This window comes from Elgaria multicarinata, chromosome 6, assembly GCF_023053635.1.
Source record: "Elgaria multicarinata webbii isolate HBS135686 ecotype San Diego chromosome 6, rElgMul1.1.pri, whole genome shotgun sequence".
NCBI classification, from domain to species: domain Eukaryota; kingdom Metazoa; phylum Chordata; class Lepidosauria; order Squamata; family Anguidae; genus Elgaria; species Elgaria multicarinata.
In genome coordinates, this window is record NC_086176.1 from 92,564,476 (window position 1) to 92,666,940 (window position 102,465).

The 102,465-nt window shown below is 41.3% G+C and overlaps 2 protein-coding genes across 2 annotated transcripts; one reads left to right on the forward strand and one right to left on the reverse strand.

The window, feature by feature from the left end:
* Positions 1–21,423: 21,423 nt before the first annotated feature.
* IL6ST (interleukin 6 cytokine family signal transducer) lies at positions 21,424–59,089 on the forward strand. Its single transcript, XM_063128063.1, has 16 exons — positions 21,424–21,572; positions 34,428–34,509; positions 35,524–35,835; positions 37,991–38,123; positions 39,160–39,320; positions 41,382–41,533; positions 42,004–42,163; positions 46,671–46,753; positions 47,250–47,466; positions 49,278–49,454; positions 51,087–51,188; positions 51,366–51,512; positions 52,528–52,668; positions 53,514–53,610; positions 55,516–55,597; positions 57,087–59,089. Exons 2-16 carry the CDS (start codon positions 34,443–34,445, stop codon positions 57,792–57,794), a joined length of 2,739 nt encoding a protein of 912 aa, XP_062984133.1. The 5' UTR covers positions 21,424–21,572; positions 34,428–34,442; the 3' UTR covers positions 57,795–59,089.
* A 6,537-nt stretch (positions 59,090–65,626) lies between these two features.
* IL31RA (interleukin 31 receptor A) lies at positions 65,627–101,394 on the reverse strand. Its single transcript, XM_063128780.1, has 16 exons — positions 101,077–101,394; positions 97,858–97,946; positions 96,968–97,088; positions 94,586–94,621; positions 92,582–92,721; positions 89,479–89,630; positions 86,380–86,545; positions 82,532–82,611; positions 80,251–80,470; positions 79,478–79,660; positions 77,234–77,335; positions 74,524–74,667; positions 72,141–72,281; positions 70,483–70,576; positions 68,954–69,020; positions 65,627–67,101 (listed from the first exon to the last, which is right to left on the reverse strand). Exons 2-16 carry the CDS (start codon positions 97,910–97,912, stop codon positions 66,727–66,729), a joined length of 2,076 nt encoding a protein of 691 aa, XP_062984850.1. The 5' UTR covers positions 97,913–97,946; positions 101,077–101,394; the 3' UTR covers positions 65,627–66,726.
* Between the last annotated feature and the right edge of the window lie 1,071 nt (positions 101,395–102,465).

The following is a 102,465-nucleotide window of genomic DNA, read 5'->3' on the forward strand; positions in this document are numbered from 1 at the left end:
TTTCAACATGATGTCCCCATATAGATTACCTGCCCAGCATTATCCATGCAACAACTACCATGTTTAAATCCACTCTTAAGTTCCCCGTTAAGGTGCTATTGACATCGGTAGGAGTTAAGCACCCTTAATTTTTTCTAGATTGCATCCTTAATGGTGGCAAGGATTTTCTGTGTCTCACAGCAACAAATAAAGCAAAGATGTAACATGCTGGAAATGAATGTAACCATTTTCTCAATGCTAAGTAAACACCCGTTGTAAAATTTCTTTGATACAGATTGTTAAGAGGTATGCATTTCCCTGTGTTGAGAATATCTCCAAGTGCTGGAAATGGTATAGATAAGAGCAGCCCAAAGAACAATATTAGTTTGTTTTTGGTTTGACTACAAACCAAAGCATATTTAACTGCAAAGAAAAATGTAAAATGTATACATTTGCAAATATGTTACCAGCATCCTGCAAACTTGTTTAGGGATTTTCCACACAATCCATTTAGAGGGTCCTTATGGTACTTTTTTCATCTACTGTAGCCGTGTTGCTATTAGGCCTGTGTCAAGAATAAGGTATGATTGGGCACCTGCAAAGGGCCCACAGCCTAGGAATATAGGAAGTTGCCTTATACTGAGAGCATTTCTATATGAGCAATTTATTGCAGGCACGTAATTGGCCGCTCACAGAAGTTTGTGGGTCCTTTACATGATGTTGTTAACCTCCAAGACGTCTCCTTGCTTTTCCCTGTTAATCCTAATTTGAAAAAGTTTGGAGATAAACTGGAATAAACCTTAATGGCACAAAATTGGCACTATGTAAAGCCGACATTGCACTATAATTTTGCCACTTTATTTATTTATTTATTACATTTTTATGCCTCCCAATAGCCGAAGCTCTCTGGGCGGTTCACAAAAATTAAAACCATAATAAAACAACCAACAGGTTAAAAACAGAAATACAAAATACAGTATACAAAGCACAACCAGGATAAAACCACGCAGCAAAATTGATGCAAGATTAAAATACAGAGTTAGAACAGTAAAATTTAAATTTAAGTTAAAATTATGTGTTAAAATACTGAGAGAATAAAAAAGTCTTCAGCTGGCGATGAAAAGAGTACAGTGTAGGCGCCAGACGGACCTCTCTGGGGAGCTCATTCCACAGCCGGGGTGCCACAGCAGAAATGGCGCTCTTTCATTGGACTTAATAGAGCATTGCTGAGAGGGGAAGTTTTCAATTCCTAATCAAGTGTTCATGGTTTAAGGAGCCTGCCATAAACGTGGAAAGACTCTGGAAGAAGACAGTCCAGTAAGGGTGTGGGGTTTTATTTTAATGTACAGACACCCTGAGTCAGACCTCTGGTCTATCTAGCCCAGTATTGTCAACTGACTGGCAGTGTTTCTCCAGGGGCAGAATTGTTTCCTAGCCCTAGGATGGCAGAGATTGAACACGGGACCTTCTGGATGTGCTCCTCTTACCATTGCAACGTGGCTATTCACCAGCCTCTTGCTCTGGCCCAGAAAACAGTGGTGGGTGAAAGAGGAGCAGTAGACACCACTGCCTACCTGGGCAGGATCTACACTATTCATTACACCGTTGTTTAAGTGCATTGTTGCGTCCTCCCTTGCTACGTTACAAAATGCAACTTGAGCCCAGTCAGTCGAAATACCTTTTCTTCTATCGTTTTACCCCGGCAAACTCTTCTTTAGAACGTTCTTCATTATGCTCATACCGGCTCTGAAGTAAACCTCCTTCTTCCGGTGACTCTGAGCTAGACCTGCCGGGATAAGCCGGCAGGGAGGCGGGGCAACGCGTAGGGACAAGGGAAGCCCTGCAGCGTCTTAAAGGGGCCACGTGCGCCCCGAAAGATAAGCAGTTTTTTAAAAAAATTAAGCCTCTGTCCCCTCTTTCACCGCCCTCCCTCCCCTTCCCCCTCCCCCTCATCGCGTTGTGCCAGCTCTCCCTCCCCTCGTCTAGAAAAGCCCTCACTTGTCCTAATCAGGAAGCAAAGACCATGGTCACGAGACATGACTTTGAAAGACGGCATTGAAAACAACGAAAGGTTGGGGCACATTGTTAGTTTTAAAACGATTTTAACAGAAAGTGGAACGGTTTTAAAAGTCAGAAGAAACGTAACAACAACAGCATCACGTGACTGCTGACGTCATCTCTGCCAACTTGTTACGTTTCATCTAGACAAGTGTAGACGGGCCCTTGGTCACTGGCTCTCTGCCTGTCAAGCAAGCAAGTGGCAGCAATGATGAGAAAAAAGAGGAGGAGCAATAACAGCTGGTGACAATGCTGTTAGGAGGTCAACTCATTGAGGGAGCGGGCCCATTGAGGGGGTTGAGCAGGGGGTTGGACCCGATGGCCTTGTAGGCCCCTTCCAACTCTACTATTCTATGATTCTATGAAAGCTGGGACCAGCTCTGCAAGGTGTTGGTGCTGTTCAATAAAATTCCTCTCCAGGCAAAGAGAGATTAGCAAAGTATACAACGGAATCAGGTAGATTTCAGAGAAACGAGGTACAGCCAGGAACACAAACGACAGGAACAAGTATTTCTTCAGCAACAGTTTACTGAGGCATAGATTTATAGATCTTATTTACAGTTATATACAAACATACTCACAGAACGTCACTTCATCACACAGGAGAGAGCAGATATGCTCACATAGGAGACATTTATACACAGCACTATCTGCCTCTTTCAATTTACAACATGATTGACTATCAATCATTCTTGACAGGTCGTTAACCAATTAACCAATTATCACTTTGACCTTTTAGAGCAACTGATGCAACATCAGGCAATCCTTGCTTCAAGCTGGGCTAAACAGAAAAATACGGATATTTAAAAATAAATACCCGGACACCCTGCACCCTGGATCCCTTGCAATGTCTCAGAAGATATGGAAGCACAACACATGGGTCATGCACATCCACTGGATGTGGTTATTGGTGAATATGGTTCTGCTTAGTGCCTAATTCCATATTACTTGCCTATAAAGAGAATCCTGGTGGCCATTTTTTGAAAAAAGGAAAACCAACTTTGGGAGAGGATGATTTGAAATGATTGCTCACTGTGTGAACAGAATGCTGGACTAGATGGACCTTTGGTCTGATCCAGCAGGGCTCGTCTTATGTTGTTATGCTTAAATCTTTCCCGAGTAGCTGCTATTTTGTTCAGTTTGTTCCAAATAATTCTCCCTCTCAAAACTGCTCTTCCCCCATTGGGATTCCAGGAGCATAGTTGGGCCCTTGGTATCTTCATATTCTTTCTCTTTCTCTTTCTCTTTGTTAAGCAGCATACTAGTAAAATAGACAACCCTTTTCCAGCTTGATCCTTTTAATTTTTTAAACATGTCTCTGTTTCAGTTTATTGTACACAATGCATAACCGATCCTGTTCTTAAGCCATCCTTACTTCTTGATCAGGTTTTTTTTTCCTGAAAGGAAGCAAACCAGATGTTTCTTAATAACACCATTGCTTATTAGTTGGCATGAAATTCATTCCTTATAAGCCGTTGGAATGCATTTCCTTTGCAATTCTTACTACTGTGAAGTGTTTCCCAGAACATACCCCAAACAAGGCCCAAGTGTCAGTTATCCCTAAACCAGCACCCTTTGGATGAGTTGGTCTACTGGCCATGCTGGCTGGGGTTGATGGGAGTTGTAGTCCAACACATCTTGGAGGTGCCATGTTGGGGAAGACTGCTATAAAGGGAGTCTGCAATAACTACATTATTTCCTTCAGTGGGGGACAAACGTACAACCCTCAAACACATCAACAGGGGCCAGAAGGTGGCCAGAAAAGCACCAACCAAACCTGAAACAATGGATGGAATTACACATTCTGTTTCTGCTGCATGTCTTCAGAGTCTGACTTCTTCACTTTTATAAGGAGGAAAGGGAGGTTTCCTAACTTTTCTTTTCCTCATTGATTGGCTTTTCCAGCTCCAACCTTCAGCAGCTTTTCTCCTAGTCCTGTTTCAGATCTGTGGCCATGATGGAAAAGGGGACAAAAGATGTCATGGATTTGCATTAAAAGTGCAAGTGCTAATTTATATGTATAAAGATGCAAATTTAGTGGGGAAGGGGTTCAAACAACACAATAATCCACTCTCAGAGGCTGCGTATGGGTTGAGTGTGTGTTGTCATTGAAACATGAGTTGTTGTTGAAACATGGGTTATCGTGTTGTCTGAACCAAGCCATGATAACAAACCATGGCTTGTTGACCACAAATAACCCGCAGCAAGACCCAACAGCAAAACATGGGTTCTCTTCATGAGTTGTTCATGGTTAATAAACCATTGTTAGTTAGCATGGCTGGGTTCAGACAATACGATAACCCAAGCTTCTACAACATCCAATGGTTCTTCAACAACACTTACTCAACCCATACTTAACCCTTGAGTGTGGGTTATTATGTTGTCTGAACCCAGTTACAGTGTGTGACCTGTGTGCCTGCTCAGTCTGCTATCCAGGGGCTAATATAACACAAATGATGGCATATTTTAGCTGAAAGCTTTTACTGCTAGTATCTAAGCCTTAGGAGAAGAATTTCCATCTTTTAAATTGGGGGGGGGGCACAAAAGCCAGGAAACCACCAAATAATCAGTGGTTGGGAGAAAGGGGTGGGGCCAGGAGGGGAACATGGCCATTTGGGAAACCCCAGAAAGTTGGACTGGGACCACTAGAGGGCCTGAGGTTCTGCACCCCTTGGTTATACTGTCAAACTAGGGTTGGGAAGACCCAGGTTCTTGAAGTTCATTGGGTAATGAGCCCATTCATTAACTCTCAGGTTAACTTACCTAACAGATTGTTGTGAGGAGAAAGAGAAAGAGAACTATGTATACTGCCTTGAGCAATCTGGAAGAAAGGTTGGTTATACATGTAATTAATAACACTTGCATACTGTGTGTGCAGCATTTTCAAGGGGCTGCCCTGGAAAAGGGGAGGACAGAGAAGTCCATGTCTCCCCACACCAATAATCCAACTTAAATCTGGATCCAACTCCCTGAATTGAGCTAATCTTGATTTCAGTTATACATCCTTGCGTTTGTGTGCACATTCAGGAACAAAGTGTTGTACAGAGGTTAGAAGTTGCCAGTAAAAGAAAGGCATCTGGGGGGCGGGGTGGGGGTGTTTGGTTTGGTTTCGACTGTAATCTGACCTGACCTGCAGTCAACATCTTCAGTGCCAGGTAGGACAACAACATGTGAATGATGCAGCTGTGCCACTGGAGTGTTTTCCATTGGTTTGAGCAACAGTAGTGAAGGGAACTTTATGTGTCTCCCGAAAGTTGTGTAACATTTATACAGGGACATTCCCCTTTGTTTGTCTTTTCTTTATCCTCTGAGCCTGTTCCCAATCTTTGCTGGCATATTTTCAAATGTACTGTTTGTGTGATATACCCACAAAGCCACACAGCAGGAATAAGGTTCTCCTGGCTGAACTTTGATTTGCAACTCATAAAAGGAGCCCCTCATTCAGGCTGCAAAATCACCAGATCACAACATGTCAAAGATGTCCAGCTTTGCAAAACCTCAAACACAACTTCATTTAAAGCTCTTTATTTCCCTTTTTCTGCTAATTTTTAACTAAATTCACTGGCTTTAAAAAAAAAAAGGGAAAGGAAGGGCTATCCCCCCCCCAGATCAAAATTAGTTGCCTTCACCTGGCTTAGTTACTCTCTAAGAGATTTAGAGAAGAATCCTGTGATCCCTAGACAGCATCTGGGGTGGGGGGGGCATAGCATAGTTCAGATTCCTGGATCCAAGGTTGGAGTCAGCACTCCAAACTCAGACCCAAAAATCCAAGCATCCTGCCCACTTCTCTTTGCAGCGAAGAGAATCACATTGGCTGCCACTCCTAGAAAGCAAAAGCAACCTCAGAGAGAAGGTAAAGGGGACTGGGAAAGCTGGTTCATGAGGAAATTCTCCAGCCTCCTGATCTCCCCTCCTGGACACCTCAGCTAGATGGCCAAAAAGCCCATCTAGCTGAAATGCAGAGCGAGAGAAGCACAGCAGTGAAGATTGCCTCCTGCTCTGTATTGGATGAGTTCAAAGGCTTACAATACAGCCATCCCAGTGGGATTGCACCCTTAAGCTAAAATATGGTGACATTTTTGACCCTGCCCCTTTTTGCTTCAGGCCCAACCACCGCTGGAATGAGACCCCCCAAAAGCTTCTCCAAAATGGAATTCTGCCCTCGGGCTGAAAGAAATGTTGCATCCCTGTCCTAGGGGCAGGCTGGGAATTCTAGGCATCCCTGGCTGGGGCAGGCTGGGAGTTCTAGGCCTTTTTTCTGACTAACGTGCATAGGATTGCACCCACACTGTATTAAGTTCCATAGGTTTTGCATCTGCATGCATGTCTCCAGCCTAATTCTGTAGCAATGATACATGCCATTTGATTTTGTATTGGGACAAAATCTTGCTGCAGATACAACTTGCCTTCACAAAAGTAGGGTGACCAACTGTCAGGATTTCCTCAGATTTGTCCTGGCTTTTGTTCTATCCTGCGTGTTGGGGTTTTCTGTAATTTTCTATAATGTCCTGGGAAGACACGTTTTCCCCTTTAAGGCTTTCATTAGCATGGCATGACATGCTTTCTGAAGGCACATCATTACCATCACCCTACTGTTCCAATTGGGGCCTTAAAGGGGAAAGCGTGCCATTCCTAGACATTATAGAAAAGGCCCCAATTGGGGCAGGGGCGGGACTGACATGACCAGCTCCACAGCCAAAAAGTCAGGGTAAATGTCTGACTTGTTTTAAGTGGAGTTTCTGGGGTTTGCCCCAGATGGCTTTGTAATGGCAGCTGGGTCATGTAGACGACCTGCCACCACTCCGAATCTACCCCGGGGCAAAGCCTCTGTCAATATAAGCCCCTAGAATGGCTTCTAAGTTCTCAGAAAGAGGTCTTTTAAAGCCCTCCTTGTTCCGTTAACTGCAGATGCTAGGGAATAATGAACCTGGAACCTTCTGCATGCAATTCTGCCCCAGAATTGTGTTTTTGTTTTTTTTAATGGATACTGTTGTTTTTATACTTTTGTTTTTAAGTTTTTGATGGTTTTTAAATCTTGTATACTTTTTAACGTTTACAATTTTTAACTGTTGTAAACCGCCCAGAGAGCTTTGGCTGTGGGGCGGTATATAAATGTAATAAATAAATAAAATAATAAATAAAGCTAGTGCTCTACTAATGAGCTATGTCCTCCTCCCTTTCCTTCTTAGAACAGGCTAAGAGACATCTTTATTACATGACAGTCTCCAGGGCAGAACCCTGGCCTTGAAAACATGATTGGGATATGTTACTTAAGGAGCAGCTGCCAAGCCCACAAGCTCTGGAATCCAGCAGTAGACTGGCATTTTAATACTTTGCCCAAAGTACCAAAATAAGATATTTAAGACCAGACTTGGTGTTCTGCAGTAAACTAACAAAGCAGAGACTCCTGTGTGGTTTTGGTTTTGGTTTGGTTTTTCCCCTTCGTCGATCATGTTCCTTGGTTCCAGCAGAGATTAATTTCCCTGGAAATGTAATGTCTTTGTTGCCAAGAATCCCTAGCTTTATAATTGGCTCTGCTGAGAAGTGGTGGTATAAATATAGCTCAGTTTGGCTGGTGAACCGAAATGGCATATGGAAGGACAGATGTAAAGGTCCTTTTTTGTGAACGTATGCCCTCTTCTCTCGGTCGTGGGAAATGAAGAAAGGATTTCTTTGAAACCACTGTTATTTCCCGAAATGTTCCTTTCCCTGAAAGAGCACCACACTTTTCAGATTCATTTAATGAATTTGACATTGATAAACAAACAATATAGGGAAGTCCAGAATTAAACATCAACCCCATGTTTTCTCCATAACATTGATGGGGTGTTGTTTGCAGCATTAAACTACCAAACCAAGACCAGGCATTCATAAAGAACTATAACACTTCAAAGTACAGGTTATTATTATTAATATTTATATAGCATCATCAATTTTCATGGTGCCGTACAGAACAAAATAGAACAAAATACGAAACACCCTGTCATATGGCTTACATTCTAAAATGCATGAAACAGGAGACCATTACACTAATAATATGAATATAAACTGTGCAACTAGATAACTGAATGAGCTAAACATTCAATTCTTTATTGTCACAATATATGCATGACCATAAAATGTTATGAAATTTTTTATATATGAAAAATCAAAGCTACTTTTTTGCTGTAAATATAATGCACAGGTGATATATAATTATAAAGCAGTATGTTTGCTGTGACACTGCACAAAGTGAAACATATTCTTATAAAGCACATATTTGCTATAAAAACACTATACAGAGTGAAACGACTACTCTAGATTGTATTCACGCTTCATTACTTCATCAGTCACTCTGTACCAGAAAACTTTAGTTCATGTATGGTGCTTTATATCTTACACGCTTTCCTCTCCCAGAGCGTTGTAGATAAAGCTACCAGCACAAAGGTGATAATTAATAAACAACTACTCTTTCCTGCAAAACTTACTGAAAGGTTGCTTAACTCTTTTAATAAGGTATTCTGAAACATGGTACCTTCCTACATTAGGACTTTTAAATTTCTTAGAGCCAAACTTCAGTAACGTTCTGCAGGATCTCACCTACAGGCAAAATTAAAAGGTGAGACAATTATAAATTTAACCATTCTTTTTAATGCATTATATATCAAATAACTTGCCTGTAAATGTGCTGAGCTAATCTTGATCAACGTACAGGAGGAATTAACTTACTGATAGGAAGAGGCACCATAATATATAGTGTGATTTATTGCAAACAGCTGCGTTAATGAGACCATTTGGTCAGAATAAAATTATTTAAATTTAATTGCGGTCATGGTGGGGGCTTTTTCTCAAAATTGGCTAACAATCAGACCACAAAATATGTGTACGTATCCAACAATTAAACAAAGTGAATATGTTTAATTACTTATATACTTTTGATAATTGATTAAAATTTATAATACATTCAAAAGGTATCAATTTTACCATAAATGTAGCCAACTATAACCTCAAATACAGTACATGCACAACAGAGAGGAGCCCACACAGTTAACAAGCACGAAACAGGAGACCATTACACTAATAATATGAATATAAACTGTGAAGCTAGATAACTGAATTAGCTAAACAGGTTCAATCCCCAGGTTCAATCCCTGGCTTCTTCAGGTAGAGCAAGGAAAGAATCATACACCAAACCCTGCAGATTTGCTGCCAGTCAGTGTTGACAATACTGGGCAAAACGTTCCAATGGCAGCTTCCAATGTTTCTAAATTAATGTAAGGACTTGGTTTGGGCTATTAACCTCATAACCAGTGATATTGAAGAAACCTACACATATGTGTGGCCTCGTGTGCTCACTCATGTCCATCATGCCTTCGTCATTCTTCTGCCTCACTCATTCACATATACGCATGCACACTACTCCAACAATGCTCCTAGTCACATTACTTGTGCATGCATTGCCTTCCCACACTATTCCCATATACATGCAAAATAATCACACTCACCATTGAACAACACTGCCAAAGAGGCACCTACTCAGACACACCCCTTCCCACTAGCAGGACACCGTTTCCTCTGTCCCTATGCCAGGCTTCCCCAACCTGGAGCCCTCCAGATGTGTTGGACAGCAACTCTTATAATGAACTCCCAATAGCCATGCTGGCTGGGAATGATAGGAAATTCAGTCCAATATATCTGAAGAGGGAATATATCTGAAGATATATTCAACATATCTGAAGAGAGCCTTGTGTGGTGCCTGTTTATTTCACAGCAGTTTGAACATCTCACTACACCTCACCAACTGGAATGAATGACCATGGAAATCTCATTTCAATATCTACAATCCAATTCCTTATAGCGAAGAGCTATAGATGTTTCAAACTTGCCATTTCTGGGGTTGTTTTGTTTTCCTTTCCTACAACAGCTGGAGTTGTTTAGCTTCGGGGGAAAGGCGGGGAAAAGGAGGGTAAGAGGAGAACTGATAGAAATTTCCAAAATGCATGGTGTTGAGAATGTGAATAGGTAGACATTTTTCTCCCTCTCCCATAATACTAGAACCCGGGTCATCCCATGAAGCTGATTGGTGGGAGATTCAGGACAGATAAAAGGAAGTACTCCTTCACATAGCTCATTGTTAAACTATGGAATTCATTGCCACAAGATGTGGTGACAGCCACCAATTAGGATAGCTTTAAAAGGGGGTTGGATAAATTCCAGGAGATGGCAGCTAGCAAAGGCTACTAGTTCTGATGGCTATATGCTACCACCAGTATCAGAGGCAGTAAGCCTATATACACCAGTTGCTGAGGAACATGGGTGGAAGGGTGCTATTGCACCTTGTCCTGCTTGTGAACAGAGTGCTGGACTACCCTGTGCCTGTTTGGTGCATTCTCTTCCCCTCCTTATTGTTTTATTATGATTTTATTAGAATGTAAGCCTATGCGGCAGGGTCTTGCTATTTACTGTTTTACTCTGTACAGCACCATGTACATTGATGGTGCTATATAAAATAATAATAATAATAATAATAATAATAATAATAATAATAATAATAATAATAATAATAATAATAGATGGACCCTTGGAATGATCCAGCATGGCTCTTATGTTCTTATGATCTTTATGGAGCAAATTAGCTGTGCTTTAATATGAACCTTCATTCATTTTTCTATGATCACAGTCAGTGCCCTAACAGATTACACATATTGTGAGGGCTGTGGACAGCAACAATGACACTACTGCCTTCCAAATCCAAATCAGAAAATCGTGAATTTCTGGAGTTCAGAGAGTAATACGGATCTTCTTAGATATGGGCAGAAGTGGGAGGAGAACTTTTAATCATCCTACCTTCTGGTCCGCAATGGATGGACCAGCCCTTCCCAAACTTGGGTCCTTGGATGTTGTTGGTCTACAACTTCCATCATCCCTGACCATTGGAAATGCTGGCTGGGGATGATGAGAACTGGAGTCATGCAACATCTGTGGAACCAAACTTGGGAAAGGTTGAGCTAGAAAAAGCATGAGGTATAGTTCCTACAACCTGGTGGCCCCCTTCTCACCAACCAAGCTGATCCTGAGAAGGTGGGGGATCGATGACATTGATTATGGGAAATCTACGCTTCTAGGATGAAGATTAAGTTTTCAGTTCCTGACAGAGAATGAGATATAGTAGGGGATGACATTGTTTTGTGCAACAGGTCGTTCTTCTATAAGACTTTACCTCTGTTGAGTCACTCTTGGCCACAATCAAACCCCAGATTGTTTATTTCCTAAACAACTGGTGAACTACTGAGTCACCAACATATGGGGAACCTCAAATAAAACTGCTACAAACCACAGTCACCAAAAAAGGACATTGGCCTGCACGTAAAAGAACTTGTGCTGAATCATGAGACAAAGGAACTCCCCACACCCGGCTGTCAGATCTATTCCAATTTATGATGTTAAATATTGGGCAAAAGCACAAAAATATCTTTTCCCCACCCGCCACCCTGTGCCTGCAGTTTTAAACAGCAAAATAGGAGACACCTGTGGAATAGCATCTCTAGCTATGATTATGTTTGGCAGTGTAACAAAATTAAAAGGGAACAAAACAGCAACTATGGAAGTGCCAAGTTGCTCGGCGGAAGAGAAAGAAACTGCCTATGCAGTGGTTGCTGTAGAGCAGCTGTGACTCGCTCCAGTTGTGGAAGGAGGGTTTGTTGAGCTTGTGCCTTCCTGAGATACTTTAGAGCAGCCTTCCCTCCAGATTTTTTTTTTGGGGGGGATACAACACATACGGAGACCATTGCATTGGGGAAGGCTGCTTTCAAGCAGACTTCCCCCAATCTGGATCCCCTCCAGATGTTTTGGGTGACAACCCCCATAATTCCTGACTATTGGAATGCTGGTTGAGGCTGATGGGAATTGAAGTTCCAACATCTGGATGGCACTGGGTGTGTCTTGTAGGTGTGATCCTGCTCTTCACTCCTCATGCATGGGAGACCAAGGGAAGAACCAGTTTCTGGTTACTTGAAGAGGAAGATCCATCCCCTCCTCTAGGTGTTCCAGGCTCTACAACACTTCCCTTTTCTTTACAGCCAGGATCAGCCCTGATGCTGAAATAGAGAATGGGTCCAGCACAATGTAGGAACATATGGAACTGCATAACACCAGGTAAGACAGTTTATCCATCTAACTCAGTGTTGTCTACACAAACTGGCAGCAACTCTCTAGGAGTTTAGGCAGGAACCTTTCCCAGCATGTGCTCTACAGTCCTTCCTCAAAAAGCACTGAACAAAGGGGACATGGGACATTGGAGGACAATCTTAACTGGTTAGCTTGCAGTTGCAAGAAGGATGCTCAAGGGAAATGTGTTAGCCATTTTAATCCAAAAAAACAACTCTACCCCAGGTATGAAAGGTTTGCAAAGCATTGCTTTATCCATATAGTAGGACTGTGAATTCCAAGCTGGAGCAAAGATGCTACAACATGGTCCTCTTCCCAGGTTGTTTCTCTTCTACCCTACAGCCCCCTGTAATATCTGCCTGCAGTGTGTGTGTGTGTGTGTGTGTGTGTGTGTGCGCGCGCGCGCGCAATATTGGTGCAATGGATATGAAGGTGTCATTCAATGTATGAGCTTCCCCAGTTGTGCCAGTTTTGCCCAGTCAGTTCTGAAAACTGGTTGGTATGATAAGTCTGTGATTTTCAAACCATTTTCCTGTAATACTCCCACCAACCACAGCAGACTATCAGTAAAATGCTATTTCTTTTTAACAAAGAAGATGCAACAGAACAAGCCAAAGTTGGCTTCACCCCAACCCTTCTGGTTTTTGAACAAAACTGGGCCCTTCACAGGAAGCCATTTTGGGATGTGGGCATGATTTATCTTTAGCACAATACTTCACACTGAAATAGGAAGAGGGCCTGATGCACACTTCCTTCCTATGTTACAGCAAAGGCTGCATTCAGGATTGCTGGAGCAACTTGCCATCACTCAGTTTCATCTGTTTTAGCTTAGGACTCAGGCGTCACTGGTGGTGTAGTGGTAATTTCTGAAGTCCAGTTACTCATCTCCGTGACCACAACCCCAAGGAGAGTCCAAAATTGCAGGCAGGTGTGTAGATCCATAATAAACAAACCAGGTCTAGCAGTTTTCATCTCTACAAGGAGAGGTCTTTTGTGAAGCTAATATAGAATTGTTATTATATAAAGGGTTAAAATAGCATGGTGGTTAATTGTTGTTCTTAATTGTGGTTGGAGGGTGGACACCCTAGCTTTATAATTAGTATATCTAACCATTGCCTCCAATTATCTTGAATGTGGATAGGGAGACATTTTTCTCCCTCTCTCAAAATACTAGAACCCAGGGTCATCCCATGAAGCTGATTGGTGGGAGATCCAGGACAAACAAAAGGAAGTAGTTCTTCACACAGCGCATAGTTAAATTATGGAAGTTACTACCACAGGATGTAGTGATGGCCACCAATTTGGATGGCTTTAAAAGGAGGTTGGATAAATTCCTGGAGGCGAAGGCTATCAATGGCTACTAGCCCGGATAGTTGTGTGCTATCTCCAGTATTTGAGGCAGTAAGCCTGTGTGCACCAGTTGCTGAGGAACATGGGCAGGAGGGTGCTGTTGCACCATGTCCTGCTTGTTCATCCCTGGCCGATGGCTGGTTGGCCACTATGTGAACAGAGTGCTGGACTAGAAGGACCCTTGGTCTGATCCAGCATGACACTTCTTTTGTTCTTAACTGCATACATTTGTTTATTTGTTACATTTATATTCTGGGAGTTGTAGAGCTGTTTTCTGTCTAAATGTGCATAGGATTGCACCCTTAATGAGTTAGGTATGTGCTTTGATTTGTAGAACAGCAAACAATTACTAAGTGGTCCACTAATTTCCCCAGCAATTTTCAAATGGGGTGCAAAAATAAAAATAAAATTGAAAACTGTTGATAGGATTGTACACTTAAAGAGTTTTTGAAGATGGTATTTCTCTTGCAGTTGTTTTTCCTCTCTATATAGGAGCCCCCAACACTCCCATGGCCACTTTTGTGCCCCAATTGCAGCAAAAAAGTGCCCATTCTCCTTTGAAACCATGTGTGTGAGGAACATGCACCTTGCTAGAAAGCAGAATTGTTCTCCCAGAAGCCTTGTTTTAAAGGAAAATCTTCACTGCAGTTGAATTTTGCCAGAAGTTGCTCACCTCTGCTACAGAGGAAAGGAGTCAGTCAGGATACATATGACCATACCCATGTGTAATCTGTTTTTAGAGTGTTTTATAGTATTTTATTGTCTGTTTCATTTCCTATTTGTATACTTTTGTAAGTTTTTTTAAAAATCTTCTATGCCACCTTGAGAGGGTTCTACATTAAAGGCAGCCTAAAAATAATATTGAATTCATAAATAAATGTTTGGACCAATGTTTGGACTATCTTCATAGTTCTAGATGTTTTCAAGCCAATGCATGTTCATTCAGAAGTACTGGTTTCCATACAGCTTACGTCCAGCTGATATCTATGTACTTGCTTCCCATTAAGGACTGCATTCCCCAAAGGAATAATGCTGATAAAGGGAAAATGATTGGGAATAACAGATGCCAGATAACAGCTCTTTAGACAGGAGTAAATTACTGGATGCTGGTGAGCAGAAAAGAAACTAGGAAGTCAAACCAAGAAGAGCAAAGGTGAAGAGGTGAAAGGGGGCAAGGTATTGCTGTGAAGTGGAAAGACAATGTAGCAACAAGCAGGGAACCAAGCTAGCAAAGACAGGGCAGAAAGCCAGCCAATTTAATTCCGGAGTACCGGAGCCAGGAAGATGCTACATCACTCAAAGACCACTAGGCTGTCTCTCGAGTTCAATGAAAGTGTATGTCTGATATAGTGGAAAGGTGAACAAGGCTTACAGTGCAGAAAACAAAACCAATGAAAACATGAAGCCAGTGGGATCAAGACTTCTCTGTTACAGGTAAACTCGTTGGAAGTGGAGGAATCATTTCAATTTGCATTTTAATGCAAACTTAATTTCACAGTTCCAAACCAATTCACAAACCAAAACACAGATATCTTTTGTAATGGTTATTCCTCCAAATGCTGCCATAGAGTTCTCCAGTCAAAACACATGAGCAAAAAATGTATATATAAGGGGAAAGTGCCCACAACAATGCACATATCAGTGAAAAGCACGTTCAAAATGCATTCTATTAGGAAAATTGCTTGCAAAGAATGTATATATTAGGCAGAATTATGTACAGAATACATATATTAGAAAGAAGAAATGTTCACAAAAATATGGGAGAATTTCATGCAAACTTAAAAATAAAAATGGTTGAAGTTTGGGCAAACAGAAGTCAAGATCAGGGGAAATGAGAAATTGAAATTTACGGTTTTATCCATTTCTAGTTGAAGTGATTTGCAGGACAAGTTACACCTGCTGAAATTCCCTCTCCTGCATAAATACAAAAGGTTCAGAAGCCCTGTCCTCTTTGGCAACTGACCACCTCAGCAGTATCTCTAGATCAGACATCTCCAACCTGTTTGGTTCATTGGCACATTTAGAATTTTGAGAGTTTTGTGGGCATTCTCACAAAATAGCAGGCATGGGAGCTTCCCCATTTATAAAATGGCTACCACTGAGGCCGGTCACTAAATACTCATTTCCCAGAAGGCAAACTGGTGAGACTAAAAGAAAAGTAACTGGTACAAGAACCTAAGTAAAAGGCAGAGATGGAGGATGAGCTCCAACACCCAAAACCATTCTAGTGAACCCATATAATGATGGTGCTGATGGACAGCATTTCACTTTGCAGCATGCCAACCTCCCCATTACCTTTTTTTAATTAAAAAAAATCTTAAGAAATAAAAATCAGGAAGTACAGGCACCAAGAGAGGTGTCCATGAGCACCACGTTGGAGACCTCAGGGCTAGGGTGTTTTTTTCCAGACTCCTGGTGAACTGTGAAACTGTTAAAAATACAGGGAAGTTATGAAGACATTTCAAATGGCTGATGTCAGCAATGAGTTGATCCTCGGTTCTTAATCCTTAGTTCTTAATTAGTTCTTGGTAGCTATGCGGCTGAGCTACCTGACCCAGAAACCTAAGTTCAGAAACCTCCACCTTGCCAATCAATGCCTTGCTTAAAGCACAGCAGATGACTTTTCGCTGTCCTAAAGAAGTACAGCCTCCTGATTAAGATGCTATCTGCAATTGGCAAGTTTTGTCCCCAGTTAGGAAGACTCGGGTTTAGAGGGGAGGAAAAGCATTCTCCTTTTCCCAGCATGACCCAGCCTGTCTCTTAGCAGTTGGCTGGCCTCCAGAGAGACACAGAGAAAGACAGAAACCAGACTATACCTGAGGCACCCTCATTTCTGCAGCAAGTTGGCCTCTCCCTATTCAACTGCCAAGCATGTAAATCAGGGGTGATGGTAGTTACCCAGAACTCGAGTGATTTCCCAAATGCTGATTATATTAAATATACAGAAATGTACACTCATTGTGACGGGAAAAGACCCGTAACTGGAACCAAGGGAGAACTTTTAAGCCTTTACAGGAAAAAAATCTAAAAGGAAATTGTTTTGATTTGCATCTTTTTAGCTAAAACATAATCGCCCCAAATCTTGGCAACAAATAAAATGTGAATAGATAATCTAAGATGACGTCTTTTTAGAGAAGCAAAAGTCTGTTTAACCTTATGATGGCACCAAATTTTTTAAAAATCCATGTGATATTATTCATCTGCTTCTCTTTCTTCTCCAGTGCCTTTTTTATTGTTCTTATTCCTCTCCAATATTTATTTATCATGTTTATATGACCCCCAACGAAGCAGATACAATATTAAAAATGCAATGTACAATAATTAAAACAGAAAACAATAAACATGCAGCCTAAAACGTTTTCTTCTAGCTGTGTCAGAATAAAACATTTAGCACCTCAGATTAAAAGACCACACTAAGAAAGAAATCCTATGGCCCCTAGACAGTGTCTGAGAGGTCACAGGATATTTGTGGGTTCCTGGTTAACAGCTGTTTGGCCACTGTGTGAACAGAGTGCTGGACTAGATGGGCCCTTGGTCTGATCCAGCAGGGCTCGTCTTATGTTCCTACCTCGTACCCAGGAGTCTAAGCTCCCCATTACCACCAGTGGCCTCTTTGAGGTTGCAAAAGCAACCTTGGAGAGGTGAAAAGCGGGGCATTTCTGTGAGCAAGGAGGGAAGGGGACTGAGGAGGCTGATAGACATCCTAAGAGTACAATCTTATACATATATACCCCAAATGAAGTGTAAGTAGGTATAAGATTGCAGCCTAAAATAGTCAGAGACCAAGGTTTTATTAAAGCCCATGTTTGTTTAAAGGGCTTGGATGAATAAGGCAGAAAAGGTCCTGGGAGTTGTAGGGCTTTTTTTTTTTTTTTTTTGTCTAAACATGCATAGAATTGTGCCCTAAATTGTTTTCATGTGATAGTGAAAAGGAAGCATCAGCCAAGCCTCTCTGAGGAGGCTATTCCATAGCTAGGATGCCACCACTGGGAAGGCCCTCCCCTTTGTAGCCACCCACCTCAGTTCACTTGGTAGGGACAATTGGAACAGAGCCTTTGAAGAGGAGCTTACTGTTCAGGTAGGCATATATGGGGGTTTCATCTTTCAGGTAACCTGGTCCCAAGCAATTAACAGTTATATAAGTTAAAACCATTGGACCCAGAAATAGACAGAGAGCCAGTGAAATCAGGTGGTTGAGAGCTGATAGGACTGGGTCACTGAGAAACAAGTTGAAAGTATCAGCATTTTCAGGTGAACCCTGAGGTATGCAGACATACTAAACATAAAAAAGGAGGTGAAAAATCTTTCAAAACAGCCCAGTGAGGACTGAGCATGCTAAGTTGCCTCCAGGAGGCATGGAATGTTAAGAAAGGAAAACAGTAAGTGGGAAGCAAGGGGAGGTGGCAGAAGGTTGATCTCCAAATGTTTTGGAATTCATCTCCCAAAAGCCCCTGCCAACATGGTCAATTGTCAAGAATGCTGGGAGCTGATGTCCAAACTATCTGGAAATCTTCAATCTGCCCACCCCTAGGCTACAGTGACATTGAAGTCACCAGCCTCCACTGGCCTAGAATATATGGTTGCGAACCAGTTTGTGGTGGCAGCCCATCACAGTTCTTTTGGGGAGGGTTGAGTGGGGACCCTTAGTAAAATAAAACCTTTCTACAGTTCAGTAGGCAAAGGGTCTATAGGCAAAGTCATGCCTGCTCCCGGATCTGTAACAATTTGTCACAAGATGTGTTGTCTTGTTTGATTTATAATGACCTAAGTCTAGATATATGCAGAAGTAGGGAAGGATCATTGGTCAGTCTGACAAACATAGAGACTGTACAGAAAGTTATTTATTTTGCTTTCAAAGCAGCCAATTCAAAGCAAAAGTTTGAGAGAGAACATGTAATGGATTGATTTTTTATTATTATGTAACTGCTAAGATTTACTGAACTGTAGAAGGATTTTATTTCCATTGTTTTATATTCGTCATGACTTGGAAAATTAAAACTACTGACTGGCTGCTTTCTGGGTTGCATCATGGGAACATAAGAAGCTGCTTTATATTGAGTCAGAGCATTGGTCCATTTAGCCTAGTAGTGTTGACACTGACAGGCAGCAGCTCTGGAGGGTTTCTGGTACGGGTTTTCCCAGCCCTACCTGGAGATGCCAGGGATTGAATTTAGGCCCTTCTGCTTGTAAAACAGGTGCCCTACCATTGAGCTACAGCCCCTCAGCCTGCAAGTCTTCTATTAGCGATACTAATATTTGAAAGGCAGAGAAACCCCAACTGGAAGTTGACTAAGCTCTGGTAACCTCCAAGTTAGATTACTGCAAGGCATTCTATGTGGGGCTGCCATTGAAGCCAGTTCAGAAGCTGCAACTTGTGCAAAATGCGGCAGCCAGATTGATAACGGGAACAAGAAGTTCTGAAAATACAACACCGCTTCTGGCCTACTTGCACTGGTTGCCTATGAGCCCAATTCAAGGTGCTGGTTTTGACCTATAAAGTCTTACCCAGCTCAGGACCTCAATAGCTGCTGGCACCTCTCCCAGCATGAACTGACCCATACCCTACGTTCATCTAAGGCACTTCTCCAGGTGGTAGAGAGATATAATAAATGAAATCAATGACATGGAAATAGAACAAATCTGAAGATGGTAATCATTAAGAAGCCAGTATGAAGCAGCTTCTTATGTCCCTCTGTGTGAGACTTAAAGATTTTGTTGTTTATTCGTTCAGTCATTTCCGACTCTTTGTGACTTCATGGACCAGCCCACGCCAGAGCTTTCTGTCGGCTGTCACCACCCCCAGCTTCCCCAAGGTCAAGTCTGTCACCTCCAGAATATCATCCATCCATCTTGCCCTTGGTCGGCCCCTCTTCCTTTTGCCTTCCACTTTCCCTAGCATCAGCCTCTTCTCCAGGGTATCCTGTCTTCTCATTATGTGGCCAAAGTACTTCAGTTTTGCCTTTAATACCATTCCCTCAAGTGAGCAGTCTGGCTTTATTTCCTGGAGTATGGACTGGTTTGATCTTCTTGCAGTCCAAGGCACTCTCAGGATTTTCCTCCAACACCCCAGTTCAAAAGCATCTATCTTCCTTCGCTCAGCTTTCCTTATGGTCCAGCTCTCGCAGCCATAGGTTACTACGGGGAATACCACTGCTTTAACTATGCGGACCTTTGTTGTCAGTGTGGTGTCTCTGCTCTTAACTATTTTACCAAGATTGGTCATTGCTCTCCTCCCAAGAAGTAAACGTCTTCTGATTTCCTGGCTGCAGTCAGCGTCTGCAGTAATCTTTGCGCCCAGAAATACAAAGTCTGTCACTGCCTCCACGTTTTCTCCCTCTATTTGCCAGTTATCAATCAAGCTAGTTGCCATAATCTTGGTTTTTTTGAGGTTTAACTGCAACCCGGCTTTTGCACTTTCTTCTTTCACCTTTGTCATAAGGCTCCTCAGCTCCTCCTCGCTTTCAGCCATCAGAGTGGTGTCATCTGCATATCTGAGATTGTTAATGTTTCTTCCTGCAATTTTAAGGATAGGATCAGGTATATCATTACCATATATTCTAACAGTTTTCTAGAGTATGGATTCTTTTGTAGTGAAAATATCACCATCCACACACAAGAAGGATGTGTCAGCAGGCTTGGGGGAACCCCAAGGTTTACAAAAGTACCACAAACAAAAAAAAGTTAGAAAAAAAATCCCAATGGGTGGGGAGGGAAACCCAAAACAGCTCAGAACCTCCTACACAGCAACAGCCTTAATGTCCAGGCCACTTTGCACACTTACCTCTTGCTTTTCCTGCCTTTCTGCACCTCCACCGTACTTTACAAATGTTTCTGCAAAGTTCTGTTCTTTATTATTTCTAGAAGAGTAGCTGTATTAGTCAGTTGCAGCAAAACCAAGAAAGAGTACTGCAGCAATTTAAAGACTCACATTTATTACCGTATGGTGTAATAAGCTTTTGTGTGCTACAGTATACAATTCCTTGTGATGAAATGGACTCTAGTCCACAAAAATGTTCCGACATAAATAACTGGGGGGTTAAACGAGGTGCCACAAGTCTGTGTTTTGCTTTAAAAATTACACATTTTTGCATATTATTATTATTATTATTATTATTATTATTATTATTATTATATATCATTCCCTTTCAGTCTTCCTTTGCCCCGTTATCTCTTGCGTCTCATCTTTCTAGAGAGCGAAGTACTTTCTGACCATTTATTTTAAGCCCGATGTAAAATATTAACGAATCAAATCCGACCTCCGGTCCATGCTGTTCATCTTGGAAGTAAACAACCCAGTTGCACGCAGGGCTTTCTTTTCAAGTCAGCGTGCATCAGCTCGGAGGCTCATACCTGCATATGCAAAGGGACCCTTCAGCCTTGCAGCGCAGCGCACGCCTCGGGAACGTGGAATTTGGCTTGCAGGTTTATACGCTGCGGTGGCGGCGGGAGAGAGATACTGTCTGACACTCTGGGCTTCAGCCAGAACTCGGGAAGAGTTATCCAAGGTTCCGCACTTTGGATATCTCCCGTTGAGTGCTGACTGGAACCAAGAGCGGAGTCACAGCCCCACTGGCCTCAGAGCCACCAGCCTCCACTGCTGTCTGTGGTCTCACCTCCCTCCTCCGCCTCCTCCAGGGTGCACGTTCGGTCTCCTGCGCGCAGGCGCCGTGGCCGCAATGCGGGGCGTTCGATCGCAGCCTCCCCCTCATCCCGACCCCCCTTTCCCCTGCCTCCCTCCCTCGCGCCGCTGCCCTGCTGGGACCCAGCGCCCGGAATCCAGGCAGCGAGAGGCCGGTTACGGGAAGCGCCTCCTCTCGCGCCTGCCACGCCCCCCCGCCATGACGTCACCGCCATGCCTACCAATTGCTACCCGAGTGAAGCGCTCGAGCTGGCCGTCCGTCAGACGCGAGTCTCTCGGAATAGTAGTTCTGCCAGAGGCTGTGAGGGGCGGACATCGCTGCGGGACTGGCCGGAGGGCGATGGGTCGAGGCCTGCGGGCGTTGTGGAAGTAGGGAGTGGACGCGGTAGCGGGCGAGGAGGTGAGGGACCGTTCCACGTCGTCAGCTTCCCTCCTCCCTCCCTCCACCCACCCATCACCACCACCCCCTCCTCCTCCTCCTCTTCTTCTTCCCGACCGCGTTTACCCTTTTCGGGAAAGGGAGCGAAGGGACGACGCCTGCGGCACTGCTGGGCCAGGCGGAAGGGAGAATTTGGCAGCTGCTGCCCTCGAGCAGAAAAGAAAGCCCATCCCTTTCCCCTCAGGCGGGCCTGGTCTTTCGTCGCCTGCGCGGCATGAGACCTAGTCTCGGGGCGCCCTTTCCAAGACTTTGCCGGACGTCAGAACTTAATCAATATAAGTCCTACTTAGAGTAGACCCATTTTTAAAAATGGATTTAAGTTAGTCGTGACTTACGTAATTCCCATTCACTTGAATGAGTCTATTCTAAGTAGGACTTATGTCCCACCGTACTTAGAGTAAAAACATTTTACCCAATGTTTTTAAAGAGAGTGTGTGTGTGTGTGTGTGTGTGTGTGTGTGTGTGTGTGTTAGTTACACGCGCTCCCCTATCTCGGCCCTCACCGACGGGTCACGCCTGCCCTGGTGCTGTCCTTTCTAATCGTCTTTTAAAAACCATTTTCATCTTGTTGCAGTCATGGTGGCAATGGGGTGGGATTTCCCCGCCCTCTTTACTTGCTGCTCTTGTGTATGTGCGAAACGTGAAGGGGTGGAGGTCGTCTAATTTACACTCTAATGGAATTCCGAAACAGGTTGGGGAGTGGTCGTTCATCTGTGAGTAATAATATAAGATATGAAGGCCGCGGGGTGAAGGTATGGAAGGGAATAATCTGTTGCTCGATATGAAGAAGACTGAGGACATGAGCTAATTTAACTCGTTCTTTTCCTGGCCTCCTTTCCACTGCTGTGTGAGCAAGATAAGCCACTGCTCACGGTCATGTCAGCGAAGGGCGTAGATTCATTCTTTCCTGGATATCCTCAGCCCTCTACCGCAGCTACTTAACTTGATTTCCCTGACTGCTTCTCTCTCCTACTAACCTGCTCTCAAATGCTGTTTAATCTACAATAATTGTGTGTTCTCTGGGCACCCTTACCGCATCACCAAATTGGTAAACCTGTGCTTGGGCTGTATCATTTCCAGCAGAATGGGAGTTCTCAGGATTGAATACATGTTCCTTTATACACCACCCACCAACCATCCATATTAGAAAGCTAGATGCCAGGGAGAAGGCTATGCTGCAATATTTCTCCCTCATAGCTAGATTTCTATGTAAAGGGAACATTTGTGGAGAGCATGAAGGAGCATCTGTTCAGTCATGCAGAACTTTTATCTGCTGTTGCAAGTGGTACAGCCCAGGTAATATTCACTATCTATGACACCTATACTCTAGTTTTGTACCATGTTTATGTCATCTATACCTATCACCAGTTGAAATGAAGCCTAGTATATACAACTGCACTTGCTCACAGCCATAACTTGTTTATCTTTGTTTCTCTCTTTGCTACCTTTCTGTTTTTTTAGACTATAAGAGCCTTAGATATTATGTTATGTTACTCTGTGAAGTACACATTTTAAATAATGTACATTGTTTAAAACACCATTGATATTGAATAATAGTTATACATGGGGCTGCTTTTGAAAACAGTTTGAAAACTTCAGCTAGTCCAAATGGGGACTGGCCAACGAGTCAACATTACGCCAGTCCTTTTCCAGTTGCAGTCCGTGTCTGGGCCTGATTCAAAGTGCTGATATTAGCATTCAAAGCCCTAAACTGCTTGGGGCCAGGTTATCTGAAGGATCGCCTCCTCCTATATGTAACTGCCCAGACCCTAAGATCATCTTCAGGGGTTCTTCTCCATGAGCCCCTGCCAAAGGAAGTGAGGCAAGTGCCTACCAGGAAGTCGGCCTTTTCTGCTGTGGCATCCTGGCTGTAGAATGAGCTCCCTAGAGAGGTTTGCCTGGCGTTGTATGCCTGTCAGCGCCAGGAGAAAGACCTTTTTATTTTCCCCATATTTTACCATCCTAGTCTTTTAGCTCTGCTGTTTTAAATCTGCATTTTAAATCACTATATTGCTGCTATGATTCTGGTTGTACTTTTATATTGCAGTTTTAAGATTCAATATTTCGTATTTTATGCTGTACCTTGTGGTTTTAATTTTTGTGAACCACCCAGAGAGCTTTGGCTATTGGGCAGTATAGAAATGAAATAAATAAATTTCCTCAATCCAGATCTCTTGGATCAAGCAACATGATTGGGCAGCGGGGGAAGGTTGACCTAAATTCATCATTCATTTTTCTATTGGAAAGCAGGTTGTGTTGCAGCTCAGTATTGCGTTTGCTATGTGTTTCTGGGCTTAGCATATTGTGCTTCCTCAAAGATGGTCATCAGTGTGACCAATAAGGGGATTTCCACTGTGTTAGATCAGTGCAGTGCTACTTATTTAGCTAGAATAATGTGTTCACTTAATTTCCTTTCATGTGCTGTTTTTGTTCCTCTGCCAAATGTGAGTATCTTGCTGAGAACTTTTTGTATCATAGAAGAGTGGTGTGTTTTTCTGGAATGAGGCCCCTTTAGCCACTTGAGTTGACCATTGATAATGTGTTGCATGAAGAATTGAAATGATATTTCAAAGCAGTATCAATGTTTAGGTGTTAACCCTGCACAGGATTTAATATTTGAACATCTCAGGTGCCAGCAGAAAATTAATAGGCGCCTGAAAGATTTGCTCATAGGTTATTTAATGCAAACCTACAGGATTCCCTTGAAAAACAGATACACCAGACTAAATTTTCCAGTTGAAAAACGGATGCAAATATTTTAAGTCCAAATTGTAACATAGGCCCTGTTGAGATGTAACTTGGGAAAGGGTGGTTAGGCTAACCACGGCACATGCTCCCGCCATATGACAATGGAGCCATGCTCCACAAAATGGTTACACTAATCTCTCCCTAACCACCTGCCACCCCGCAGAAGTCCGCAGTGCTCCGACTGGTACGTCACACATCCCAGTGGCCTCAGCAGTGCTGTAGCCAATGGCGGGCAGCCATTACAGGGCCCATTCTTTCATTTTTCCTTCATTCAAATATATGTGTGTGTTTGTGTGTGTGTGTGTGTATACACACACATCTCACACTATTGCCCCGCTCGTGCTCTCCGCTCCTCTGATGCCATGCTTCTCGCCTGCCCAAGGACCTCTACTTCCCTTACTCGGCTTCGTCCTTTTTTTTTCTGCTGCCCCTTACGCCTGGAACGCTCTTCCAGAACACTTGAGAACTACAAACTCAATCACAGCTTTTAAAACTCAGCTAAAAACTTTTCTGTTCCCTATAGCTTTTAAATATTGAGTTTGTTCTGACTCTATACTGTTTAGCTTCACCCTACCCAGTGCCTGTTTACACTTCCCTGCGCCTGTTTGCATTCTCTTTCCCTCCTTATTGTTTACTACAACTTTATTAGATTGTAAGCCTATGTGGCAGGGTCTTGCTATTTACTGTGTAATTTGTACAGCGCCATGTACATTGATGGTGCTATATAAATAAATAAATAATAATAATAACACAAACAGCCAACAATGCACATTCCCCCTCAGGCTAAAAAGTGAAAATGCACATGTGGGGGGAATTCACCCATTAGGAAACTTTTAAAAAACTGAAAAACTAAAAACTTGAAAGAAAAGCAGAGCGCAAGATGGAAATGGGTGAGTTTCCCATCCCTACGTTTTGGTGTTCTGTGGGGGAGAAACAGGTGCCACTTTTGGCCTCTCTTGCTGCCAAGCCACTAACCCTTGGTTAGCGAGGGTGGTTAAACCATGGTTATGTAGCCACCATGGTTAGGAAAAATGACCTACATGCTAGGCCATAGACATGACTTAGACTTAAACAGGAGTATGGCAAAACAGTTAGATTCTGTTCATGAAAGAAAACTTATCTACCTTATCTCCTAAAAGGGAAATTTTATTAGGCTGTAAAGTGTACCTCACCCAACTTATTGTTTTTAAGTGTGGCAGTCCAGATATAACAATAGGAGACAGGGAAAGCTAATAACTTAATTGAGGGCTAAAGGCAGTGATATGGGGCAAAAAACTTTCCACTTCTGTATTTTCCAATGGACAGTTTTCCATTTCTTATACAGTCATTATTTCATAAGAGGAAATAGTAGTGTGATGAATGGCTACAATACCTGTCAAATTGGGCAGTTCCAAAGATGTAATTAGATTTGTTAGGTCACTTTCCTTATAAAGTTTAGTTTTTAACTTGGTATAGTCCTTTAGTATAATCTTTATTCATTCTGTTATTAACTTATTGCAACTTGGCAGGTGGGATAGTACCCAGGGGGTGGGGGAGAACTAAGGTCCATAATTTTGATTGATACTCCCATCAAAGTAAACAAGGGACTGAATGGGAAGCCAACTACACATCCTGGCTTCAAATTGTGACTTTTATTTATTTCACTTATTTATTGCATTTATATCCTGCCTTTTTCCTCCAAGGAACCCAAGGCAGCGTACATAATCCTTCTCTTCTCCCCTGATTGGGTCATTGGTATCATTATGATGTTTTCTGCACAAATGATGTTGTGTAGCGCTATCAGAAACTGCCCAATGATTGCTTTTGGGAGCCAGTCAGTTGTGTAAAATCTGAGTGGAATGAAATTCTCGGTAAACCATAGGTTTCAGCCTCATTTCTAAACCACAATCCCACTGAAATGCTGCCTTGAGCATAATGCCTTACCTGCTATATCTACTTTCTAGCTAATGAAACATTAGGTTCTTTGGAAAGTACAGAAATATAACAATGTAGAATTCAATATTCTCTCTCTCAATTTCCTAGTGGGATTTATGAATGTGACATGATTACAATAAATTATGTTTTCATAGTTATTCAAAGCCATTTTTATCCTTTTGGCCTCTTATCATTGGTGACAGGGGGGATCTACACTACTGCTTTTAAGCACTTTATAACAGTTTTGACAACTGTTAGGGCCCAGGATACACTGCATCTACAGTTTTCAAAACATGTTCAAAGTGCTTTAAAGCGCTTTAAAAGCAGTAGTGTAGATCCCCCCCCACAGTCAAGGTTGAAACTGGTACAGAGAACATTTGATGTGTTTTTCAGGTGCTTCAATAAAAAGGTTTTATAGAAACGTCTGTAGTTCGCATTCACTTCATTGGATTTTGGAATCTGATCCTCTCCCTTCTCCCTGGCCAATCTTTCTCTGTTTTTGTTTTTACATCAACTAGAAAATGTTCCTCCTAATCTTCTCATCCTTTAATGTAGGGGGAGCGGGATCTTTTTCAGCCCTTGGCTAGATTCCATTTTGGAGAAGCCCTTAGGGTCCACATTCCAGTTGTGGGTGAGATCAAAAGCAAAAGTGAGTGGGGTTCATTCCCCCGCCAATTTTATTGCTGCCAATTTATAGTAGGAAGCAAGTCTACTCAGAGGTAAGCACGAGCAGCATGATTACTCACAAATAAGCAAGATTAGTCTCTACTTGACTATTCAGAAGTATGCAGGATTGAATTGCTCAGCAACTTCCTCCCTGGCTCCACCTGTCTGTCCCAAAGGGAAAAGCTCTTATCTCCAATCAGCAGCTGAGGAATTTGTGAAGCAGGATGGAGAAACTGTGCAGGCTCAATAAGACCCATGGGTTGGAGGTTCTCAATCACCAGTATGCAGAATTTGGGGCAGATTATTATTATTTTTAGTAATGAATAATCCTTTTATATCCTGCCATTATACCAGCTGGAAGCAGTTGGCCTGTTGTTTGAACTTTGAAGAAGATAAGCTTAGGGAAGGTGTTCTAAAATGATTGGTAGAGGAGCAGCCTTCTCAGACATTTTCCAGCTGAACTTACTTCTAAGGATTTCTGACTTAGATTCATCCCTCTGCTGTTTGTATCCTGGGTGTTGTTAGGTTCATGCATTCTAGTTAACAAAATGTTGCTATAAGGTGGGACAGGAAGGAGCATAAGGGTAAGCAAGTGGCTGCAGTCCTATTTCCTCCGGTCTTAGGTTGTTTAAATTTTGAAATCTGTGGTACCTTCAATCTTTCATGGCTGCTTCTTATTTCAAGAAGTAAATAAAATACTAGGCATCCATGATCTAATTCAGCATGAAGCTGCAGGCTTTATTTTTATCAGAGGCATGCAGTGCAATCCTATGCATATTTACTTTGATGTTACTTTAACGTAAGTTGTACTATGTTAACATAACTTAAGAGTGTAAGAAGAGCTGTACTGGATCAGACCAAGGTCCATCTAGTCCAGCATTTTGTTCACACAGTGGCCAAGCAGCTGCCCACAGGATACCTACAGACAGGACATGAGTGCAATGTTAACTGGGTTTAGTACTAGGTAACTAGTACCCCCCTCCTTATTGTTTTATAATGATTTTATTAGAATGTAAGCCTATGCGGCAGGGTCTTGCTATTTACTGTTTTACTCTGTACAGCACCATGTACATTGATGGTGCTATATAAATAAATAATAATAATAATAGTAAGTGCATAGGATTGCAACTTTAGTTATACAAAATGTTGAGGACAGTGTTTGTTTAGATGGGATAATTGTTTCTAGAACTAAGAAACAATATAATTGCAAGCGAGTGAAATATAAAACTACTCCAACTCCACAAGTGAAAACCAAGCTATGTAAACATATTGTTATGCTCCTGCACCCCAGTCCTGGGAGGGGCGGACTTGCAGGGGTTTCAGCATTTGCTCAGATTTCAGTTTCCGAGAAGGAGGGCACTGGAGACTTGTGGTGTTTCTTTTATGGAGGTTTATTTCCACTGTTCAGGCCTACAGCAACCCAACCCCCAAGCACACCCTGCTTCCTCTCAGCTACCCAGCAGATCTCTTCACAAGACAAAAGCCGCTCTCCTTTTGTGTCAGATTCAGCCTTTCCCCAGATTCATTTCTTCCTACCCCCTCAAGTCTTGTAGAACAAAAAGGTTACCCAATTAGGAATTACAGTGTGGTGAGAAGAGGGAGAATCTTTATCTCTTCTACTCAGAGACACTTGGGCCATGTCTACACCAGCCCTGTATCCCGGGATCGTCCTGGGATCTTTCCTGTTCATCCAAATGCCACACAGGGGATCCCGGGAGCAGGCAGAGATGATCCCTCTATTTTCCTGGGATAACCCTTAGGTGTAGAAAGGGCCTGAGTTATAATTGTTCCTGGAGGTAATTTGGACTGACCCCCAACATATAACAATATCTTAAATGCCTTCAGAAACTACAGAAAGTACTGACAGTTCTGGGTAAAAAGACAGTGCTGGGTAAAAAGACAGTGTTCTGATTCAAGGATCTTTCCATCTAAACTTGGACTGTGAGTGAGACCAAATGAGGAAAGATATCAGGAACAATGATGTGTTTACGGAGAGGATTTGTGTCTTGAGACAGTGTGTATGTTATGTTTTCCATACTACTACCTTTTAAGTAGTCTTGAATAGACATGTAAAATTTCTGGAAATTTTGAAACTGGGGAAAGTCTTTTTTCTGGGTGGAGGGTTGGAAATAAACAGAAATTTGGGGGGATATTGAAAAATAAGCAATACTTATGCTTTTTTAGCACTCTACAGATCTAATCACTTTTTTGCTTTATGAGAATATTCCCTTTGTATGGAAGCTTGGGGAAATTCCTCAACCTGTTCCTTTATGTGGAGTGGAGTTTAGAGAAATCTGATCTGAAGAAAAATCTATTGAGATTTTATTTAGCTTGGAAAGATTGAATTTAGGAAAGTTAAGTAACCATATTTAATTTAAGAACACTTAAGCAATCTCTGCCTTTTATTTGAAGAGTGACATTTTAATCACTTTTGTAAATAATTCTTATTAATAAACATCTTATTTTTTTGTTCATTTTGAAAGGTTTTCTCTAGTGGTATTGCCATTTCAATGCCTATGCCATAGGAACCAAGCTGCTGAGTTTCTTTTAGGTAGAGAGGGTTTATAGCTGAGGTAGCATTCTCTAATGATGAGATCTAATTGAGAACTTTACTAAAAACTGTGGCAGTGAATACTATAGGTCCAAGTTTCAAAGTTAATTTAAAAAAGGAAAGTAACATAGTATTATTTTATTTGTTTGTTTGTTTATTGAAACATTTGTATCGAGCCCTATTATCACTGGGATCTCAGGGTGGTGTACAGATAAAATCAGAACAATATAAACTTTGGGGAACTGAGCATAAATGTCTGTAAGTAAAAGATACATTAGATTAATAATTTTAATAAGGATTAGAAGGAATAACTATGCTGGAGAAATCACAGGGGCTTTCCCCCCATAGCTTCATTATTTCCAGATATTTTACATCTCTAACCTTTCTATAAAAGTGTTGTTATGACATAGTTTTTAGAAATCATTTTTGTATGAGTAAAGGGTGGGTAACAAGATATAAACACCTTGTCTTAAATTCTAGAATTCAATTTTTATAATCCAAGGTTGTTCAATATTTCCGTTTTTTCAGGGGGGGGGGAAATGGTCCCCAGAACCAGGTTTTTTAAATTGATTTTTTCCCCATGTTTTCCCTGGCCTTCACATCTCTACTATTGCATAAGAGTCTACCACTTAGTCACTGTCAAGCTGCCAAAAGGGATTAGAAGATAATTTAGAACCTGAGTCTAAAACTCAAATATGCTGAAGGGTCACACTCTTGGGCCATAGCTAGACCTAAGGTTTATCCCTGGATCGTCCAGGGGTCAAAACTGTTCATCTAGGTTGACACACAGGGGATCCAGTGCTCAGGCAGGGGCGAACCCTGGATGATCCCAGGATAAACCTTAGGTCTAGCTGTGGCCTCAGTCCAGCAGATGCTTAGGGATTGCACCTACAGTTCATTAAAAATTGCATGGTTTGTTGTTTTTCTGGGGGACAGTAACAGGCCTACTTCATAATTTCTAAAAGTACTATTTTAGTTTCTAAACGTTTTAGTTACTAAATGTTGCCATCCAATTCCAATGTGATACTTTTCCATATCTTGTCTGCTAAAATCTTCACTAGGACCACTGCTGCCTTCAGTTGTCAGTTTCCTCACCATCACCACAACCAGGGGGCTCAAACCTAATGCTTGCTCTTAAATCCTGTCGCTTACTGAAATGGTTGCCCTTTTCCGTTCTGCTCTCCTAAAATGTTATCTCATCCAAGTCTTGTTTTCCACTGCAAATGCAAGTCAGTTCTCACAGTGACGATTATTTCTCATCGTTGAACATATACATTTCAAAATGGCCCTCCAGACCTCTTGCAATTGCTCACCTGAATCCTAAAGACTGATTTTATAAGACCCCTGAGCAGTCTGTTAGCTATGCTAAAGGGCAGAGCTCAGGAAAACTGTTGAGCCTCAGAGCAAAGAAGATGTACAATCTGTCTGGCCAAGCTCAGAGAACTCAACAACCCAACTGAGCTTAGATTTTGGTGGATTTTTTAAATAGATACTTATGGTGATCATGATTTTAGCTTTTGTCATGGGGATAAAGGAAAAAGTAGTGAGAGCTTCGGCTATTGGGCAGTTTAAAAATGTAAGAAATAAAAAAAATCTTGAAAAAAATCCATTCTGTAATCCTATTAATTACCCTAGTTTTAAAATTGCTTAAATATGATAATATCTAAGATAATTACTGTTAAGCAATTTGGGGGGGGGGAGGAAATCTATAATTATTATTATTATTTATTTATATAGCACCATCAATGTACATGGTGCTGTACAGAGTAAAACAATAAATAACAAGACCCTGCCGCATAGGCTTACATTCTAATAAAATCATAATAAAACAATAAGGAGGGGAAGAGAATGCACCAAACAGGCAGTATAAAAGTCAGAACAAAATCAAGTTTTAAAAGCTTTAGGAAAAAGAAAAGTTTTTAGCTGAGCTTTAAAAGCTGCGATTGAACTTGTAGTTCTCAAATGTTCTGGAAGAGCGTTCCAGGCGTAGGGGGCAGCCGAAGAAAATGGATGAAGCCAAGCAAGGGAAGTAGAGACCCTTGGGCAGGTGAGAGACATGGCATTAGAGGAGCGAAGAGCACGAGCGGGGCAATAGTGTGAGATGAGAGAGGAAAGATAGGAAGGAGCTAGACAGTGAAAAGCTTTGTAGGTCAACAGGAGAAGTTTATATTGGATTCTGAAGTGAATTGGAAGCCAATGAAGAGATTTCAGAAGTGGAGTAACATGGTCAGAGCGGCGAGCCAAGAAGATGATCTTAGCAGCAGAGTGGTGAACAGAAACCAACGGACTGATATGAGAAGAAGGAAGGCCAGTGAGAAGAAGGTTGCAATAGTCCAACCGAGAAATAACCAATGCATGAACAAGAGTCTTGGCAGAAGAGACAGACAAAAATGATCGAATCCTGGCAATATTATACAGGAAAAAACGACAGGATTTAGCTACTGTCTCAATCTGAGGAATAAAGGAGAGCGAGGAATCAAATATAAAGCCAAGACTACGAGCTTTCTTGACTCGAGTAAGTGTAACATTATTGACAGTAAGAGAGAAAGAGAGATGAGGAGAAGGTTTAGGAGGAAAAACAAGCAATTCAGTCTTTGCCATATTAAGTTTCAAACGACGATGAAGCAACCAAGCTGAAATATCTGAAAGACATGCCGAGATACGATCGTGAACATCAGGAGAAAGATCCGGAGATGAAAGATATAATTGTGTATCATCGGCATACAGATGATATCGGAGGCCATGAGATTGAATAAGATTACCCAAGGGCAACATGTTTAAAGAAAACAACAACGGGCCAAGCACCGAGCCTTGCAGAACCCCTACTGAAAGGGGAAAAGATGAAGACGAGGTGCCATTAGCCAACACGCTGAAAGAGCGACCCGCTAGATAGGAGCTTGGTAGGACAAGATTAGTAGCATTTAGAACAGAGTTGGAGCTCTGAGCCTCTCTCTCCCTCTTTAGGGTCAGATGCTGCTACTGGAAATTCAAATTACACAGTTGAGGCAACCTCTGCATGTGTGTGCTGTATATATCTGGGCCTTGAATTGCATATTAAAGAGGGTAGCCTCAGTCTGTTAGAGAGAAACTACTTAGAAAGCTAATGTGTTAACCTTATGAAGGCACTGCTAATAAATACTGAAAGGGTTATTGGGCTACTCTTCAAAGAGTTGCCAGAAGGAAGTCTCCAATTTTGGATACTTCTGAGATTCTATGCCCTGTTGTCAGCAGGGTGGGAGAAGCGATAGAGGCAATTTCCCCTCTCAAACTGCCTTTTAAAATTTTTCCACTAGATGGGCCTCTGAGCCTGTCTAGCGAAGTTTCAGGGGCCGATCCAGGGCTGGAGAGGCCTCAGAATAAAGCTGTGCTGGCAACTCCTCCCTTCTCTCCCCTCCCCACCCACCAGCAAACCCCCTTTTCCTCTCCCCCTCATTGTATGAGGTAATGGCACTGACCTTGGAAGAGGACCCATCATGGATCTTTCTATGATAACTGGTAGCAGGTAAAGATCCAAACGGGGATTTTCACCTCCAAGGCCATAGCTCTGAGGTCAAAACACCAGGATCCTATGGCCCCTCAGACAATGTCTAGGATTGTGTCAAATTCTATTTATACAAATAATATGTGTGCACATAAGTGTAAGAGGACTGAAATGAGTTACAGAAAGGCCAAAGAGAAGGGGGTAACCAAAAGACAAATCAGAGTCTTAGTTTATGAAGATGGAGAGGAAAGGCGAATGTTTGTAGTCTTGGTCTGTCAGCACCATACGAAGCAAGAAAAGCAGAGTATACACTACCTAAAAACCTGCTTTCATTGGTCAAACAGCAGTTGAAGCTGCCATACTTCAGGGTTCAGTGAGGGGAGTCTGGCAAGTAGAACTGAACATCATCAATGGCGTAGGTGCTGCTTAGCAAACAAGAGAAGCTTGCTCCCCCGTTCAAGGAAGTTCCCTATTTCAAAAGCACAGATCTGCAAAGTGGTGAAAGGGTGAAATCGTGGTATTATTTATTTCTTTTTCTTTTCTTTTATTACATTTTGTACTGCCTAACAGCAGAGGCTCTCTGGGCACTACTTCAATATAGTGCAAAGTGAAAATAAAAAAAAGAAGTGTCCTATATCCAAAGTACAACACACTGAAGTGGTGAGAGAGAGAGAGTGAAACAGTGCTATTTCGCAGTAGCGCTAAACGGTGATACTGTGAGATTGCGCTACTGTGAAATAGGGCAAAGTAAGAACAAACAGTGGAGAAGGCAAGGGGGGGCGAAATACTATGAATTATTGCTAATTGGTGGGGGGGGAAGCCTAAGCCTGTGTCCAGAAAGTGCACTACTGCCAATGCCCAAAGAAAAGGAATGCAGGGGAAGGATGTCTTGACCTACGCATACCCAGTATGCAGGATTTAATTCGGGGGGTGGGGGTGGGACACACTGCACATGAAAAACGCAGGAGCTGCATTAAGGAAAAAAAGACTCAGTAAAATTACTTTCCAAAAATGCGCTGCTTTTCAGGGGAGAGTTGTGGGATTGCTGCAGAATAGTGACAATGTCATGTTTGGTTAACAACATCGATATGCTCTCATTCTGCACTAGTTTTTTTTTATGAGATGAATTCAGTATTTTGTTTATTCCATTTTGAAAAAAGAATTTTTATTCACTCTGGTGCTTTTTAGTAATCGTTACTGCTTCTGATGCATTTCTCATGCAAGTTTCACTGACGGTTTGTCTTCTCACTATAATGTGAGGTGTGATGACATTCATTTTCTCTCTCATATTTCTTTGCGTAATGTTTTTGTTTCCACAAAACCTTTTTGTTCATGCTTAATAAACTTTTCATAATGAAGGAAACCACAGAAACTGGGAGATGTCTTCATAAAAAGAAATTTGTGGCCTATTCAGCACAGTTAAAAAAAAACCTATATAAAATATTTGTTTTTACAGTGTCTTTGGTTCAAGATGTTTTCAAAATGGGATTGGTCAGTACAAGCTGTGGTAACACTCTTGAGCATTTACTCCTTTGGAGGTAAGTCTGTAGAAATAAGAAAGTTGTAATGAAATGTTATACAACTGAATTTGTTAGTTGAGTAAACATTACAGAAAATTATTACTTTTTATTTGAAAGTTCTTTAAAGTACAATAATACTTACAAATCCTGTTCTGCACAGGATTAGGCACATTAAAATTTATTGTCCTAGTTTGATACTATTGACTGGTTTATAGATTAGAAGGTTTTGAACAGATTCCAGTTTAATATTTTTGAGATAAATTCCAAATACAACATGTAGTGACATGAGCCAATCAAACATTAATTGGTTATTTCAAATGAAGGCCATTTCAGCCATATAGTTCTGTTTCAGGTTTTATATCTTGCTTTATTCATCTATTTTTTTGTAAAAAAAAACTGTACTTCAGAAAGATTAGATAACACAGATCAACCAGATTCCTACATGTAATATATCGGGCTGAGGGGAGAGATAGTTAAAACATAATTAATTGGATCTGTCCAAATGTATCTCATTTCTTTAATATTAGGAAAAGATCAATTTCCTTGGAATAATTTGAATATTATTTAAGGAATTGTTGCTACCTAATTGTTCATGAAGTAGACCAAAGTATCTGTATATCACTTTAAAATGCTTGCTATCCTCTTTCTTTGATTATACTGATCTTTTGCATCCCATCCTGTGCAAGGACTCTTCAACCTGCCAGTTAGGCTTTCATGGGAGCACAAGTGTTTGCACTAGGGAGGGGATGGGTGGGAAATCCTTCCATAAACGTTATGATTGCTCCTCTTAGGTCCGAGCCAATTTTTCACATATAGAATAAATTATTTTTCTAGCATGTTTTCTAGATAATTATCACTATATTGTAATTTGCTTATAGCAAGGGTAGGCAGCTCAGTGCCCTCCAGATGTTTCGGACTGTGTCTGATGTTCAAAATACCTGGAAGGCATCTGGTTGCCTTCCCTGAGTTATAGCATTAGTTGATATCTTGTCACTGTACAGGGGAAAAAACAAATCTAATGATCTTTCTCAGTTTCAGATGGTCTTGTGAATCTGTGTGGCTATATCATCCCAGAGTCTCCAGTCGTCCTTTCCATTGACTCCAATTTTACAGCATTCTGCGTTATCAGTAACTGTTCAATTTATGGTAACATTCACGCCAATCAGATTTTCTGGAAAACTAAAAATGTGGTTGTCCCAAAAGAGCAATACGGTGTAATAAATGAAACTGTTTCTAGTGTAACATTTAATGACACCTCTACTTTGGATACTCCTCTGACTTGCAACATCTTGGTAGCTGGAAACATTGTGCAGAACATCTATGGAATTCAAATTAAGTTGGGCTGTAAGTAGTTTTCTTTAAGTTCTTCCTTATGGGGACATTGAGAAATTTCTGTGTTAAAAATACAGTCTCTTCTAGGTAGTGATACCTTCCATTTCTTGTCTGCCATCTACATTGTCTGCCATCTTCCATTTCTTGTCTGCCACAACCTCTTAAGAGTATTACCTTTTATGCTTCAGCTAAAACACTTGCATGAAGTAAGAAAACTAAAACTTAGTATCACAGATAAATATTTTGGCAAATATATTGAAGACAACACAAGGGAGAAACACTAAACAGCATTTCACATGATTAAGAGGTACCAAGTAAAAAAGCAGAGATAAATTACATCTTGGGTTACAAAGATTAACTGTGTTTCATGAGAATAGGAATTTTGATTTTTTATAATTAAGGAAACATGGAACACTTAAGCTGCTCTAGATTTCTAGAGCACATTGAAACAGTGGAAAGGTACACATTTAGAGCCAAAGTTGCATTTAATTACATTATGGAGTTTTCTTGATGGTATTTCTAATGCCTTCTGCTTTAACAAGGAATTGGCAGTGGAGAGGGGGTTCCATTTACTGTTTCTTTGTCAACTGTTTATCCACTCAAAAACAACAAACTCCCCACACAGAGACACACATAATGCCTTGCTCAACTACTAGGAAAAGAGATGCAGCATTCCCATGAGTCTTAGTAATAATATGGGAATATCAATGAAGCAAATCAGTTATGTTGTAATTCAGTACAATTCCTTGCAAATTTGATCACTGTTAAACAGCAAAGCACCAGGTTAATACAAGGGGATATTCAGCTCTTGAAATGAATATACATCTATCCTACCTCCTGCATCCCCATTCACTTTCTGAAGTAAATGTAGTTTTCTTACCACTGAGTGAAGGCTTCCATGTTAGGAGCACATGTTCAGAATATATATATATATGCAAATATGTTATGTGTGTGTTGTAACCCAGTGACTAAGTCATGACTAAATCTAGATACATGGACCTATTTTTATTTATTCTTGATGACTTCAGTGGGACTCAGTATAATTCTAACAACCAAATTAGATGTGATTTGAAAAGTGATTTGGAGGAAGTGAGCACTGGCGTCATGCAGGTGTTCTGGGAGGCAGTTCCAAGCATATGAGTCAACAAGGGGGGAAAGGATGGAGTCTTTTGAGGGAGTAAGAGCCCTTCTGATGGCAGTAATAGAGCTGCAGGGGTGAAGATCATGGCTAAGGATGTACAGGATTAAAAGTCAATGTTTGGCGGCTGTCATCTTAAAACAGGCATGGGCAACTTGTGGCCTTCTAGTTGTTTGGGCCTATAATTCTCATGATCCCACACGATTGGCTATGCTAGCTAGGCCTAATGGAAATTGTAGGCCAAAAACCTGGAGGAAACAGCAAGAGAGAAACACACTTGTGTATCACAAAACAAAAGAGAACAGTTCTCAGGTGCCTGAAAAAAAATTATTCTGCCCAACGCATTTCTGAAAGGAATTTCCTACTTCAAGGACCATTTATTTATCTTCGGGTGTATCTAAAAGTATCTTTCAAATATTATTTCAATCTTGAAATGCTGTCATATGCAGTTTTAAATGATGAATCTTATTCAAATGTATGAACTGTAATTAATCTAATCTAGGGACAGCCCTGTGTTTTTAATGGCTTTATTCAATTTAACTGAGGTGTGCTTTGATATATTATGGGTTGGTTTCAAAGGTTGCATTAGTGTAAGGATTTTTCTGTCCCTTCCTCTCTCAGCACCTCTCTGGAGATCAGAGATCCCACCGCAACAGAATGAGTTGTGGTACAAAAGGCTTTAGTGAAAAGGGGTAAACATCGAACTGTCCCTTGCACCACAGTTCAGGAGTGCCCCCAAACCTCCAGAGTGACTTGGGGGAGGGTTACATGATGGAAGAGGGAATGGAAACTATCCTTGAATGAACTATCCTTGCATGAGTAGCTTTCCACTTGCACAAACTTTGAATCAAATGTTGGGTTTCGGAGAATGGACAGGCTGACAACGTAAAATGACGGAATATAAATCATTGTGGTTTACTAATCACTTGTATACAACAATTTTAAGTAATTAGTACCAGAATAGGTTAATGTTCTTTACTCAAGAGCAATTATGCTGCTGGATTAACTTCTGGTGTGTATTTAATGCAGTACCTCCAGAGAAGCCTAAGAACTTGAGTTGCATTGTGATTCAAACCGCAAAGAGAGTATACATTCGAAGATGTACCTGGGAACCTGGAAGAAATACGTTCCTGAGCACCAAATACTCTGTAAAATCACAGTGGTAAATATGTTTTATCATTTAAAGGCCTGAGACCAGTTTCTTAATTCTTTGTGGAATGTCCATGTAAAGCTTTCAAAGAATATTTGTTAAAAAAAATAGCAAACGTGAAACACTTCATACTTACTGTACTACTCAGCAATTATGGGGTCAGGGCCTGTGGTGATCCATGTCTTCCCCTCCTTGTTTCAGTTTTAAAATGAATGGCAAAGTGAAACTATGAAACACATTAGCTAATGTATCCATTCTAACCCCAGCAAATTCTCAAAAAAGGGTGGAGAAAATAACTTGGTATTTTGCCTGCATTTATTTATTTATTTAAACTACTTTTATGTCCGTTACTCCAAGCTATAAATATCTTTTTTCATTTAATTAAAAAATAAGTATTAAAGATGCAATCCTATTGTGATGACCGTAAGTCTCCAAACTTGGAGGCTGATGGTCATCCTATGCAAGGCAGGAGGAGCAGCAGAGGCGATCTTCACTTCCCCTTCCTCCCGTCCTGCATCATTGGAGGGGGTGGGAAGGAAGCAGGAGAGGCCTCAGGATCACTTGCATCCTGGCCTCTCCAATCCCCTCCCCTCTCTGCCTACTGAAACACTCCCTTTCCTCATCCTCTGAGGTCGCATTCCCAAGCTGGGAGAGTAGCTGGTACGTTTCTTTCCATGCTGATGGGGGGGGAGGAAGGGGTTGGAGTTCTAATTCCAAGCTCCACAGTCAGAGCACTGTCTCTGATCTCACATCTGGGATTACAAACTATCCTATGGTCCCTCAGTTGCTGTGTAGGGGCCATAGGCTCTTTTTCTCCATCACTTGTTTTCTTTTTAATTGCAATTAAAGTAATGACAGCATCATGCTATTGAACTAAAGCTACAATCCTAAATTCACTTACCTGAGAGTAATTCCCACCTAATCTTATGGAACTAATATCTGATTAAATATGTCTAGGATAACTATGCTCATGTACATTTCTGAAATCTTAGGATCAAGATACTGCATTTTTCCTGCACTAAATCCTACTTTCTCTCTTCAACTGTAGGCCAACTTATACATTTTCTGACTGTATACCCCAGATAACCAATAATTCCTGCAGCAGTTCTGATGTTACCTTTTATATTACCCTAGAAGTGTGGGTGGAAGCCAGCAATGAGCTTGCGGTAGTCGAATCTGACCACATTGAGTTTATTCCTGAAAACAATGGTAACTATGACATTTCAGTTGAGCAATGCTTGGAGAAGAATTAAATAGAGCTACTGCTGGGAATGGGAATTGAAATCTCCAAGCTTTGCTTTTTATTTTTGTCTAGATGTGGAAGAAGGAGCAGGTTGAACTCTGGAATTCCAGAGAAAATTAGCACTTTATCTCTATTCAGTATGAATAAAAACACTTCAGAGTATTTGTGAAAATGCCCACAAAGTCTTAGAAGTTTGTCACCAGTTCTTCATGTTAACTAGTGGTCTGGGCTGTAGAAAGATTTAAAAGTGGATCAGTAGGTTACAGTTGACCTGTTAGTTGATTAACATCGTCTAGGGCTCCATCACACCTACTTTTTTTCCCTGGTTTGCCTCCGAGATTTCTAGCTCCGTTTCATTAGCGTGTCAAGCTAATGGCCCCTTTCACGTGGGTTTGTGGTATCGCGCTATACCGGTGAAACCTCCCTTTCGCTTGGTGTGTAGTGATTTACCAATTTAATGTTTCATCAGCTGGGCTCCACTTCTACAGGCAATGAGAGTGGGGTTGCAGCAGTAAAAGTCCATTCAACCAACTCAGCATGAGTCCGTTGGTTCCACACAGTGCTGAAGGAGGAGAACCGCCCCGCCCTCCCCTTTCATCAGCAAGCTCTCCCTTCAAAGCACACACACACACCAAAGGAAATAGTGAGAGGACGGCACTACAAGGAGGCTCAAGGGCACTTTAATTCTGTTTGGGGAAAATAATCCAGACTTTCCCCACTCTAGGAAATCACAGAAAAGGGAGGGGAAGAGGCAAGGTGTCTGCAGGACAGGCACAATGTCATCTGAGTGCCTTGTTGCAAAAACGCAAACCAGGCATGTCGAGAGTGCGATAAATGCTGGTGTGATGGGGCCCCTAGAGACCAAAACCACCCTTGGATTGAAAGCCAGACTGGAGGGGTTTAGAAAATTTATGATATCCACATTTGCCTGTGTCTGGAAGACGAAAGTTCAGGCAGCAGAAATACCTTAAAATGGTTCTTTAGAGAGGGCAAAAGCTGGCAAAGAAAACTGTCCCAGAAGTGGGGGTTAAGCAGGAGCTGAACATCCAGCCCCTTGCTCCCTTTCCCCATGCAGCAAAAGCCTAGGTTATTGACTTGAATAGGCCATATGGAATATATCTTGCCAGGGTTGAAATAAGTCCAGTGTCTTCCTCTGTGTACCTTGGCTGGTTTTAATCTTCTAAAAACCCTGTAGGGTTTGGACCTGGGTGTCTAAAGGACCTCCTCCACTTCCTATGGAGGCCGTTCTTGAGGAGCCCATGCCTTCCATGTGACAGTGCTTTAGAGTGTGGCGATTGGGGCATAGTGCTTTTCTGAATGGCACCCTTTTGGTGGAATGTTCCTGAATCCCAGGTACATTCACCTAACACCAACCTTGCTGAGTTGAAGGCACTAGGAGAAGCATTTTCATTTCTTTGGGCTTACATTGATTGATTTGATTGTATTGCTGTTTCTGGGTGTTATCGAAGTCTTATTTTTGCTATGTCTTATATTGATTTTTAATTGAAAGATTCTTTGGGATTTTTTAAAAATCGAAGTTAGAATTAGAAATACCTTAACAAAGTTACTGTCTTTACAGGAGCATAAGAAGGGAGGGATAAAGATCAGTACGTGTTGTAGTTTGAAAATGGAGAAAGTTTCAGTTTTTCCTTTCTACATTTGCTCTCCATAGCTATTGTGTCCTTCAGGCAGCAACAAAAATAGAAATAGCTTTAGAATAATTTAATAGTATCTTTCTTAAACTGGAGAGAGATAAAATAATCCTGCAGGTGATATCTGGCTTGCCACAATTGTCCCTCCAGTTAGTATAATCCCATGCTCATTCGATGGTCTTTGTGTGCTGGGGGTGGGCAAACTCTTTTGGGACATTGTGCTTGTGGATTTTATGCTGACTATTCTTTTTCTAAAGGGGTGAACATATGTTATGTATACCTGAATTTATTAGAGTCCAAATTAATTTGAACCCACACTTTAAAACAATGAAACAGCCTGTGGTTGATTGAGTATTTTTTCCCCTTTTTTCCTAGTAAAACCTCTGCCTCCACACAATCTGTCTCTCAACTCAGGAGAATTTTCTGCCGTCCTGAAACTATCATGGCAAGACCAATTTAATGAAATTACAATGCAGCTGAAATATAAAATTTGGTACAAGGCCATGGACAGTGTAGACTGGAATGAGGTAACACTTCAACCATTATTTGTCGACGACTATTTATGACACTTGGATTTAAACCAATTATACCACTGCTACATATATCCTGATAGCTGGAACAGTTGCATCTTATTTACTCAAATAGTGCCAGTTTAAATAAGAGAAAAGTACATTTCAGAAAACCTTTTGGGGGAGAGATCCAGAAAATAAGAATTGCAGAATCATTGTAAGGAAATGTGATACATCACAGTGTTCACAAAAATTGAGGTCTTAAGTTTTTTTTTTTATCATATCCTAATGAAGTATTAGGAAAGTTATAGTTCCTACTGTGCTTGTAGCTAAAGTATGTAAAAATCAGAGATGCACTAGCAAAATTAATGCTCTACAGGGAGAAATTATAGTAGCAGGGTGATTTCAATTTTTAGATGTACCTGCCTGCCTCTGTGCCTTGTTCACTCACTAGTAGCACTTCTTGAAGTCCAATTTCATTTTCACAGGTTCCTTCTCAAGACACAGACTCACCAAGAACTTCCTTCGTTATCCAGGAACTTAGGCCAAATACTATATACGTGTTTAAGCTGCAGTGTAAACTTGCGAATTATCCAGGATATTGGAGTGACTGGAGTCAAGAAGTAGTTGGATTCACAGCTGAAGACAGTAAGTAATACTCAAAACTGTCCAATTTGCCCCAAGTTGTCAAAACATTAAGCAGGTATATTTCAACCTAAAAAAGATTTTGGCACAAGAACATAAGATAACTGGTGGATCAGATCAAATGCCTATGGGAAGTCTATACATAGGACATGAATGCAATAGCACCCTCCCTCTCATGTTCCCAGGGAACCAGTTTTAGGAGCCATACTGCCTCTGACACTGGAGGTAATATATAGCCATAATGACTAGTAGCCATTGATAGCCTTACTCTTTTTAAAGCAGTTGCAAGTTGGTGGCCATCACTACATCTTGTGGTAGTGAATTCCATAGCTTAGCTATGCACAGTGTGAAGAAGTAATCCTCTTTGTCCTGAATGTCCCACCTTTTAGCTTCATTGGATGACCCTGGATTCTAGTATTATGAGAGAAGGGGAGAAAATCTTTCCCTGCTTTTTTTTTTATTTACTTATTTCATATCCTGTCTTCTTGCCAAAAAATGGCACGCAAGGCAGCTAACAATAATATCCGAGTTAAAAACAAAAATCCTAACACAGAATAATATCTACTGAATAATTATTCCATTTTGAATACTTTTGGAATTTCTGTAGAGCATTGTCCAAGATAAGGACTGGTTTCAGATGACACAATAGTCAGCGGTTGCTTAAATAGTCTACAGTAGGCTAAATAGTCCACTGTTGACTATTGTGTTGTCTGTCAGGGGGAAACAGCGCCACGGTTGGTTATTTCCCCAAAATAACCAACGTTCAGAGTTGATTATCTGCACAACCGTTGATTATTGTGTCATGTGGCGGGCTCCATTGATTATTTCACCTGCCTACTGAGTCGCAAGGCAAGATCGGCAGAAATCCCTGTTGCTCTTGCCCAGCAGGTCTCTATATACAGGGGATATAATCCCATCCAGGAAGTGCTTGGGGAGCCACCGATTATGCGGTCCCTTGATGGGGCACCACACGCTTCCCAGGACAGGCACATGCCATCCCTGGGTGGGGTGTTGTAGTAAACTCACGCACACGATGGGTGATGATGGAATACCACGTTTATTAAGAATACATCCAGAGTTTATATACCAATCTTCGTGCTCCCTCATTTCCTCCCTCCTCCCTGGGTGAGTCAACGTCCATTGTCAGGTTCGAGGAGATTAGCTTTTCTCATTACTGGAGTTTGCAAACTAGTTCTCTCACCATGTTTGTTCCCTGGATTAAGGTGGAAGTCAAAGCATGACTCATTGCTCCCAGACAAATCAACAACAGGAAGATAAGGAGTTTGCCACCTCTGCCTTTTATCTCCCGACAGGCTGTTGCCAATCGCAGGCAAACCAGATCAAAAGGCTCTATAGGCGGGTTTGCATGTCACTCTAAGGCACCCTGCAAATGAGCCATGGTTGGTTGTTCGCTGAACAACCCATGGGCTGGGTTCACACAACATGCTTACCCACATTCAGTGATTTAGTGTGGGTTGTTGTTGAACTGTTGTCATGCTCTTCGGCTTTTATTCCACAATCCATGATCAGCTCGTCGGGGGGTGTTGTTAGTTTAATCGCTGTGTTGTTTAGCCCCTAAACAATTAAGTAGTGCAGGTTCTGATATTATGCTTTATAATCTACAAAGGAGCCTTGTGGGATAAAAGCAAAAATGATAGATGCACTCAGGCAGCACACTTGCTCTCTCCTACTCATTGCTGACAGACCATAATTTATTCCTACTTTGGCTCAGTCTTCTCCCAAAAGTGGGTCCTTGACCCCGCTGGAAAAAGTGAAGCACAAGTTGAGAGAGCAGGATTGCAGTTTGAGATTGATAAACAAATGGTCAAGGAACACCTAATTTCTTTGAAAGAGTTCAGATCTCCAGGGCCCGCTGAACTGCATCCTAGAGTAATGAAGGAGCTAGCAGAAGAACTCTCAGAACCTTTGTCTATTATTTTTGCAAAATCATGGAAGACGAGTGAGGTGTCGGATGACTGGAGGAGGGCTAATGTTGTCCCTATCTTTAAAAAGGGCAAAAAGGAGGAACCTGGGAACTACAGACCAGCCAGTCTGACATCCATCCCTGGGAAAATTTTGGAGCAGATTATAAAGAAGTCAATCTGAAAGCACCTTGAAAACAATGCCGTGATTACTAGAAGCCAACATGGATTTATATATATATTATATTTATTAAACTTATATACCGCTCCCATAGCCAGGGCTCTCTGGGCGGTTTACAGAAATTCTAAAATTGAGGTAAAAACAAGTGTACAAAATTTAAAACTCTAAAACACATAACATACACACATAAAGCATTAAAAACCAATTAAAAACTAAACATGTGGGTAATTAGGATGTGCCGCCATATGCCTGGGCAAAGAGGAAAGTCTTAACCTGGCGCCGGAAAGATAGCAGCGTTGGCGCCAGGCAAGCCTCGTCAGGGAGATTGTTCCACAGTCTGGGGGCCACCACCGAAAAGGCCCTATCCCTCGTTGCCACACTCCAAGCCTCTCTCGGAGTAGGCACCCGGAGGAGGACCTTAGATGTTGAACGTAGTGAATAGGTATATTCACGTCGGGAGAGGCGTTCCGTCAGGTATTGTGGTCCCAAGCCGTGTAAGGCTTTATAGGTCAAAACCGGCACCTTGAATTGGGCTCAGAAACATACAGGCAGCCAGTGCAAGCAGACCAGAGCAGGTGTTATATGGTCAAACCTTCTGGTTCCCAAAATCAATCTGGCCGCTGCATTTTGCACGAGCTGCAGCTTCCGAACCGTCTTCAAAGGCAGCCCTACGTAGAGCGCATTGCAGTAGTCTAACTTGGAGGTTACCAGAGCATGGACAACTGAAGCCAGGTTATCCCTGTCTAGATAGGGGCGTAGCTGGGCCACCAATCGGAGTTTGTAGAAGGCACTCCGTGCCACTGAGGTCACCTGAGCCTCAAGTGACAATAATGGGTCTAAAAGAACCCCCAAGCTACGAACCTTCTCCTTCAGGGTGAGTGCAATCCCATCCAGAACTGGTAGAACACCCTCCATCCTGTCAGCGGAATCACCTACTAACAGCATCTCAGTCTTCTGGATTGAGTCTCAGTTTATTAGCCCTCATCCAGTCCATTGTCGCAGCCAGGCACCGATTCAACACATCCACAGCCTCTCCTGCTGAAGATGAAAACTGCCAGACTAAAGTGATCTCATTTTTTGATTGGGTAACCTCCCTTGTGCACTGTGGGAATGCTGTGGACGTAATATATCTTGACTTCAGCAAAGCTTTTGACAAAGCGCCCCATGATATTCTGATTAACAAACTAACTAAAAGTGGGCTAGATGGAACAACTATTAGGTGAATTCACAGTTGGCTACAAAATCGGACTCAAAGAGTGCTTCTCAACAGTACCTTCTCAAACTGTGGGGAGGTAACGAGTGGGGTACCGCAGGGCTCAGTCCTGGGCCCAGCGCTTTTCAACATTTTTATTAATGATTTGGATGAGGAGGTGCAGGGAACGCTTATTGAATTTGCAGATGACACAAAATTGGGTGGGATAGCTAATACCCTGGAAGACACAAACAAACTTCAAAGTGATCTTGATAGGCTGGAGTGCTGGGTTGAAAACAACAGAATGAAATTTAATAGGGATAAATGCCAAGTTCTACATCTAGGAAATAGAAGCCCTATGAAGAGAGACTGAAATAATTGGGCATGTTTAGCCTGAAGAAGAGGAGTTTGAGGGGAGACATGATAGCACTCTTCAAATACTTGAAAGGTTGTCACACAGAGGAGGGTCAGGATCTCTTCTTGATCATCCCAGAGTGCAGGATACGGAATAATGGGCTCAAGTTAAAGGAAGCCAGATTCTGGCTGGACATCAGGAAAAACTTCCTGACTGTTAGAGCAGTTCAACAATGAAACCAGTTACCAAGGGAGGTTGTGGGCTCTCCCACACTAGAGGCCTTCAAGAGGCAGCTGGACAACCATCTGACAGGTATGCTTTAGGGTGGATTCCTGCACTGAGCAGAGGGTTGGACTCGATAGCCTTATAGGCCCCTTCCAACTCTACTATTCTATGATTCAATCAATGAGCTGTTGTTATGTGTGAACAGAGCCTCTGTGTATATTGTTTTCCATTGTCTTGGTCATTTCAATAGAGGTATAATTGTCCCAAAAATAAGTCTTCTTTTTTTTTTTACTAAAGATTTGATAAAGCATCACATATTATTAATTCATTGTAGGAGACTAACACAAGTTATCATTCCTCTCGCACCCCCCAGTGCTGTCAAAGTGTGTTGCCTTATCTGGCAATGGGGGATTAAAAAACACTCCAGCATAACTCTTCAATGAACTTTCCATCCAATAAGTAAATAAAAAACACAACATCTGGCTATAGATCTAAGGGATTACTGTAATAAAGCATGTGTGAATATAGAGGCTTGAGTCATTTGTTTTTAACAATACATATGCAATTAAGGAAACTGGAGAGTCAGCTACATGAAATGTCTAAATCTTAGAGAAATGTTTGTTTGTTTTCATCAGAACCTTCTAAAGGACCAGCTCTGTGGCGGAAGATTAGCACTTCTCACTCACCAGGAAACTGGAGTCTCGTACTGATATGGAAGGTTAGTGTCGAAAGATTATCAGACTAAATTTCTTCAGCACTCAGAAGTAATTACTAATCCATATAAACCCATCATAACATATAGCACTGCCACAGCAGTTGACATGTTCTATTATAAGTAAACATTACTTCTAGGGCAGCTTCATGCACAACAAATTGCACTTGGGATAGATCTAGGAGTTTTAAAATAGACATATTTAACATATGATGTAAAGAAATTGCATGTAGTTATTGCTACGATTCTTTAAAATGTGTGGTGCTTTCTGAGCCATTTCATCTGAATATTTTAATGATTCAACTTAATACGCAGTACATGCATGGACCCTTCACTGCAGGCACAACACACATATAAGTTATGCTAGGGTTACAGAGCTCTGTAAAACACTGCTTGAGAATTTTCCATAAAGCTTAGGTCATGAGATAAAGTAGTGAATTACAAGAGAAGCATCTTATTCTCCTGAGAAAAAACAATAACAATATATATGATTTTTGAACAGGAGTTGAAACCTTCCGAAGCCAATGGAATAATTTTGAAGTATGAAGTATCAGTAGCAGGAAGTCCACCGCTTTTTTTTCGAACTGAATACAGTGTGAATACCACCGAGCTGCCCCTAAATGTGCAAAATCGGTCTTATGAAGTGACGGTTACAGCATATAACAAAGTTGGTAAATCCCCTCCATCAGTTTTGCTTATCCCAGCAACTAATTCAAAAGGTATGTTTTTCCACATGATTTTATGTCTAGTGTATAGCCAGTTTTTATCAGAGGAAATAAATCTTGGCAACCTTTTGTTTCTCTTAAATTTCTATTTTCAAACTTTGCATTCAACCTCCTGTTTTCAATAAAATCTGAATTACTAATTGCACTACAGCTGTGTTTTGTGGATTATCCCACCTTTTACAAGATGTTTTTGCAATTGTTCGTTCTCTCAACAAACTGTCCTTTCCTTGTAATAGTTATACTGGCTACTTACAGTATTTAGTCTTGATATTACACTGCTAATCACATGATGCCATTAAAGCTGTTTTGTCCACTTTGTATTAGATTTTGTATAGTCAAGTACTTTGTTATATCAGCCTTATATTTAACAATTCACCTGATAGCCTAGCCATGGGAAACCAGGAATTCCATGTAGATGAATTAATGGTATACCACGAAGGTGAATTAGCACGACAATGAAGAAGGAATGGATCACTTGATTTCTGTGCTAGCTGCAGAGGAAGGGAAGTCTATTCCTCTATGAACTTCTCTACATGAGCGATTTATTGTCCGCTCATGATTGGCTACTCAGAAGTTTTCAGGCCCTTTACATGATGCTGTCAACCTCCAGGATATCTCCCACACTTTTCCCTGGTAATCTCGCTTTTTAAAAAGATGGAGATAATGCCATATTTAATGAGTGCAGGAATTCCTCAGTGTATAAAGTCTGTGTAGCGCTATAATTCCACCACTAGAAGGCAGTGTTTCATTTAACAGAATAGCATTGCCCAGAGGGGAAGTTTTCAGTTCAAAATCACGTGGTCACCACTTAAAGGAACCCATAGTAAATGTGGAAAGAGCCGAGAAAAAGAAAGCTTGGTAAAGGTGCGGATTTTTTCCTTAATGTAGAAATGCCCTATGACCACCATGGAAATACAGCAAGCTGGCTCTGTCCCTCCACATGTCCACTTGGAAAAAGGCAACTTTTTAAACTGTCCTGCATTTCCATGCTGTCTACAGAAGAGGAAGCGATCCCTTGTGATGTGTTCTTAGAAGATCTTGAGCTTGATAGTGGGAAGTGGATAAAAGAATTGCCTTTTTATTCTTTTTGCTTACAATTCAGCTGCTCTTCAGGCTAGCTTCAACTCTTGATTCCAGCTGGTATCTAAACATGTCTGACTTTTATTTAATAGGCATAAATAAATGGAAGCAACTGGGTGTGACTTGACATCTTCATTCTGATTTTTACTAATAGCACAACAAATATACAATACTCACTGGGTAATCTCAAGTCGACCACTTACAAGTCAGGAGGTGCATCCTCATGCTGCAAATATCAGTTGCAGGACTGAAAAAGAGGGAATGGCACATCTGGTTTCTGTAAAGCAGGCACGGACAATATATGGCTCTTGTATGACACATGATATTCTCACAATTTTTCATCAAATATTAATGGAAAAAGTTGCATCCTTAGCTAATATGGATCACAAAAAGGGTTTCATTTAACTTGGAAATAAATTAAATTTAACCTTTATAACACTGTAGCACTACAGAGCAGTTTTCCCATCCTTAAAAATATTTTTGGGGCACACCACAAGCTGCACATTGCCCTGCAGAGTGTAGCCTGTAAGGGAGATCGCGGGGGGAGGTCAAAAATACCCCCTGGACCTCTCGGAGTTGCAAATCCATGCTGTAAAGCTTCCTCTACCGTATGTGGCTTTTCAATTGAATTTTGTTGTTGAAATGAAGAAAGTTTTAGTATGTGGAAATCTTTGAATTACAACTCCTAATGAAATAAAGACGACTGATGGTTTTGGTCATTTCAGCTCCTGTGAAAAACGTTGGAGCATTTCCTAAAGACGGCAAGCTCTGGGTAAATTGGACAGCTCCCAAAGAATCAGTTGAAAAATATATAATTGAATCGTATGAACAGTGCGACAACACGACCTGCGCTACTGATTGGCAACAGGAACCTGGATCAAAACAGGGCGCCTTTTTAAAAGGTAATCCTAGGGAGTAAGCGGGTGCAGCACATTCATGAATATCGTCCACCTTTTATACCTTAATAAAGGACTTTTTAAAATATGTGATAGTTTTTTGATGCATTGGGAGTTTTTTAAAAAAGCTCCTATAACTGAGAATAGTAGTTATATATCTTAGTGCAAATATAAAAAGAAATGTAAATCTGCTTATAATAATTGTAATCTTAAATTGTTCTGTTCCCTTTTCCATGGGAAAAGGCACATAACATGTAGGGTTTTTTCTTTGGCAAATCTATTGATGTATGTGCTTTTCTTTACAGGGACCCGGTTTGTGCCTAAAGTGATACAGTGGGTTTTTAAAACCATGATTTGCTGGGCATAAGTGAGAGCGAACAACGACCCAGAGTTAATCTATGATTTGTTCTTGGGTTAACTTCTAAACAACCCAGAGTGTCCGGGTTTGGACATCATGCTCACAAGCTGCAATCATAGGTTGTTTACCAAAAGCAGAAGTTAAGAGTGCGCTGGAAGCAGCGTTGCTCACTCGTTTCCACTTGTGCCCAGCAAATTGTGGGTTAATTAATTAACCCATGATATTGCTTTACATGCAAATCAAGTCATTGTCTGAGCTATTGTGATACTGCAGAAGCCTGATGTTCTGTACTTCCAGAATTCTGGCTTTGGTGGATTTAAAGTCCTGCTGTATTAAGCCAAAATGTTGTGGCCTGCAAAGTGACATTAAAATGTGTAAATTCTAAGCACTTGAAGCAAACCTAAAAAGAGTCAAGGTGTGTGTGGAAGAGTTCTCACAGTTAACAAGCTCATTTGAGGAAGAGTATTATTTATTTATTCAATTTCTATATATATAGGAAATTGCCTATATATAGAATAACTTAGGCGGCACACAAAGTTAAAACAATTAAGATTAAAACAATCAATAAAATACCCTAGTTAGCATAAAAATATTAAAGACTATTTAAAAAGATAAAACAATAAAACCAAACAACATAAAAACAATAATTAGCAGTCATAGGATTCTAAAAAGGTACGTCTTTGTGCCTGCATAAAGATATTCAAGGAGGTCAGCAGGCGCATTTCAACTGGCAGGTCATTCCACAGCTAGTGCCTCTGGCATGTGGCTGCCAGTCTCGCATTAGGGGGTTGCAGCAGATGACCCTCAGAGGACCTTAAATGGCAGGCTGGAACATTATTGTACCTGCCCCATTGCAATGTCCCCAAGTGGTTGGAAGGAGCATGAAAGAGGGTCACGGGTAGAAGTCTGGTAAACATGCTAGAAGTGGCAGCAATGACTGCCTGATAGCTGGAAATACAGAGCAAGGGGCACCTGTTGCAAGTGTTGTATGTGAACGTATTTGGTCATCCCAACTGCAGAACTTCTCATTTAGGCATTCTAGCAGATGTTTCAAACAGAAGTGCAAAGTATTTGCACAATTGTTTGCCTAAATGTCTTACTGCATCCAAGGTTGTTCTTCGATCAAATTCATTTTAGAATAGCTTTTATATAGTTTAGTTGACTTTCCAGGTCTAAAGGAAATTAATAGATTGAGCTAGTATTAAAAACAGAATGAATACAAACTTTTCTATATATTTGGCTAGAATATATAAATCTGAATTTTAAAATTGTTTCCTTAGGAGACATAAAGCCACACAAATGTTACACAATAACTGTGCATCCATTATATACTAATGGTCAAGGAGAAGCAAGATCAACAGAAGCCTACCTTGAGCAAGGTGGTAAGTTCAAAGCATTCTCTTTGTCACAATACAGTAATTGTCATTTAGGCTGTTTCAGTACCTTTGCAGATGCTTTCTATTCTGCATTTAAACAGTTACACAGACCTTTTAATGGAATAGTCTTGTGGGATCTGTCTCATGTTTAAAAACATTTTTTAAAATCCTTTTCATTAATAGTGCCTGCTAATGGACCCACAGTTCGAACAAAGAAAGTGGGAAAATCTGATGCCATCTTAGAATGGAAACCTCTTTCAGTGGAAGAGCAGAATGGGTTTATCAAACACTACACTATATTTTATAAAACGATGACTGGAAATGAAACAGGTAATTGTGTACATACATGATTAAACAGTATAGTAAAGCCTTTTTTAAAGAAAAACACATCTTAAGCTTTCATTCTCAGTTGTATACTCAGATATTTTACTTAGACATGTATGCCTGCAATAGCTTTGTAATGCTTCCTGACTTTACAAATGTAGTTATTGTATACTTCATGCTCTATAGTGTTCTGTTAGGTGCATTTTTCTGGGAATTAATCAATAGCTCTTTTTTCTTTTATTTATTTATTACATTTCTATACTGCCCAACAGCCAAAGTTTTGTTTATGAAACCAGTATCTTTGAATGTGGCATGTAAGCTATAGTGAGTTGGAATTTTAGTCTGAGTGAAGCTAGTCCCTAGTCACTGAGGGACACCTCTCTTTGGTGATAGCTAGGGTGATTTTAACTAATTCCTTAAAAATATATAAAATGCCCTTCAAGCTTTCATAACCTCATGACTTGACAAAAATGTACAGGGTGCATTCTGAGCAGTTGGTTACTGGAAATTCATTACACACTGAAGCATTAGAGTATCTGCTGGCTTTTGTATACAACCCAGGTACTCATTTTGACAAATAAGTGCCATAGCTCTTTTTAAGCTTTCTCCTTTCACATGCTCCTTATCACAGCCCCCAAAGATTAATAGATGGAAGTTAGAAAACATAGACAGATTGTTTTGCATTCATAAAGGTTGCACACTTCTAAGTAGATCTCTATTACCATCCTTACTTCTGAGAAGTAGTGTCTTGAACTTCTTTGTACAAGTAGCATTTATTTTGATAATACAGCTATTACAGAAATCCAATTAGAAATGCAGATTGAAATATATTTTGATCCAAGTCTGCAGATTTTCTTTTCATTTGAATTATGAACATTGGAATTGTTAAAGCTTAAATCAAGTTTTATCAATTATCGGTTATTTTATCAATTCATCAAAAAACTAATAGATTCAATACTGGACAGGTGTTCACAAAGTTTAAATAATGTGCATTGAATAACGGGGAAATTTTCACCTCTAGCTGTGAATATAGAACCTTCCAAAAGAGAGTACCAAATGTCATCCCTATCAAGTGACACTTTATATGCAGTGTGGATGTCAGCGTACACAGAAAAGGGAGGAAAAAGCGGGCCTGTTTTTACATTTACTACAAATAGATTTGGTAAGTTTTTACATAAATATTTAAAAGGCTTTAGTTGTGATTGAACTGCTTAGTATTTCCTAAAAAGTGATGGACAACCTCCCATAGCTAGTTTCATATCTAGTTTGATCCTAAGCTTAGTGTTTTGGGACTGTGCTGCAAACATGGAGAACCTAACTTGATCATCAAAACATAAGACAAATTCTTATTATAAGGTGTTTTGTCAGCTTTGCATATTGGCCCTGTTCAGAAGACACCTTAAACCACAGGAGTTAACCACCGTAGTTTAAGGTGTCTTCTGAATAAGGCAATTAAATGCATGTACTCAAGAGGACCTACTCAGCAGCTGCACCCAGGCATTGGAATTCCTTACCAAGGGAGGCCCATCTAGCCCCCGCTGGCAGGCAGCCCCCCTTTTTTTATTTAAGCAGGCTTTTGCCTTCCAAGCAGATTTGTTTGCTTATGTATAAATTGGTTCTATATTTTATCTGTATTTTAAGTTAATTTATTAACGTGCTGCGTTTTTACATCTGCTCCTATCTGATATTTCTAGTGATATGTTTACTTAAATGGGTAATTTTTATTACGTTTTTTTTCTTTTTTGTTCAACTACCATGGGAATTTTTTAATGGAGAGTGATTTCAAATGTAACCAAAAACAACTGTAGAAAATTTGTTCACGTTATTATGCCTTAAACATCATCTTAGTCACTTAGACATCTTTTTCTTAAGCAAAGAGGTGCAGAGTCGGAGTTGTGTTGTGCTATTGCCAGTGTCACATAATGCATTTCAAATGTTTTCAAATTAGTTTTTGTGAAGCTTACCATTTGAGAAAAATATGCTAATTTCTTTGTGCTTGTCTCTCAGGGGACGGAGAAATTGAAGCAATAGTTGTCCCTGTATGTCTAGCTTTCCTGCTGTTGACTCTCTTAGGTGTATTATTTTGCTTCAACAAACGAGATATGTAAGTATCTTTGTTATAATATATCGTACAGAATATGCTTAACTTTGAAAGAGGCACTGGGTGAAGATCCTCAATGTGTCATTCAGTTACACGTGCCCAAACAACAAAATCCTGAAATCATTAAAGAGTAGTGACAGTGCAAAAAGGATTTGGTGAATAATATCCACTGCTCTTGTTTACCAGCAAAACCAAAATCTTTTATCTTTCTGCCCTTGCAAGAGTCCCCAAAGTGGCTTACAACATTAAAATAGACAAAGTAAAATAAACAGTTGAACAGCAAAACAAGAGAACATTAAAACAAGCTGATTAACAGCTAGATAGCAATTAAAATAAGTCAACATCCTGGAGGTATAAATGAGTCTTAACTGCCTGCCTAAACATTATTGGTGTGTAGGCCAGTTGTCTTGGAAGGAAGTTCTCCAGTTGTGATGCTGTAGCCAAAAAGGCCCTGTCCCACATCTCAGCCAGACATACTTCTGTTGCTAGCTTATGGACTGGTGCATCTGGCTGGAATATGAGGCAGGGGTTTCTTGGTTGTGGATCAATTATGGATAATGTGTTTCTTTAGAAATAACACTTGGCCCACACTTTTACACATGTTCTGTACTTGGAGTGGAAAGCTAAAAATGGTAATTTCTGCTCTTAAAAAGCCAGATGGCTTTCATGTGCCTTGTTGCTACAGACTGTCAAAATGCACACTGGAATATCAAATTTCTTACAGCTTTCTGATGCTTTTTTCACTCTTAAGTTAGATGTGGAGATATACACATGTACGTATACATTCGGGTGGCTCCTAAAAATTTCAAGGGTGGACTCCAATAGGGTGTTCTACCGATTCCCTTAAGCCCCGCACGTTCCCATCCGCAAGCAGGACTCATTGCATGCAGAGGGACGATTTAGTGCTTCCAGGGCTTCCAGTTGATGTGATAGCCAAAAAGATCTTAACAGATCTTAATATATGATATTCACTTTAAAATCCCTCCTCCTTCTCATTGTTGTCACTCTGTATCTTATTTATTTATTGTAACACTATTGAGACACCCAGCATCATAACAAGAAAAACAGACGGACATTAACAATATTTTCATCTATGTTCTCTGCACAGGGATATATCTCACCAGCAGTGGGGCCTGATCTTCCCTTCTCGATGCAGTGCTGGTGCTATTGAGTAGGACGAGAGAGGGCAACTTGTAGCCATCCAGAGTTTGGCCTACCACTCCCATCCACCTTAGCCAGCATACCAGTAGTGAAGAATGGTGGGAATCATAGGCCAAAACATCTGGAGGGCCACAAGTTGCCCACCCCTGGAGTAGAAGGAAAGGGGGGGGGAGACACGAGCCAATCCAATACAAGCCTTTCCTTGCTTCTTCTCCTCAGCCATCGCAATAGCTTTCCAACATAGGTCGCTCCACCACTGAGGGAGAGAGGCTGACATTGGTTTTCCAGATTGAGCAAGAGCTCTAGAGAACCTACTACCCCTTCCTGTCTACATACTCCTTTTCCCTATTTGCATTGTGTGACCAAGATGCAGGTGTTTATATAAAGTGTGTATGATAATGGCCCTAAATCGAACACTTTAACCATGAAAACATAAACCCAATGGGCCCATTCAGAAGACACCTTAAACCACAGCTTTAACCACAGTAAATAAGGCTTTTTGCTTTATTCACCATGGTTAAAGCTGTGGTTTAAGGTGTCTTCTGAACGCAGCCTGGCTTTCTGGCTTAACCATTGTGGTTAAAGCCATGGTTTAAGGTGTCTTCTCAACAGAAGACACCTTAAAATCTTTAAAATGCAATAGAATGTAAGTATCACCCTTATCAGCATTGCATAAATAGGCAGAGAATTTTCTGTATGTTCATGTGATCGCAGTGCAATGATTTGTCTCTTTTGATTCTTTGCTAGCATCAAGAAGCACATCTGGCCTAATGTGCCTGACCCTTCAAAGAGTGTAATTGCTCAGTGGTCGCCACAAACACCATCAAAGGTAATAATAATTTTTAAAGTGTTCTGAACTGCTTTTTCACCAGTATGGCAGCAAAAGCTGCTATTAGCAAAAGCCTAATCTTGGATAGAAAAAGGAAGGGTAAATCAGCTAAAAATTCAAGTTTTTCTTGTTAAACTGGATGCCCTAGCCACAAGGAGTGTTCTTATAAATAATATCTTGGTGTACAGTTCTAATTTCATAATCTAGCAGCTCTGGGACTGTAAATAGTTTGGGAAATACTGCCTGATACTATGGACTACCATTAATGTTGCTTAATTTTATCGCATTAAAACTGGAGAACTGGAGCCTATAGAGATGTTACAAAGTGCCCCATAAACTACTAGCTGAAAAAAGAGAAAATATTAATGGAGACTTATAATACACTTGTGCGACAAATAGAATGGAAAGGATTAATAATTTGACACTAAGTAAAAGAAAGTCAGAACCTGTGTTCAATGTTAGGTTCATTCTTGAAACGTTGAAATAATAAAAATGAATGCCTTCATGCTCCAGCCAACTCTCTGAAAATGAGGTTTAAAGCTAAAAGGAAAAAGAATATCCAGGTAGCTTTGAGCCCTGGCACCTCTCATTAGGGAAGTTGAGTACTGTATGGATGCAAGATTTATGCTTAACATGACTATGATGTAGTTGTGTCAGACAGCAGATTAGGTCCAGTATTTGCTCTACCAGCAGGAACACTCCCTCAGCAGAGTTCTGATCAGGATCCTCCTGTTGGTGGGAGGCAACTAGCAGCAATTAGTGGCAATTGCCACCTCCCTTAATGCCACCTCCTACACTGTGGCAGAAAGTAGAGCTCCAGATGTTTTGGTCTCCCAGCATTCCTGAACATTGGCCAAGCCGGCAGGGGCTTCATAGAGTTGAAATCCAAAACATCTGGAGATCTACATACTTTCTGCCCACCCATTCCAGAGGGTCCTCCAACTTTTGAGGAAACATAGAGGTTTGCATGAGGAGGAAGAAAATTGGGGTGGGGTGGGGAGAGCTGGCAAAAGTCTGGGATGAATTCTGAAAATGAAATACTTCATTCCTAATAATATACTTAGATAATCCAGGATTTAAATGGGCTATGGGGGGTAAAGCTGAAAGATCAAGTCAGCACTGACCTGGTTTGGTTATGGCACATGTCAGGCGTCTTTTGAAAATCGTATTGTGTCATCCAAACCTGTCAGGGGTGGGTTGTGTGAGGGTTAAATAACCCTCACTTAGCCCATGGCCTGTTTTAGAGTTATGTGACAGTTATTGCGGCTTGAATATTTATAATATTAATGCAACGCATGTAATGCAACGCAGCCTGATGCTTGATTGTGTGAACCAGCCCGCTGTGTTAATCACCATTCAAGAAGGTTAAATTCTTAGAAGCAAGGAATGATGAGTGCATGCCAAGAACAATGCAACGTAAACATTGATTTTATTTAAAATCAAATTGCATCAAAGGCAGCATAACTGTTTTTGTGTTGTTTCTTTCTAGCATTTTAATTCCAAAGAGCAGATATATCCAGAAGGCAGCTTTACCGATGTCAGTGTCGTAGAAATTGAAGCCGATGACAAGAAGTCTCTTTCTGAACAGGATCTGAAGCCTTTCGACGTGCTTAAAAAAGAAAAAAATGCCTCAGAAGGGCACAGCAGTGGTATCGGGGGATCATCCTGCATGTCTTCTCCCCGACAGAGTGTTTCTGATAGTGATGAAGGTGAACCTGCTCAAAACACTTCCAGCACTGTGCAGTATTCAACCGTAGTACCCAGTGGCTACCGGGACCAGACACCTTCGGTGCAAGTCTTTTCTAGGTCTGAGTCTACCCAGCCCCTGCTAGACTTGGAAGAGAGGCCAGAAGACCAGCAAGTGCTGGGAAGTGACAACTCAACTCCAAGGCAGCGCTACTTCAAACAGAATGGCAATTGGGATGACACAGTCGTGGATGGGTCTCATTTGGAGAGAGTAAAGCAGATTTCTCCCATAAATGAGGAAGACACTGCTGGACCTCAGGCCTCGCAGTTGTGTGGCTCTGGCCCTGAGAGAGATGAGCAGGGAGTTGCCTTAGCAAGTGCTTTCCACCCAAGCCCTGAGGGACCAGCCTTGCAGGTCGAAACCACGAGAATAAATACAGTGACAGATGAGGAGATGCCAAAGAGTTACCTGCCACAGACTGTGAGGCAGGGTGGCTATATGCCCCAGTGAAAGGGGGAGACTGCCTCCTGCTAGACACTGTTACAACGTTGGTTCAGATAAGTTAAAACTGTTGGTGTTTTTTTAAAAAATCTTGCTTCAGATAAAAAAAAAATCAGGTTCATTTATGGACAAGAATATGGGCAACGTGGATTTGGGAACTTTGAGCAGACTTTAAATTGGAAGTTTTCAGACACTTTACTGAATATTTCTTCAAGCACTACATTCAGCTCATCAGACAAATCTGTTGCCTTTCAGTTTTGTCTTGGGGCATCCACCTCATTTTAATGTGGAATTGAAGTCAATCTTCATTTTGTTACAGAGATAAAGGCAAAGAGATGACTGTGAAAACCTACCTACAATTAAACTATGAAAAGTTTAGAACCTAATCATTAGACAATTACATTTTGAATGTTATCTTTTAGGCTAATGCCATCTTTTCAAAAGTAAAAGTACAGTATTTTATGTTGCATGACTTACCTTTAAAAATCATCCAGAGACCAAAACTACTGCCCGTCTGTGGCCAAGCCTAGTGGCTTAAGGCAGAAACCAAATATTGGGAGGGTCTAATATATATCCAGATCAACTGACCAGAAAGACTACATTTATTGTGGGTTTTATGCCACCGACATGTTCTGTCTTTGCCAGTAAAAACAAAACAAAACTACAAACAAATGCAGTGAAATATTTATTATCTATACTAAATTCTGAAAGCCAGTATTTCATGCCTTTCCTGTCTTGCAGTTTGAGCCAAATCTATTAAAATTTAAACATCGTATTTAGAATGCAAACATGTAAATTTGAATATCAGAAAAATTCATATGTGCTCTTATTATTTTTTACTTTTTAACAGATTAGATGTCAGTGAAGTAAATATATTCTAATTAATATCAGATAATAAAGTTTTAGGGAAAAGATATTAAGTGGAAATGTCTGCTGCTTTTACTGATTTCTGTACCAGGTTCTTGTATTCCTTGCTGCCATTATGAATGCCTAGAGTGGAGCAAACATCTGCATAGCCAATGAAGTCGACACCTTGAAGAACTGTAGTCTTGGTACTTGGCGTGGAGAGTTCTCTCTCCCGTAAATGAAGAAAACTCTTTCTTGAAAACATTTCTTACAGACCTTTTTTTTTCTATTTTACCATAAAACCATCTGGGTCAGCTGACTTCCTTTCTGCAAGCTGACTCAATATAGTCCGTTTCACTTTCTACAAAGCATTAATAAGTTGAGACTCTGATTCTGAAGCAACGCAGAAACTCTACAACTGTTTAATGAGAAATAAATGTTCATTTGATTCTTTCCCATCCGTTTAACAATGTCTAGTGGTTACGTTTTGACATTTCAATGACCAGAGATCATCATCCCTGTAGATCATCTTTTGCTTCTCAAGTTTTTTTCAGATGTAACTCCTGGCTATGTAGAAGACTGGCTTGCTAGACTGTCAGCTCAAGAGGACAGGTGTAATAACTTTTGAACATTTTCAAAAGTTTCCATCTATAAAAACATTCTGGTTGCAGCAGTGTTCATAGATAACGACAGTGATTTGTGCTGTAACCTTGTTAGAATACTTTTCTGTTAAGCTAGGCTTACCTTTTACCTGCTTGTACTGCAAGGCTCTTAAAAGCCACTTGCATGTATCATAGTAATATTTTCATCTGGTGCCTATAAATGTAATGAATGCCAACCTATTAATCAACAGTATATTGTGGATTGGCTGATCTTAAGAAACCCTTCAAGTTTGTCTTCTCTTTCCAAGGATCATGAGCCTTTATTCAAAGTTAACATAGTTGAGCACTCACAGAGCATAGTTAAGCACTCAGCCCCGGTAAAATTAATCAAAGTAACTCAGTGACAAAAACTGGGTGAATTATATAGATCAGCCTTTCTCAACCTGGGGTGCTCCAGATGTTGGACTGCATCTCCCAGAATGCCCCAGCCAGCAGAGCTGGCTGGGGCATTCTGGGAGTTGTAGTCCAACACATCTGGAGTGCCCCAGGTTGAGAAAGGCTGATATAGATGTTTATTCCCCGAAACACCACGATATCTCCTTTAGTAAAGGAATAAATCTTAGTCATCCAGAATAAATCTATGATGATCCAAGGGCCCACAAATGGGCTGCAAGAGCCTTGTTGGATTAATTGCCAGCCAACAGAAATTAATTACATTTGTAGCTCCACCCTGAAATGCCCAGCCTTACTAAAATGGTTGGTCCTCTGCCTGTAAAGGTTTGATTTTTAGCCTAATCTCAAAATGGGCTCAGTAACATTCTGCCCTTGTAGTCTAAGTACCAAGTTGTTGTTTTTTCAATTTGTCAAATGCAGTTATGGAAACAAGGCCTTGGACTAGAGGGCAAATCACCTAGTTAAGAGAAGGTTCAGGAGTACTATTGGGATCTTTATAGCCCCAGGAATTGTTGAAATGTAAGGTACAGGTGTAAGGTACAATGGTACAGGTGAAAACAATAGCATTAAAAGTCAGTTCTGCAATACTAGAAAATCCCTTACTAGTTCTTTCATACTGTTAATAAGACATTGTTTCAGGATCTTTTTGACTGGGTTTGCATGACATGTTAACCCATGCTAGTTTGTTTTCTGAAACAACCTATGATGGTTTAGCAGGTTGTCCGTGGAATGATTTTCACTCCCACGGTTTGCTTCCCCCAAACAACCCACTCTGAGAATCCATGGTCTGCAGTAGAGGTTGCTCATACCTATGGTGGGTTAGCATGTTGTCTGTCTGTTACAGAGATTGCCTACAAAGCTGCTTGGTAAGAGCAGCCAAATATGCTGCCACCGCTCTGCTCCTGTTAAGTGATCTCTATTCTTGACACAAAGGAAACTGGCTCCAACTGGGAGGAGGAGGAAATAAACTATTCGCTGTAGCTTGTTTGCCTGATCATCTGATGGGAGCACAATAGGTTGTTTGCATAACCACCTATCCAGCATAGCTTGTCACCCACCATGATTGGCATGAGGTGTGAACCCAACTGTTGAGATTTCATCTAGTTTGGCCACATCAAAAATTAATTGGTAACAACAAAATATCTAGAACTATGACTCTTAGGCCTTCTCCATATCAAATCACTTTTATCCAAAGGGCATATAGCTATGTAACTGGCAATGTCAGGTAAAAGCTAATATATTACCATGTATGCTCTTGTAATTTCTTTAGTCCTTGTTTGAGACATTTCTCTAATGAGAATGCCACAATGCAGAAACTGCTTTTAAATTAAAAGTAGAATCTTTGATTTTACCCCAGGGTGCCTTTTATGAAGGAAGCCAAAGTGAAAACTTCATTTTAGTTTACTTTCTCAAATGTATAGTTTCAAGCTTTCTCCATCCATCTTCTTTCTTGTGCTATAAAGGGATTGTGTAACAAAATTCTACATAGACAATTTTATATATTTTGTATTTCAAACTAAATAGTTAAATGTGGCACTGAGTGTGGCATATTAACTGTTTAAATTATTATGTATTGACATACACAGCCTGATCCTATGCATGCTTAATCAGAAATAAATCTGAGTTCCCATGGGATTTATATATGAGGATTGTAGTGTTAGTTGCATTTGCAGCAAATAGAATCACTCAACTTAAATTCAAAGTTGCTCATGCCAGAGTAGGGCTTGTGTGGGCTTGGTGGACATTCAGAAACATGCCATCCTATGTGATATGCTATGTCTGCCACTCCCTGTAGCTTGGTTGTAACATAAAGTGATGAGACAGTTGTTTGAAAACATGAAATGTTCTGTTTGCTTGGTGGACACAGTCATAGCAAGGGGGGAGGGACTAGGTATAAGATTCTCCCCAAAAGTTACCATGGGAAATCTCATTTCAGAACGTGTTAAATCTGGTGAGATTAGAGAGAGTGAGAGAGGGAGAGATTTTGCAGCCTACTGGTCTTGATAGACATATCAAGCATTATTAGAGGTTTATAAATAGTCCTACTATTGTCAAACACAGTCAAGGAAACTGGGTCTAGACTACAAATAACAGCAAATTGCCTAGTTGTTAAAACAAGGTTCAAAAGCTACCTTTGACTACCAGGTCATAGTATTGCATCTATATCTATGTGCATTTTCTTCATCAGGGCTTGTGTATCTTGCAGCTTACTGTAGCCACTCACATTGTTAGTTTTGCAGTGGCTGTACTATCTTTCAGCATCTCAGCAGCTGCCAAATTGCAAGAGCTCTGTTTATGTTGTGCGGATAAAATTGTCTGCAAGGTTTGTTGATATTTTCATCCACCTGTACTACATCATTATTAAGAGGAGGAGGGGTTTACCTAAGTGGCACCAGAATTAAGATTTTTGTATACATTAAAAAGAGGGGAGAACTAGCTGGATTGCCTGTGCTGTACCTATCATTCATCTTATTAAAAAACAGCATAACATCTGGGAATAATTTTTAAATTATTCCCAGATGTTCTTCCTGGATAGCTGCTGCAGGTCAGCTGACAGTCCATTCGGATCCAATTAACACTGGCATGTAGTCAACTTGAAGTGTAAACAAGCCCTTGCCCTGCCTTGTATAAAACATCTGATACCCATCCTCATCATTGTATAGATGCATGTTTGTCGTCATGTAAGTATTGTGAAAACTATTGATATTTGTAGTTCTAGTCTTCAATGTTTCTCTCTGGATCACCTTATCCTGTACGTGTATGTTGCTTTTTGAGCCAACCTAACAATCATAACACTATTAAAATAACCAACCATCTTTTTGTTTCTCAGTATTTGCCAACATTGCCTTGGCAAGTAAAGATGAATTAGTATCATGTGATTCTTTTAATGTTTCGTTACAGGATATATACACTAGTACAGAGACTACAAAATGGGGACAGGACACTGTGCTATGCCATGAGAGGCAATAAAAATCTCACCACATTTTATGCATCTGCCTGTGTCTATTGAAGCAGGGAGCCTTTACAGCATTGATCCTCCCTCTCCCAATATATGGGCAGCAACACCAACTTGAGGGAAGGAATAAGGATCTATTTGGATTGCCTAGACAGCAGCAGGCACAGGGAAATTGCAAAAGCATCGCTATGACCTGGAATGTATGGTCTATCCCTCAGTCCTTTCATCCCCCTGGCCTGCACCTCCCTACCTCCAAGGAAGCCTTTCCCCATAGGTCAGGGGAAAGGATTTCTCCTGCAGCTTGACTTTTAAATGCTTTTCACTGACTTGTGGGGAAAGTTCCTTGGAGGTAGGGAGGTATGGGCTAAAGAAAGAAGGGGTGCCCTGGTTGGGAGACCCCTTCGGGTGTCCCCTCACCCTGGAACAAAGGGGGATCCTGCCTTTTTAGTTGTTTTGTTTTTGGAACCCCTTTTGCACAAAAGGGGTTCCAAAAACATTTTTTTAAAAAAGCAGAAAATCAGGGTATTTTCTGGCCAAGAATTGTGTTTCCCCCATAGTCTTTGGCCAGAGACTGGATTTGTCCCCCCACCCCACCCCTGATTTTCCAAATGGGCACCTTTAAACCACCAATGCAAGTCCATCAAGGTGATCCCCATTGGCGATATAAAGGAACGTTCTTTTTTGTTTTGTTTTCCTTATGCAGTACTGGAGTGCAGCAGTGAGAAAACGAAGGATACTGGCACAGTTCTTCTCCCACACACACACACACACACTTTTTTATTTTATTTTTACAGGCATGGGGCTGCCCATGGCGACCAATCTGGGGGCGCCATGGGCTCCACTGCCAAAAAAAGTCAGGTTAAATGCCCAACTTTTTTGGAGCGGAGTTTCCGGGGTTTGCCCCCGAATGGCTTTGCAATGGCGGCTGCATCATGTAGATGATTTGCCTCTACTGCGAAGCCACCCTGGGGCAAACCCTTCATGTAGACATGCCTGATGGTATCCAAAGCTGTTCGGGAGGTTCAGCAGAACTAACCAGGTGGCGCACCTTCTTCCCAGTCCATTTCCTGATGATACAGTGTGAGCAAGGCTGTTTTCATCCCAAAGGCAGGCCTGAACCTGGTTTGAAATGGGTCCAAATATTCAGCATCATCCACCCCTACCTGGACTTGAGAAGCCAATATTTTGCCCCCCCAAATGGTAGATTTAACACTGGGTAATAAGTTTCAGAAACCAATGAACTTTAGCTAGGTTTCCTCAATAGCAACCTCACCTCTGTTTCCTTTAAGCGAGTGGGGACCACCCCTTCTCTCAAGGAGGCTTTAATCACCTTTGACATCCAACTGCCCAGCCCAGCTTCTTGTGGCTCAATGCTGAAAAGGCATGACCATGCTTCTCTTGCAACTCTAGAATAAAAAAACCATCTAGAACTTTAGCAGGCTACTTAATGCTTTAATAAAATTTATTTCCAAGAGAGGTTCAGATTAGGATAATGCATCAAGAGGCATTTACAAGTTTTTTCAAACAACGTATCATATTCATGCATATTTGAACAGCTGTGTGCTTTGTATATGAATAATTAATATAGTATTTTAATATACAAAGTACTGTCCAATATTTACTATGTTTGTTCTGAAACCAAGTTTGTAGTGTAGATCACTATTATTCTCTTTTGGTTGACAGATAGGGACTTGAGCCACGAAGTGATTTAACAAAAGCCTGAGCTGACACAACTCTAGGGCCCATGTCTATCCACTAGGTAACCTCTGTTCCATATCCTTTGGGAACATAGCCCTGTACTTGGACAGGCAAAAACCCCTTTCCCTCGAAGTCTGCAGGAAAGTGGCTGGCTGTGGAAGGTCCCAAACATTGCAGAATCTATCTCCCTGCCTGCAGAGACACCATGAAGAAGAAAAAGTGCTCTGCTAAACTGCTCAAGTGGTAAGAAAAAATGCGTGTATGCAATATACGTTTTTCCTTGGCAAACCAGTGGCAAAAGCAGCACTCCGACACTGGAAGAATACTGGAAGAGGGATTCAGAGTTGAATCCAACGTTGGCCACCTGCCAGTGGAATGGAAATGGATTTCCCCTCCCCCTTGCAGCCCCCATACGGAAGGGAAACCTCCAGAGCAGATTTCAGGGGCTCATGGAAAGCTGCAAGGGAGGGGGGAGAGAGCAAGAGGAAGTCTACTCACATGACCTTGGAGTTTTCTCTCTCTCAAGATTTTATTGTTTATAGCCAATGGCCATCACAATACAAACACAAAGCACACAAATATAAAACAGAAAAACATTTGATACAATAAAATGATCAGGATTTAAAACATCCCTTCTGTTTAACCCCCTTAGGATTTGACAGTGGTATGGTTTAGAAAGGCTTGGAGTTAATCCACAGTCTAGAAAGGACATATATCCTTGGTTGTCCTAGCTGGATGGCTCTGCCTGTCGGTAAAAGGGCACTTGGGTTTTCCTTGCAGAAGGACTGCAGAGAGCAGCCAGGCCTGTACCCATGTTGCGCCTCACTTGATCAGGTGTTATTGTGCAGAGCTTCTAAAAGAGGTGGATGTGATCAGCTTTGGCGATCGCCTGTTTTGGAGCGGTGATCGGATTAATTCAAGGCCGGCACCCTCACAGTAGGATCTCTTATTTGGGTAGATATGAGAGTAAGCCCAAAGCAATTTAAAAAAAATCTTGATGATCTCCAAAGTTCATGAGTGATTATCACAATTAGGGCCTAGTGGGGAGAGGGGCCGTTTGGCCTGGGCCTCAAATTCAGACGTGACATTCTCTCCGAATGACATTCTTCATACACAGAGAGAGATAAACTGACAGGAGTGAAAGAAGACCTAGTCCTTGCTGATGGCTCTTACTGTCTACAATGTGGTCCATGCTGTAATTGGCATGCAAGAGTCCCCTATAAGTTCTACAGGGTTTTCTGGAAAAGATGCAGACACCTTATGTGCTATAAGGCCAGCCCTCTTCTAGATCTCTTGAAGCCTTTCCCCCCTCTTGTTCACTTTCTTTCAGGAAAGTTTAGTTCACCTTTACATTCTACAGTGTGTCCTAAAAACCAGGCAGATGGCCCAATAATGTTGGTCTGCTATCATGTAGATGCGGACCAAGATCCCTTTGCCTGCATGGAAGTCTGAAAACATTTACCTGTTCTGTGATTTGGTCAGATTTCCAAAGTTTTGATTTGGTGAAGAATGCTTTCTGCCACTCATAATAAGTCTTCAAAATCAAAGAAAGAATGCAGGAGATTCAACAGCAGATCTCCAAAGATGAGCAAAAGGAAAGCACTTACAGTAGCTCGTTTTCCAGCGCCTGCGTGTCTGATTCTATTCTGAAATGGCATGAAACAAATGAAAAAGCACCATGACAAAATACTATGGCAGGCAGTGCGAGCAGCGTTTTACCTAAGCAATCTTTTATTTTAAAATATAGTGTTACTTATATTGTAAATCGCTCTGGCATCTCTTGTGATAAAGGGCAGTACAGAAGTGTTTAAAATAAAACAAATATTTTCTAATTTTTGTTGCTAGTTTCAAAGTATTTCCCTTTTACTTTAAAGTGCCATGTAATTCATTTTCTTTATAACAAGTTCCATGTAACTTTTCATTTATAATGTATGTTTTTTCTCTTCCACTTAATCCATGGTCCAATTTCATGTTTTAGCCCAGTGCTGTAACACTGGGCTTACTCACGCAACATAAAACACACTGCATACAGGGAAGCACATTGGGGCCAGGAGCTGGATTGCCTCTCCACCATGGACCAGATGATCTCAAGGGGCAGGACCCCACCCATGATGCCTTGAGCTGTCCTGTTATCATTGGGTCCCCAGCCAAAGCACTGCAAGTTATATTATTTTGTTTTTTGCAGACAATAAGTAAAACACAGAAGAAAACCCATCAAACTCATAAAACACAGAAGAAACCCCATCAACAGTTGAAATGATGTGCCGTCCTTAAGAAGTCACAGTTAGACTTGAATGAAGATTCAGCTGGGCTCACTTTGGAACAAATAGTTGGTCTGTGGGAGTAGCAGGCTTCTTAAAATTAAATTACTCTGAACAGGGCCATTTTAAGTACCCTGCAATTTATTACTGTTTGAGAACAGTTCAAATGTGTCCACTGACACATAAGGTTGCTCTGCGCATTTTGGCAAGCAAGATGCCAAAAGAAGAGGTTGGCTTTTAGTTCCTTTTGTACTTTGGTCTGAGTTCTCACACACAAGGAACACCCTTTTATGCACTGAATTTTTCAAATATGGGTTGAAATCCGTTTTCTCGTTCAGTTTTGTTTGATCTTGAATTCCCTCATTTTCCAGATTTGTCTGTCTGAAGCAGTCTTCCTCACTCAGCAACTGTAATTCATTATGATCCTCGCTACAAACACCTACGTCCAAAGTACTGATGACTGTGTCATCCCCAGAGAATGATTTGCTCAACTTTGCTTCCTGTTGGGGGAGAAAAAGGAAATTATAGGTCTTCACCACAGAAAAGCTAACATTTGTAAGTTCAGCTGAGTACGTTTCTGAGTACATATTAATATGAAAATGTAAAATGATGACTTCTCTTTTGGAATCACAGGTGTACAAATCTGCCAGTGAGTCTCCAGCTAAAGAAATGTGGATTTTATCTGTCCATTACACTCACAACATTGCTTTCTTGGAATTATACTTTCATAAGATGAATTCAGCCCTTGTTGTTAGTGGTCAATATTATGGAAACAAAATAGCAAAGGATCCAATCTCATTCACAAGCTATAGATCATAGAATCATAGAAGAGTAGAGTTGAAACAGGTCTATAAGGCCATCAAGTCCAACCTCTTGCTCAATGCAGGAATCCATCTTAAAACATCCCTGAAAGATGGCTGTCCAGCTGCCTCTTGAATGTCTCTAGAATGGGAGAGCCCACTACCTCCCTAGGTAATTGGTTCCATTGTTCTACTGCTCTAACAGTCAGGAAGTTTTGCCTAATGTCCAGCCGGAATTTATAACTTGAGCCGTGTCCTGCACTCTGAGATGATTGAAAAGTCTGTTCTGACCTTTATTCTAAGAGAAGCAGAGCCTGCCAGATGGCTCTTAAAATGTCCAGTCTACTGAAGGCCTAGAGCCACTATTGTGCTCCATGGATCACAGTCAGAAAAAAAAAGATGAACAATAAACACACATTACATGCATTACCCCAGTAAATTTCACAACCATCCTTTAAGGAAGGGGATCAAAAGAGCCACTCTCAGCATCATCCCTTCATGTGCAACATGGGAATAATGAGGGGCTGAGAGTGGCTTGTGTGTCCCCTTCTAATCTCCCCTTTTCCTTCCCCCACCCCCACCCCCACAGCACATAGACTAAGGGTCAGCGGTTCCACTGTAGGTCAACAGCCAACAATGGCTGCTACTAGAAGGGAAAGGGCGGATGAGTGGCAGTTTAGGCAGAGAGGAAGGGGAAGAGGAGCCACCAAGCATGATGGGAGGGAAGGAAAAGCACCCAATTCCACTGTCATCACCACCCACCTGGGCAAATGACAACAGTGCTAGGAAAAAGAGCTGCTCATTGGCATGTTTGGCTTCTCTTTTCAGGCAGCAGTAACTACTCCTGTCAGCAAATCATGACTTTTTCATGCAGGCAGGCAAGCAAACAATGCCAGCAGGTCACGGCAGCCACTGCTGCCACCTGTCCTGCGTCCGCTCTCACCTGACCCTGCCAATCAATCCCTCATTCAACCACCTAAACAAGCAAGCCCCCTGGCCACGGTGGCCCAGAGCAGAAGTGGCTCACTCACTCCACAAGTCAAAGGGGCAGGAGGCCACTGCAGAAGGGTAAGAGGGAAGGGAATAGCTGCCAATGTAAGGGGTGGTGCAGCAGAGTGCAGACCCCCATCCCAGGTGGGCCCAGTCCCACTCATGCTACCTAGACAGAGAAGGAGAGAGAGAGAGGGAAGGCACAGGGTGGTTGCAGCAAAGAAGATCAGGAGCCCAAGAGGGATCTGCTGCAGCTACTAGATGATGGCAACTCTGGAAAGATTTGAACCAGGGGTCTCCTGGTTCACCACTCTGTCATTTACACAGCCCCTAATGCTACACAAGAGCCTAAAGGTTCTTCTTCACCTTGACGGTTCCCCTTAACAGCAGTGGCGTTTGCGCCTCTTAGAGAGGAAGGAGGGAAAGAGAAATGCAGTGCTGCCATGCCCCCAGAGCCCATAGGGGGAAATTGGGCAGCAGGGCAGAAGCATAACGAGGAAAACTCTGGCCCAGAACAGACACCAATTTCACGTATTTTAAATTTTCTGACAGGTTTACTTACTGAAGATAGGTCATGACAATTTGTTATTACGGGCTGCGGGATGTCAGGCCAGCAAATTCTTTTTATTCTGTCAAAACAAAAGCAAAAATATTTAGCCAATTAAGACAAATATTTGGCATTAAGGAAACCCCATTTTGTTAAGTTAAAGCAAGTCACGTTCTCTCTATTCTTCAGGACATTTTAAAAAATATTTGTACTTTGGCCAAAAGAATGCTCAGCTCAGTAAGGACCTCTGCCTTACCATTCTAACAGCTCATTTCTAAGGTGCATAACCAGTGCCAGTGTGGTGTAGTGGCTCTAGTGTTGGACTGGGAGTCGGGAGATCCAGGTTCTAGTCCCCACTCAGCTACGGAAGTTCACTGGGTGACTTTGGGCCAGTCACAAACTCTCAGCCCAACCTACTTCACAGGTTTGTTGTTGTGAGGATAAGATGGAGAGAAGGAGGATTGTGTATGCCGCCTTGGGTTCCTTGGAGGAAAAAAGGCGGGAACTAAATGCAGTAACAAATACATAACTGTATAACGGCTTGCAATACAATCCTATACATGTCTACTCAAATGCAAGTCCCACTGAGTTCAATGGGGCTTATTCCTGGGTAAGTAGGTTGTTCTGCCACAACTGGGCATTGTTATTTGTTACGTTCCCTGTAGGTTCTGCATTTGTAACTGCTTTAGTTTGCCCTGGATGAATCTGTTGGCAACTGATCAGACCTTGTTGCCATCATTGTTCAGTTGTCCCTAGGAGTAACTTCTAACCCGGCTTGTATTGGCTCTTCCTCCATTTAGGAAGAAACCTCTCTCTGGCCTGGTTCTGGGTTATAGCTTGAAGGCCTGACCTTGCATTGATTTTTTTTTTACCTCATCCATTCATCATCGCACACCTCATCCATACCCTTTCTTTCATTTCAGTTGCCATACATAAGAAGAGCCGTGCTGGATTAAACCAAGGGTCCATCTGGTCTAGCATTCTTTTCACACAGTGGCCAACCAGCTGTCGACCAGGAAGCCACAAGCAGGACATGAGTGCAATAGCACCCTCCCGCCCATGCTGCCTAGCAACTGGTGTATACAGGTTTACCACCTCTGATACTGGAGGTAGCACATACCCATCAGAACTAGTAGCCTTTGATAGCCTTCTCCTCCAGGAATTTATCCAACCCCCTTTTAAAGCCATCCAAATTGGTGGCCATCACTACATCTTTAACTATGCACTGTGTGAAGAAGTACTTCCTTTTATCTGTCCTGAATCTCCCACCAATCACCTCCCACCATATGTCCTCCTTCTAGCTTAGTATTGATTTATTGGTTGTTTTCTGTTTAGTTGTGTTTTAATAAAGATGGAATTTTGAGTTACAGGGAAATGGATGGGATGTGAGTTTATCTGCCTGGATAGACACACAGCCCAGCATGTGGTGAGACCAGAGTATAAGTACAGGATTGAAGCCAATACAGGCAACAAGATTGTTTTAAAGCTATGTTCCCATATAATAAGAATGCTGCATTTCTATTTTTAAAAAATGGTTTACTCACATGTGTCTTTTCATAGCCCACAACATCCCCACAGTTAACAGGCACAACATGAACATTCCAACAACGACACATGCAAGAATAATGTCTAGCACACCTAGGGGGAAGAGGAAGGAGAAAATAACTTCAAAAATGTCAAAATTGAAATATTTAAAGGACTTCAATGATATTTCATGCATGCTCGTGAATAAATCGTATTGAAATCAGCAAGAGTCATTCAGATGGAATTGCACTTAGGATGGCAGCCAAAGGTGTGAACTGCCACCCAGCAGCCATTCCATCAGGCTGCAGCCGAGGGGAAGAGAGGAAGCAGCGCGACTCCATTGGCTCAGCTGTGGGAGGCCAGCAATTTCTGGCTCCTCTTCTCTTCAACCTGATAAGACCAACTTCAAGCTGCATTACAGCCAGTCATTATAAGAGATGCATAGAATGATGAAGTGGTGTCTTGAGTTCTCTTTTTTTTAGATTATAAGCTCCATCACACCTGAACGTTTGCCCTTGTAGTATCCCCCTCTGTTTACTTAGCATTTGAAAGCCTTACATTTCATTCAACTTCTCCTTGAAATCACTGTGTGTCCCCACCCCGCCTGATCTCATTTGTACCTCCCCTTACAATCTATTAGTTATTCGCAGGGACACCTCGCCCTGGCACGCCCCCTCCCTTTCATCAGCAATGCCGCCCGCCCTCAGAACTTCAAATTGAGTACGATGGGATAAAAATACACGTAGACGGTCAAGCACATTGCTGGAAAAAACGTTCCTTCCCCACACTTGGAAACCTCGCAAAGAGGTGAGGTCAGGGCAGGACATTGACAGCATCATCTGAGTCCTTTGTATGCAACTCGCCATGACAGTGGGCTATAACGCTGATGTGATGGAGCTATATGTTTTAGCATTTGTTTGTTGCAAATATAACAGAACAAAAAAAATTCAAGCGAAATGTCAGTTCACAACAATAAAAATTCAACACTCATTTCTTAAATATATACACATTAATATAAGCAGTCCACAGCATAAGCATGCAAATGAAATTGACTATTGCAGCGTTTTTCATATAGAGGGACAGGACCCACGCGTGGTCTCAGCCCACTTTCAGGTGGGTCTCAGTGCTTCAGGCTGCCCAGTGCCTCTTTGATTGACACTGGGCCATGTCCACACCAGGCACACAGGTGTGGCAGTAGGAGTTAGAGAGCAAGGCTAGTATTTTTATGAATAATAATAATAATAGTAAATTAAAACTGGTAATAAAGAGGAAGGGGTAAGAGAGGAAAGTTGTTATAGGAGGAAGGGAAAGTAAAAGCAGCAGGAGAGAAGGATGAAATTGGCTGGTGGTTAGGGTTAGTGTACAAGTTAAGTGTGAAAGAACAAGGGGAAATGAAATTATAAGAGATGAGTCTACTTTGAGAGGCACATGGGGAGAAGGAAGAAAACAAAATAAAATACAACTTCTTCTCTACTTGGAGCCTCTGGATTAGCAAATTCTACCTAAAATGGAGAGGCTGAGTAATGATTCCACATAGGGACTTTTTAAATTATTATGAATCTGCTGATTGCTTAAAAGCCTTTCTGGTTAAAGAGCCAAGCATCAAGGCCTTAAATCAGTAAACACACATGAAAAGATAATCTATAAACAGAAAAGCTGTTTGAACTGAGTAACATACTAAGTCTTTTGGTGACGAAGGTGGTCTGTGTTCCATTTCTTCCGCCAACAGTGGTGCTTGCCATAACCCTAGCTGTGTATTTCGTGAAAGGTTGCAAATTCTTAAGCTTGTATTGTAGAACACTGCCATTCACCATTATGCCTAATAAGACACAAATTGAGAGTTACATGGTCATCTAAGCCAGCGTTTCAAGAGCCATGCAATAGGAAACAAATTCACATTGATTCCAAGGACAGCTGAGATGTTACTGCTAAACAGGGGGCAGCAGTGCTGCATATGATGAAGTGGAAATTTAGAGTGAACTAAAATGGAAGGTGAGTGTAATACAAGTTTCAGTACACTTCCCAAAAAACCCCAGAGGAGCTGCAGACAGGCTAGAATGGCTTTCCTGTCAGTTCAGGATTATTTTGGGGCGAGGGGCAGGGGTGGTTTCAACTGTGCAAAAGGCATAAAGGGCACTTTCTGTCCCTCCCCAGGCCTTCTCTCTGCGTTACCTAGAGGGTTGGAACCCCCAGCAACAAGGAAGTTGTAACTCTATAGCAGGGGACACAGTTCTGGAGAGTGGGAAAGGTGCCCCTTTTTGCTTCCTTTTGAACCGATCATTTATAACAGAAGGAATGTTTTTTTAACCTCATGTCTCACATCCTCCAATCCTGATCAGCCCCCCACACACTTATATAAACTGTTTCAGCAGGCCAATTCCCTCTTCCTAAGATTACCTTCCATTTTCTTTTCTTCCTTTCTCCCAACAACATGTCACCTGGACTCACACAGTCTGCCTGACTTTTGCTTTCTTTAGACCCTTCCCCGCCTTTCTCTAGGTTTAACTATCAACAAGTAGCCCCCCTCTTATGGAATTCCCTGCCTCTAGAGGTCAGGCAGGCACCAACTTTGTGTTCCTTTCGGCGCCTCCTGAAAACATCATTATTCCAGGAAGCCTTTCCTTCATGACCAGCCATGGTTCACAGTACATTTTGCTTCTTTTAAAATCTATTTTAAAGTGATTTATTCTGTTTTTATTTAATCTTGTACGCCGCTCCAAAATTTTGAATGGGTAGTGGTATATAAATATTATAAATAAACAAATAAATAAATAAACATTCTGTAAACTTGGATGCTTCCAGCTCCCATGTTTCTCTCTGTCTTTAAATTTACAAATGTATTTCTGCATGTGTAGGGATTCCCCCTAATATGTACAAACCACTGCCTTATTTTTGGGTAGCCCTGTTTAACTTCCAAACTTATAGGCATTCCTGAGTTGGCTATTAGAGGGAAATAAATAAATAAACAAACACACAACTGAGAAACTGACATTTTTCATCAGAGTAAAAAAATTAAGAAAAGACCTCCAGTTCAGCATTCTCAACCACTGCAAACAGAAAAAACCACCCTCTGATTGTACTAATTTCCTATAATGTTATGTTTCCTTTCCTATCCCCCCTTAACTCACCTGGTAGGCCTCAGTTTCCCTCTCCTGTGCAATGGGTAGCTACCTTAGTTTCACGTACTGCAACTCCTATTATCAGTTGCCCTATTGTTTATCCCACCAGCCCCAGTGGACACCAACCTGCCCACTTTCCATGTTGTCTGTCAAAAATGGTGCACTTGCTAGTTATTCAGATTGCTTCCTCCCAGTGCAACTGTGATATGATTTTTGCCAGCTATTAAGAAAAATGACTAAAATGTGTGTGTCCATCCTTTTTTTTCCCCAAGAAGGCTGTGATGTCAGCTAACAACTAACCTCCTATTTGATTATATAATTAGGCATAATGTCATGTTTAAAATTCTCCCACCAACACTCATCATCTACCATAATATCTGATTGGTAGAGCACATGATCTCAAGAGCTGACATTATCGTACTGCAGTACATTTTGGGCCAAGCCCTCTTCAATAAAGGTTTTCAAAAGGTGGATTGAACAAACCAGCAAAACAAATGTTTGAACGTACCCAAGTGTAATGACAAATCACTTGTCAACACTAATTTTGGCACTATGTTTGGGAAAAGACCAACCAAAGGAAACAGGAGAGGTCTTAGGAAGGAAAAGATTTTATGCCAAAAATTGACAAAGCACCAGGGTAGGCATACAAACTTTCCTGTATTATATATTTGGAAGGGGAAGGAATAGGGAGGGCAAAATATAATCCTGCTTCTAGAACAAAACATACACATGCTAGAATATGTGCCTCTTCCCTGGTAGTTATAGCAAGAAATTTTTAAAGATAAAAAAAATAGTTTTAAAGTTATCCCTTCCTTGGCAACAATCTATGCCTACAAATGGAAGCCACTTCATGCTAAAGAAGCATATCACTAGAGTAAAAACTTTGCTAACAAGTGGCATTAGACAGTCTTCTAATTTTCTTCTTCATACTTGTATACATACCTAGTTCTTCTCCACCTTCGGCTTTATAAAATACAATGTAGTTAATAATGGAGCCATTTCTTTCTGGTTTTGGAATGTCCTCCCACTTTATGGTAGCCTCATTTTTATCGACATTTTCTGCTTTAGCTGACGGGCCTGGTGGGACTACATCACATGGAGAAATGAAGCCAACATATTTTTTTTTCAGAAGATCAGTCCTTTATCAATCAAATCTAATCAATCAATGTTGCTAAATCCACAGCAGCTATAGAAGAATACAGTTTCTATTTAACCAATGCAATATTAATTGAGCCGCTCCTACCCATAGCCTGTAGCAAGTCATACTGATGACCAGCCTAGCTCAGTCCTGTCAGTGTTGCTGATAGGAAGCCGGCTCTCAGGGTTTCTCAATTATCCAAGCCACTGAATTAGAGATTTCAGGCATCGAACATGAAGTCGCGTGCATACTAAGTAGGAGATCTACCAACGTGACAAATATTCCCAGTGCACTTTGTCTTCAGTAACAAATGCCTTTTATGTCAGTGTGTATTTTTCAACTACAAGTCCGGTCATGCAATTAACTCTGCTGAAGAGACTGCCCAGCTGCTTTGGGGGCAGGGCCAACCTGCAGCACTTCAACTTCATTTGCCACCACTTTTTAATTTAAGGAACATAGGAAGAATCATTGTGGATCAGACCAAATGTCCATTTAGTCTAGCATTCCATTCCTGTGGGAAACACACTATTAGGACATGAGTGCAATAGCACTCTCCTGCTCATGTTCTTCAGCAACTTCAGAATTTAACTATAAAAGGTGGGATTATAATCAATTCAATTACTCTATGATAATAATCAACTGTGGTGTGGATTAGGATCAGCACTGAGTTGACTATTAGTCCACATTGAGTTGACACACTCATCTCCCGCCCTCTCTCCCTCCCCCTTGGTCCTCCTGCTAGTATCCCATCAGTCATTGCTACTGAAAATTTCTCCTGCCAACTGGACTAGAGCGGCAGCCATCACTTTGACCACTCTTGCCTTGCGATTCTGTGGCTGATGAAATAACCAACGGTGGCCGAGGAAATGACCAATGGTGCCCTCCACACAACACAATAACCAATGGTGGTTCAAACAGCCAACTCTGCACAGCATTGGTTATTTGGGCCCAATAACCAACCATTGCTTAAAAGACTCCCTCCACAGAACATGATAACTCATGGTGGGTTAAATAACCAACGATCAACTATTTAAACCACCATTGGCAACCAGGATGATCAGGGGTCTGGAAACAAAAGGCCTTTGAAGAGAGACTGAAAGAACTGGGCATGTTTAGCCTGGAGAAGAGAAGATGGAGGGGAGACATGATAGCACTCTTCAAATACTTAAAAGGTTGTCACACAGAGGAGGGCCAGGATCTCTTCTCGATCCTCCCAAAGTGCAGGACACGGAATAACGGGCTCAAGTTAATGGAAGCCAGATTCCAGCTGGACATCAGGGAAAACTTCCTGACTGTTAGAGCAGTACGACAATGGAATCAGTTACCTAGGGAGGTTGTGGGCTCTTCCACACTAGAGGCATTCAAGAGGCAGCTGGACAACCATCTGTCAGGGATGCTTTAGGGTGGATTCCTGCATTGAGCAGGGGGTTGGACTCGATGGCCTTGTAGGCCCCTTCCAACTCTGCTATTCTATGATTCTGTGGTTATCATGTTGCTTGAAACCAGTCAAAGTGTTCTTGAGCAAGAGGAGCTTCAACAATTGCAGTTTATCTTTCAAACTGAGATGGAACAACTACTTACTGTATATTATGGAACTCACTACCACAAGATGTAGTGATGGCCACCAATTTGGATGGCTTTAAAAGGGGTTGGAAAAATTCCTGGAGGCGAAGGCTATCAATGGCTACTAGCCCTGATAGTTGTGTGCTATCTCCAGTATTCGAGGCAGTAAGCCTGTGTGTACCAGTTGCTGGGGAACATGGGTGTGAGGGTGCTGTCGCACCATGGCTGGATCTACACTGTTGCTTTAAAGAGCTTTATAACAGTTTTATAGCGCTTTAAAGCAGTTAAAGCACTTTATAACTGTTATAAAGTGCTTTAAAGCAGTAGTGTAGATCCGGCCCATGTCCTACTTGTTGATCCCTAGCCAATGACTGGTTGGCCACTGTGTGAACAGAATGCTGAACTAGTTGGACCCTTGGTCTGATCCAGCATGGCTGTTCTTATGTTCTTACTGGCAAATTACCCAGTCACTGCTGAGCAAGTTCACTCTGTTTTCTTTTTAGTCAAAGTGCAACATGTAAGTGCTTTCTAGCATGCAGAGGAAAGATCCTTGAGCTATCAAGAGTATGCAATCAAATCTTAGGTTCCAAATTAAAATAATAAGTGATGAAGGGAAAACAGATAGATAGCATTTTAAAAACAAACAGTTTACTCCTAAAATAACCTTAACAAGGAATCTCACACTTATTTGCAGGCATGGAACAATGCTTTGTAGATGGTAATATTTTATAAGGAAAAAACCCTATTCTTAACAAAATGGTATCAGGGAAAAGTATGGATGGGGGAGGTAGAACCTCTATTAAGGTAAGGCCATCTGGGCTTGGAGTAGAGTTTTGACACTTTGCACATTCTGCATTGTGGATCCTCTTCAATAATGAAGTTGCCATGCAAGCTATTCAGATAAGATTAAAACAGACTGACTTCATTTCAGAGGCAGACGTTCATACGTACTTCCATCATGAAAGTAAGCTTCAATGGAACTTGGATATTTTATTTCACCTTTAAGCAAGGGATACACTGAAATGTTGTAATATCTAAAGTGTCTGAAGGCTCCTGAAAGACAATAACCACAAAATATCACCATTCTTTCAAGATTTGCAGAAAGTTCCCTATTATACACTCATGTAGCAAAAGAAGGCAAAACAGTAAAACATCAGAATCAGGTCTTCCAATGGAGCTCCCTTTTGTGACATTTTCCCTCACCCCCTGCTTTCCAAACCAAGGAGGAGACCAACCTGGCCCATCCATTGGCCAGAAAAGGAACTGTAGAAAGGGACTCATTTCCCCTCCCTGCCAGAAAGAATGCTTGGCTCCAACTGACAGTTCCTCTTTCACTATAGTAAGAACATAAGAAGAATCGTGCTGGGTCAGACCAAGGATCCATCTAGTCCAGGAATCTCCCTACACAGTGGCCAAACAGCTGCCGGCCAAGGACCAACAAAGAAGGACACAGTGTAACAGCACCCTCTCACACATGACCACCAGCAACAAGAGCATATAGGTTTACTGTCTCTCATACTGGATTTACTGCACATAAGGAGAAGTAATTCTCTGGTTCCATCCACTGACCTAGAGAACAAGAGCCTCATTCAGGCAAGAACACCAACAAGGGAAGAACAGCCTGGCACAAGTGTGTTTAAATGCACTTATGTCCTGCTTGTGTGTTTCCCTTGTACAGCTCGTTGGCTGCTGGGTAAACAGATTGCTGGCCTAGATGGGTCTGATCCAGCATGGCTCTTCTTAAGTTCTTAAATGTCCACTTCTAGCTCACCACCTTCTTCTGTCCTTTAAAAACTGTTTCCCCAAAAGAATCCCTCTTCCTTTGCCCTTCACTCCCCTTCCCTTAAGCCTGACTTCATGGCACTGCATCGGCGCCACTCTACAGCCAAACCCTGCAGTATCACCACTGCAGGGTGGCAATGAGATGACATTTAGACAGACCCTTTATATATATTGTCATTTTTGTTTGTAAGCCTGATTCCCCTCCCCACCTCTCTCTCTGGGCTCATCTACACCAAGCAGGATATTTTCTTTCTTTCTTTCTTTCTTTCTTTCTTTTTATTTATTTATTACATTTTCATACCGCCCAATAGCCAAAGCTCTCTGGGCGGTTCACAAAAATGAAAGCGGTATATAAAAGGCAGGATCCACACTACTGCTTTTTAGTGGTACTGAAGTGCACTGACAACTGTTGAGGCCCATGACACAGCTACACCAAGCTGGATATAACACTATGAAAGTGGCATGAAAGCAGTATATGGCATGTGTCAATGGGCCCAACAGTTGTCAGTGCATTTCAATACCGCTATAAAGCAGTAGTGTGGATCCTGCCTTTTATATACCGCTTTCATAGTGGAATATCGTGCTTGGTGTAGATGGGCCCTCTCTCTCTCTCTCTCTCTCTCTCTCAATCGATATTAGCCACTCTTTGAGACAATATTTTTTTGAAAAGCAGGATAAAAATAATGCAGTAAGTAAATAAATAAACAGTAGTATTAACTAAGAAATCCTGCACAGGCCAGTTTAGATGTTGGAGAAATGTAATAAGAATGCTGCAATAATACACCAGTCCCTGCTATAGACATTTTCAAATGTAGTTTAACTTACAACCTGTGCACACAAATTCTCTCTGATGATGGACTTCTTCCCTTTATAGCTGGATCATAGTACACCCCTCTTTCTATCGTTCTGCATTATGTAATGGCTCCCAAATTTACTAAATATTGCTTCCATATCGCATTTCACAGAGACAAACAAGTGAACAAGTATTTCCTACATGTAATCACACAATTCTGTTTTACTGTACATTTAACATTTTTAATGTATTTATTGTTTATACTGTTTTTCCATTAGTTTTTATAATATAACACGTATTTTCATATAAATTGTTTAGAGATCTTAGGATATCAAGAGATATACAAGTAATTTAAATAAAACAAAATATGCAACTCCAACAAGCTGACAATTCACATAGTTCCTTAATTTATTTCATTTATAGCCTGATTTTCTACAATCTCTCTACACAAAGCACTGTTAATATTAAAGTAGAAAATATCTTCGCATAATGTCCATCTTCAGTCAGAGAAACTGAGGTGGGATTCGGTGGACAAGAAATAAATATTGTTGGTTTAAGAAGCAGTAATAAGAACTCCTGCCACCCTTGCTAGATATGAGCAACATTAAAATAACGCTTACCTTCTGGAGATGCCCAGTTTGTGACATTTGTTATTTGTTGCCATGATCTCTTATCTGCTTCTGTCTCCAACTCATCATACCATTCTATAATATAACCATCTATTTCTAAATCTGATGGTTGCCATTCCAAAAACATGTGTTCCTTTAAAGCATAAGCATTCAGAGTAACAATCCTTTGATGATCTAAGAAAATAATTGCCCACATTAACAAGAATGTTGACTTAAACAAACAGATTTTATTGTGCTTAATAAATACTGTGAGTTATGATTTACAACAAAAGGCAGAAGGAAGCAGAAAGGTAAGTAATGACAACGTATTAAAAAGAATCTTGTTACCTACAGAAAATGTGGCAATCTGAGTAGAGATTCCCCAGTACAGTCTATAACTTATCCACGTAAGATGCAAAAATGAGTACATGATAAACAGGTAGTGAAACTGCACAGCACCGTTCTTGTAGACAAGGATTCAAATTGTAGTAAGGTACTGGAATCTTCTATACCATAAATTGAATTTTCTAATCCCTAAACACATGATGCTGTGCTTATTTAGTGGTAAGAAAACATTTGAGTGCACATATTTGATGCCAAGCCATAATGTTAAAAATAGTTCTAGGTATCGGTAACGGAAATAAAACTGGCTCAGATAAGCCCAAGAATGGACAAAATATCCTATCATGTCTCTCACATGTGCAGGGTTTTAGAAAATAAATCTCCACTGCAAGGTTTTGTTACTACATCAGCAATTAAACAAATTATTTGTTGCATAAACTCACCCATACTTTCTTCATGTATCGATGGAATTCTCAAAATAGCCTCAGGAGAATATCCAGCTGAATTATAAGCAACAACTCTGATCTCATAGGTTTCTCCTGTCAGGTTGAGAGTGACAGTCTTCTTACGAGGGTCTGTTACATTTTTACAAGGTTTGCCTCCTGCAAAGTACCTTATTTCATAGCCATTTATTATTCCTGAACTTGGGAATTCTTTGTTCGCCTGTTGTTGTTATTTAAAAAAAAAAACAGCACATGATAGCAATTAAAGAAGATAGACTATTAAGGCTGCAATCCTATGTACAATTACCTAGGAGTAAGTCCAACTGAACACAGTGGAAGTTATTTCTGAGTAAACATGTACAGGATCACACTGCACAAAAACTAAAATGTGAACAATGCAAACAAATAAAAAGGACACAGGTGGGAGACAAGAACTTCTTCTTGGTATCTCCAGAGTTATAGACATTCCATTGTGATTAACAATATTACTCCTTGATTATACAGATTATTTTTATTTAATATAGGTAGATCCTGCATTTCTAATCAACCATCCAAGGTAGTTCACGTTAAAATAGTAAAGTTATGGAATGAAACCTATAAACAGCAACAAACAGTAAGAGCAGCAGAAATAAGAACTTAATTAGGATGACCATATGGAAAGGAGGACAGAGCTCCTGTATCTTTAACAGTTCTATAGAAAAGGGAATTTCAGAAGGTGTCCTTTGTATGCATGCAGCACCTGGTTTTAGGCAGCTTTAGGAACCCTGCCATCTTGTCTTGACCAGATACAAAAGAGGGCAGGGCTCCTGCAGCTTTAACTGTTGTGATAAAGAGAGTTGGGGTTGTGGGAAATTCCCTTTTCTACAAAACTGTTAAAGATGCAGGGGCCCTGTCCTCTTTTTCATATGGTCGCCCTAACTTAATTCAGTTAGGGAAGGGAAAAGAGAATAAAATGTTCCATCTGCCTCACAGTGCCTGAAGGAGAGCAGTGTAGGTGCTTGGCAGTCCTCCCTTGGGAGACGGTTCCAAAGCTAAAGCACCCTAACCTGTGCAATGCAATCCTATGCATGTCCTTCAGGAACCACCTGCTTATCCTCTGAAGGTGGGGACAATCAGAGCAGAGCTCCTGAAAATGACCTCAGTTGCAGTGTCTTTACATAAATGCACCACTTCATACAATCCAGGGCTTCATACAATCTCTGCGGAGTCTCCCAAGCAATTGCTTTTATGCTTATTTGTGGGGGAGGGTATCAATTCCTCTCCCCTTCCAAAAAACAAACAAACAACCCCATCACTCTTAAACCACAAGGACTAAACATTAAAAAAAAACCCAAAAAAAAGCCAAGATTCTTCAACTTCTGTTATATCTCATGTGAACCTCATGAAATATTTGCTTGAATCATGTATTTCATACAACTGTCAAGAAAAGAGAGTGCGCGCACACGCACACACACACACACACACCCCTACCTTACCATGCTTCTATCAGACGTTCCTGAGAGCTATCCTGGGGCCCTTCCACACGCCGTAGTGAAGGCGCCTGCATGCGCCCCAACTACGGAGCCAAAACGATAGTGTGTACCAGCCTGAAGAGACAGAGGCGGAGGCGGCTGGGGAATCCGGGCGCATCTGCCGTCGCCGCTGCCGCCGCCCTCCTGCTGCCTGGGTAAGAGCGACCCGGGTCGGAGAGCTTGGCGGAAGCCGAGCTCTCCGACCCGGGTTGCTCTTACCCAGGCAGCAGGCAGCAGGAGGGCGGCAACGGCGGCGGAGGCAGACGCGCCCGGATTCCCCAGCCGCCTCCGTCTCTTCAGGCTGGTACACACTATCGTTTTGGGGCCGTAGTTGGGGCGCATGCACGCGCCTTCACTACGGCGTGTGGAAGGGCCCCTGGTAAACTGGCTGGCGTGAAGACACTTTTAGATAATCCCTCATTATTCATCTAAAGCAAATAATTCTTTGGCCACACCTTAGCAAAAGACGCTTAAATTGATATCCAAAAGATATTTGCCTAGTATCAACTGATAAACACAAGACATCTACTGGGAAAGTCTATGTAGAAATCAGAATAATCAAGGTGACACAATTAGGATTTCCTAGTTTAATGGCTTCTACATACAAAGCTGCACAGTACTCAACAACTCTCCAACATGAGAACAGTAGTTCTTTAATGAATTGGCTGATGGAAAATAAAGGAGGCAATCAAACTACACAGGACATTCACCATCTTAACATTAAACCAGAAGAAATTATAATTTCAAAGCATCTGATAATGTTTTTTTACCTTACACAAAAGATGCACAGTTCGTGTTCCAGGGGGCTGATGAGATTCAATTACTCTCCACAAGTCTATTCTCAAAGGAGCTATTAAAATTAAATTAAATAGAATTAAAAATATAAACACAAAACACATGAGCAGCCTATTCTTATAACCCCACCAAGATATAGCCACCACTATCTAGGGTGACCCTATGGAAAGGAGGACTTTTTATACTGTATTTTGTATTTGTGTTTTTAGACTGTTGGTTGTTTTATTATGGTTTTAATTTTTGTGAACCGCCCAGAGAGCTTTGGCTATTGGGCGGTATAAAAATGTAATAAATAAGTAAATAAATAAATAAATAAATAAATAGGACCGGGCTCCTGTGTCTTTAACAGCTGAATAGAAAGGGAATTTCAGCAGGTGTCATTTGTATGCATGCAGAACCTGGTGAAAATCCCTCTTTATCACAACAGTTAAAGCTGCAGGAGTATAGCTAGAGTGACGAGATACAAAAGAGTGCAGGGCAGGTGCTACACTGCTGTGACTGCATTAAGAGCTATCGGGAAAAGAGCTGGTAAATGTGAGACAGTGAGCTGTTTGGATCGTAGTTGGCCTGTTATAATAAAGACTAGGTCTAAGCCTAGTAGAAAAGTTGGGGAGGCATGTGAAGTAACAACCTCATGAAGATTATATTTTAAAATGGGATCCCAGAGAAAGTATATAGACCTCTTTTGATAATGCTGTAGAAGACTGGTCCACATATATTGAATGCCTTGAGCAGTAGTTTGCACTGCATGATACCCCGGAGGAAGTGCCTGCATTGCTAAAGATATCTGGGGTGGGGGAGGAGGTCGGACATATTGCTTGCTTTGCAGGTTGACATACGCAGAGAAGCCATGCTCCAACATCTTTGGCTGCAATTGTGTTTCTGCTACAGGAGCGTTTTGCATTTAAACCTTTTATCAGCTTAGGCTGATATACCAATTGCACCTTTATCTGTATGGAGATAGCCTAGCTACAGTTATCCATGCTCTCATAACCTCTCGTTTGGATTACTGTAACGCATTATACATGGGGCTGCCTTTGAAAACAGCCCAGAAACTTCAAATGGTACAAAACAGGGCAGCATGTTTTACTCATTCTGTTTGCTTCTTTGACTAGAAGAATAATATCACCCAATAGCCAAAGCTCTTTGGGCGGTTCACAAAAATTAAAACCATTCAAAGTATAAAACAACAGTAGGGTGACCATATGAAAAGGAGGACAGTATCTTTAACAGTTGCATAGAAAAGGGAATTTCAGCAGATGTCATTTGTATATATGGAGAACCTGGTGAAATTTCCTCTTCATCACCACAGTTAAAGCTGCAGGAGCTATACTAGAGTGACCAGATTTAAAAGAGGGCAGGGCATTTGCACCTTTAACTGCTGTGATGAAGAGGAAATTTCATCAGGTTCTTCATATATACAAATGACACCTGCTGAAATTCCCTTTTCAATACAACTGTTAAAGATACAGGAGCCCTGTCCTCCTTTTCATATGGTCACCCTACTGTTGTTTTATACTTTGAATGGTTTTAATTTTTGTGAACTGCCCAAAGAGCTTTGGCTATTGGGTAGTATAGAAATGCAATAAATAAATAAATAAATAAACGCCAGGAGACTGCAGAGAGATTTTGACTTCACAAGCATAACCAGCAAGAAGGGGAAAACTATTAAGTCTTAGTTAGCTGCATTCCAAAGGCTTGCAGAACACTGCAGTTTTGGGAAACATCTCATAAATGGCTCTAAGGGACTAACTGGTCTGTGGTCTCAGAGATTAAGCTTTTCAGAAATGCTGCCCCACTTGACCTAATCTATTCTGACCTTTAAGAAGGTCAGAAATTGCTACTTCTATGGAAGCTGCAGCCTGCAAGTCATACCCCACTCAAAAGTTACTTTATTCTTCCAGTCAAAGAAGCAAACAGAATCAAAAGGAATATGCATTGACTGTGGTAAGGCAGGACAAAAGATAATGGAATACTGTCTCCAAAGTACGACTCGCTGGCAGTATGGGGGGAAAGGACATAGAAGACACCTTAAACTATGGCTTTAACCATGGTGGTTAAGCCAGGAAGCCAGGCCATATTCAGAAGACATCTTAAACCACGTTTTAAACCATGGTAAATAAGTTGTTTTGCTTTATTCACCATAGTTAAAGCCATTGTTTAAGGTGTCTTCAGAATGGGGCCATTGTGTAGTTCTGCCATACAGAATAGAAGAGAAAGCGATACAAAGAAAAACTGGAAGGGCACCTCAAAATACATGCAGTAGAAACGGATGAAGCGAGTAAGGAGGGCTTAGGTACATTAACTATTGCTTGTGTGTGAGTGTCTTGGAAAAGAGATGGTGATAAAGAACCCATTATGGGTAACACCCATCATAGAGGTGAAAATGCTCAAGATGGAATTAGACACAGGTTTGGTTTCATCTGTTATTCCTCACGAAGAGTTTATTTTAAAAAATCAGCAACACACAGTTGAATGAAACAGGTATGATGCTGAAAGCATACAAGAGAAGAAGAAGAGAAGAGAATTCACTGAGAGTGTGCCCAATGGCAATGTGTAGAATGGTCAGAGTCATAACCTAGATCTGTATGCTGTACCCACAAAAGGGTCAGCACTGCTTGGACAAAGCTGGCTAAATAATAATAATAATAGAATGGAAATGGAAATTTATCAAGGCTCTTCAAGTACATCAGAGGTCCAGCTCACAAGAATAACTGACAGAATTCTTGTCTTAGGCCAATCCAGTTTTTTAATAGGGCATTGGACACCTGAGGCATATTAAGGCCAGCATCATGTTGACAGATGGAGCAAAACCCAAATTCGTAAAAGCCCGAGAGGTTCCACTTGCTATGAGAGAGGTAGAGAATAAAGAACAGGATAATATAGAAAGTATACAGTCGATTGGAGTGGGCAACACCTATTGATCCCATATATGGATCAGTATGAATTTCGGGTGAATTCAAAGTGACCTTTAACCCAGAGCTGAGAACAGAACACTACTCCTTGTTTCAAATTGAGGATATTTTGTTACTGCTAGCCAGAGAAAATAAATTAAGCAAACTGGATTTGGCACAGGCTTATTTTGAAATGGAAGTAGAGGAGATGTCACAGAAGTTTCTGACCATCAACACTGAAAAGGAATTGGTCTAATGTAAATGACTGGAACCATTTTTATAGAACCATTTTTTTCATCACAGAAATGAACTCACTATTGCCCAAGGCTGTCTAATGATGATCCTTTGACCCTATGAAGCTGCAAGTCAGAATTTCGGAAGAACTGCATGTAGAATAACTTCACATACTCAAGATAAAGCAGTGGCCAGGTGTTAAGTACGTTGGCCCAGGTATTAGACAAAAACTGCTCTGGCTGTCAGCAGGTACAAAATGCACCTAGATCTGCCCAATGGTTGCCCGGGAATGCACCCACCTGGATTTTGCAGGCACATTGCTTGGCATAATTTTTCAAGTAGTGATAGATGGATATTCCAAAGAGTGTCATCTAAAACTTGAGTGAGCATTATATGTACTCCCAGAAGTCATTTTGCTCAAACCAAGTTGTGTGTACAACTGGTAACAAACAATGGCCCCCAACTTGTTTTCCCATACTCCTTGATCCAATTCTGTAAATTCACTCTTTTTCTGTTGAGATCCAGCTAAGGAACAGCTAAACCAATTGTCTGTAAAGTGTCACAGACTGTAAAATACTACAGTATAAATGCCATTACTTTTTGTGATATTGAGAGAATTTATAAAAACAAAATAAAAAGAACTCTACTAATTTAAAACTTAAAAGCTTTATAAAACATGTCTACATTTTACTTGCCTTGTTCTTCTGTTGTTCCCATTTCCTTGTTACTCCATTCACTCCAGAATTCTGACTGCAAAAGACGACACCGAAGGGTAACAGTATAATTTGCAAAATCCCATAGACCATGGATATTAAAGAACTGGTCTTCTATTCTTTCCTCCATGTCAGCAATTTTAGTGTTCTAAAGATGGACAAAGCAACACATTTACTTCAAAGAATACACACACACACACACACACAATATATGGGTGAAAATGTGTAAATACAATCCTCTCCCTTCCCATCTAGCACAGGCACCATCATCCATATTCCTTCCACACCCCAGGGCAACTAAGATGGAAAATTTTGGTTGCCAAAAAAATGTCATGAATTCTTGGTCCCTTCACTTAAATGAGTGGCTTGCTAAGGTCTTGAAGATGACAAAAGTCTAAATTGATTGGTTACATGAGTCCTAGTGATAGCAAACTTAAATGGAGAGTTTTGGAACTAGCTGACCCTCCCTTATAATTAATTAATTAATTACATTTGTATACCGTCTAATAGCCCAAGTTCTCCGGGCGGTTCACAACAAATAAAACCACAAAATATAGCATAAAATACAATACAAAATTTAAAAGTTTAAAATTACACTTTGAAAGTAAAATCTAAATAAAACCTAGCAGCAATGCAGAGACTTAAAAGTATAATAAGCAATTTAAAACAAAACTAACAGACTAAAAAGCCTGGGGAGATAAATAAATAATCTTAATAAATTACACTGATATATACAAAAGCTCCTGAATCTAATAAATATTCCATGTTATTGGTTGATTACAGTGTTCTTAGTTAATTGTGTTTTGTACAATTACATTGTTTTGTAAATATTTATAATTGCATAGTTTATATAGATGTTTTAAAAAGGATTAGAAGGGAACAGCAATAATATATAGGAGTATGACTTCACTATTATATGTTACAACATGCCCTGCTTCCTGCAGTAATTACTAAACAACTACAGCTACAAACACTTGTATTACATATCAATATTATTTCCAAAGTGGCCTCATCACAACAGGCCTCCTTACCCCAGGAGTTATATCACTAGTATAGAAGGGGACCAAAAAGGAGGAACGGATCTCAGAGGTATTCTTTGCACTGAAATACAGCAAACTTCTTTGATGCCCCCCACTTGCAAATGACTGGGTTCAGACAACACCATAACCAATGTTAGTTTAAAAAGTCAATGGTTGGTTATTTAACCCATCATGGGTTATCGTGTTGTGTGAAGAGGGTTTTTTAACCAATGGTTGGTTACTTGGTCCAAATAACCAACGCTGTGCATAGTTGGCTATTTGAACTACCATTGGTTATCGTGTTTTGTGTTGGGCACAGTTATTTCCTCAGCCACCGTTTGTTATTTTGTCAGCAACAGAGTTGCAAGGCAAGAGTAGTCAAAATGGTGGATGCCGCTCTAGTCCAGTTGGCAGGATAGATTTTCAGCAGCAATGGCTGATGGGATACTAGCTGGAGGACTAAAGGAGGGAGAGTGCGGGAGATGAGTGAGTCAACTCAGTGCGGTCTAATAATCAACTCAACACTGATCCTAACCCACACCATGGTTGATTATTATCATGTTGTGTGGGGAGTATCCCCTAGATAAACAACTGTCGAGTTGATTATCACCTCACTATTGACTCTCACATTGTCTGAACGCAGCCAATAAGTCATCAGGGAAATGGAGACATAGCATTTCTGTACTGCCCCAACACAGAGAAGCACATTTGCAACCAAGAAGGAAAAGATTACTCTGACACAGAGTAATGAACATCTCTTGCTTGATTGGCTAAGAGGTGAGTCACATCCATTAGCATTTATTCTCGCTATCAATCAGTACTTTTTACTCGGAGTTCCTCCATGTGGTGTTTATTCTCTGCCCTTCCATTTTTCTGACCGTTTCCTTATTTATTAAATTTATTATTTATGTATTAAACATCTGTACCCTGCCATACATCATTAAGATCTCAGGGCGGTATCGTGCCGCTCTTTAGCCTAGTACTTATAAGTTGCCTAGCCTTTTTTTTTTTTAGACGCTTAATAAATATATTATAGACACTTAATAAATATATGAAAAATATGTCTTTGTGTCTTCCTTTCCAGTTGTTTTTACAGCAGCAAGCGCAGTAAAAAAATGATTAGTCACATGTGTAGCAGCCTATAAAGCGACCATTCTGTATGACAAAGGCCTCCTCCTAACTGTGCACTGGACCCTGATACAGCCAGGTAGACTTGCTATTCATCTTATCCTGTAATGAAGACAGAGTACTGGAGGGCATCACTCACTCAATGCACAATGCTACCATCCAAGAAACTGAACAAGAGTCCCCTCTGAACTAGAGGGCGCAGGTGGCATAAGTACAGATGGGCCTCTGGGACAGCTCCAGCATGGAGGACTCCTAGGAGGAGAATAAAGGCCCAATCCAAACTATCCACCCCAGTGCCAGGTTCCTCTTAAAATGGAGGCATGGGTGGAGGCAGACTACCTTACACCCTGTCAGGAGTTTCTCCCACATTTCTCCTCTTGCAGCTTGTGAGCTCCAAAAACAACTTATGCCCTCAGCAAGCAGAAGAGAAAGACTGGGGAATTCAGTCCAGAGGAGGAGCGAAGGAGGCAGGGGCTGAATCTTTCTTTGAAGATTTGAAATGTTCTGCCAATCAGTGAGCAGCTAGAGGCTAACTCCATACCTTTGGAGCTCATAGGGAGAAGTCAGGGGGAAATCCTGCTCCAACTGAGATTGTAAATAAACAAAATATGACAAAGGGTTTAGGAGTATGGTAGCCATGCCCTGGATTGACAGGGAAGTTGTGCAATATCAGACAACAAGGTACTGGTATACAAATGGTCACTATTTCAAGGATGGGAACCCTATTAGAATATCAACAAGATTGACAAGGAATGTGTACTATTAGGAGATCTGAACCTATTGAATGGGGAGTGAAGGGTGCCTTCATAAAAATATGTCCACTTACTCAAAATATGCCTGAACAGAATTTATCACAATATTTCTTATGTTTCTTGTACCTTGCCAGGAATTATGTGAGCTACAAAAATGGCTATTCAGTTAAGATTCAGCTTACCGAGTGGTTTTTTGATACACAGCTGTAGCGAATCTCGCAAATTGAATCCACAGTCTCAGGCATCTTACTAGGTCTTTTCCAGGAAACTCTTAGCATTTGCTTCTTCCCTGGAATTGGTTCTACTTTACTTATCAGTGGAGGATCGGACTTCACTGAAATTGAGAAACAAAGCTCTCGTGATTTCATATGATAAACACACATCCAATGTAATTCCAGTGAACCATTGCCCAGAGGGCTCTCTGAGCCACCCCAAAATCTGCCCTGGAGAAGCAGCCTTCTGGAGCAGATTTTGAGGGTCAAAGGGCAACAGCTGGGAGGAGGGGGAAACTGCCCACCAGTCCTACTGATGGAATGGTTTCTGTCAGTAGAACAACACAGCTGGATTCAATCCACTGGCAGCAGCAAAAGGGACTCTACTGTGACAGAGACGAGGTAGACTATGGGTCAGGCTACCCAGGGCTCCTAGTATTAGATCTTAGGGATCACAAAGCTGCCTGCCCCATTCATCTAGCACAAGAGTTGACTTCTGGAAACGTAAGGGTGTAGTTTAGTCTTGGGGCATCTAAAATTATGCTGACCATATGAAAAGGAGGACAGGGATCCTGTATCTTTAACAGTTGCATAGAAGAGGGAATTTCAGCAGGTGTAATTTATGTATGTATGCAGCACTTGCTGAAATTCCCTTTTCTATGCAACTGTTAAAGACACAAAAGCCCTGTCCTCCTTTTCATATGGTCACCCTACTAAAATGTTTTTAATTGGATCTGCAAGACCTACAAACTGAAACTTATTTAAGTGAGCACAATAAGCAGGGAGCTCTGACACCAAACCCTGTCAATTATTTATTTCATTTATTTATAGTATTTTTATCCCGCAACTCAGCCAAAAAGTCTCCCGGAACGGCTTACAATCAGTAAGTAAAGAAGATAGTCCCTGCTCTCAGGCTTACATTCTAAAAAAAGACATGAAACACAAAGAAAAAGGGATGGGGAAGGAAGAAAGGGGAAAGGAAAAAAAATTAAGGAGACTGTCCAGCAGGGCTGGTGGGAAGTTATTAAAAAATATAGCATTCAAACCATACTGAATTGGTTCAGTTTCAATTATGAGTCTAACAAAAGGCTCACAGTAGATCTGAGATTCTGACTGGGTTAGTCTGACACAATAGTCAACGGTTGATTAAATAGTCCACAATTGACTAAATAGTTCACTGTTGACTATTGTGTTGTCTGCGGGGCAAAAGCCAACGCTGATAATCAATGGTGTGCAGAGTTGATTATCTGCACAACCGTTGATTATTGTGACTTCTGTCAGGCTCTGTGGATTATTTCTTCTGCTTACAGAATCGCGAGGCAAGAGCGGCAGAAACCCCTGCCGCTCTTGCTCAGCGGAGCCCTTTAGGCAGGGGAAATAATCCTGTCCTAGGAAGCAGCTCCCCATGCACTTCCTGGGACAGGCCCATTAGTTTTGATGCCAAAATTGGACAGGTCGCATTGTAGAGTGATACCATCCCCGGACCAGGGATGGTATCCCTCTGCATTGCATGCTTGCCCATTAGTTTTGACACCAAAGCTGGAGAGAGCTGTCAGCATCAGCTCTCTCCGACCTCAGCTTCAAAACAAATGGGCAAGGAGCCCTGGTTCTGGCTGCAGCGCCCGTGGAGGGAAACGCATCACGGGCTCTACCGCAGCAACAATCAGTGGGCATTAAATTCAGCCCCAACTGGAACAATGGCTCTCAGTGACACTCCTGAGATGCAATGGTGCCAGAATTTTTTTTCTTTCACTTATCACTATGTCTTAAAAGAGCTTTTAACTGACTGTGTATTATTATTATTATTATTATTATTATTATTATTATTATTATTATTTCTTATCCGCCTCCATTTTGATCGAGGCAGAGAACAACAGTATAAATAAAATACATAAAACTGAATTAAGAACATAATATACATTGTTAAAACATCCTAAAAACATTCTAAAAACTTTCTAAAAACATCCTAAAATTCCCCTGGATAGGCCTTGCTGGAAGAGATCAGTCTTGATAGCTTTCTTGAATGCTAATAGACTGTCAAGTTGACAAGTCTCCTCTGGCAGACCATTCCACAGTCTGGGAGCAGCAGAAGAGAAGGTCCTCTGGGTAATATTTGTCAGCCTAACTTTGACTCAAACTTACTGTATACCCAGGGATTTAATTATTTTTTAAATCTACATTTGTATTTTTTTAAGGCTGATTGAAACAATTTTTATGCCTCTCAATTTTATCCTACTGATGTTTGATTTTTAAGTTGTTTTTATTGTACTGAATGTTTCGCTTTTATGGACACCACTCTGAATTCCTCTTGGGAATGACAGTGCGATTTATACATTTCAAAAGTAAAAATATTCTATCACTTGCACTCTTTCATCTCCTCAGTATACCAAAGAGCCAAACATCTTCAAGGGGTGATATTTATTTTATTTTATATTTATAAGCTATGTTTCCACCCTAAGGCCTAGAAAGTGGCTTATAACAATTTAAAATAGCTTCTAATCAGTCAATAAAATCAGTGAATAAAATCAGCAATAATTAAGGCACAAAACAGCAGGACCAAAGAGATAAGAGTTCAAAATTAACACATTAGGAGGCATAAGAAAATGAAGGGGAAAAAACTTACATTTGGTAAAGCTGTTTACAAATTAAATTTAACCCTATTGGTGTTCCATATCAGCTACATAGCACTATGAAGATTATAAAAAATATATATCCAGGGATGGAGAGAATCATGTGGCCCCATGATTCTAAAAGAAAATGCCAGGGAATGGACCTTGGAACAAATTATGGAACTATAGGCCAGCATTTTGAGTAGGCAAGTATAGGAGCATCTTATATCACAGTTCAAATGAGAACAGTCATATTAGTGAATAGTGTCAATCTGCATTAACAAAAATGGGGAAAGATTTCCAAGTGATAATTAAAGCTCTACAAAATCCACATCTGGTTTCTCTGCAAAAGAAACGTTTAGCTCTGTAGCAACAAAAAAAACTTGGGTAAGAACGGCTTGCCCAAGCATATAATCTCAGTCAGTGTTTATTGTATTTCTATTATAAATTGTTTATCGACTTACAAATTTCCCACGGTTCTTCTACAACATAGTAAGCCTCTTCTTCCCCAAACTGATTTTCTGCCTTTACTTTGACCTCAAATTTGATAGGCCCAATATTATAAAAAGAGCATGAGCCATTTTTGCTTTCGCAGGTTTCCTGTCTATTGAAAAATAATGCCAAGAGAAAATAGTAAATTAGTAACCATTCCCAAGGGGAGAACAGAAGTAATTAGAATTCTATATTTAGGATGGAAAGCTCCTTCTAGATTCAACACAATTCGGAGAACAGTACAAAATAAACTGTGCTCTTGATTTGTAACAATAATTACAAAAGTTGGACACTTTCAAGTCCCAGGAGGTGGGAGAGGTTTCAGTGTGGGAGAGAATGAAAGTGTTTGCTACTCCCTCACAGAAATGAATGGGATGGAAACATAGTGAGGTCAGACTAGATGTGATATGAATTAGGATCTCACACAGTTGTTGTAATTATTTTACTAACTGGTAACCCCACATGGTTGCTTCGAAAATTGGAAAAGCGTCAGTCTCGGAGGGGACATTGAACCCTCCCTTACTCCTCTTCCAAAAGAGCTATAATAAGTTCAAGCACCAGTGTGATCAAAGATAGAGCAAGGGAGAAAATATCATTTCCCCTCTTGCAGAGCACTACTTACAGTAGACATCTGAGACTAATAAGATTTAAAAAAAAAAAAAACCAAAGGAGATTGAAATCACATATCTCCCACATCAGGTCTAGTTAGACCTGGAGTAGCAGTGTAAAAATGCCCAGCTATTTACTAGCCAGAAGGCCCAGCCTTCCCCACTGCCTCTTGATGACCACTGGTAAGATTGTAGAGTATGTAGACCTTTTTCAGCCTGGACGCTAAATTCCATTTCAGAGAAGCTTTTGGATGGCTGCATTCCAGTGGTGGGTGGGCCAACAGCAAACGTGAGCAGGACCACAGAATTCAACCCCTGCAACGTCCATTACAAGTTTATAGTGAAGGCATGTCTACTCAGAAGTAAGCAGAACAAGCCTTTGTAGGACAAGGCTCAGAAGTAAGCCAGACTGTATCACTCAGCAGTATTTTCGAACAGCATTTCTATTCAGAAGCATGATCATGTCCACTCACAAGTAAGCAGGGCAATCCAGAAGGTAGAACTGGATCATTTAGCAGCTTCCTCCCTAGGCTCTGGGCCCATCCCCTTTGCCCCACAGGGAAAAGCTTTCATCGCCAATCGACTGAGAAAATCTTTCACCTCCATGGCAGAGTGGACGGGGCCAGCGGAAGGAATTATCATGCGGGATAAAAGAAGTCCCTGGGCCTGATAAGGTCCACAGGGCACAGGTTTCTCATCCACCTTAGTCAGCTTGGGCTCATAGCAACTGCAACTACAGCCTCTTGCTGCACATTCCTGGCCATGTTTCCCCAATTAAAAATAAACATTATTATTTGTGTTGTCAGTCCAGAAAGAGTATACAGACAGAGATTTCTAGGGTGAATATAGGCAATGGTTTTTAAAAGAGGTAAAGGTGATGTAGTAAGAGACATCAGTCTCTCAAGCATACATATTAATTAACTTTGTGCCTTTGATCAAACAGTTTTGGCAAGCTTTTGAAGCATTAATAAAACTTGCAAAGGCTGAAAACAAATTTGTCCGTGGGCTAAGTGTGAAGTGTCATGGGCTTCAATGTTTCTATTATATCATTTTCCACTCTGGGGGGGAAAGGTATAGCTATTTGCAGTCTCAGCCAATGGCCAGTAATGTGCAGGTATTAAAAGAAAGGTATCAAACAGAAAATGCACATGGTTAGATATTTGATGTATGAAACATATAAGCAATATCCATTTTCAAGAAAGGAAGTTACATAGCAAAAACAAAAATAGTCTTGTGATACCCTTAAAATACATTTATTTTGGAATAGACTTCAATGGAGAAGAATCATAGAACAGTAGAGTTGGAAGGGGCCTATAAGGCCATTGAGTCCAACCCCTGCTCAGTGCAGGAATCCACCTCAAAGCATACCCATCAGATGATTGTCCAGCTTCCTCTTCAGTGCCTCTAAAGAAAAGAGTAAAACAATGTAATCAGAAAGAAATGAAATACAAGATTTATTTTATAAATTTTCTACCTTGCCTTTCAATCTCCTAAAGAGCTTCCAGATTAAAAACACAAAATATAATGCAAATAATGAGATAATACAGTACATCAATGTAGGGAGCAATCCTATGGCCACTAAACACTGTCTAGACGGCCATAGGAAGTTTTGGTTCCTGGGAACCGCTCACCCGCACCCCTCCCCATCACCTTGTAGCTGGCGCAGTTCTCTCCCCACCAACTGCTACTCCACACTCAGGAACAGAGTGCAGAGAGGCCACAAAGGGGGCGTGGCCAGGAGGGGAGAAGACTGTGGAAGCTCCTTTACGAAGTTTCCTGTCTGCTGCGGGGCCTCCCCTTCAACAGCTGTGAAGCTCCCCAGATAGATGCTTGTAATTGACTATCTAGCACAAACTGCAGGGAGGGCGGAGCATGGAGGAGAGGATTCCCTCCATGCTTCCATCCGCCCTGCACTAGATAGTCACTAGCCTCCAAGTTCAAAGGATTATGACTATCCCAATCGGATTGTGCTCTGAGAAAGCTGGGGAGGCCTAATTGCACCCTAAGAGTGTCTGGGGTGCCAGCGGATATTTCGGATTTCTGAATCTGAGGCCTGAGACAGTGCTCCTACCTTAAACTCTGGAGTCTGACCTCCCTGTCCCCTTCCCCTTGCAGTCCACGAGAGAACCGCACTGGCTGACTCATGGATGGAAGGGAAAGGAGGCATGCTGGTGGGAGGGGGGACGGCTTACACTGTATCCCCAGGACTCCCCAGCGTCCTTCCCTTTCCCACCCCAACACCTCAGCTAGATGGGCAAAATGCCTGTCTAACTAAACTGCAGAGCAGGAGGCTGCTTGAGACTTATGAATATCAAGAGCAGATCAAATAGGAATGCATCCTAAATCATTAAACAGTAGCATGCCTGTGACAATTGCATTAAAGCTATATGAATGTAAAATATGCACAGTGGCCATGCAAAAAACAGTACTGATGTTAACATCAATGTCCTGGCATTAGTAAGTTAATAAACACCTGCACTAGGATAAAAGCCTGTTTTCACAATTCAGACCGCTGGTGATAGAATTGAACTTCTTAATAATTTGCAATTCAGCAGTGTCATGCTAGAGCCTCCCTTAGAAGCTCCTTTATTCAGTAATGGACACTTTAATGTCAGTAACTGCATATCTTGAGAGGTTCAAAGTTCTCTCACATATTTCTGAATATTGTCCTTTCTGATGTAAGATTTGGGTCCATTTATTATTTTGCACAGAGTGACCTGTTTTTTTCCTATGTAGAATGCAGAAGGGTGTTACTGGCAGATGAGAGCATATGTCACGTTGGAAAGTGAGCAGGTAAATGAATCCTTGATGCTGTGGTCAATATTCTGAATGTTGCCCAAATAGATACAGAGCTTTATCACACCAGCATTATACTGTGCAATCACTGAGAATTGCATGCAAAGGATTCCGAAGTTTTCCAGCTTATAATCTGCTTTTATTGTGAAGTACTCCCATGCATCCTGCTTTAATTGAGCTATAAAAGCAAAAGACTCGCCATATTTTGATACTAGTTTTCGAGCGTATCATCCGAGCGGCCACTGGGCGTAGAAGCAGGATTTGAAGAAAAATTAAACAAATGCTTACAACTGCGTAAGCTTTAAAGATAAAGACATCAAAATTGGCACAGTAATAGATATTAAGGAGAGCTTTAAGCATACCAAATTTGAATCAGATTGGGTCATCCATTGATTTTAATGATTTTTTTACATTTCCCCCCTTAAACCCATTTTCTGGTATGCAAAGGATCTTGCCGTCCGGTAGCAACAACAACAACAACGCCGACAGCGTAGCACTGTAGGGATAATTCGAGGGAAACAGGTACATGGGATGAAGCTAACAGTGACATCTGGGCTTGTTGCTTGATCTGGTCCCTGTGTTTGTGTCTGTTGAGTAGCTGTTTTAGAGCTCCTCAGTCTTAATCACTGGCCTGATAACTGGTGACCAAGGTGTTTCAAATTCTAGAGCAACTCATGTCGGACATTCTACTCTACACATCAGCAGCCCATCCATCCCCAAGTATTCTTTTGTATGAACCAACACAACATGTTAACTATGCAATCATGGATATAGCTGACAACAACAGTCATGACTGAAAAGCACTTTTTCTCCAGGAATAGTCATGGTAATTGGTACTAGCTATGTCTGTAACTACCCAATTCACTTGCTACATTTGTCCATGAAAATGCATATCTGTAAAGTAAAGCATTTATTAATCACCTCTTCATAAAACATTAATAGCCAATCACTTACATTGTTTTAATGAAAGTGTAATTTGTTTCAGTGTGTATTTCTCTTGCAGGAGTCCAGTTGCATGTAAGAGTCCTATTGTCATAATATATGCAGGAAATATTTCCAGGTTTTTGTGGCCGATCTATAGTCAAGAGAAACAAAAGAACAGATACTTCACACATTTGTGCAGCCAGTTTCCCATTGTAAAAAGGCAAGTGTATTGTAGTAGTCAAATCGGGCCATTCACAAGAAAGAGCTTTATTCCAAGAATAAGAATAATAAAAAAAAACCACCCAAGGTTGAACCACTTTCCATTAAAGGATGTTTTCCTGATCTAAGTAATTTTTCTTTAAAAATAAACAAGTGAAAAACACAATACATAACACTACTGGTGGCAAAACAAACTACTCTAATTATATATACAGAATGCCACGTCTTCCCTGTAAAAGGTTTTTTATTGATTTGACATCAATCACCCCTACACTGCAACATGAGGGTGTCAAGATCCCCACTTACAGCACTTAGAGAGGACCTATTAAAAAGAATGGGACTTCTAACTGAAGTCCCATTCCTTTCAATGGGTCTCGTCTAAGATCCATTGGATGGGTCTTAGAATAGACCCATAACATTAGCAGAAGTTGTTTTGGGGGGCAGGGGAAACTGGCACAGAAGTATACCACGAAGAAAAGAGTCTAAATCGTAGATTCTCCACAACAGAAAATTAGAAAGCTTTAAACTGTTGCTTAATCTCCATCATGCCAAGGAAGGTAAACAGCAGGTTTGCTTAGTGCCTCATCCTAACAATATTTACTTAAAAGTAAATACCAATGGTTTCAATATAATTTTCTTCCAAGATACTTTGCTCAAGATTACGACATAACAGTAAGAAGTATACAAAAGTTTCAACTTACCTGCTAAACAGAATCCACAAAGCAGTGTCAGGGTCCATAGCAAAAAATAGAACATTTTATTTAAAATACTTTTGGCTTGGAAGCAACTGCTGTAACAAAATAAAGATATTATTAATATTAGAAAAGAGTCAGTTCTCCTATATTATTTGAATTATACCCCACCTTTCCAACAAAAAATGGTGTGCAGGTACATTTCTATCTGGCTAAATAATTAAATATTATAATTTATAATGAAAAACAAATAGTTTTATGGGTCTCTCTTCTTAGCTACATTTCCAGCTGGAAGATATGGGGGGGGGGGAAGCGGAAGGGAATCCACTTACCCTACCCTGTGCCTGTTTGCATTCTCTTCCCCTCCTTATTGTTTCATTATGATTTTATTAGAATGTAAGCCTATGCGGCAGAGTCTTGCTATTTACTGTTTTACTCTGTACAGCACCATGTACATTGATGGTGCTATATAAATAAATAATAATAATAATAATAATAATAATAATAATAATAATAGATAATATAGAGTTTTGCTGACATAATGACGCTTCAATATATTTCAGGTTTGAGCCCTGAAAATAGCTTCAAATGTTGATGCTCAAGTCTTTTGTCTCTATAAATGAGCTGCATCACACCAGCAGTTTAACACACTCTTGCCACATCTGGTATCTGGTATTGCAGCACAGGACTCACATGATGTCATCCCTGTCCTGCACCCATCTCGCCTCTTTTCCCTTTGTTCTATGTATTTTTTTTGGTGTGGGGAAGTCTGGATTATTTTCCCCAAGTGGATTTAATGCACCCTTAAGCCTCCGCGTATTGCTGTCCTCTCGCTTTTCCCTTTGTTAGGGACATGTGCTTTGAATGGAATATTGCTGATGAAAGAGGAGGGCGGAATTTCATTCTGTTGTTTTCAGCCCAGCACTCCAGCCTATCAAGATCACTTTGAAGTTTGTTTCTGTCTTCCAGGTATTAGCTATCCCACCTAATTTGGTGTCATCTGCAAATCTGATAAGCATTCCCTGCACCTCCTCATTCAAATCATTAATAAAAATGTTGAAAAGCACTGGGCCCAGGACTGAGCCCTGTGATCCCCAGTTTGAGAAGGCACCATTGATAAGCACTCTTTGAGTCCGATTCTGCAGCCAACTGTGAATCCACCTAATAGTTGTTCCATCTAGCCCACTTTTAGCTAGTTTGTTAATCAGAATATCATGGGGCACTTTGTCAAAAGCTTTGCTGATTAGCATTAGTAGCCTGGCACCTTTGGATGGAAATTTTACACCTAAGTTTTCACTGTGACTAAGGTAGCCTGTCAGGATTTTTTGTTTTACTTTTCCTTCCCAGTGAAAGAAATGGGAGGGAATTACACTGCATCACCTCCAGGTCTGGTGTGGTTTGGGAGCCTTTGGGGGGAGGTTTTAGAGGAATAAGGGGATTTAGGGACCTGTGGATCCAGGCCTTCCCCCAACATACCCTGTTTTGACCCACAACAGTGGACTTTTCTGTCACTGAGCCAGGGAATCCCTCCCTCCCAGCGGAGAACTGCTCCACCCTCCTCTTTTGTTAGTGAGACCGCCCTTGCACACGTACACCCCCAACAAAGAACGGGATGGTCAGATAGAACACAAGGACAGCAATACACTGGAGGGGGGAACACATTTATTTCTCAGGAAGGGGGGGGGGAAACAGACTTTCCCCACTCCAAAAAGAAACAAAACATGGAGGGGAAGAGATGAAATGAGTGCAGGACAGGGACGATGTCGTGTGAGTACCGGGCTGCAAAACCGAATACCCGGCATGGTGAGCGTGCAATAAATTGCTGGTGTGATGGAGCCCGAAAAGAGAGGAGAGAGAGAAGAGCCAGAGGGAAAGGGGGAGAGAAAGAATGAGGAATCAGAGGGAGATGACCAGAAGGAAGGAAAGAAAGAGGTCACGGGTGGGGGGGGGGGGAGAAAAGAAAGAAAGAATAGCCAGAGAGAGAGAGGAGAGAAAAACTAGAGAGAGAAAAGAAGAACCAGAGAGCAAAGCCAAGGAGAGGGAGAAAGAGAGAGAGAGGCCAGAGAAAAGAAGGGGGAAAGAAGGAACTGAAAGAGAAAACAACAAACAAATGACCAGGGCAGGGGAGAGAGAATGAAAGGGCATGGGGAAGGAAGGAAGGACGAACCAGGGGAGATGGAGAGAGTGAGGGAAGGAGGGAGGGAGGGAAGGGAAGAAAGGAGACAGAAAGAGAGAAGAAAGAAAGAACCAGAGAGAGAGAGAGAGAGTCCAGAGAAAGGAAGGGGGGGAAGAAAACAACAAAGAAATGACCAGGGAAGGGGGGAGAGAGAGAAAGGGCATGGGGAAGGAAGGAAGGAAGAACCAGGGGCAGAGAGGTAAGAAAAGAGCCAGAAAGAGAAAAAGAGGGAGAGAGAGAGAGCAGAGTGGGCAGCATACACACACAAACACAGGTACCCGAGGGGAGGCACTAATATTTCTGTGACTGGGGCCCCCTCTACAATAGTCAAACTGTGGTGTTGCCCAGGGCACTTTTTTTTAAAATGCCAAATGTCCTCACAAGCCCAAAAGGTTGGAAAACTCTACTGCAGAGATTTGTTTGACTTGTTTTACCAACAAACAGCGAAACTCCTCCAGTTATGTCAAGATCCCCCATATAAACATCTCTAAAAATGGGGTGCGTCTTAGAATCATGGGTGTGTCTTAGGGGTTTTTTTCTGTTGGAGGTACTGAAATTAGTGTGCGTCTTACAATCGAAGAAATACGGTACTATACAATATGAATCAAATACGTAAGAACATAAAAAGAGCCAATTCTTAAAATCTGCCCCAGTACTCAAATCTGCTGTCACATCTGCAAATAAATATACACAACTCATCCAGGTCACATGAGCAATAGAACATGAGAACAAATACACATGAGGCCTCTTGTAGGAAGTGGAGGAAAATCATAAAGTTGCCATTCATAGTTACCATCAGTTCTGGAGAGTTGGTTGCTCCTCATTTGCCCTGTTCAGTATTTGGGGGAAGAGGCAGCTGATTTTATCAACTTCCAACGGAAACAATTTACAGCAGCTTTTGCCAATTTGGGGAAGCTGGCAGTGAGATTATGGGAGTTGTAGTCCAACAAATCTGAAGAGCAACGGGTCAGGGAAGGATGATTTACACACTGAGCTGAGGAACATTAAGTGATGCACATACAAATCAGGCTAAAAGCCAGGTAAAGCCTCACCTGTCAAAACGTCCTTAGAAGATTTTTCATAATTGCTTGGAGGATGGTTCAAGGCCTGAACACTAGAAGTAACAAATTATGGCACCATTTGCGCAAGTCACAACATAGACACTGCTTGAACTGTGCTCCCTGAAGCGTCCTCAGAAGGAACATCAAGAATCCGCAGTCCCTTAAAGGATATGACCAAGACTGAAAATTAATACTGGTCTACGCCAGGTTCGAAGCCCCCTCAGATAACGTCCAGATTGAGAGAGATGCAATACTGCCACGACAACGCCAAAACTGGGACATGGTGTAAACATATTGGTTGGTTTGCTCGGTTTTTAAGTCTTGACAGCGAGAGGGAAAAGCGTGACTGGGAACGGAAAGAAAAAGAGAAGAAAAAGTGCGACTAGTTCCAACAATCAAATCGCACATGAGGGAACTTAAGTAACCAAAGGGGAGGAGAAACGCAAGAAAGGGCGGGAGGGGGGAGAGAGAGAGAGCGAACATGACATTCCTTTTCGGTTTAAACAACTCGCAGGAAATGAGTAATAACTACTTCTAGCGAAGTTGAAAAGAGGCGCTTTGGACGTGGGAGGGAGAGCAACGGGATGGCCTCCCAACTCGCATCGTGGACTGGGATGAACGACGCAGGGAAATCTCCTTCAGAGGTTAGTTAAGAAGCCAGCCAGCCACTGACCGACCGACCCATCCACCCTCCCCGCCTCGAGCGCTCACCTCAAGGGCCAGAGCTGCGCCCGTCGTCCACACAGCGGCCAGGAGAAAGCGCGGCGCTCCCCTCTACTTCTCCTTCTTTCCTTCTTGAATTGACGACGCTGCGCTTCCCGCCTCCGTCTCCTGGCACCGCCCAGCATATTCCGCTCCCTCACACACGCTTCCCGGGGATGTGAAATCTCTGGGGTTTCCAGCTTATCGACTAGGCGCTTTTGGCTAAAGATCACCTATTGTCCGAGTTGGCATTTGGGGGTGGGTGGGGGGGTGGACGGTGGACGGAAGGATCCTTCTACTCTAACACTGTTCACACAGTGGCCAACCAGCTGTCGACCAGGAACCCACAAGCAGGACGCGCTGCAGCAGCACACACACACCCATGTTCCCCAGCAACTGGTGTCTGAATGGTTTTAATTTTTGTGAACCGCCCAGAGAGCTTCGGCTATTGGGTAGGATAGAAATGCAATAAATAAATAGAATCATAGAATAGCAGAGTTGGAAGGGGCCTGCAAGGCCATCAAGTCCAACCCCCTGCTCAATGCAGGAATCCACCCTAAAGCATCCCTGACAGACGGTTGTCCAGCTGCCTCTTGAAGGCCTCTAGTGTGAGAGAGGCCACAACCTCACCAGGCAACTGATTCCATTGTTGTACTGCTCTAACAGTCAGGACGTTTT

Bases quoted from the DNA above. Each gene is read 5' to 3' on its own strand.
- IL6ST (XM_063128063.1), top strand. From the start codon at position 34,443: ATGTTTTCAAAATGGGATTGGTCAGTACAAGCTGTGGTAACACTCTTG. The intron at 47,467-49,277 runs GTATGTTTTTCC...TGGTCATTTCAG, and splicing joins CCCAGCAACTAATTCAAAAG to CTCCTGTGAAAAACGTTGGA. The intron at 52,669-53,513 runs GTAAGTTTTTAC...CTTGTCTCTCAG, and splicing joins ATTTACTACAAATAGATTTG to GGGACGGAGAAATTGAAGCA.
- IL31RA (XM_063128780.1), bottom strand. From the start codon at position 97,912: ATGTTCTATTTTTTGCTATGGACCCTGACACTGCTTTGTGGATTCTGT. The intron at 89,631-92,581 runs GTAAGTCGATAA...TCTCAATTTCAG, and splicing joins AGAAGAACCGTGGGAAATTT to TGAAGTCCGATCCTCCACTG. The intron at 77,336-79,477 runs GTAAGCGTTATT...ATTGTCTTTCAG, and splicing joins AAACTGGGCATCTCCAGAAG to GAGCCTTCAGACACTTTAGA.